General features: G+C 39.7%; 5 protein-coding genes across 9 annotated transcripts in view; 3 read left to right on the forward strand and 2 right to left on the reverse strand.

Annotated features, from left to right (window-relative positions):
* Positions 1-13352: 13352 nt before the first annotated feature.
* On the reverse strand, positions 13353-87650 carry adamts6 (ADAM metallopeptidase with thrombospondin type 1 motif, 6). Its single transcript, XM_085358510.1, has 24 exons — positions 87551-87650; positions 87064-87446; positions 84653-84827; positions 83829-84031; positions 83610-83693; positions 81304-81449; positions 78674-78717; positions 74036-74141; positions 72335-72481; positions 61985-62126; positions 55836-55943; positions 52502-52647; positions 48709-48772; positions 45916-46018; positions 44893-45026; positions 35885-36008; positions 34141-34221; positions 27101-27264; positions 26235-26373; positions 24269-24398; positions 20408-20612; positions 20148-20324; positions 15965-16121; positions 13353-13462 (listed from the first exon to the last, which is right to left on the reverse strand). The coding sequence occupies exons 1-24, from the start codon at positions 87648-87650 to the stop codon at positions 13353-13355; spliced, it is 3372 nt and encodes a 1123-aa protein (XP_085214636.1).
* A 12781-nt stretch (positions 87651-100431) lies between these two features.
* Positions 100432-102253, forward strand: plac8.2 (placenta associated 8, tandem duplicate 2). The gene is made up of 3 exons (XM_085358511.1): positions 100432-100516; positions 101027-101151; positions 102149-102253. The coding sequence occupies exons 1-3, from the start codon at positions 100432-100434 to the stop codon at positions 102251-102253; spliced, it is 315 nt and encodes a 104-aa protein (XP_085214637.1).
* Positions 102254-104414: 2161 nt separating this feature from the next.
* On the reverse strand, positions 104415-110761 carry cops4 (COP9 constitutive photomorphogenic homolog subunit 4 (Arabidopsis)). The gene is made up of 10 exons (XM_085358512.1): positions 110616-110761; positions 108940-109019; positions 108689-108840; positions 108471-108574; positions 108225-108378; positions 107982-108132; positions 107690-107860; positions 107271-107386; positions 107034-107118; positions 104415-104925 (listed from the first exon to the last, which is right to left on the reverse strand). Exons 1-10 carry the CDS (start codon positions 110687-110689, stop codon positions 104792-104794), a joined length of 1221 nt encoding a protein of 406 aa, XP_085214638.1. The 5' UTR covers positions 110690-110761; the 3' UTR covers positions 104415-104791.
* A 1961-nt stretch (positions 110762-112722) lies between these two features.
* Positions 112723-129137, forward strand: lin54 (lin-54 DREAM MuvB core complex component). The gene is made up of 14 exons (XM_085358513.1): positions 112723-112820; positions 114756-115528; positions 118183-118294; positions 118437-118567; positions 121375-121530; positions 123418-123610; positions 123706-123779; positions 123864-124061; positions 124979-125070; positions 125250-125321; positions 126609-126711; positions 126803-126940; positions 127038-127240; positions 128085-129137. Exons 2-14 carry the CDS (start codon positions 114785-114787, stop codon positions 128284-128286), a joined length of 2418 nt encoding a protein of 805 aa, XP_085214639.1. The 5' UTR covers positions 112723-112820; positions 114756-114784; the 3' UTR covers positions 128287-129137.
* Positions 129138-132387: 3250 nt separating this feature from the next.
* The window catches only part of sec31a (SEC31 homolog A, COPII coat complex component), a 24720-nt gene continuing 12928 nt past the window's right edge, over positions 132388-144179 (forward strand). For all 5 annotated transcript variants that reach the window (XM_085360015.1, XM_085360011.1, XM_085360012.1 and 2 more), the window contains exons 1-15: positions 132388-132578; positions 133688-133767; positions 135789-135912; positions 136006-136204; positions 136305-136400; positions 137279-137419; positions 137526-137668; positions 138082-138181; positions 138279-138440; positions 139099-139251; positions 139350-139580; positions 139676-139750; positions 139844-139885; positions 142869-143168; positions 144077-144179. The exon at positions 144077-144179 is cut by the window's right edge and continues 12 nt beyond it. In XM_085360015.1, coding sequence (XP_085216141.1) covers positions 133689-133767; positions 135789-135912; positions 136006-136204; positions 136305-136400; positions 137279-137419; positions 137526-137668; positions 138082-138181; positions 138279-138440; positions 139099-139251; positions 139350-139580; positions 139676-139750; positions 139844-139885; positions 142869-143168; positions 144077-144179 — 1948 coding nt within the window. In that variant the 5' untranslated portion in view covers positions 132388-132578; position 133688. The remainder of the gene's footprint in view (positions 132579-133687; positions 133768-135788; positions 135913-136005; positions 136205-136304; positions 136401-137278; positions 137420-137525; positions 137669-138081; positions 138182-138278; positions 138441-139098; positions 139252-139349; positions 139581-139675; positions 139751-139843; positions 139886-142868; positions 143169-144076) is intronic.

A 144179-nucleotide genomic window follows, 5' to 3' on the forward strand; every position in this document is an offset into this window, starting at 1 on the left:
CCAAATATTAAGTCCAACAAAGGCCTGCCTGTGAAATTTCCAATACCACAGCAATTGGACAGGGCTGAAAAGGAATGAATGCAATTCTCTAGAAACTGAGTACACTGAAGGACACCAGTGTAAACAATAAATTAAGGCCAAGACTACAACTACCACCAAGGTTAAACTAAAAAAAAAAAACCCCTCAGAAAAGCTGCGTTTTACCTCAAACTGGAACGAGTCATAGAATTGAGTTACATGGGCAGGAGTTGCTTTGTCAGATTTTATGAAATGTTTCCATTTCAGATCTAAAAGTCTAAGATGAATTTATTTCATATACTGACAGAGTACAGGAATATGTAAATATACCTGTATTTTGATAAGTGCCCAGAAATGTATGGCTCACATGGGCCTCAATGTGGTTTGGATTCAGCGCAGACAAGAATTCTATCCAGTCACGGTATACATGAATCCACTGTTTAATGACTGTTTCCTCAGCTTGGCCCCAACATGTGATGCAATCTGACATATTAGAAATAATGGCGTGCATGAATCATCCCAAGGTATTTAAACCCATTCACAATTTCAATCCTCTCACCTTTACTGAAGGTTTCTGCTCTAGCAGGTTGTTGTATTATTCAACCCAACCAATCAGCATTAGATCAATTCAATAGGGAAAAATGAATTTTCCCCAACCGATTGTGAGTGGTTGCTGGTAATTGCTGTGAAATCAGTTACTATTTCCCAGTATTGGTCAGTGACCCCATGGTAACCATTCGTTGCTAAAGAATAACATGTATTCCCTGACCAACTGCATGGCAGTTGTTTGCAGGAGGTTGCTTGCTACTGCCATGTGAAATTGGTTGCAAATCTGTATAAAGCACTGCACCAAAAAACCTACTTATAAATGCTTTGGGCACTAGCAGATTGAAGCGGTTGCCTGTAGTTTGTATGGAAGACACCGACTTGTTTTCCATACAAACCTGGCAACCATCAGTCCCAATAAACAAGTGGTTGCCAGAGAGTCATGGACTAAGATAAGATAAGATAAGATAAGATACCTTTATTAGTCCCACAAGGGGAAATTTCACATAGACTAGTGTCTATGCCTGTGTGACTGAGGCCTGAGGTTTTTTTAACTCCCACAGTCCCAGATGGATGGATGGATATTTTTTAATTATATTTCTCTAGAAGTGGACATTGCTAAGTTTTTCAAGAAGTCTTACAAGAAGCACAAAGCTTATCCTCAGGCAAAGAAAAAAAAGTTACAAGCTCAGACAGGTTGTCCTTCATCTATATCTCACTGTGACTTTTACAAAAATCACACGGTACTGCTGTTGTTACTTCTGACACATACTGCTCTGTTGAGTTCAGTGCTTATTTGGTTGCTGTGTTACATTACCTAAATGAAGTGTAATCACTTTTGTGCCATGACTATGTGTAGTATGTTTCCCAACTTGTTGTATGTCTTGTTGTGGTTTCTGATGGCCAGGACACTGGAGAACAATTTAATAAAATCAGAAATTATACATTCTGATTGCCTAGGGTTAGAGTTTGGGTTGGGTTTGGAGTCATCACCAATTATGATTTAGACCTCCAAAAGTTTACAGTGGCTCACAGAACCTCATAGAATACTGCAAATCCAAATATTTCCTTCTGCAACTGAAAGTTATGATAGCTGCAGTAGTTTTATGAAAATTGTGTTATCTGCACAATTTTGTTCGTAGGTGTGACTTGTCCTTTTTTTTTTTTACCATCTTAAAGACAAGAACAAGGGTGGTAATGGACTTCTGTTCTCTTATTATTACAACTTACTGATGAATCTCTTTTTCACTTAATTGAATTGCTTTCAAGCAGACCATTTCATCTTTACAGCCACTTTTTCACTGTAACGAGAGAGCGGCGAAATTACAGACACTATTAAACAGGATGACTTTTTCCTCCAGAAGACATTTTGTTACCTCATAAATTAATTACAATTACAGGCTACTAAAAGAATAGATCTTTAAAAGGTTTCACATTACTGGAGCTGTCAAACGCTTGGCGTGCCTTGACTGGATGTCCTCAACATGTCCATGTATTACAAAGAGATTCACCTTTTACTGTAGCAGTGAAGGACATGCAAAACAGAGACAGAAGCAGCATTACAATGCAACTGAATGGCCTTGTAGTTTTCTGCACTGCCTCCTCATTTGTTCTCATTAGCTTTACTCTCATTTATTAGATGTAGACAGCTGGAGCAGAAAAGGATGAATCACAACATCATTGACTCCTGATGGATTTCATAATGTCCTGAAGTGAGGATGTCCTTAAGCGTGCTGCATATAGAGTACGCAGTTCAACAGCACACACACACACACACACACACACACACACACACACACACACACACACACACACACACACACACACACACACACACACAAAATTATTCAGCCCCATCCACAACCAAGCAAGGGCTCTTGGCTTTATTCCACTGGCCTAAGTGATTGGCTATTGATTGCTTAAACATATAATCCACTTACCTGCTGTCTGTCCTGCTGACAGAGGACAGTAATGTAACAAAGCCGTATCCTTTAAAGACAACCCAGCTGGTAAAACAGTACACACTGCTTTTGGAGAAAGACAAAATTGACAGTTTATTTGATATTGCTAGGGATGATGCAATGATCGGGGACCATTCTTAATTTCGTTGTTCTCATGACAATGACAATAAAGTTTCTGATTCTGATTTAGCTTTCTGAAAACAGGGAGTAGTAAAACAGCACTATGGCGCTGCTACTAGGATATCGCTTGGTAACCCTTTAAATTTTCAAAAATCTGAGTCTTCTAGCCCTGTTTTTGATTTGGTTTTGATGATGAAGAGAGAAAGATTCCAATTAAAGAATCCTTAATACCGTAGAAATCTCTGGGAGAATTCTATAATGGCAAAGATGCTGAATGCCCCACCTGTGATCCCAGTAGAGCCGGTCAAAATAGGAAAAGATGTAAGTCGATACATGCAAGTTAGAGTTTATGTCACTTTAAGCTATGTGGTGGTATTATTGTAGTAAAATTGTATATATTTATATTTACTTTCTATAACTTACACTAACATGTTTTTTCAGCAGAATAAGCTAGAGATTATCTTATTGCCACTCCAGATTGAAACATTAGACTATGTGCAGTTCTGTGAAAGGCTAAGTAAACACTTACTGTTTCCAAATTAATTAAAAGGTGCTGCTTATGAAATACCCTTGAATAACTGATTTTCAGCATGTATAATAGCATCTGCTATAAAAGCAGATGTTTTGGCAGTTTGCTGCTGTGGAGCATTCAGATGCATGAATCTGAGAAGTTCAACCCAAAAGCTACATTCAGACTCTACAGGCCTCAGTTAGCATGTTGAACACTGAAATTCATTACAGTACAATTAGAAAAAAGACTGAACAACTATGGCTTGTTTAGAAAGATTACTAAGAGACGGCCTCTTCTAAAAAAAGAAGGTAGCACAGCTGAATGAATCACATGCCTTCTGGAATAATGGACAGATGAAACTGAAGCAGAGACCTTTGACCATAATGCATATCACCGCATTTGGTGAAAAGGGAACACAGCATATGTATACAAATACCTCATACCTAATGTAATGCACAGTGGTGAAAGGGTAATGAGTTAGGTTTTTTTTTTTTTGCAGCCACATGACCTGGGCATCTTGCAGTCATTGAGTCCATCATGAGCTCCTCTGTATACCAAAGCATTCTGGAGTCAAATGTGAGGGCACCTACCTGACAGCTAAAGCTGGGTTAAAACTGGGTCGTAAAACTGGAATGGACAGTGATCCCAAACACAGCAGCAAATCTACACAAAAAATGAAAAATAAAAGACTCAAGGTGTTGCAGTAGAGCTTCAAAGGATCTGAGGTCCATAAACGCATCTCCGCAAACCTCAGTGAACTGACGCAATGGTGTAAAGAACGGTGGGCCAAAATATCTTGATGCATGCTCAATCATCCAGGTAAGTAAATCCCCAAAGTTTGATTCTGGTCATCCGGGCGTAGCATTTTCAGTGGGAGAAACGTTTCATCACTCATCCAAGTGACTTCTTCAGTCTCAGCTGACTGCAGGTTTCCCCAATCTTATAAACAGTACATTTGCATAATGACTGAAACTAGCACCACTGAAGGAACAATGGGCTGGGAGGTCAGTGGACAAGTGGGTGAAGAATTTGTCTGACAGACAGCTCGACCAAGCAGAGAAAAACATCCTTGCTAAAGGGTTGAATTTGGCGGTGAGAGACAAATCCCGCTAGTGGAACTGATCACAGCCACAAAAACAGCAATTCGAAACAACAACATTGCAGACATGGAAGCAGAGCAACTACGGACGAAAGTTTCAGCCTGTCTCAGCAATACGAAGCCCCCAGCATCCAACATGAGTATGGAGAAGAGGAAGGCACTCACATCATTTAGCAATGACAACAACATTATCATCCTTCCAGCAGACAAGGGTAGGCGCAGGGTTTTGCTAAACCAGAAAGACTATCACGAGAAAATTATGTCACTGCTCAGTGACGAAAATACTTATGAGCCCCTGAAACAAGACCGTGATAGACTGTCTGAAGCAGTTAGAACAAGACCGGACCTAATACTACAGGCTATACCCAGGGGAATCTACACCAAGTCTGTATGGTTTACCGAAGATACATAAACAGGGTGCACCTTTAAGACCAATTGTCTGCATGATCAATTCAGTCACCTCTAACATCTCTAAGTTTCTGGCTCCGATCCTCAACCTGTTGGTGGGCAGCTCTGAATATCACATCCAGAACACCTTGGCTTTTGTCGAGAAGGTGAGAGATGTCATTATGGAGGCAGATGAAACCATGTTCTCGTACGATGTTACATCTTTCTTCACTTGCATCCCAGTCACGGAAGCGTTGGAGGTAGTCCGTAAGAGATTACAGGATGACCCCAGCCTCAGCAACAGGACCACTCTCAGCACCGACCAAGTGTGTTTGCTTTTGGAACTGTGTCTTAATTCCACCTATTTCACATACAAGGGTCATTACTACAGGCAGAAACATGGGTGTGCCATGGGTTTCCCAGTTTCACCCATCGTGGACAATTTGTACATGGAAGAAGTGGAAAAGAGGGCTTTGCTATCCTACCCTGGAACAACACCAAGTCATTGGTTCAGGTATGTGGATGACACCTGGGTGAAAATCAAATCTCAGGACGTACCACAATTCACGGATCACATTAATTCGGTGGACCGATACATCAAATACACCAGGGAGGATATGAAAAGTGGAAGGTTAGCCTTCATAGACTGTGAGATTTCCATCAGTAGTGGGGGACATCTAAAAGCTGATGTGTATAGTAAACCTACACATAAAGATCAGTATTTAAAATTTGACTCTCGTCATCCACTGGAGCATAAACTGGGTGTCATCAGGACGCTACAAGAGAGAGCGAACACCATCCCCACTGACACGGCGGCCAGGGAAGCAGAAGAACATCACATCAAGAAGGCCCTGAGTAGATGTGGTTATCCCAGCTGGACTTTTGTCAAAGCTGGAAAGGCGCCTAAAGAAAGCTCCAGCTGATCCAGGAGAGAAGGACAACCGCTGCCTAAGAGAAAACCCGTAGTGATCCCGTACGTGTCAGGAGTATTGGAACAGCTGAGACACATTTTTTCTAAACACCGAGTCTCTGTGGCTTTTAAACCCCAAAACACGCTGCGCCACAGATTGGTCCACCCTAAGGACCGGGTCCCCCAACACAAACAGAGTAACATAGTGTACAGGAGGATTTGAGCGCGGAGTCAAGGAGGCCATTTATGTGAAAAGGGAAAGACCATTTCTGAATCGAAGAGAGGGCCTAAGGGTACATCTTTTGCCATCTTACAATGCTGTGATTGCAGCCATTCTCCAACTCTCTGTGAATGGTACTCATGGCCATTCATCAGTGGTCTTTGATCAATGAGCTTTGATCAGTGGTTGTTAATCAATGGTCATGAGAATTTGCATATTAATGATCAACGAACTGACCTCCCAGCCCATTGTTCCTTCAGTGGTGCTAGTGTCAGTCATTATGCAATGTACTGTTTATAAGATTGGGGAAACCTGCAGTCAGCTGAGACTGAAGAAGTCACTTGGATGAGTGATGAAACGTTTCTCCCACTGAAAACGCTACAACCAGATGAACAGAATCAAACTTTGGGGAATTACTTCAAGTATTGCTGCTAAAGCTGGTTCTTTCCTCTTTTTCACATGACTGTGAAAGTCAGTAGCTGGAAAAATATGATTTTTACATTATTTAAGATGTTTTTAAATGACAGTTTACTTTTTATGACCTGGAAACTTTATTTCACTCAATCATTTAGATAAAGGCTTTAATATGTTCCCAAACAACAGATTGGAGGTTCTACTAAAACAGCTGCCTAGTTGTGAGACTTTGGTTTAATACAGCAGTGTTCTTCTAGATGAGAAGAGCTTCCACTAAAGTTTTCCTCTTTTTTTCCATTTTCCACCAAAATAAAAATAGCCACATCATTAGCCACATTCTGCTGCACAACCCGCCAGTAACAACTCCGTTCTAGGCTTCCCGTGGTGTATACAAATACATTTCAATGTGCCATATTTTAGTTCATTCACAAACACTGCCCTGCTGAAATATAACAGTATGGCATCCATATACACATTAGTGTGTTTAGTCCACTGAGAAAGGTGTGAAGAAAAGCACATTGTCCTGGTGTATGTGATAGCATGACTGTTGCCTTCTCCTATGAAACTAGTGGCCCTCAGGCCTTTGATCTCACCCATGGCAGTTCAGTCTGGGCCTCAGCTGTGGGAAAAAGCAGCAGGGCTTAACAGGACAGAGCCCAGTAGATAGCAGGTGCTGAAGCCATGACCTTCCCATCCCAGGCCAGCATTCCTGCCTGTCAGACCCCCTGGATCCACGCATGTAGTGTCTCCAGCCACACCATCTGGAGCTGTTTGTCCTGCTGCACTGCGTTCAAATGGAAGAGTGTCCAAAACACTTCAAGCACTCATCGCACATACTGCAGTGGCACAGCTCTTCTGATTAAGATAAACCTTTACAGTGCTACTCTATGTTATTCATCACTATGCTAATCCTCACACCTCTCAGCTGGAGAATGGGCACACAAACAGAGGTATGACAGGGCCACAGGACCACAGGCAAGAGTAAATCCACAGGTATTTGGGGTTTTAAACTTCAAGGGGTGGCAGATTGTTAAGTCGGACACACAGCAGAAAACTCTCGGAGGAATTCCAGCATGTAGTCGAGCCTGAGTTCTCAACCTGGGAATTGTTGGTGTCTTATCACTGGTGTATCTTTGCACAGCTTTGTTTTGTCATAGCTTGTAAGATATTGTGTTGCTGATAAAACACAGCAATGGCTTCTTTCATTGTCAGGAGTTTGCTAGAGAAATCTGATCCTCGTCCTCTCCACACCTCTTATCATAAGTAGCCTGCTAGCTCCTAGTCTTACTAAGCCAATGTACTGGGAATCACACTATCACTCCTCCATTCAAGTGTCTCCCTGCAAGTCAGAGAGACTAATTTTATCTCCTTAACTATTAAAGGTAACATATAACGGTAAAAAGATTACACTTTTCTTTCCTGTAGTCTTCATGTTATAACTAGTTGTGAGCATGCAATGAAGTGCTAGGTGGGGTACTCTTGTTTGTGTTTGTGCAGTTGAGCGATTAGCTTTTTAAAAAAAGATTTTTTACCTTCATGCTGGACTCTGCTGTTTCTATCCCCTCCACTAACTATGCATAGCATCATCACTGTCATGCTACACGTCTGTATTGGTTGCATACCCCAAAAACCAACCAACCAAGCTGCTTTTGAAGCCAGTTTCTGGAGACATTATAGCAACTGAACTGCAGTTTGTGGAACTTCTGCTTTGGCTTTGTTTTTTAATCCTGGAAGCTGCCCCTTGCTTGGTTCTTCTCCTGCTGTATTACAGTTGAATTGGAAATCAAAAAATCAGTTGAGATGTTGCACACTGGTATCCTGAAATGTTGCACAAACACAGGAGAGCTAAAACCTGTTCTTTTAAACTAACATTTAAGAGAAAATCACATAATTTATTTTTTTAAGTTATATTTGATTAGTTAAAAGTGCAGTTGTAGCTATTGTTGAATGGCCTATTGTTAGTCCTCCCAGTCAACCAAGAAACTACTTTTTCATGTCACCATCCCAGACAAATAAGTCAGCTCAATGGATTGGTGGGATTCTAAGGCCTGAACTCACGAGACTTAAGACCTGCAGCCCTGAAACCAAGAAAGGTAAATACCAGTAAATCTTGCTTTCATTGCCTGGAGCCTTCTTGTCCATGTGTACATTCACAGTATCCAGTGGATGGCTTCTGTTTGGCTTCTGTTTCTTTCTGTTTGTGTGTTGAGTCTACAGCAAGCTCTCATGGACGTATGTGCTCACATAATCAGGTGTAAATGTTTCATGTAAGGCAGTCACCTCATGGCTGTCAGGTCATCTGCAGATACACGATCCCTCAGCTTCTTATTTTTCTCTCTCTCCTTGTCACCTTAAGCTCCACAGGTTGGGGCTAATGTAATCACAGACCCCTGCAGAAGGGCCAGTGTAAGAGACAGAAGCTGGGCCAGACATACAGGTATTCTAAACTGGTTACATTAAACCAAACAGGCCATCTGTCTCCCCCAGTAATTGGACACTGGATTAGACAGAGATGGCTGTGTTTCCCAGCCAAGTGGGCTAGTTACTGTTTATTTGGAATTAATTACCAGGGAGAGTGGAAATCTCAGAGCTTCCTACGAGTGGACCTAGACACTTTCTGATGGGGATAAGAGAACGTAAAGTCCAATAATAAAACTATATCAACAAAAATGTTTGGCAAGTTGTTTGACGCTGCTCAAACAAAGTCTTATCCTTGAATCTCAGATAATGATGTGGCTGGGGATTTCGAGTAAGGTGGATCAGAACAAAAGTCCCTTCTTTGATATGGTCACCCTAAACTGAGGCAGCAAATCAATGCACTTCTTTAAAGCTGGTAACCAATATCCTGGTGTAACACCATCAGCCGTTCTCACTCTAAGGATGTTCCAAGAGTTGAATTTAAAAAAAGAGTATACATCTCTTAAACCCTGTGAGTGGGGCATCCACCCTGGCACCATATTTCATCCTGAGTGTTTCCTTCTCACAGGAATCACTGCTGAGGTATTGCAATCCTTAACCCTAACATATAACTCCAACTCCATGCTGTTCCAGTGTGGGATTCTCTTCACAAGTATTGATAATAAGCTGGCAGAAAAAAAACACATTCTGATGAACATTAATACATTAATTGTTTTTCCCCAGTAAAAGTTCCTTTTTGACTTTTCTCTAAAACACAGGGTTAGAGAAGAAACGATAAAGATAAAATATATAACATAATAAAATAAATATAATATATAAATAATAATAATACAATAAATAAAAAGACTAAATGCTTAGTTTGAGGATGGCTATTAACATTTATACAAATAAATAATGTTGATTCCAATTCTCTGAGGCGACTGTTGTGATTTGGCGCTATATAAATAAAACTGAATTACTTTATCTCCTGCCTAGCAGCTCCATGTTCAACATCCTTTGTCTAATATAGCCACCATCCTGCCGCTGCACATCTAAACTATCTCAGCTCCACCTCTTTGTCTCCAAACCACTGAACCTGAGCAAAACCCAGTTAATGATGGAAATAACCTTGCCATGCAAGTTTAAGGTTGCACGCTCTAATATGTTTTGACAAGCATAGTAAAAATGAATGTGTTAACAGAGGATTCTGTTTAAAAGCTGCTCTTTTTATTCATTTATCTACTTAAAAAAAAAAAGTTGGTGAAGGGCCGTATCATGGCATTTTTTTCACTATGCTAAATTTCAGTTTGCATGCAGTGAAATCAATGTACAAGTGACAATGCAATAAATTAGCATATAATTTACATTTGAAAAAAAAATTAGTAACAGTGTACCAACAATAATACTGAATACAAAATATATGCAGCTAATCACATGATGCTTTTCATTTCGCTTGCACTTCAGATACGTTTTGAAGCAATGTGACATTCAAACATCCAAGTTCACAGCAACGAGTACCAGTTTGATTAAGTTGTCTTTTCTTTTTCTAAATGGAGCTTCTTAATCCCACAGCCAGTAGATGAGTCAGTTCAAGCAGTTTGAATTCTGCTGTCTTTGAATGCAGCATCCACCATCCTTTCCAACAAAATCTGCTCAGCACTGTCATTCTGAAGGTGGCTACAAAACAAAACAAAACAAAAAACGTAGCAGCAGCAAAATTAGAACGTCGGTTTTAACAGCTCTGACAAGATCCTTACACACTCACTTTAATTGCTGTTCCCCTTTCACAACCCAAACGTCACCTGGGTGAAGTGATCGCTTTCGTCCGGGGGGGTGACTGTTTTGTTGGCTGCACAAGCAACAATACACAGTTGACAATGAAAATTCCCAGTGTGAGGTATAGACAGATACAAACTAAACGATAACATGACCAGCATTAAATCAACAGAAATTTTGACAAGTATATATATTTTTTTTTTCATACTGTTTGGATCCAGCCTCACTTTTCTTTTCTTATTAGCACACTGGAACGGGTTTGAATGGAAGCACCCACTTGATAGCACCAGAAGCCTGGGAAGGCCGGAAGCCTCGAAGCATAGCAGGAGGAAAGAGAGGTAAACACAGTATTTCTTGGAAATTAAAAAATAAAAAAAGTACAAGAGCAGGGCAAGCACCACTGAGTATGCTGTTTTTGTTTTGTTTTTTTTATTCATTTATGGGACAAAGGTGATGATGATGATGATGATGATGAACATGATGGGGGTAGGAGGCAGAGTGTGGAGTCTGTGAGTAGCAGAGTGAAGCCAGCTGACATAGCCTGGTAACAAAAGTGGTGTTTGCATGTATATTTAACAGGAATATCTCAATATTTGTGAAACAGGCCTGTTCACTTCCTTGTGAATGATCCCACACGTTAGCTTAGTCTAAAAGGCTGGAAGGTTGGAGAGATGCCTTCTTATTTTGTCCCATATCACATTTTTTTTTTTTTTTGGGGGGGGGGGGGGGGGGGGGGGGTTCATTAGAACAATTTTTAAAAGTGTGTTTTTCAGTTTCAGTTTCTGATGTACATGACCAGCTCCAAAATGCCTAGTTGGTTTTATTATGTGCCAGTGGGCATCTTTGATGAGAATGAATGGGTAGGCTACATTTAGTTCATTAGTCCCCCTTAAAGCATCAGCTTCACAAGTCAGGCAGCCTGTGATTAACCTCCCATAAAGCCAGAAGTGTTCAACAATATTGACAACCAAATCTTCAAATTAAGTCTTTGCTTGCATTGGTGGCTTCAAGCAGATACAGTACTGCTTATTTAAAGATCACAGAGCTAAATTAAACAGACATATTAGCTGTTGCAAACTGTTGCTGAACTGGTCTTCATACGACATTTATATGGAGCTGGTTTTGTACTAAAGACAAAAGCAACATTATAAACACTTACTGATTTATGTCCTAATTTACATTTAAATGGTGACTTTTAATCATCCTTTTTTTTTTTTTTTACATTAAATGTTAATTGTAAATTGGTGAGCTTTAGATGTGCTAATAGGTTGATTCATGTCACCCTAGCTAGTCAGCATTTTCCCTCCACTTTTCCTAAGGTCTTAGTCAAACAGCTGTGCACACTAGTGTGCAGACCAGTTAATGACCTCCTGCCAACCCCCATGTGTATTTTACAACTGTTTGGCAACTGATTGCTGGAGGTTGCTGGCAGTCACTAGCATAAATTGGTCGCTGCAAGGGTGCTGGACAGAAAAATTCTCTGAAATTGCTTTGGACACTGACATTTTCAGCTGTTTTTTGCATGGAAGAAGCGGACTTACCAAGCAGTAGTGAAATGGTAAGTGTAACCTAAACATATGCTTTCAAAGTAAAAGTTACACATTCCAAAATATGTAGGTTGCAGCAGTAAGACACAACTTATTCTTTAAAAGCAAATAATTAATTAAAATGTCATTAAAGCTCAAGAAATAAATGTCTGCAGATAAGTTGGCATCTTTCATGCAAACTACAGGTGACCAAGGTGGCAATCTGCTAATAACTAAAGCAATCACAGGGACCTTTGCTGAGGATCACCCTATTTGTGTTGCCAGTATTAAACTGTGACTGAGGCCTGAGCTAACGATCGTCTTGCCCAGACCTCATATATCAATCTTTTCATGTAATCATTGGTAAGAAGGCCATTTTGCAAACTGCGGGTCTATTAGTTTACCTCAAAAAGATCCTTAAAGAGAGTATGTAATGGTGACTGCACTTTGACTCAGATGAACAAAACCTATAAATCCTTTAATACTAAACTGAGTAAGATGCTAGCAAAGGTCTGGTCACTAATTTTTCATGTGGCGTAGGCACCATTTGAAAAGATGACTTTGGTGATTTTGGGTGAACTTTTACCTGACTGTTAAGAACTAAGGCACCCAGCTGGGGGAAAAAAAAGATTTAAAAATCTCCAATAACCACGGTGTATTTTTTGGCCCTGGATTAACATATGTATATAATATACAAATCCTTACAGTATACAAGGGTTTAACATATGTTACAGTATGTAATATTTTCACTCAAGCAAAAAAGAAACTGAATATGAATTCAATCACATTACATTCCCTTCCATAACAATAGGCTACTATCTGGCGAAAAGATGATCAGAGGACAATATATCAGCTCTGTTTTGGATTGTACAATAAATATACAGTACACCAACAGGGATTCTCTGTTGCATTTGAGCAGTAAATTGGTATTTACATGAAAAAAGTGCACCGAAGCCAGAAGTCTGCTCTGCCAATAGCACCATCACAGTCATCCCAAAGACAGGAGTCTCCCATCCCCCTTTTCTAATCTCCGGGGTACATCCTCTGCGAGCGATGTGTCCAGCACTTTGGATTCGTAAAAAAAACAAACACTGAGGAAGACTAACAATGATATTAATAATTATTATTATAATAAAAGATAACATCACCAACAGTTAGTCTTCCGAGTTCCACTTCACAGAAGTGAAAATGTAAAAAACAAAAAAATAATGTTTGTGTCAGCATTATTGGCTGAGCAGTGGTTTAGATTCCACCACGACAGAGGGCAGGAGTATGGGGTATGATAAACAGGGAAATCCTCGCTTTTCTCCCGTCTTCAACATTGACAACTTTTTCATTCTTCCACTGGTTCAGAGTCGGGATGCATTTTCCAGTCTGCTGTTTTCTTCTCACCCTCTTAAGCACTGTATCCCTCCATCTTTCTTGCCTTTATGACCATCTTCTTGTCTCACTCTTGTATTCAAAGGGTCAGTGCCCCTGGCAAGTCTTGCAGCACATCTGTCTGAAGTACGCTCGACTGCAGAACTTGAACTTCAGTACCAGCGGGCAATAAGCCACTTTGTTTACATCTTTGCATTCTGTGGAGAGACAGAAAAGACCTCAGATATAAAGACAGCAAAAGAAAACATATCTTTTATTAGTCTGGCTATGTTTAAGAGGAAAACTCCTCGTCGTAGGAGCTGACTAAAAAAAAGACACACACGAGAAAGTTTTTATACCTAACATAACACAATCATCTACATATTGTCACCTTTTAAGTAAAACCACCCCTATTTCCCTAGACTATATATAAATATATCTATTACATATATCTATCTACATGGCACTGTATTAACGTATTAACTGGTTGTGCCACCCTTAGCTTAGCTGGTGTGTTTTGGATTACTATCTTGCTTGATAACCCGATTGCGCTTAAGTTTCAGGTCGTCAACTGATGGTTGGACATTCTCCTTCAGGATTTTCTGGCAGAATTCATGGTTCCATCAATTACGGCAATTCATCCAGGCCCTGAAGCAGCAAAGCAGCCCCAGACCAGTACACTACTACCACCATGTTTGACTGTGCCAAATATAACAGGACTCAAACTTTCTTCAACTTTTGTCTTGTCAGTCCACAGAATATTTTGCCAAAAGTCTTTAGAATCATCAAGATATTTTTGGCAAATGTGAAACGAGCCTTTGTGGGGTTTTTTTTTTTTTTTTTATCAGCGGTGGTTTTTGGCTTGAAATTCTCCAATGGATGCCATTTTTCTCTTTCTTATTGTTGAATCATGAAGACTGACCTAGACTGAGACAAATGAGGCCTGCAGTTAGATGTTGTTCTGGATTCTTCTGTGACCTCTTGGAGTTGCTGATGCACTATTAGAGTATATTTAGGTAAGCTGGCCTGCCCTCCAAGTTTTCTCTATTTGTGGATAATGACTCAACATGGTTCACTGGAGTCCCAAAGCCTAAGAAATGGCTTTGTAACCCTGTCCAAACTGATAAATGTCAATGGCATGTTAGTTTCTCAGCTGTTTCCTTAGATCATGAAATGATGTGTTATTTCTAGAGATTTTTTAGAGATCTGCTTCACTTTGTCAGACAGGTTCTCTTTAAGTGATTTCTTGATTCAGCAGGACTGGCAGTAATCAGGCCTGGCGGTGGCTAGTGAAATTGAACTCAGCTTTCCAAAAAATGTGGTTAATCACAGTTAATTCATGACTTAACAAGAGGGAGCCATTACTTTTTCATATAGGGCCAGGTAGGCTATTTTCTCCTAATAGAGGAAACCATTATTTCAAAACTGCATTTTCACAAGTAATCTTTGACTAATATTAAAATGTGTTTGCTGATCTAAAACATTTAAGTGTAACAAATATATATATATATATATATATATATATATATATATATATAAAATTAAAAAAACCTAGGAAATCAGGAAAGAAGCAAATACTTTTTCACAGCACTGTGCATCTTTTATATACATCTTGTTCTCATGGAACAATATTATCAATCATTTGAAGTATTTCCGAATTGAAAATCCAGTGATAGCTGACATGCTGACTCCAAATGTGTGCTACATCAAAATTCAAATGATATCTCATCAACACTAATAATATACAGTCATTTTTCTTTGCAACATTATATTTAATAGAAATAACACATATACATCTAGCTTTTGTTTTGCAGCAAAGGCAAACTTGATAAATAGGTTAAAATAGATGGTCAGAAGAGGTTGTGTATTTATTAAATACTTTCAGAATGAAGGCAAGTCATTAAACAGCGATGTAATGATAACATATGAGATATACAAACTGGACTAAACTGCTACATGAGAGCTTGTGGATCTCCCTCAGGTCTGAATAGAATAAAACTGCAACTATACTTGGATGCAGAGACTAAGACAGATCCTGGCCTCGTTCACTAACTGGGCTGGCTGCCATCCCTACTATGCACACTCACAGATACACACATACACACACAGACTGCTTGCTGGATGCCAGACAGGCAGTGCTCTAAATGCCTTATCATGATCAGAGTGTCTTCCCTTATTAGGCTTTGGCCCCTGCCTTCTCAGAGCCAAATGAAACGAGACATTGCCTCACTGCTGTCCGTAAAGGAACAATTAGCCTACAGCTAATCCCATTAGCCAGCCTGTAAACGCTGCTCACGTTTTCCATTCAGGCTAATCGAAGGCCCCTTCTCTACATATCTGAATAGCCATCCATCATGTGTAAGTGTATATGGAGGGTTGAGCTGCTTCGCTTTGACTAGGGGCCAACCTCACTGGAAAGATTAATGTTGCTGGCAAAGTGTAGAAGAGCGTGTCATCCAACTGTGTTTAGGTCATAGTAGAACAGTGAAGATGAAGATAGAGATAGTTTATAACCTTTTCAAGTGGGGCTTTGTGTAAAAGCTGAGCACCTACAGCACAATATCTATGAGCATAAAGCAATCAACCTTTGCTTATAAAGAAACTGCAGATCAGAAATTGTCTTCTCGACCGTGACGAAAACTGCGAGAAGTAAACTTTTCGCACAAGCAAGTTCTTAACTGAACTTGCTTGTGACACGATGGCATGTTTCATCATCTCACCATCACCACTGGAGATCGGGGTGGCATCGCACTTGCTCTCACACTGCTGCATGGTGGCTGGTCGGAGGGACTCTACGCAGTCATTCGATGGCTGTCCTGTGTAGGACAGACACTGTACCGTCCTCATCTGCTGGCCCAGACCACACTGTGCTGAACACTGAAACAAAGAGCACCAGACCAAAAGTCACTGTCAGCGCAACACCATATTTAGCCAGTAAATTTAACAAGTTAAATGAGGACCATCTTTTCTCTGTGACCCTGAATACTAGGCAGGGAGTCTGCGCTCCCTCATGGACCTCCACACACATAGTAATCCCGGCACATGCACACATACACTGTACGACCTGATCCAATCAAACAATCACCGGGGCACAAAGGGAGGGAGCACACAGAGCCAACCAGAGTCACCTTCCTCAATCTGAATTCATTTTCCTAAATTTGAGCAAACAGGTCAAATGAGGTTGAAAAGGTTACCTTTTGGCATTCTCTTAACTTTATACTTGTTGTGAGTCTTGTTTTCCTTTTCTTTCCCTCTGCTCATTTCTTCTTCACCCTCTGAAGGCTTTTGCAACATCTTTTTTGAAAACTGCTTGTCAAGGGATATTTTGTGCACAAGTATATTAAGGGTTTAGACTGGTTAGTAATTCTGCTCATGATCACAAAAAGAAACGTGAAGCTCTCTTCAAGCTTTTTTTCCCCACATTTAACTATTATTACATTTATTTATTTGCTTATAATAATTTGTATCAAAAATCTTATTTGCAAAAAAACAAAATAAAGAAAGACATTCCCAAACAAAAATGTGAGAAAGATAGCAAAGTTTGTTGTTTTTATGCTTGCCACGTGTGCTGAGCTTGATGTCACATCCTTTGTGACACATCATATTTGTAACGCTTCAGTCACTTGTGCACCTCTCGATTTTTGTAACCTAGCACAGGTTGCAGACACCAGTGTAAGATTGTGTCAGTTTTTACTCCATTTTATTATATTCCCGTGAATTATATGCCAGCAAAAAAAAAAAAAAAAAACCCCGAAATAAACACACATTTAAACAGTCTTTGCTTCAGGTTTGGATTTCTTCTCTTCCTAGCAGTATCATCTGAGTGGGGAAACCTACTGTTCAGGAGAATGCTGCAACGGCTTCCTCCGAATGAGCGAATGAGGCGGTGCAAAAAGCGATCAATGCAGAGGGTATACTGGCACCTAGAGTGGCTTGATATAGGTTTGGGCAATAGGACAGCTGTAATGGATTTCAGCCAGTTGGTCAATTTACTTTTTTTCCTAATTTTTTCTTGTTGTTATACTGAAATAAATCTTAAAATCTGCCTTGTATCTAAAGGGCAATCAAAAACATTTGACTAACAGGAACACATCTGTTTCTGCTGCAATACTGAAATTGTTTGGAGTTTTATTGCTAAAAATTATTATTATTATTGTTGAATCATGAAGACATGAATCATGAGGCATCTTGAAGTTTTTTTGTTTTATTTTGGGTTCTTTTGTGTCACTGATGTTTTAATTTTGGTAGGCTGACCACTGCTGGGAAGATTTAGCACTGTTCCAAGTTTTCTCCATTTGTGGACAATGCCTCTCACTGTGGTTCACTGGAGTCCTAAAGCCTAAAAGCCTAACAAACAGCTTTGTAACCCTTTCCAAACAAATGCATTTCAATGTCTCTGTTTTCAGCTGTTTCTTGAGATCGTGGCATGATGTGTTGTTTTCTAAGACCTTTGAGCCTAGGTTCGATTTAAGTGATTTCTTCATTCAACAGGTCTGGCAGTGATCAGGCACGGGTTCGGCTGGTGAAACTGAGCCCAACTTTCCAAAAAAAAAAAAAGAAAAAAGGGGGGGATCCAATTACTTTTTCACGCAGAGCCAGGTAGATTTGCTTAGATTTTCCCTTAATAAATAAAATCACAATTTAGAAATTATTTTGTGTTTATTTGGGTTATCTTTGACTAATATAAAATTTGTTTGACGATTTAAAACATTCAAGTGTGACAAATATGCGATAAACAAAGAAATCAGGAAGAGGGCAAATACTTATTCACAGCACTGTATGATGATGATGATGATGATTGCAGCATCCTTTCCAGTAAAAAAAAAAAAATCCAGCCAAGTGAAGAACGCTCTTAAGAGGCAAGCATATAAGTATCCAAGTCCTCCATGATCCACAATGAAAACACTTAATGAGAGCAAATAAAAGCCATTGAACAACTGATGTTCCAAAACATATTGCATCAATGTTACGCACTGACATGCATGACTTGTCTAATGGTGCTGGGAGACTAGTTCTCATTGAATGATTTTTTTTTTTTTTTTTTTGGCAAACTTAAGATCAAATGACCCAAGAAAAAAGAGAAACTGCAGTAAAGGACTGGCAAAGTAGTCGCAAAGGACGAATCCCATTTTTTAGTGATTTCTATTAGGTTCAGGCAGGAAGCCTGAAAGATTCTCCAAGAAGTATGAGTTTTTTATTTATGAATACGGTAAATTGTCCAAATTAAAAATGGCTGCAATTCAACAAAGATTAATGTGATATTAATGTCCCACTGCTCAAACTACAGCAGAAATTCTGCACTTTAAGGCTGTACTCATAATATAACTGTAAATTTGCTTTGTTGGTGCATAAAACGTTTGCTTTGGTAAACACAAAATGCGCTCCTGCCTCTTTATATGCTAGTTGTTATAAAAAGTGAGATTGGCCTTGTGGGCAGCCGCTAATCTCCTTTGTAGAAGGAAAAAAAACAGACAGAAACAAACTAGTAAAACTAATAAAAAACAAAAGGTGTAGGTGCCAGCACACTTTCGACTCTATAATGGAATTGTTCATCTGAGCTGATGCTGGAAAGGCTGAGAAAAAACACACCTGTGAGCCATAACTATGTGTGTGTGCTCATATACGAGTGTGTGAAATAAACCCAGTCACCCCCCACCTCTTTCTGTCACCTTCACAGATTCTCTCTGGCTGCCTTAGATCAGTGAGCCTGCATGTCATCCCTTCCCAATTAGAGAGTCTTTATTAGGGCCTGCTGCAAGCTATGACAGATGGCGTACGTCAGTGGTGTAACTTTAGTGGGATTTGAACTGGAGACCTTTTGGCCTGGGAGACTGGGATCTTGGTAGCTGGCAACAATCCCCCCTTTCTGGCACTTTGAGGGTCAGCTGGCCAGAGAGGGACGAGAGTAGTGGAGGCTAAGCTTGTAATTACAGCCAGAAAAACAGAATAGGTGGGGGAGAGAGTACACACACACACACACACACACACACACACACACACACACACACACACACACACTTCTACAGTGTGTCAGAAAGCGCTGTGTAAGGGCAGACTCCAGCTGTTGGTCTATGAGGTATTAACTTTGGCTCAGCATGGCAAGAAGCCTGTCCTTTGATGAACTATGTTGAGGTTAACATTTTGGTCTGCTTTGTTTATGGCTCAGACTAAATTGTAAAGGTGTGTTATCGATATTTGTGTGTGTTAACGGGCATGTGGCAGATATGAAAAGAACCCAGAAAGCTATGACTTAAACTGCCAGACTCTCAACCTTTGACTTCTGACCTGATCAGCACAGCTGAAACCATGACATCACCTTCATCAGAGCGCACAATCCTTGCACAATTGCCTTCTAAACATCAGAGCACACTGTTTAAAATTCCACTTCTACACTGAGTTACTAACAAATCCTACAAAATAACAAGCCATACTTTTTGTAGATACAACTATCTCTGACGCACGACTTTTTGGCGTCCTCTCAGCAATATGAGTCAGCTGTGTTGTAAAGTGTTGAGCAGCTTTTTCAGAGCATACTAAGTCATATCAGGGTGAGCCCAAAACTTCTATTCCTCTGTCTTCCTCAAAACCCTGTTCCTGGAAGTGACAGAGAGGCCTCGTCTGGGGTGCAGATAAACTTCAAACAGCCAAGAAGATATTACTGCTGCCGATCACATACTCCAGGCCTGTTTTAACTCTTGGAATCACAAACACAAACACAGCCTCTATGCACTCACATGCGTCACAGGCCTGATTGGAATCCCCAGTATTTCATCCAGGTGTAAATGATACAAATCATTCACCTACACATGGAGTTTTATCTATGGAAACTTTGTCTTTTAAACATGCCAGTAGGATTAACCGCCATACTGTTGTGGAAGAAGTTAGAGAGAGACAAGGTCCTACCTGTCCCCATTCACCAGGGATCCAGCGGGGAGGAGGACAGCGCCCTAAAGTGCAGCGCATTCGGACTTGAGGTTTGTTATGGATCGAGCAGCGGGCAGGCGGAAAGGTCTTGGTGAGGTCGCTGCTCTTACACAAGGCAATGCGGTGCTTAAAGCCAGGACCACATTTAGGTGTGCACTACAGAGGGAAGGAAAGGTGTTAAACACATATCTTGACAGTGCAATGAGTTACAGAAAAACACTTATTATTACTGGCCTTACCTCGGACCAATCCAGAGTGACCCACTTTGGAGGACAGGACTGGTTGTTGCAGGACTCTCTCTCGATAGGCCGATGAGTCAAACAGTGAGTGTCCTCCAGTGTCTCCTCCTCAGCGGGACCAATCTTCCTGATACAGAGGACTGTCCTCGTCCTTATCCCTCCATCGCACGTCTTCGGACACTCTGACCAGTCTCCAATAAACCATCTGGAGGATGGAGCAACCAATGCTAACAGTTTTGTTGTAAAGTGATTTCACGAGGTTATACTCACTATAAACACACATTAAATAACTTTAATATAGTCACATTGCCAAAGAGGGAAAGAAGCAAACTACTCCAAGGCATCAAACATTAATACTTTGCAGTATCAAGAGTATTAATATATATATAGTAAAAAAAGGTAAATATGGCAACTGAGTGGCCTAGCCTGGCTTTTTTAAATTAATGTACAGACAAGACAGTGGTATCACTGGACAAAAAGAAAGAGCATAAAGTATTATAGGTTTTTTTTATAAGACTATTAAATAACCATTTTAATATTTTGAAAGCTGTCTTTTGTAATATTTGCTGTAATATCCATTCTCATCAACATAAAAGAAAATTATATACCACAAGAAATTACACACTTTTTAAAGAAGTTTAAACTTGCTGCCTGGCTGACAGGTAACTAATGCTGGGGAGTGCATTTTAGTGCTATGCCATGTCAGGATGATTAGCTTTAGAACCTGAGAAAATTAGACCCAGTCATATTCAACCCCCTCCAGACTTTAGAATTAATATCATAAAACTGCACAGACAACAGTCCTCCAAACACATCCAGCCTGTGAGATATTACATCATCTAAAGGAATGTATACAGAATTAACGACATGTTCAAACATCTGTGTTAGCTTTCATTACCGGCGCCCATAAAACCCTGGGCTATTCTAAAACAATTGTGTTTACATGGTCTCCTTTAGTCGGCCTTTCCTGACGCTGCAAAAGGAGTGTTTGCCTTCCTAACAAACACAAATGCTGCATGAGCGCTCTAACTCCACACACACACACACACACACACACACGAACTGCCACGGCCTTCTAGTACTAATCAAAATAAATGCGATACCACAAGTCTGCGACCACTGAATACAGATGTGAAAATAAATTACCCAAGACTGCAGTCTGAACATATGAAAACAAATTACCGCTGATACAGTAGATTTACAATACTATCAGTTTTTTTGGCTGACACCCAGCTGAAAGACACTGGCGCTCCCTCTCATATACAAATAATTGTCAGCTAGTCTGAAACTAATTAACCTGGTGCATTTAATCCCTCTTTTTCCAGACATTATTGAAGTGAGTCTGGCCATTCTTCCAGCTACAGCGAAGGGATTTACAGACATTTGGCCACCAAACACAAGTTCATATTCCACCTGTATACGTGTGTGTTACCCCTCGAGGTTTGGTAAGGATGCCAAAACAATCAAACACAGGTGGTCATTTTCAGAGCTCTTATTTCTGGCATGAAGCAGATATTGAAAATAGTTAACATATGAAGTTATAAATCACGGCTATTTTATTTTATTATTTTCTTCCAAACACATTTTACAACTAGGGCTCATTGAAGGCGAATTAATATCATGAGTCAGTCTCATTTTTATGGAGGCTTTTTCTTTTGAAAACATTAACTTAGGTTGCTATACTCTGTGTTTTCATTATTGTTTTTATATTAACAATGCATTAAATGTTAGTACGTAATGCAAAAGATCCTGATCATACCAAAATGATGAACCTACAGAGAACTACCTTGTCAAAAAAGCATTATAGCATCCATCCATCCAGGATGGAACGTATTGCAGCTGCCATAGGGCGAAAGCCGGGGTACGCCCTGGACAGGTGGCCAGTCTGTTGAAGCCTAACACAGAGAGACTGACAACCATTCAAACTCACATTCATATCACCAATTAACCTAACCCTGCTAAGTGCATGTCTCTGAACAAGCTGGAGTACCCAGAGAGAACCCAAGGAGACCCATTCAGGCAACAGTGCCAACCGCCGTGCCACCACGATGCCCCTACATGTTTCAGCAAAATGTTTTGGGTTCATACCCTGTAGTGCTCCAGTTACCAACTAGTTGATCACACGAAGCATTTAGTGGGATGAGACCGAAAACAGAGCTAAAGGTAAGCAAATACATACTTAACGTTGCATTAACATCATCACAAATACAGCGATTAGCATCTATACACATTTTATGCACTCCATTTGCATTTGTTTACCATACCATACCATACCAACTTTATTTCTAAAGCACTTTAACATAAAACCAGAGTTTCACAAAGTTTCACATCATGACCAACATAAATTAGCAGTACGCAACTTAACAATCAATAACATTTGTATACTGGGCAGAATTTCCTTCAAGTCAGCACTAAACACAGAATGAAGAATTAGAATAAGCACCGGAGATGAGTTAACTTGAATGCTAATATGCGATCTAGCGTGGGAAAAGCCAAGGACAGAGACCAAACTGAGCACAAAAATAGCCAAGCAATGACATAATGAAGAACTCAACTTCCCAATATTTACAGTGTTTGCAGTCTTCCAATATTTCATCTTCTTTTGGCTACAGCCCACCATTGATCATCTGCCTCCATCTCACTTTTTCACTGTCCTCACTATCCTCACAACATCATCTTCTGTCCAACCAGGAAACTGCATATCCTCTCACACTACATACATACACCATCATTGTCATCTTCCTGTTTTCCTCAGCTCCATGGTCAACATCCCTTGCATTCTTAATTAACAAATTATGTAACTAATTTCAGTTATACCATTATAATTACAATTGTTATTTTTATGAATGAGTATTTATCTCTCTGCATTGTTATTAAAGCATAGTAATTCAAAGAACATATGCAATTTGACATCTTTCATTAAAGATTTTTAGAAAATAAGCAAATAGATTAATTAATTTGTTTTTGCATGCCAATTTAGTAGTTTAGGAAATATAAGAGTAAAAAATTCACACTTTGGACTTTAGCCTGGTATTCACATCTTGCTTTACATGTCTTTGTTTACAAGTTGCATCGCATAGCTGTTCCACCCAGTTCAAGATCAATAATTACTTTTCTAAACTCTCACTTCCTTATATGTGAAATATTACAATTACTAGTTTTTATGGTTTCTTTCTCTATATAAAAAACATACTGCATCAAATATACCAAGCAGCCTAGTTGGAGTAGAGCACCTAATGCTGAAACAACACTGTAAATCAAAATATTTACATTTTTTTCCCTTTGGTTTCAAGTTTCTTTCAGGAAATTCTGTGAGGAACAACTTAGTGGAAGACTGATGGCTGGATCAGTGCAGCTGTGCAACTATCTGTTATGATGATAGGAGCTAAGCCTAAGGTCTAAGCTGTAGATTTACAATTTACCTTCTGACAGAATAAGACACAAGCAGGAGAAACAGAATTCTTCAAAAGCATTTAAAGGAGCCAGGTGAGGGAGTAAGGACATCTGTATCAGACACCTCTTGTTTCAGACTACTAACAACCTAAATATGCTGCAGGGGGTAGCGGGAGAGAAGGACGTTTCTATAGTAATGCTAGAGCCGCCGCTGCTGGCCTCATGACCCAAACCCTGATAAGCAGATAAAAACAGAAGGAATTTTATTAAGTGTAACAACTTTTCTCTGAATTTTTTATCACTGTACTGTGATTCTGAGACAAAATAAGCAATTTAGAGATGTTACCTTCTACTTGGGCCCTGTAACACTCACTCTGTTCATCATTTTTCTCTCATTTCAGTCATTTGACAGATTTTACAAAAGTAATCATCTCATAAAGAGAAGAATCATGAGTGAGTATTACGTACTCTGGAGGACACGGCTCAGTATTGCAGTCTCTCTGGTTTTCTGGAGGTTTGCTGTCTGGGTCACAGTAGTTGTTCTGTACCACTGAGTTGTCGTCCAGCCTTTTACAGGCTAACTCCTGCTTCTGAGAACCTGCAGGAGAAAACACTGATCAATAGTGCAGCATGGAGCTCAGCTGATCTGGCACATTAAAATGCCTTCGCAGACACAGAAGCCTGCCAGCCGTGGTGTCGTGCACCGTGTTAATAAGAGCGGAGATGGGATCATTTTCATTCTGTAGTAAATCCAGACATGTAGATTCGTGATTCTTTGCAGGATATGTTGGCAAATCACTTTTACAGAGCAGAGAGCTCTTTACCTTGGCTTCTGCCAGAAAGAGTGAGGGCTACCGTATCAGTGTCACACCTCCCACTGTGTGTGCGCGCATGCTGCATGTGTTTTGTGTGTGCGCGTGCATGCGTACCAACCAGGAAGGGGTCTGTTTGGACCCTCCTGGGACATATCCCACAGCAGACTTGTCTGGCAGATGTAATGAGATATGGATGCGTGTGTGTGTGTGTGTGTGTGTGTGTGTGTGTGTGTGTGTGTGTGTGTGTGTGTGTGTGTGTGTGTGTGTGTGTGTGTGGTACAGAAAATCCACACATCTGTGCTTGAAGTGAAATACAGTTTAGAGGAACAGTAGAAAAGTTTCACTTGAAAGGCTGTCAAAAGGTGGTTTTCACTGATTTTTTTTCACTGTGGTGATATATTGAACAATACCTTATGATTAGCTGAGCTAGCACTATTGAATAGGTGTATGATTAAATAACATTTTAATGATTTAAAGCTCTGCACGGTCAGACACACACAGTAGACACAAATTAGATCATTTGGATCAACAATGCAAAGGCATGTTTATGATGCTGGAAAGCCATGGGTACTTCCCCATCTAAGGAATAGTTTTCTGGTCTGGACTTGGAAATCCTTCCTCAGAAGAACCCACATGCTTATTCAGTCATGCTTTTACAAAATATTACAAACCCTTCCAGGCCACGCTTGACAACTGGGAAGAAACACTATTTATTGTTATATGAAACCCATGGCTTTTGGACTAAAAGGTTTGGTTTAGTCATTCTTAAGGCCATAGTCAACATTTCACTGTGGTTTCTGATTCTGAATGTTTATAGGACAGGCGACTGGGAAGAGCAGCTGCATCTCTACCCCATCACTGGTAAACCAGAAGCTATGCAGAGCAGCTCATTCACATAATTTGCGCTATATTCATTACTTTGGCTATATTATTTAAAATATACATACTGAATTTATTAGAGGGCTGAATCTCCAGGGTAATGATTCTGGCAAACCATTCTCAAATTATGATACTGGGTTTCTGCACAGCGTTCTTCAGCATTTGTGGAAATATTGGTTGGGGAAGATTTACAGAATAACACACAAGATATAAAGTTTTAAACATTTGAAAATGGTTAGAAATATTTAAAGAGAATGTAAACACCCACAGCATGTTATGGTATTTAACACCAAAATGCTTGGAGTGCTAAAAAGGCAACTGACCATCATAGCTCAGTAGAATGTCAGACATTAATCTTTTCTCCAGAATTTAATAACACAGTCTCTTATATTACTTTACATGCTTTGTGCCAATGTATGCTTAATAGCATTTTACAAAATATAATAAATTAAAAGATGCATTTGGAACCATTACAGATGCAAAACTAACTATTTTCCACCATGCTGTGAGCATTAAAAGAGATGAGCTATGGTCTAATTTAATATAATAAAATGTACTTAAGCTAAAGAAAAACACAAGTAAATAAGCATTTAATAGGTTAAACGGAGCACCCCGGAGCTCTTTGACACTAGTTTTACATTTGACAGAGGCCAAGCAGAGAACATAAAAAGCACAGGGGAGTTGCAATGGTACCAGCACAGACAAAAAGTCTGTCATCAAAGATTACAGGGTGGACTTGCCTCCGGCACAGGTAGCTGAGCATTCAGACCAGGGCAGGTGGTGCCAGGAGAAGCCCACCTCATTATCACCACTCCCTGTGCGCTGGATGGGGACGTTGAACTTGTAGTGTATTCCAAGGTTCTGCTCTTGAAGGAGGACCTGAAGGGGCATCAGCCAAAAAAATAAATAAAATAATTTGTGGAACCAGCTATAAGTGTTACTCACTGGTATCATGTGCTAGCAAACATCAATTCATATAGACAACAACAGATGATGAGCAGTGTAAGCATTAAACTCAAGTCACGTTTCTATTCATCTGCATATTCTTTTTTAAATAACCAAGTATCAACAGATCAGGCATCGTATTAGTTTAAGTCAGCCACAGGGTGAAGCTCAGACAGGAATCCCAGAACAATAGCTCGCCACCTTCTGCACATCCTCCTGGCCAATCTGATCTGAAATGTCCTATTTAAGTTGGTTCAGCAAACATATAGTTGTTGTTGTTGCCTCTACAAGCCACACCTCCACCTCAGTTCCTCCATTTCATGTCATTTATGTCATCTCTGCCTTAATCAGGCGCATGACCATTATCACTGATGACTTCCCTGTTTTTATGTGGACTTGCTGATATTCTCTGGAAGGGTGTAGGAGATTACTGTCTAGCTCAGAAAAGAGCCTTAAAATGGACTTGAGAGAACAAACTCTTTTTTTTTTTTTTTTTTTTGATGTTCTATGAGGCTCATGGTGAAAAAACAGGTCATTGTAATGTTTGGTGTTCAAAAAGTGTTTTTGTCGAAGCATGTATTGTAACAGACTTTCAAAATAAAATGATGGTCATATAGATGATGTAAGAACTAGATTTGGAACAAATGAAATGTTATATTACCATGACAACCAGATTTTCAGTGGTAGCACCCAACGCTTCTAAAGACTCTGGTTCATCAGAGGGTCTCTTGTAGTGGAAGGCTGTCCCTGCAATCTCAAACTTCCTGGGCCAGTCAATGGTCCACGCTCCATTGATGTAATAATCATCCCCTTCAGATTTCAAAGCTAGGAATTCAGATGACAAGAAAAGTTTTCAGAATGCTGAAATCAAAAACAGACAGGAACAGTAGCTGGAGACAATCATTTGTTTTGATGTCACTGCCATTGTTTGTCTTCTTCATCATCCTCAACCGCACCCCAAAAAGTCACTGACAACTCGCTATTTGGACACACTCAGCAGAACCAGACTCATGCTGCCAAGAAAGACATTCACGTGCACCGACACGTATGTGCATCTAATTTAGGAAGAGAAGAAAAGCACAGTTCAGGTGAAAGCTTGGACGGATCTCATGAATACCACTCTGTCTGGTTGTCAAAACAAAAGCTGGTCTCCAAGCACAACAGATCTGAAAATATCCACTTTCTCTGCATTGAAATAGGGCCAAATTGAGGAGAAACAATCCAACCGCTCACTCTTCTGACTCCTTGGCTCACGCTCTGCAGATCTCCCCCTCTGTAGCATTCACGCAGATTCGAAGAACAATAGTTTACTGCTCTTAATCATATCACAATCTTCTGCTCCAGAAATGCGCTTTCAACACATCTGGCACTGATTGTGGGCATTGTGACATTTGAACAGTGCAGTTTACGCAAGTCTTTATATTTATATTGTTTGACTAAAACTTAATAAAGATTTTTTTTAAATGCTAACTTTGCTGACCTAAATAGCAAGGACTCAGACAATGCTACAAAAGAAAAATATTATCATTATCATTGAGGTCACAGATCAACTGCATAACAAAGTAAATAATAGATCAAGTCTAACACAACAGCCAAAACTGCACTCTTTAAACTTTGATATATAGACATCATATCCCCCATAACCCCAGGGGACCAGGCAGCTGTCACCATGGCCCTGTAAATCTGGTCTCTGGTTCAAAGTATAACTTAAGCCCTCCATTAACACCATCCCCTATAAATTCAGCACACAGTCAGATGTCTTTCTCGCTTTAATCAAAAAGTGGCTTAATTGAACAGTTTTTTTTCTGATTGTTCTGTAAGGGGTGTGTGGTCTCAGACTGTTTTTGTCTTAACATTAGGCGACAGGACATTAAATGATGGGATCATCCTTTTGTTTTTGACAAAGACACAAGGAAATTACTAGAAATGTGGTTGACACAGAACTGAACAGATAATAGGAAACAGGATGACATTGCAAAATGCCAAGTCATCACACTGCAGTGATTTATAAGGCTTAAAGTGATTGATTAAAAGTAAAACAAGATCAAGTTTCTACGTCCATACTAGGGAGGCTGTGAAACTATACTGGTGACTCTATATGGTCAGATTAGATGACTCTGAAGAAAGCCATGAGTCAATAAAATTCTCCTACATACAACAAGTTTTCTTTAGAGCTTTAACCTCTTCAGATTTCTGCACTTCTGCACACACCTTAGAAACAGGTGGAGCTGTGCCAGAAACCTGTAGTCTGTTTACAAATACAGACAGGTCACGGAGCTACCCACAGGTTTTCTAAAATTTAATGATCTTGCATTAATTTGAAGAAATTAAATTAGATCATTTGAAAAACCTTACTGATGCTCTGAAGGTATGCCATGAAATGGTGTTGGCTCCATGAAGAGGTGATTTTCTCCATGAAAATGAACAATGATTTGAAACAGATTAAAAATCTTCTATCAGGCTAGAGGAGTCTTTAAGGACTCATTAGAAGAGCTGCTAGGTATTTTTAAATTACCTCATAGGCTTGTTAAAACATGCCCAGCTTTTAGAGAAGCCAGGCGTTTTTTACTGTGACCCAAATGTTTGCACTGGTCAGCAACTTTTCAGAAGTTGTCTGTTAGAGAGATAAAATCTAATTTTTCTTACAATTTCTTAGTATATCCTGTCAGGCCAAGGCAAGATGTGTTAAGGTGGGATATCAGTTTCATCAGCTATCCAGAATATTATGACGTATAGGTTTTCTCGTTTCAGCATTTGAGTACATATCAATTGATGTGTCCAAAACCAAACATCTTTGATTATTTAACAATGTAGGCTACCAATAGAAGAATGGCAAAGGGTACACCTAGAAAAATGTTTGCCCCCTTCCTGATTTATTAGTTTGTTGCATATCTGTCACCGTTGAATGATTCAGATCATCAAACAAATTTTAATATAACACAAAGATAACCCAAACACATACAAAATGCAGTTATCAAATTGTGATTTTATTTATTAAAGGGGAAAAAGCTGCCCAAACCCACTGCATGAAAGACTAATTGCCCCCTAAACTCAATAACTGAATAACTGGTATGCCACACACAAGAAATGAAATCAACCATTTGCCATTAGTAGCACTGAGTTTTTCACATTGCTGTGATATAGCCTTCATTTTTTTCTGTTTTTAGCCCTTCAGAGGTAGACTTGCTGGTGTGTTTCAGATCATGGTCCTGTTGCATAACCCAAGTGTGTTTTAGCTTCAGGGCATAAACTGATAGCCAACATTCTCTTCCAGGATTTTCTGTGGAGAGTAGAATTCATTGTTCCATCAGTTCTATCAGAAAGTTTTCCAGGTTTCGAAGCAGCAAAGTGACCCCAGATCATCGCAATACCACCACTAACCTAGTAGCATATTATGAAAAAAAGAGCCAACCAACGAGCTAACATCATTTCGGTCTCCAGAGTTAGAACTGTTGCACTGAATATATTTCAGAAACATTATGGCTGTATACCAGCAGTAAGTGTGGTGATTTTGAATCAGTGCTAACATTAAAATGCTGATGCTAACATACATGCTGTGATAGTGCTAGCAGTTAGTGATTTAGCAGGTAACTATAGGTTACCAGCATAGCTGGACTGGCCATCGTGCATACTGGGCATTTGCCCGGGCCAATGGTGATTTTTTGTTTTTATGGGCCGATGGGTTTTTTGGGTTTGTTTACATAACGGTATAAACAATGAAAGGTGGTGAATTGGCCAGATGCTGGCAGATGTGTAAAAATAACTCAATTGCTTGGTGGTGGCTATGGCAGAGCTTCCACAGATTCAGTAACATGAGCAAGTGGTGGAGGCCAGCAGGTGGATGAGGGAAAGGGAGGCAGGAGGAGGAGAGTCCCGAGGCGGCCACCGGCCGAGTATAAGAGGGACTGAACTCCAGGTGAGAAGTTTTGAATTGCAGTCTATCTGGATCAGATATAAACCAAGTTTAGATATAGTTTATTTTTGTTGTGCTGACTTTTTACAGTCAGTTACAATAACTCGCACTGCGTACTAGCTAGAATGACGGAGTTTCTGGGCGGGTGTTTTATTTTATTCATAAAGTTAGTTATTAGAGAACGGAATCGTCTCGTATTCAGAGAAAATATTACGCGTTTCGTATTGCGGTGAAAAGGAACGCGATTTGTCCGATACTTCAGCTAGAATAAAAAAAAAAAGACAATGCTGGAGCTATTCTGGGTCTTTACGCTACACAGCTGCCTCTTCTTCTCTCATTCTCTCCACCTCCCTCTCCTGTTGCTTCTTCAATCATGAAACTGATCAGTGATCAGCTGATCGGCTTTTCTGACGGAAGTCCCGTCTCTCTTGCTTTTTTGTCGCCCACTTTGTGCCAGAAAGAGGAAACTAGCGGAGGTCGCGCTAAACAACAGCAGCACTTAAGCTTGATAAGCTGTTGTTAGAATTTATTTAATATTACTTTCTAGTATCAGCTGATGTTTGCTGGAGCCACAGCTGTAAACCTGCTGGTCATGATATCGGTTTGGATATGTGGTGAGAGGGAAACATGAAGATGAAACCAGGAGATGTCCTTACTGAATCATCAGAGCTGAACAGGTGATGGAGAAACAGCTTTATCTTTAGGTGACATGAATGAGTTGAAGGGAAGTTATGAACTGTTTCTGAGAGACAAATGACACCAGGATCCTTTTCTAAGTAGCTGACAGCTGGTAACTGTGCAGGGGCGGGTCTAGTAAAGTCTTGCCAGGGGGGGCAGGTAGGGCATTAACAGGGAAAGGGGGGCACAAAAAATACTTTTCTTTCTTATTCTCATTTAAAATGTCTCGCTTTTAATAAATAATTATCTGAATCTTACAACCAAAGTTTTCATTTGATGTAAACTGTATAGAAATCCATTATTGTACATAGTAATTTTTTTTCAGGGTCCCATCATAATTTCTTCAGAAGTAGCTAAGTACTGTATATGATGCCAGTATTTTCCCACATTTTCTAGATACTTTACCAGTACTGTGTGTAAAATGACATCAAAAAGTCAATTAAGTTTTATTCTTTCTCACCTGTCTTTCTGTCTCCTTTCACTTTTTAAAGGTTGCCATGTTAGAAAAAAATATTTGCCCTGCCATTGATGTGGTAAATAAATAGTTTATGAAAATATCACTAAATCTGTCATTTATTATTTTTTAATATTCAGTAATGATCATGTCTCACCTCTAGTCTTCTCTGTCTTAATTTCAGGTTTCCACCATGCGTTGTAGATAGTTTAGGAGGTTAACTCGACAAAGCAGTCTTTGGGTTTCGGCTAAGTACTGATTAGAATACCAGAATAGGGAGGATGGTGTAGGTTTAAGTTTATTAGATTAATACATATACAGTGGCTTGCAAAAGTATTCGGCCCCCTTGAACTTTCCCACATTTTCTCACATTACAGCCACAAACATGAATCAGTTTTATTAGAATTCCACGTGAAAGACCAACACAAAGTGGTGTACACGTGAGAAGTGGAACGAAAATCAGACATGATTCCAAACATTTTTTACAAATAAATAACTGCAAAGTGGGGTGTGCGTAATTATTCGGCCCCCTTTGGTCTGAGTGCAGTCAGTTGTCCATAGACATTGCCTGATGAGTGCTAATGACTAAATAGAGTGCACCTGTGTGTAATCTAATGTCAGTACAAATACAGCTGCTCTGTGACGGCCTCAGAGGTTGTCTAAGAGAATATTGGGAGCAACAACACCATGAAGTCCAAAGAACACACCAGACAGGTCAGGGATAAAGTTATTGAGAAATTTAAAGCAGGCTTAGGCTACAAAAAGATTTCCCAAGCCTTGAACATCCCACGGAGCACTGTTCAAGCTATCATTCAGAAATGGAAGGAGTATGGCACAACTGTAAACCTACCAAGACAAGGCCGTCCACCTAAACTCACAGGCCGAACAAGGAGAGCGCTGATCAGAAATGCAGCCAAGAGGCCCATGGTGACTCTGGACGAGCTGCAGAGATCTACAGCTCAGGTGGGGGAATCTGTCCATAGGACAACTATTAGTCATGCACTGCACAAAGTTGGCCTTTATGGAAGAGTGGCAAGAAGAAAGCCATTGTTAACAGAAAACCACAAGAAGTTCCATTTGCAGTTTGCCACAAGCCATGTGGGGGGACACAGCAAACATGTGGAAGAAGGTGCTCTGGTCAGATGAGACCAAAATGGAACTTTTTGTCCAAAATGCAAAACGCTATGTGTGGCGGAAAACTAACACTGCACATCACTCTGAACACACCATCCCCACTGTCAAATATGGTGGTGGCAGCATCATGCTCTGGGGGTGCTTCTCTTCAGCAGGGACAGGGAAGCTGGTCAGAGTTGATGGGAAAATAGATGGAGCCAAATACAGAGCAATCTTGGAAGAAAACCTCTTGGAGTGCAAAAGACTTGAGACTGGGGCGGAGGTTCACCTTCCAGCAGGACAACGACCCTAAACATAAATCCAGGGCAACAATGGAATGATTTAAAACAAAACATATCCATGTGTTAGAATGGCCCAGTCAAAGTCCAGATCTAAATCCAATCGAGAATCTGTGGCAAGATCTGAAAACTGCTGTTTACAAACGCTGTCCATCTAATCTGGCTGAGCTGGAGCTGTTTTGCAAAGAAGAATGGGCAAAGATTTCAGTCTCTACATGTGCAAAGCTGGTAGAGACATACCCTAAAAGACTGGCAGCTGTAATTGCAGCAAAAGGTGGTTCTACAAAGTATTGACTCAGGGGGCTGAATAATTATGCACACCCCACTTTTCAGTTATTTATTTGTAAAAAATGTTTGGAATCATGTATGATTTTCGTTCCACTTCTCACGTGTACACCGCTTCGTATTGGTCTTTCACGTGGAATTCCAATAAAATTGATTCATGTTTGTGGCTGTAATGTGACAAAATGTGGGAAAGTTCAAGGGGGCCGAATACTTTTGCAAGCCACTGTATACCAACAAGACAGTGTACATCACTGTCACAACAGCGTTTGTTTTCATTGAAAGGCTTTATGGTTTTTCCTATAATACCTGGTGGGCCAGTCTCTAGTCAAAATGCCCGGGCTGATTTTTTTGTCCCAGTCCAGCCCTGGTTACCAGTCTACTTATGATCATTAGCTAGACTATTTCAGAAGATTGTTGGAATCTACATCCCGTAAACCACCTTTCTCTTAATTTCAACAAAAGCAATCCAGATCCACATGTAAATTATACCTTTGCAAATGTAGGTAATAGTGTTTCCTTTTATCTCGTTGATAAAACAGATGAACAGTCACAGTTCTAGCTAACATGGAGAAATTAGTACATAAGGCAAAATACAGCTGCTTGTCATTGCAGATACAAGGACAAACTAAAGTGGACAGCATGGGCAATTTTAAGAAATTTCACAGCAGTCAATTTAATCACTCTATATGCATTTTCCTCAAATGCCAATCTTTTGAAGGCATGAGGATTTTTAAATATATTTAAAAATATAGTTTCAGTTAAATATACTTAACTTAGAATCAGAAATGTCAGGCTTATGGTGCCTGCAAGAGAAGCCAATTGGTCATGAAATCAGTGGGCTATCCAGCATTTATTAGGACCAAAGTCTCAACACCTTACACTTCTATCACTGCAGGTAATAAAAATCTAATAAAATAATTCTATACATGTGTCTTTATCATTTCAAGGGTGTTACTTACCGATGTAGTTCTTTGACATAGTCACTTCTTTGATTTCTATGTGAACAGAACCTTTTGGGATTTGAACCACCTCCATGTAGCCTGGAAGACAAGAACTAATATCGTTAAGATAGTGTTCCTCCCACTGAAACAACCGAAGTTCTCATTCCTATCTGACATGTTTTACAACACAGAGAACACACAGAGTTACATATCATACAACGTAGGAGTACATCTATAGAATAAATTCCAAATCATCCAAAATGGACAAAGCAATCTTCCAGTAGTATGAAACACTCTCCTTTTTTTAAACACTTATGCACACACACACACACACACACACACACACACACACACACACACACAGTATTTTTAGATGGTTTACTAGCCATACCATAGAAGGAGAAATATGTTTTCTCTTTTGCTCACTATAGACTACCTCAGACCACAACCAGCACCAAGTCCCTTTCTCTGCTAGTGACTCCTTCACTCCATTCCTTCACTGATTAATGAGAAAAGTATTGCATTTAGATGTGTCATCATAATTTTAGGTGGCTCAAAACATTTGCCATGTTAAAAAACAATTTAAAAAAAAAAATCACATGGTGATGAAAGATTATTTTTGTTACGTGAAGGATGTTTTGGCATTTGGACAATCTCCACTGACTTTAAATTTGTCACAGGTGGTTAGACATTTCTGCATATTCTACATGTATAAACTGCATTTTGCCCCCTTTCAGTAACTTACTGTAAAATCAATAGAGACAGAAGTGATCTGCTGGTTAAGGTAAAAGTTTGTAGCTACACAATCATCCAATGAATATTCCATATTCTTGTTTTGTTGGCTGATATGTTGAAACAATAGCTAACAATAGCTAATTTTGATTAAATATGACCAGATTTAATTAAATAAATGAAAATTAAACAACTTTAAGAGTAAAAGCTGAATTCTGTGGAACTTAGTTTTGTGGAACTTCGCTGTTTGTCCAAAATTGCTCCTTGACAAATAGTAATTGAGCCACCAAAACTGGCACACACGTACATTTTATGATGACATAATGATCCCAGTTTTTTCTTGTGTATAACACCTTGTAAAAGAATGCTATCATTTTAATTTCACAACATCTAAAATACCACTTACCCATTTTTGATATCAACAAATTGTGATGTTTACAGTATCAATATTATAACACACCATTTGACTCATTAAGGTTTGAAGTTTATTGCTCTTAGAGACCTAGAGGTTCAACAAAAATAACTGTGTAAATGTATCTGAGGCTAATAAATTTTAAGCCATGTGACTTAGTCCAGCCTAAAAACGCATCTTTTCAGTCATTGCATGCATTTTTGTCAAGAACATGTTATTGAAATAATTAATGCATATAAATATGCAACCATAATGAAAGTTAAATTATAAATTAATCATTTACTTTATGGGTGTATATTCGATTGAACTTAATCTTGCATACCACTTTTTCATCACACCTATTACACTTAATGGGGGTTGATAACATCTGGGTAATGAGTCTAGCAGACAATGCACAGTTGGCATGGTCCTTTAATCGTACCAAGATACGACTGCATTTTGCTGTATAGAAACATACAGTGACTCCCATATTGTGTGTTTGCATGCAGTAACAGTCACATCAATCACCAATTTTTTTAAAATTTATTTTATTTTTTATTTTTTTACTTTTCTCAGTGTGATTAATTTTAACAGCTTAAACAGACTAAAGAACACTTTCTGGAATCAGATATGTTTTACCTCCTCTGGGTAGAGACTTGTTAAAGAGTCCTTCTGTGGCCTCGCAGGTGCTGCCATCCCCTCCACACACACGGCATCGGTCTTCTTTGGCATCTGAGCCCAGTATGTTGTCACAGCCAACATGCTTTTGAAGTTGAACAAAGTTAGAGATTGAGAATCAGCATCGTTTTAAATGAAAACTAGAAAAATGGTTAAATGTTTGCTTTATTTTGTACTATTTTACATTTAAAAAAGTTTTTTCAAAGATCAACTGGTTACATTCCAGAAAACAGGCTTTATGTCTTAAAAAAAATAGTTAAACCTTTTGTGAAATATAGCTATGTGCTAAACTATATCATGAAGGGAAATAATAGTTTATTGTGTCAGGTAATAATTAAATCATAGTTAGGTGCACTACACTAGTCCAGAGTCTGTTTATCCAGCTCTGTTCAAAGGTAACAAAATACACTAAACACTGTCCTTAAAGTTAATTTGATAAAGCTATACTGTTTATTTAAGCTCCAAAAAGTGGTGTAAAAATATTGTTTTGCAAGCATTATGTAAAGGTTAAACCAACCAGATTTAATGTGTTATTTACCAAACTACAAAGCACTACTGTGTGACTGTAGTAGGAATATTTTCATTAGTTATTACACATCCAGCGTTGTTTCTTTTTGTTTCCAGGCTTCATGCTTGGCTCAGCTAATTAGCCACCAGCTGTACAGTATCATTGTACAGTAACATCATAAGGGTAGCATCAAACGTCAGCATTTAACACTTAAGAAAAAGGCAAACAAAGAAATGTCCCCAAATGTCAAACGATTGCTTAAAAGCCAATAAAACCTTCCCTTTAAAAGAAATAGTAAGACATGACTGACATGTTCACTGTGGGGGAGTTTTTTGGAAAGAATTTGTTTGTTCCTGAAGGAAGTCCTCAGAATACAATGCCGTACTTTATTTATACAGTATTCACATAGGCCCATGCAAAGAGTAGTCCTTATTTTTAGGGAGCTTCAGTGGACACACAGTGCCTGTATACTGAGTATAAATCTTCATTCTTTACATTGAAAATCTGCCAAAATCCGTCAAAATACTTTTGACAAATCCAATTCTAAAAAAATGTAAATAGATATTTAATGCAATGACTTACAAATCTTATAAACCTATATTTTTTTCACAGTAGAACATAAAAAAAACAACTCATCAAATATTTAAACTGAGACATTCTACTAGTTCATGAAAAATATTAGTTCATTTTAAATTTGATGGCAATAATACATCTCAAAGTTGGGAAGGGAGCAATGAAGGGAAGGAAAAAAAGTGGAACTAAAAGGAAACAGCTGGAGAAGCACTTCGTGACTAATGAGGTTAATTGGTAACTGGTCAGTAACATGAATACTTATAAAAAGAGCATCTTAGTCTTACTCAAAAGTAAAGATAGGCAGAGATTCCCCAATCTACAAAAAGTTATGTTGACAAATTGTGGAACAATTTAAGAATAATGCTCTTCAACATAAAATTGCTAAGACTAGCTAAATCATCAAAAGTCGCAGAGAATCTGCAGAAATCTCTGTGTGCAAGGGACAAGTCAGTACTGGACTGCTGCGATCTTTGGCCTTCAGGCAGCACTACATTAAAAACCTGATTCTGATATAGAAATTAAATCCAGAAATCATTGTCTGTTAACATAATTTGCAGTGCCGTCTACAAACGCAGGTTAAAGCTCTATCATCCATATGTGAACATGAGCTAGAAGGGCTATTGTCTTCTCTGGGCCAAAGATAATTTAAAATGGACTGTTTATATTCATTTTACTCAGTGTCCCAATCCTAGTCAAGTTAGCATTAATAGCTGTAACTTTTTTTCTATCAGAGAGAAGCTTATTAAGCTACCAGATTCAGAGTCTGAAACTAGCCAGTCTAACAGATATAAAATGTGTTGGCTCCAAATAACTTTTTATATGGAGTCCTTATGGACCCCATTAATTTTTTTTAATCTGTGCTCAATTTGCAGTGATTGCTTCATTGCTTGATTGGAAATGCCTTGGAGCTTCACAGAAGGACTGCTGGTGTTCAGTAGGTTTTGACTTAAGGTTTTCATTATGTCATTTTTTTTTTTACTATTATTTAAAGGCCTTTAAGGGCTACAGTGCCAGTAGTACTGTCTGTTGATGGTTAGTTCTAAAGCATTTCAGTATTATGCAAAGAACTGCAGGCTTACTGCTAATACTTTACATGAGAACATCAATTTTACATTTTACACGTACATTTACTTCCATAAAAATGTGAATGCAGCACTTAAACTTAGAGAACTGAGAGCACTGACAGCTTTATGAAAATTACTTTCATTTTTGTTACACACAAGGATAAAGCCATAAAGTGCAAACTGTCCACATCAGAAAGAATCCACTCGTGCTGGCAGAACATTTGCAAAGACAAAAAGACAAAGCTATTAGCGAAGAACTCTGAAGGGTGTTAGCTTAGTGATTTTGTGTTAGTGTGGTAGCCTAAAGTTTACATTAGTAACTGTAATTATGTGTCAGTGCATCAGTTCACTCATATTGCGGATTAAAAAAAGAATGTCTACAGTAGATGAGCATTATCTGAAAGTCATGCCCTTAAGAAACAGGAAAAAAAATCTAACAAAGACATCACATCTTTGTTGATTTATTTCTAACAGCACCTGAGAGATACATCTGGCCGTTCAGCTGACCCATCTACTGTTTGCCAAAGCGTCACTGGAAATAGTGGCTCTCAATAAGCTATTGTTGAGGAAGTGAAACATTGTGAAAATGCTAAGGTATGCTAAATTACACAAGAACTGGTCTGAAAATCTGTGAAAGTGGGCCCTATGGAGTATTGAATCCAAATTTACATTTCTTCGGTTCAAATCGATATTTACAGAGGAAGCCAGGAGAGACGTACAAATGTCTACAGCAAGGTTCAGGCTGTGTTGAAGAATAAAGGTGGTATTCCCCAAATACTCCTTGAACTGTACAAACTCTGTTTGTGCCTTACATACTGTATTTCCATTTATTTGCACATTTCAGTAAATCGCTGCAACTATCATGCAGTGGTGAATATTGTATATGTGTAGAAATGCTCTTAACTTGCACACATGCACAAGCAAGATTACTACTTGTTTGTGTGATGTTAGGGAATTAGAATCACTCTAAATTCGGCAGGCTTGCAGACATAGCACTTTCCGAGCACTCAAAGCCCTTTTTTTTTTTCCCTCAAAGCACCTTTTACTAACACGTGTCATTCATCTATTCACACACAGCTTTAATCAATGCCTATCAATGCCTGAGGCAGAGCTGCCCATCATCTGCCATCTATAGTATGTCACGCCTTGATTACTCTATATAAGAAAATACATTGATCTTGAGATAAGCTGTTCTAAGAGCGAAGCCTACTCCAAAAAAAAAAAAAAAAAAAAAAAAGGGAGGAGAGTTTATGACTGAAACTAAAGAAACTAAAATAATTAAGCTTCCGAGGAGGAAGCCAGAGAAGGCGTAGCTTTCCAAAGTGTTTCCTCAGGAGAGTCGACAGTTACAAAAAAAAAAAAAAAAAAAGGAGCTCAGGCTACAATAACTAAGACAGTCAATGTTGTGTCCCATGAGACACAGACAACTAAAGAGGGAAAAATTTTGACATTCAAGTTGATTTGGAAAAAAGGAAGGAGGAAAAGAGGAAAGCGGGTGGAGGAACACCTGATCTGCCAGCTTGAGATGAGAAACCCACTGCAATTATTGAAATAACATCCACAGATGAGTTATTGGACATTTATGTTGATTAAAAAGAGGGTAAAATATCAGCTGACCAGGGTTTGAGAGCAGCAGTGACACAAAACCTGATGACTACAGACGGATTTCGTTGTCATTGATCCTTACAGTTGTCCTGTGGGTTTCCTAGGTTCTTTTTTTACTCTGTCACAATCTCCAATGTTATTCGTAATCGTTCCTCCTCCCTTTCTCTCTCTCTCCCACCACATGTGCACAGCATAGCAGTTTTGAGTGTTTCTGAGATCTTTCCAGGCAGACAGTGTTCCAGAGATTTATCACAGTGTGACAGTAAACCCACAGAGAGCCAGCCCCTGAAATAAAACGACAAGCCGGATTCAGAAAACCCACAATACTCCTTCAGTGAGGAATATTCCACCTCTTCTGAGTTTTCTTGCTATTAAAGCACACATCATGTTGTGTTTTTAATATTAGACTCGCAGTAAGGTTGTGGGCAAAGACGCTGTGCTTTTATGCCAAACAGGGATCCAGTTGTATCGGTCAGGTGGAAATCAAAGCAAATACTTTAAAGTGAGCAACCAAAAAGTTATTTCAGCTGCATCTCAGAAAATACACACTCACTACACAAAATGATTTACAGTCAGGAAAACAAAGACAGCATCAACTGCCAACCCAAATAACATTTTATTGAAAGATAAAATGTTATTTTCCTTGTTATTAAATCAGCCTTTTCAAATATATATATATATATATATATATATATATATATATATATATATATATATATATATATAATCATTATTCAATAAAAAAACAAAACAATGATTTTTGTGTTTTATTTACCACAAAACAATTCTGGTGGAGGCTGCAGAGTACTGATAAGAAGCAAAAAGAGCTATTCAGCAGTCATTCGATCACAATCAGCCACAGTCAAAGACCGGATTGTTCTTCACTGGAGAATGGTGCGGTTTAGGCTCTTTTGTTTACGCAGTCAGTATCTCACTAGCAGAGTTGTTATAGATAAAAACTGGCTCACATGCTGAGCAAACTCTTACTAAGCTAAGAGATAAAATGTCATTTTAACAGGAACTTGATAAAATGTCAGGGTTAAACACCCACAAAGGACGGTGCTATAGCACAGTGTTTTATTTTATGTTATTATTGCAAATCAGCATCAGCATTAGCGTGAAACAAACATTTCTTTTTCTGGTAATTTACCTGATTTGCCTTCATCGAGCAGAAGTCGTCTCATATTTATGTATGACTACAAATATTAGAATTGCAATGAAAAGCTCTGAATGTAAAATCAAATTGAAAGGTAAAAGCTCATTTGACTACAACATGAAGTAATGGTAATGTTTAGAGTCAGTCTTTCTAGATTTAAACATCACTGGGTCTCAAACTCTTTCTACAGTTCAATAAAACTTGAGTTTTATTTTTATAGCTCTTGCCATAATTCCATTAAACGTACATCCAAAAAGTCTTGAAACACAAGCCAGAAGCTTTCCGCAACAATTAAAGAAATGTACAGTTTAGCCAGATTAGCTATGAGGCACAGTGAAAACATTCTGAGTTTGTGCCCCCTTCGAGGTCAACAACTTGTGCAGCCAAAAAAAACCCTCAAGTCCTCCTTCTACATTTACACTCACTTGAAATCCTCCCTGACAACTTATTAGTTCATATCTGCTGCTTTACCATGGACCTCAAAGCTTGCCAAACTGCAACCTTTAAAGGGGACATATTAAAAACATTTCTATCTCCTTGTTTTGATTCTTTGATGCTACTAGAGTAACTCCTCATGATTCACAGTACATAATCCTTATTTATCTAATAGGCGTAGGCGCAGTCTCATCATTTCATCCTTAATGGCAAATGGACTGGTTTTCTATAGCACTTTTCTACTCTACTTGAGCACTCACTTTACATAACACACACTTTACATAACATGTCTCATTAACATGAATGCATCAGGAGCTACTCAGAGTTGTACCCTCAGGTGCAAATGCTACAGCTAAGCTACCGGTATTACATCCAGTCATGAATGCACAGATTGCTGAGTATTTTCAGCGTGGCTTCAAAAATGATGAAATCCTTGTGTTATTAGCCGAATCACATGGCGTTACTATCAGCAAACATACTAGCAAAAGCGCCCATTTGATGCGATCCGGTTTTGAGTGCGCACTACTCTGCGCCATATGCTTCCGGGTAACAAGAAAGTGACCTCATTCACGTAGATTACTGATTGGCAGAGTAGGGCTGTTCGATATAACGATATATATCGGATGACGATATAAAAACGTCTATCGTTTCATTTTACGCTATCGTTTGTTTCGTGGTGACGCAAAATAAACTGTTTACGGCAACATTTTTTCATCGTTTTGATGGTCACTGTAGTGGCTATATTCATTTCTAAGTTCTCTCTTTGTCTTACATTTAATATAACCACACTACAGACGGACAAGCGCCTGTTTTTATGCGTTGTCATTAGCAACAATGACAGTAAAACCATCGTGTGTCCGCTTGTTTATTTTCTACATAAACCTTTCACAATAAAGCTCAAGATCCTGTTGAGACTTTACAGAATACTCTGCATACTCTTTCACATGATTCAGAGTATTTACAGATGAGAAGCAAAAAAGAGCCGTCAAGTGCTAAAAAATAAACCTTAGACTCAAACGTTAGAACAGGCTTTTCCCCGCAGCACGCCGTGTAATAAATACTCACAACTCATGTCTAAAAATGTATAGTTTCATGCATCGGTTAAAACACTCGACTCCAGGTACACGACGCTCAGCTGGAAACACTTCACGCAAGTCGAGCTGCCAGAGATTCACAGAATTTACAGAAAATGCAAAAATTTTGTGATTTATATCGTTATCGGACGATAGATATCTCATATCGGGATATGAGATTTTGGTCATATCGCACAGCCCTATGGCAGAGCTAACTCGAAATTTCAAGTAACTCAAAATTTCAAGTTATGTTTCTCCAAATTTCGAGTTAGTAATCAGAAAGTGAGGACAGTGAGCTAATATGGAGCGACTGTGAAGTAGAGGAGTGGATCGCTGAATAAGGTTTGAGGGACACTTAGGAGCTCAGGGGTCAGTTGGTAAAGTAATTGTGTGTGTGTGTGTGTGTGTGTGTGTGTGTGTGTGTGTGTGTGTGTGTGTGTGTGTGTGTGTATTACTTATTGTGTGGGGACACAAATTTGTTTACACACTCACATTGAGAGGTCTCGCCAACTTTATGGGGACAAATTGCAAGGCAAATCATTAAATTTTAGGGTGAAGGCTTGAGTCAGGGTTAGGGTAAGGTTAGGTTTAGGATAAGGTCAGGGTTACGGTTAGGTTCAGGCAGGGACTTGTGATGGGTAGGGTCAGGATAAGTCTCCAGGAAATGAATGTTAGTTAATGTAATGTCCCCAAAAGTGATGGAAACACAACGCGCGCGTGTGTGTGTGTACGGGGTTAGGGTCAACTGTTGGATGTATTTTGGTGTTTTATTGTTCTGTGAAATGTTTATATTGTTTATTTGTTGTTTATTTATTTTTTCATCCTTGTTGTACTAATAAAACTTATTATAGAATAACTTTGTGTTTGACTACCCTTGTCGCACAGTGTTGCCTTGAAGCAACAAACCAATATCTGTTTGGGGGGGGCAGGGTTTCAAATTTTATGATTGATATATTATTAGGGACCCCAAAGTCAAAGGAGCTTGCAAAGAAAAGCGTCTGGACTTCTTTAAGTTACTTGAAGACGTTTCATCTCTCATCCGAGAAGCTTCTTCAGTGGGAGTAACCCCCCACAGAGGGACAAAAGGACCCCCTGATGATCCTCTAATCGTCTGAGCCAAGGTGTGAAACTGGGTGTGGGTCCTTTTGTCCCTCTGTGGGGGGATACTCCCACTAGGTTTATATCTGGGACTCTCCACCATTTGACCTTAGAACTGAAGAAGCTTCTCGGATGAGAGGTGAAACGTCTTCAAGTAACTTAAAGAAGTCCAGACGCTTTTCTTTGCAAGCTCCTTTGACTACGATGACCTGGATGACTGAGAACCTTCACAGACATAGGGACCCCAAAGCTCCCCCAAAATAGGGAGAAATATTTTTTTCCCCAAAAATTAAAAAGTCATGCAGTAGAGGGCTAAATAATTCTTTTTTTTATTCCCCTCCCTTTAAGACACATATTTGAAATTTAATGCCGGCCAAATATGGGCTTTTGCATATTTTAATCAGGCTTGTGTATCACTTTACGTTCTCAATAAATTTCAGCCCGCCCAGTTGTACTGTGGTCTGCACAGAAACATGCATTCTGAGTAAATGCAAAACTAAACAGACACGGACTTCTACAGTAACTGCATGCTGACAAGCTAGCTAATTACAGAAGAAATAGTAAAGTGAATGCTGTAAGGCTGATCAATTCTACCAAGCTGGGAAACTGATTAGCCTAAGGCTTTACTGCATGTAAATGCAAACCTGTTAACCATTTGTTACGAGAAAATTCCTACTTTAAAAAAACAGAGGCTTCAGAATGTCACTGAATTACAAAACGGTGTGCAACTACAGCATGCTTGCGGCTAACAACTTGGTTTTGCTAATTAATCTTTAAGTCAGTGGTCTACAGAATATCAACAAATTAAAAAAAAAAAACTATTTTCATAATCACATAAGACAAAAAAGTAATAACTTCTAATTAACTAGATAATAAACCTAGTGCTTAACGTTTTTCCTCAAAAATTACTTACTCAAAAAACTATTAAGAGAACAGTTGTTTGATTATGTAGTTAACTGAAAAACACAATAGACACAATAAGTCCAATAATTACAAGGCATGCTGGAGCGGTGGTTAGAGCTGTCACCTCACAGCAAGAAGGCTTTTTTACCCTGCATTGTTGATTCCTCATAGCTTCCTCATAGTTACATCAATATTTCCTCAAACTAGCCACATGAAATTTCCTGGACTGAAAACAACTTTTAAGCTCTATTTTTTATGTTTAAATAAACTCATAAGCCAAAGCCACAATCTTAGTTTTTGTCATGTGCAAAGAAAAAAACAAACAAACAAACAGCTGATTGTAAGGCAGTCAAGTTGGAGGCACTGGTTGATTTTTCATGCATGACCCTCACTGATGCGGTTAGGTAAATATAAAGATATTTAATATTTAATACATCCAGTGCCAGGAGCAACAACAGTTTGTTGTAACAACTGCATATCCTTCAATAATGAGAATCAAAAATACATTTGTAAAACACAAGAAGTGTTTGAAGATGTGGTTTTGGCTCCCTTACCTTACACTCTCCATTGATGCAAATGTCCAGCGAGTCAGCCTGACATTGGGTGCCATCTATGACAGCAGGAGACCGTTCAGTGTAGAAGTTATAGCCTTCTGCCAAGCAGTTCAGCGCACAGGGCTTCACACCACCTGGGTTACACAGCATGTACGAAAACCGAGCAGGTCATTACATCATTACCTAAAGTTCAGTTTCACACAGGGAACAGACAGCGTGACATGGCCCCTGACAGAACCCTAACAACACAGAGACCAGCAAATACCGATGCTATTCCAGGACTTGCAGCCAGCTCTGGGATCTTCTCTTAACTTGTTGACAGTAATAATCATGAGGGGGGGAAATTCAGCGGTGCTCAGATCTAAAAAAACCCAAAACTTGACGTCACTGTAACATTGACAACAACAGAGACAGCGCTGCTTGCCAAAAACAATTACACTGACATCCACGTGTAGGTTATCTCCTGTTTTTACATGACGCTATAAGAGAGGAGGTGATGGATTTGACAAAACAGACTTAAGCTCTCACATCTCTGAGAGAAAACAAAAGCTGTGTTTACATGCTTCAAACTTTATCACTTTTCTCTGAGATATTTGTGGTCTTAGTTAAGTGAATATTTTCCTTGATCTGCAGACTTCAAGGAGAGACACTCCTGCCAGTACCTATGACAATACAACAGTCCTTCCACTGGTATTGGCTCAATAAAAAACTGTTGATCCAGAGAGGGGAAAAAAGCCCGAGATGGGTCCAGAAAACAGACTAGCCTGCAAACTGTCATTTGAGACAGCTCAGCTCTTAGAGAGTTTTGACAGAACAACAGCTTCAACTCTTAGCAAGTTCAAACTGAGAGTAAGTAATTATTAATTATTTAATAAGAATTGAGTGGGAGTGAATTTAACTCTGATCAAACTTCATCCAGACACTATTGCCTATATAGTAATTAATCGTTCATGTTATACAGTAATACTTTGAAACCATGGATGTATTATACAAACAACTGATCACAACTAGTCCTGAACTCACCCCCAGTGTAAGGCTTCCAGTTGTAGTACTTCCCACGGAAAGGGGAGTTGTCAAAATCAGCGCACTGCTTCTCTCGGAAATCACGAGATCCTGCAGGGCAGGCCTGCAAACAACAGTGAAACTGAATGTGAATACAAAGGACCAAGCTTATCGAATGTCTTATCCCAGTTCACATTAGACTGGTGCCAATGACCTTTGGAATTAAGGTCAGTAAGAGTGATCTCCAGCAGTTTGTCAATATAATAACTGTGTGATCTGCCACGTAATCGGTTCATGTCAATATTTTATCATTTAACCAGCACCATCTGCACTGCATTGAAATTCGTCTGGGGAGTGACTACACAGGTTAGTACCAACAAGCCCACAGGTCTGGTACTCTCCACCTCAACAAATTCAAATTCCTAAACCGAACCTCTGATAACAGCTAACACTTTAGCCCTCCAATCTCCTTTGACTTCTGATAAGCCAAATTGCTAAAATCAAGCTTTAAAACAGGACTTGATAAACCAATCACATCAAGAGGGGTACATTCATCTTTTACAGAGTCTATATGTAGGTTTGAGTGCTGCTGCCTTTTGAGTAAATTAATTATCTGCTCATTTTATTTTCTAAAATCCCTACTTTATTAACAATGTCACATTTAATTTTTCTACAGACTAAAGAAGATGTGTTTCTTGGCATTTCTGTCTGAGAACATTGTGTTCTGTGTGTGAAAAGGTCCTTAGGAACCGCAAAACACTCTCCCTCGGTACAAATAAAGGCTCTCGGGTCAAAGCTGTATTTCACATGCATAGGGAGGATAGGCCACTTTCATTACCATTCAAGTGTTTTGCCAATTTAGCCGCTTTAAACTTGCACATCAAACATGCAGATCCAGTCAGAGGAGACAGAATAATATTATTGCAAGTGTGTGTTGAAATGAAAACACAGTACCAAATGAGATTTACATGTGCTAACGTCTGTTGGAACAAAAGAAAAGCTCACTTTAATAATGTTGGGTTTTCATCAATGTTTAACTTGTTGATTATCAACTAATTAAAATAATAATAGAACAGAAGGCACAAAAAGGGAGAAAAGTCCTATCATTTAAGCAACTCGAGTCCAGTTGCTTAAATGCTTGACACTTTCCCTTCATTATCTTGACTTTAAAAATTAAAGTTCTTAAAAAGGTATCGTCTGTGCCTCTTGAGGAGCTTAATATAAAACAAAATGTGGTATTTGTAGTGGGCTTTATAAACAAATCAAATTAAATGTCAGTGCTCTACCAGTGCTTGACCAAAAATGAGAAATAAAGATTGAATTCAGAGGCTAATGCACATTAAAACTTAAAGTGAAAAAGACAACAAAAGAAGTCAGATAAGAAGACAAAATATAAATAATAAAAGGTAACAGAATTAGCACAAAAATAAAATTGTGAAATATTATGCAAAATAAATGGATTCCTATAGAATGTTAAAACAAAGTTATTATTATTAATCTCAGAGGTTTCTTCCTGTTAAAAGAGTCTTTTTTCTTCCCACTGTTGCCAAGTGCTAAGCAACCTCCTACAATCACTTGCCAACTGGTAAATTGGTAACTTCTGGTTATCATCGGGGTCACTGACAAGTCTTTAGGCGTGGATGATTGGGATTAGCAATCTATTTTACAGCAGCTGCCTCCAGCAGCTATCGCAACCAGTCAAGGAAATACTAATTTAACTGTCCTTAGAGATAACACGTTAAGTTAGATGCTAGTGGGATGGCTCTATGATTGGCATGCTCTTGGTAGTCCACCAGTTTGGTGGAATATTGCAATAATTACTGTGATAAAACCTTTATACTGAAGGTATGCATGGTAATCACAGGATGAATTCTAGTGATTTGGGGGACCATCTGATATCACCAGCACCACCAGTTTTAATTTAGGTAATGAAATATCTCAACATGTATGGCATAAGCACAGATTATGATTAAGACATATGTTTTTTAACTATGCTAAAGAGAAAAGATCCTAATGACTCTGGCAGTCATCAGACCTTTTTCCAAGGACTGCTACTACCAGTTTAACTGTTTTGAATAAATAGGCTGTCTGCCATGAAACTTGGCCCACCCATTTATATACTTTTGAGGATAATTTGTGAGTATTTGTCATTGTATCTACATTTGGCATGCTCTCTCACACACACATGCTTCTTTGGACAAGGTGTGGTTAGTGTGATGAAATAGTGGTTAGGGACATTGCTTGTTTTCCAAAGAAAACACTCAGTGCTTGCTCAGAACTGTTATTTTTAAGACTTGTGGTTAAATGTCTACTAAGGCCCTAACTATTTCAATTTTCACCTAGTGAAAAAGGCCACCTAGAAATAGTTGAACAGAGATCTTAACTTGCAGCCATGTCAAATATTTGGATAAAACATTGCTCCAGACCTCAAAAAAAAAAAAAAAGCTTGCTTCTTATGAAATACACCCTGAACTGTCATCATCGTTTGACTCAAGTGAAATGTCACAAACAATAAATGAACTATAAAATGACAGAGGGCGCGAATAAACCCAAAGTCACCAGGGGAATATTGAATCTCTGTCTGTTCATTTTTATCATTGTCTGTCCTACGTTCCAGGAGAAAATATGTCAGAAAGCTTAAAGGCAACGTGATGCTGTGTGCTAGTGTGCAGCCTGTAAAGCCCTTTTCTAAGATAACATGTTCTGGAGGAGAGCTGTGGAAGAGCAAAGAGGTGATCCAACATTTTTTTTAAGTTGCTCGCATGCTACTTGGCAGAAAATGAAAGAGGGAGGCAAAGAAATGAAGAAACTCACGTTAGTGTTACAGGATCTGTATCGTTTCCTCTCTCCGAGACAGTACTTGCCTCCTCCAGATGGGCTGAGAGACACAACAGAAATAAATGAGGGATGGGGAAAAGAGACTCTTTACATCAAATCACATAAAGCGCCGTAAATTATATTCACAAATTCCTCTCAGAGATTATCTTTAGGGCAAACAGTACATAAGAGATTTTTTTTTCTGATGAAACAGGCGCAAAAAAGTCTCTGTGTGTCAGCATTTGCTGCTTTGTTGAGCATCTGTGCCAATGATTCATTCAGGCAATCCAAGCTGTTCTAAGAGCTCTTAAATGTGACATGACATTTCAAGTCTAATGACTCTTAACTCACGCTTTTCCTTCTTCTACTCTTCACTACACATCTACCACATCTCTGAAGGTTTTCTTTTCCTTTCCCTATCATCTCTCTGCTTTTTCTCACCTTCAGAAGCCTCCCTTCCCTTCACTTTATTGCAAAAAAAACCTGTGAGACAGGCCATGTACGTAATGAATGTGTTAGAGGCTGTGTCTGGCTGTGTTTTTTCTGCCTCCCTCCTCTTTGCACTGATGGCTGAGCAGCAGTGATCACCTTACACAGGTGTTCCACATTATGCCTGTGCCTTCACCTCCTCCCCTTTTTCTTCCTTCCCTCTGGTTCACCCTGGCTCTTTTTCTTGCCTTCCCATGACGTGTTTGACGTAATACCTAGTTTCCAAAACAAAGGAATGCGACAATGGAAGAAGGATAAAGATCCCAGATGTCTGCTTGCCCGCCAAAGATGCACTGGTCAATGATTTGTCTAGTGAGGACACATGGGAGGTTTTAAAGTAAACCTACGCATCACCATAATCTTCGAAGAAGAGTAAGCTATGTCTTAACTTAACGCACATGTCACATTAACCGAGACTGCGTGAAACTGCACAAGAACAAGGACTAAGAACCTTTACAGTCAGTTGTAATGGCTGCAAAGTATTATCTGAAACAGCTAATATTGGTCTTTGTGGTAATTTCAGGTTACTGACAGTTGCGTTGGTGTATTCCTTTCTTTCCCCATTTCAAATAACATTTGTCACTGTTGTTCAAATTTAGAAAATGGTAAAGAAGAAATCCAGACTTTCAGCTGAGCCTTGGAAAGCCAGTTACTATGGCTCATATTGCACACTTCTCTACTTAGACTCGCTGTTTTGAGTGCATAAGTGTGTTTCACAGTGACAGTGAAATACACTTATGCACAGTGCACTACGAGTACCCAGATGGTGAACTCATAACAAACAAGAAGTGTGTGGAACAATGTTCACGTCATGCCATCAACGATCATCATCTTCGGTATGCAGCAGAATGGAAGGACCACCAAACAATTTTCAACCAATGGTGTCCACGCTAGTCATGGACAGTATGCCAAAAGGACTCTGGGTTTTTTTTGTTTTGTTTTTTACAGTATGAACTGAAATAAGTGACTAAGACTCATAAACTCAGCAGCCAAATATTTACAAAGGTCCTGGCAGAGGGCCATTTTCCCATAAACTTCCACAGGCCCAGGAGTCTTTTTTTTGGAAGCCCTGTGGTGGCCTTAAAAAAGAAGGCTTATGGCACTTTTGTGATGGCTTCACTTTTTAGAGCCAGAAGCCAAATCTGTATTTTTATACCTACCTTTTATACCTTACTAAGTAAAATTATTTCTTCAAAAGTACTTCATTCATTGATTCAATAGAAGTCTTGACCTACCTAGAACTCTCCTACTGAGTTTGAGACCATTTTTAAAATTTTGGTCGTTATCAGAAAGCGAGATCATCCAAGCTAACGACTTACTGCCAGTAAATGAGTGTGGGGTTACACAAGTTATTGGTCACATCCAAATGGTGACAGTAAAAACATTCATAATGAGGCTAAAAATGGGAATTCCAAAGCCAAAAACATGGTTGAAACCCCAACGTCATCTCCATGGTCAAAACTGATCACAGTACAGCAAAAATGGAACAATAGATCAATCAATCAATATTTTATTTATATAGCACATTTGAAAAGGACAGTGTCCATCAATGTGCTTCACACAAGTTAGCAAAGCAGATTACAACAAAAGCAACAAAAACAGTTAAAAACAATTAAAACCAGTTATAGTTACAGTTACACAGCACAACTGCAGACCAGGTGGAAGACCGAACTAATTTGCTTCAAACGCTAGATGGAACAGCTGAGTTTTTAAGCGGGATTTAAACGATTGAATGGAATCTGACATGCGGACATCGATAGGAAGATATTCCAGAGTTTGGGGTGCGGCCATTGCAAAAGCTCGGTCCCCTCTGGTCTTTCGTCGCGGCCTTTGTTGCACTAAGAGCAGTTGGTTAGAGGATCTGAGCGCTCTCTTGGGGCTATACGCGTCGAGAAGGTCTGTTAGGAAACTGGGCGCCAGGTTATTTAAAATTTTAAAAGTACACAAAAGGATTTTAAAAATGAGAGAGAGAATTGGAGGCCCATGTACAGAGAATTGCAATAGTCTAGTCTCGAAGTAATGAAGGCATGGATAAGCTTTTCAAGGTCTTTATGTGGAATATAGGGCTTTGCCTTGGAGATTTGATGTAAAAACTCATTTTCACAACTGAGGCAACTTGTTGGTCTAACTTGAGTGAGCTGTCCAGGACCACTCCAAGATTTCTAACGGTATAAGAGAGATGGCTGGCATAGGACCCCAGTGTATTAGTTAGCTGGTCCAGGGGAATGGGACTGTCAAAAACAATAATTTCTGTTTTAATTTCATTTAGAGTTAGAGAGTTTTGTAATAGCCAATCTTTTACTTCCCGCAGACAATTGAACAAAGGCACTAATGAGGACTGGACATCCTGATTCAGGGGGAAGTAGATTTGGATGTCGTCAGCATAGTAGTGAAACGAGATATTATGCTTTTTGAAAATGAGTCCCAAAGGCAGCATGTATAAAGAAAATAACGTAGGATAGATGAACGGATATTATTTCCACACAGAACAAAGGCTGTGTCGGTCAACAATATTTTGAAGTTATTTATGGTTTTGTACATATAAATTCTATTGTTTATAGGAATGGTGAATTTAATGTATTATAAAATTACAATTACCACATTAGGTTTGAAGCTGCTTAGCTCAGTAGGGTAATTGGGGGACTTCAAAGCAGAAGGTTGCTTTGTTTATCCATACCTACTGTAAAATTTATCTTACTAGAAATTCTAACCAGGCATCCAGGCAATGTTGAACACATTACTTGAACCAATGTCACAGTAATGCCCGAGACATCGGTTCAACTTTCATTTTAGAGCCTCGACTCGACGGCAAGAAAAAAAACAACAACTAATGGTTTTCTGGGCAGTAGAGATGTTTACACGTCCAGCAAATATGCAGCAATATTCTTAAATATGTTTAATAATGACAAATGTGACTCAGATATTCACCCCTTACATTTGGCTGTCGAGCTGCTAAATCATTATTTGTTCTAAGCAGGTGGAGGATTTTAAAATGAACATTAAAATCACTGTACCACATGTCAGAATATTTACACTTGTCATAAATTAAAAGCGTCATTACCTGTAGCAGTCAACATATTTTTACTTTAGGTCTAACAGTTTACTTTTTCCACTAAAGAAGCATTTAGCCTTGTGAATATTTCAGACATGACTGCTGTATAATTACTGTAGCTTGACTCGCACTACGACACACATCCGCACAGCCACGCATACACATGCACATCTACACACAAACACACACTTGTAGGCAAGGACCTGGATGTGTGTGTTCAGCTTGCTGTGGCTTACTTTGCCTACTTACGCTGGGCTGTCACAGTGCCTCATGGAGGAGGATACACCGCCCCCACAGGTCCTGCTGCACTCCCCCCAAATGGACCATGGCCCCCAGCCTCCATCCACACTCTGAGGCCAGGTACCAAACGCAACACATTCCCCCTGGTAGCACCACTGGGTGGGGAGAAGCAGAAGTATGCACAGAGTGGAAAACTTTGGTTATTACATATCTTAATAATTTCTTCAGACACACTGACCAGCTTCAAGTTAAAGAGGCCCATTCTCACTATAACATACAGCTTATTTCGTCCAATAATTAATTCTCGTGTGTCTCGTGACTCTTCTATATTTATTTAATGTTTCCATTATGGGAAGTTATTTCCAAGACAGGTGAGGCAGAGAAAGAGCTGAACTACGTTTCAGGAGTAATCATGTTAATCTGTTCAGAGTTGTGGGGGAAGAGGGGATCAGAGACTTTCCTTTGTCCCTCCAACTGTGTCAGTAGGTTAATAACCCTCTAGAGAACGGTACAGTCAAGGTGAGGGCTAGGCTGAGCTGCTGCGTTCTTTATCTCTACCTCTCATTTAATTTCTGAGATGCTGTCTAAACAAGATTAGCAGTGTGGAGAAAGAGAAATGTGGAGGATCAACTGATACGGGCACAGAACCTCAGCGTTAACTGTAAGTTTATTGGTCAATTTGAACACACAGAAGAAACGCAAAGCTCCCTTCTATTGGTTAATTCCTGGCTGTCTCCCCTCCCGCTTTCCCTTCCCCCAGTCTCTACCTCTATCTCTGTCTGGTCCTGTTGGAAGGGCCTCTCTCCATTACACGCTGGGTGAGAAATGGCTGACATTCATATTCCTTTGAAGCCGTCCCCAGCAGGGGCAGACAGAGTATGCCACTGGCTCTCCTAAAGCTGCTCCAAAAGCTGTTCTAAAGCCCCCCAGGCTCTACCTGGGGCCCCCTGTGTTGTACAGGACTCTGTCCGTGGGCCCTGGTCCTCAAAGGCTCCACTGAGCTAATGGTAATTATGGGTGACAGCTCGTGACACTCTCCTATTCTTCCCTTTTACCCCTCGGACCATCCGGTGACAATGGTTGCCTTAATCCGTGTTAAAACAGTCTCCCCTAACCTGGCTGGCATCAGCACTCGGCTGATGACCTAAAGCCTGGCCTGCTTACGTCTGTGAGTTTGTGCATGTGTGTGTGGGTGTGTGGTTGCACCAAATGCATGAGTGCACACTAGTGAGGTACCACTAGCTACACACAGAGAAGAGAATAAAAGTGCTTGTTTCACATCACAGGTCACCAGGTATTAAATATAGCCGCAGTGCTGAAAGGGCAGGTTCACCCAAATTCTAATTTAAAACATATAAACTTCTAGATGTAGCTTGGTCCATCTGGCAGCCTATTTTCACTTGGAAGAAATGTGTATTCCCTGACGGTTGCTGGCTGTCGTTGGGTGAAATCGGTCACTGCAGGCCACTGAACCAAAAACCTCCTTGTGACTGCTTTGGTCATGAGCAGATTGCCGCGGTCACCCATCGTTAACTGACTCATATACAAACACTTGCTAACTAAGTGCAGAGCGTTAGTGAAACTTGAAAAGGTGCAATGCAAAGTGCATAAAATAAAAGTTGTGTTACCTCTGAAACCAGCACATTTCAAAAGGCACAACTGTGAAGGTAAACAGTGTCAGTTTCCAATTTGTATCACACTCCTGACATTTTCACAAACACTTAGAGGCTTAGGTGAGTGTGTGCAGACAAGTTGGCAACTTCCATGCAAACTACGGCTGACAACAGTAACCTGCTGGCGACCAAAGCAATCGCAAACAGGTTTTCAGTCAGACATCATGTACTTCATTGTGACCAATTTCACCCACCTACAGCAAACAGTTGCCACAACTCACTAAGCAGGCAAGCAACTCATAAGTATTTTAACTGTCAATCTCTGGTGACAGGCAACTTGTCTCCAAAGAATTACAGTCAAAATTGGATTTCCCACAATCACTCTCAGACATAGTGGCAAAGGTTTGCAAGTAACTGCAATCTATTTTATAAACACAGTCAATGTTGTAACCAATCTGAATCAGTCTGTGCTGATGAGCGCAATTCATCTGCGATGTGGCTCTTTCTAATAGAGTCCTTGACTTGACTGGTTACCAGCTGGTTGTATTCTGGTTATATTCCAATATAAAAGGGACAGCTCAGATTGAGCAATATGGAGACAAAGTTGAGATCATTTGGACATGTGCAGAGGATGGATAGTGGATATACTGGACAAAAATGTGGAATATGGAGCTGCCAGGCACGAGGAAAAGAGGAAGACCTCAGAGGACACTCATGGATGTAGTGAAGTGAAGGAGGACATGCAGAAGTTTAGTATGCTAGAGGAGGATTCCAGAGATAGAAGCAGATTGTCCACTGTGGTGATCCCAAAAAAGGAGTATGTGAAAACCAAAAGAAGATAAGAGTCAAGTTGCCTAGTGCAGGCCATTTGTATTTAAATAACTATCCCACAGTAACTATCACTATTTCAGGAGGGATTTCTCAATTTCTGAACTTTCATGTCAATGAGCTTCTGGCTATACTGAAAATGTAAGTAGTTAATGTGAATTTCTCTTTAGTTTCAAATTTCTGTGCATGTAGATGGCAAAAGATTTGCAAGAGACCGTAACACATTTATGGCTTCCTTCACTCTTTCTGAAATGGAGGAATTTTAGACCACTCTTCTTTGCAGAATTGTTTTAATTCGGCTACACTGAAGGGTTTTCAAGCATAAATGACCTGCTAAAGGTTAAACCAAAGCATCTCAATTTAATTTGAGACCAGACTTTGGTTAGGCCATTGTAAAACCTGTAGTTCTCTTGTTCTGGATTCATCTTTGACCTACTAGATGAGGATTTTTGGAGTATTATGCTTTGTCCATTTGTGGATAATGCTTCTCATCATGGTTCACTGGACTCCCAAAGCCTTAGAAATGGCTTTGCAATCCATCCCAGAGTGATAGATGTTAATGATTTTCTCTCTTTATTCAGACAGGTTCAATTTAGGTGATTTCTTGATTCATTGGGTCTGGCAGTAATCACAACTAGGTGTGTCTAGTGAAACTGAGCTCAGATTTCCACAAAATGTGGTGAATCGCAGTTAATTAATGATTGAACAAGTTTGGGCAATTACTTTTTCACACAGGGTTGGAGGGGGTTTTTTTTATCTCTTTTTCTTTCCTGTTAATAAATGAGATCATTTAAAAATAGCATTTTTGTATTTATTTGAGTCATCATCTTCTAATATTAAAAATTGTGTATCTGGAAAAAAACTTTAACCTTTAAATGTCTGAGAAACACTAGATGACTTACCCCTTTTTCAATGTTGCCTGTCTGGCACAGGGTCCCCTCTGCAGCAGGAATACTGTTAGTTACACAACGGTTGCTTTTGCTAAGGCACCAGAGCTCTCTACACACTTCCTAGGAAAGAAGGCAAAAGCAAGTTGGTCAGAATAAATCAATTCAGCAAGCTGGGGGTGGATTTGTTAAATAAGGCTAAAAATGATTTATCAGTGGCCTTTTACTGGTTTTCCCTTTTAGTATTTTTTGTGCAGTCTGACAGCTGTGAGAACAACAAAAAAGAATGGCATGGAAATGTGTCTATAAATCCATACAATTCCAGATCAAATCAGAGGATCAGAGATGATGAGACCACATCAAGACTGCTATCTTCAAGAGCCCATATGCTTTGGATCATAGTGTATTTTGAGCAACATGCTAAGGGTCACTGCGTGTTTTTAATGCTCTCTTATGAGAAATGAAGAGTCAGCTAGATCAACACCATGACTAACGTTTGCTCATGTTCATCTCAGGACCACATGGGACCGTGACATCAGTTCAAGAAATCCAACTTTGGCTTCTTAGGGGAAATAAAGAGTGAGCAATAGGCCTCCCAAGTCTTAGATAAAGATGGCTTGTAGCCTAACAAATATCCTTAGTATTACTGATTTGTCTGCGTAAACATCATCACTCTTCAGTACAGAACGGAGAAACCATTTAGATTATTGAAAGAGAAGAAATACACTGTTAAGTTGCCCCCAAATAAATAACTGGATAAAGTGAGCACATGATGTGCTGCACAACCAAGACTGGATTTCCTGTTTAAGTAAACTGGGAAGTCTTAACTTCAAAGGTTTTTATAACACAACTGAGTAGAGCAGAAGAGCAAGCTCATGAAAAAGAATAACGAGCCAACACGTAGATTCTGAGCCCAAAGGTCAGTAAATATCCCACAGCTCTTCAGCTCCTTGAGCCTATCCAGATTCAATAATGCAGCTAACTGCCAGTCTCTGGTTGCACCGACTCCCCTATGCCAGCTGGTTTTAATATGCCACCCCTACTGCTCCAGTCACTATCTCAGCCATGGTAAAAGGTCACTGACCGGGCCTCAACAAACATGGATGCGGGGCTGATAGATTTATGTCAAACGAGAACAAGCGGTCAGAGACACTCAGTAAGAGCCCCACTAATATCAAAAGATTGTTTGTTTTTCATATGTTTCATAAATTTTATGACAACCCTTGGTTCAAGGATTTTTATAATCTATAAATTAAGCCTAACCCCCTGAAGGCATTGTGGTCCTTAACCCTGGGAGGCATATAGACATATATATATATATATATATATATATATATATATATATATATATATATATATATATATATATATATATATATATATATATATATATATATATATTGTGAACTGTTGAAGTACAGTGATTTTGTATATACAACTCCCTTCTTAGATTGTCTGAAGTGACTTCATCTTGTCCATGTTTCCAGATTTGTAAATAGGATAGAATTAAAGTGGTTGTATACAGTAATATAATGATATACCATTCAAACAATTCAAAACAAACATCAACCTCCAAAATAATCACAAGTTTTAATCTTACCTCTCCAAAACTGTGTGAGAAAAACCAGACAAGTTTAAGCATCATAAAGAATTTTTTTAAAATTAGGAATACCTAATAAGCTGTTTGTTCATATATACTGTATACATGATCCGCATGCAGTGTATGGAAGCAGTGCATTTTTCTGGCTGCTTCTTACTAAGTCAGTGTCACAACTTTTGTCAGTGATAGCTGCCCTGTGCTGTTCTTGTGTTTTGCTGCCGCTCTTCCCAGCTCTGACTCATATATGCACATGCAAAGAAAGATCCCAAAACTGAGGCAATTCCTGAAAATGGAAATATCAGTTTCTTTTGATATTGTTGAGCCTCTGTGAATCATGACACAAGAATTGCCTGAGGACAGATACGGAGTAATAGCATTTTCAAAGCTTTTTCCAAACATGGGACAAAAAAAGCAAACCAAAAACTTGAGGAAAATAGTAAAAGCTAGCATTTTACAGGCATGCTAGACTACCTGGAGACAGCAACATTTTGAGCATGGTCACATGCTAACAACAACAATGTACATACAATAGCTTAGCTTTGCGTAGCAAAAAAATCTTGAGATAACAAAAGACCTTGAAATTTGTCTCTTGGTACAAATATCAATGAATATCTGAGGTTTTTTTAAGATATTTCAAACTGGACCATGGTGGTTTCCCCAGACAACTATCAGTGCCATCCTTACAGCCGTGTAGCTAAAATGATTTAAAATAGTTTGGGACTGTTGGTTTTTGATATTGCTGGTCATAGAAAATGTTATGCCTTTTAAACCTAAGCAAGTTTGTTGAAGCAGGCGCCAGGTCACAAGAAGGAAGCCAAACATATCGCTTGGGTAAAATCCCAAATAGTATGTCGTGGAAACGTTTGGTACATTCTGGGTAAGAATTGGCTTAAGAAACCAGATTCTTCCATTTATTAAAGCTTTGATCTTTTTCTGTGGTTACATCCATCCTCTCACTGAGGGCATCGATTTCAAAGTATGAAATAAATCTGATCGTCAGACGAAAAACTCCAATCGAGCTCTGATAAATCAGCGCCGGAATTCCACCCTTTCATAAATGGGTGTCTTTCTTGGCAATCTAAAACCACAATTATGAGCTTAGGAGCCAAAATAACTGAGCGTTGATTTGGGCCTTGTTGTAATCTTCTGTCAGATATTTCTTTCAATGAAAAGAAATAACTCTGTGATCTCAACTAATCTGTCCTCTCTTCCATCATGTGCCCAATTTTCTATGTGATGCAGAGCAATATTACATTACTGTCCATTAGATATCAGAGGAATCTTTCAGCTGCTCATTTAAATGTGTGGTTGGTTCTTGTCTTTCACTGCCTGTGTCGCCTTGATATTAATAAAAGTATTGTCTTCCTCTTCACCCCCATCCATCCATCTTCATCCGCTTTATCCAAGGCCGGGTCGCGGGGGCAGCAGCCTAACCAAAGAGGCCCAGACCTCCCTCTCCCCAGCCACCTCCTCCAGCTTATCCGGGGGAATACCCCAGGCCAGCTGAGAGATATAATCTCTCCAGCGTGTCCTGGGTCTGCCCCAGGGCCTCCTCCCGGTGGGACATGCCTGGAACACCTCACCCAGGAGGCGCCCAGGGGGCATCCTTGTCAGATGCCCGAACCACCTCAGCTGGCTCCTTTCGATGTGGAGCAGCAGCGGCTCTACTCTGAGCCCCTCCCGGATGGCCGAACTTCTCACCCTATCTCTAAGGGAGAGGCCAGCCACCCTTCGGAGGAAGCTCATTTCTGCCGCTTGTATCCGCGATCTCGTTCTTTCGGTCACTACCCACAGCTCATGGCCATAGGTGAGGGTAGGGACGTAGATCGACCGGTAAATTGAGAGCTTCGCTTTTACACTCAGCTCCCTCTTCACCACGACGGACCAGTGCAGCGTCCGCATTACTGCAGCTGCAGCTGCAGCCCCAATCCGTCTGTCGATCTCCGGCTCCCTTCTCCCATCACTCGCGAACAAGACCCCGAGATACTTGAACTCCTCCACTTGGGGCAGGAACTCATCCCCGACCCGGAGTGGGCACTCCACCCTTTTCCGGCTGAGAACCATGGCCTCAGATTTGGAGGTGCTGATCCTCATTCCTGCTGCTTCACACTCGGCTGCGAACCGTTCCAGTGTGAGCAGGAGGCCATCACCCGATGAAGCCAACAGAACCACATCATCCGCAAAAATCAGAGATGAGATTCTGAGGCCACCAAAGCGAAAGCCCTCCGCCACTTGGCTGCGCCTAGAAATCCTGTCCATAACCTCTTCACCCCCTTTTAATCTAAATGAGGAAATAATGAAAAAACGAGTTTTTCTCTTACTTTTTTTTTTTAACTTAACACTTAAGGTTAACCACACTCAAAGGCATGGTAAGACACAATATGGTTAGTAAACTGGGATGATGAAGTACATTTGTACATTTTCACACACTCATTTAACCCTCTGCAGGAGTTTCCTCAGGACCTTGGACTAAATCAGTCTGTTTTTACCACAGGGAGCAGGGTTTAAATGAAGTTCTGTGTTCCATTCTATTTATCTATTTTCCAGTTTCAGTGCCCAGGTTGGAAAGCTGTAAACCACAATCAGAGGCAGCAGTACTGAAAACCCACCCGTGCTAACTGTTGTTGCAGTTGTCTGTCATTTGCTTTACATAGCGCAATCTTTGCTGCAAACTCTTCTGCATTACAACCACCTAATGCACTGGAGTCCGGAGTATGTCAGTGGACTCATTTGGTCCAATGAAAATGACCAACCATCTCAAACAACTTTTTTATTTCCTTGTGAAAGTGTAATTTGGTTACTTGGTAGTTTCAGTGTCCAGATAAATTAGATAGTTATTAAAAAATAAGAGAGTGTGTAGGGATATATTGCATGTTTTTTTATATTGCAGTTAAAAGAAATCAAAATGTCAAGAAAACCAATAAGTGCTAAAGAGATTGGCATTTCTGCATTTACTTTTCAGACAGCTCAGCCCTTTCCAGATGGGGATATAATATGGGGGCTATAAGGTCAGATAACAAATGTGCAGTACAATTCTACAGACCTGATGGAAAGTTATTGACATCACAGGTCCATTTTGACAAATCGCCAACATGGAAAGACATGTTACAGTAGATACTAGCACTTCCTGTTCGCACTGTAGCCACATAAAAGTTTTTAACAATGATAATTACACAACATTAAATTCTGAAGGACTTTTTTCTTAGTTATCTTTAATTACTTGTTCTACAAATTTTATAACTTTCTCGTTCTACAAAATCTTTAACTTTAAGTGATCCCTTAAGAGTCTAAAATCTGAAGATGCTCAGGTTTGCTATGACAGAGCAGTCATGTACTGTTAGTTACACAACATTTGCTTTTGCTAAGGCACATCCTAGGAAAGAAGGCAAAAGCAAGTTGGTCAGAATAAATTAATTCAGCAGGCTGAGGGTGGATTTGTTAAATAGAGGCAAAAATGATTTATCAGTTGCTCTTTGCTGCTTTTTCTTTGAGTGTTTTTCTTGGTGTTGTCTAACAGCTGTGAGAACAAGAGAAAAGAAGGCAAATGACATGAAAATGTGTCTATAAATCTACACAATTCCAGATCAAATCAGAGGATCAGAGCTGACGAGACAACAATGAGACTGCAAGCTTTAAGACCCCATATGCTTTGCATCATAGTGTGAAGATGCTCAGGTTTACTATGACAGAGCAATTTTAATGATTCCAATGATTATATTCATTCTTAATGGACACTGAAGATCACACCAATATATGCATAATATTTCTATGTACAATACTAAGCAAAACGTCTTGAGTCACCCATCTTTATTTCTTCTGTTTCTTTTTTCCTCTTTCTTTGTTTCCCTTCTTTATTTCTTCTATTTTCCTTCCAGGGAGCCGACTGGCTTGTAATATTTTTTAAAAAGGTCTTGAGCAATAATTCTTCAGTTGTCTTCCAGTGTCCTTTTTTTTCTTCATTTAGACATTGGTTGCTTTTTCACTCATTTTTTAATCATTCAAGCATAAACAGCCTCCTGATTCAAGGGATGAACAGTTGCTATGTCTACACATAACAGAAAACTTAGGAGAGAGATACAGCAGTCTGCTGCTGTGTTAAAACCCGATGGAGGCTCTGTCATGGTCTGGGTGTACATTTCAGGGAATTATGTTTATTATTTCTTGTCAACATTGTTAGAATTCTAAATACAGAAAAAGGTGGTTATAGCAAATATCGACTTTCTAGCTCATTAGAATTCTACAAACTGTGTTTTTACCTTATATTACATTTCTATGTACGTTTGCACATTTAATAAATTACTGTGCCTGTTTCTAATTACTGCAAATATTCAAGGGGTTGTTTATATCCTTATTCCACTTTGAAAGTAAAGTCTAGCAATGTTTGGGTATTGTACCTACTGTGATATATATTTCACTGTGAACTCTGCGTTCCAAAACTTGCGTTTGGGAACTAGAAAATTTTATTTTAACTGCCCTAGACATAATATAGGAGAGAGATCCCATTTTCTCAGTGTAAAGAGGAAGAATCAGGAGGAGAGTAGTCTGAAAGATGCTGGTTTCTTACCCCATACTTGCACTGGCGTGAAGAGGTTCCATACTGGAAGCGACACTGCTCATCTGCATCATACACCTGCCCCGGGGCCACTGTTGGGTACAGGAAGTCTCGTTTCAGAGGTTCATTGTCCAGACACGTCCCCCGACCTGAGCTGTCAAAAAAACAAACCTACAATAGGATTGTTTCTTACACAAAGAAACCTTTCTACACTTGCATAATAGCCGAGTTAGAGATGCCAAGACCAGAACAATTAGAGTCAATCCCCTCTGAGACCTTTGCTAGTTTTCTGTGACTCCTTTAATTTTAGTACCAAACTACTGTTATAGGACGCTTTGACAAAGATCTGAAAAGTCATGTAATTAATGCTGATATTAGACATCAACGCCTCTTCATCAAATGAAGTGTTGAAGCACAAGCAGACATTTTACCCAAGGCAATAGGGTGCAGGCTGTCAGCCTAGAATGGCCAGCCCTCCCTGATTATATGGCTACGTGCTCCACTATTGTGTGTATGACTCCTTAGACTGAGCCCACCGACTGCCAATTAAATGACAGTTGAGGAAAATAAAGAAAGAAATCTGGAGTTAGATTTGGATCTTATGTCCAGACCTAGGATTGTTTAGTCTGTTTTGTCAAATAAAAATATGTACAACATGTACACCACCAAAAGCAGACACACACACGTACACACACACTGCAATTTTGTATTCTAGGAGTTAAAACAATGAAAATACTTTTACCAGCACAGACACTTGCTGCCATGAGGTTATAAAAGATTTTTTTTTATGAAAGACTACATCCACTGGTCTTCCCTGAGTCAGAGGATTATCTCGAGGCAAAGTATTACCATGACTGTTTACTATAAGATAAGATAAGATAAGATAAGATAAGATAACCTTTATTAGTCCCACACGTGGGAAATTTGTTTTGTCACAGCAGGAAGTGGACAGTGCAAAAGTTATGAGGCAAAAATTAGAATACAATAAGAATAAATACAGTACACAACTGTACAGAATAGAATAAAATAAAATACTATATACAGTAGAATAAAATAAAATAAATATACAATAAGATAAAAATAGAATACAAATACAAATACTATATACAACTGAGTAAAAATACAACGATGACAGAAAGGATTATTGCACTTGGTATTATTGCATATGTATGGATGTGTGTGCTTGATCAGTTAAAGTCTTTATTATGGAGTCTGACAGCAGTGGGGAGGAAAGACCTGCGAAATCTCTCCGTCCCACACCGTGGGTGCCGCAGTCTCCCACATAAGAACTATGTGTTCCTTCCAGATGTGGCAGCTGTAGCATGCAATGGAATGCTTCTCATCCCTTTAAAGGCAAAGTGGGCTTGGTGACAACAACATTGTAAGTGCTACACATTATGACTGATCAAACTACAACTTGGGCCCAGAATGAAAATGAGGGGAAGAGTCAACAATAATATTAAGATAAATTAAATACCCGGATATGATTAGCACAACACAAAATTTGGTAATTTGGTTTTCAAGATTAAATCTCTCCAGTTATTTTTGTAGACAGCATTTTGACTGACGTATAAATTTATGTAAAAATCATCATAAAAATTCATTTAATTGACTTTCACATTGTAACTACCTGTCTAAACTCACAGACTCCTGGTGCTTGAACAAGAATGCATAAACAAAATATATTATATATAATCTTTGTTTACATACCAAATAGAACTTATTGTGTATGTTTTATTTTCAGCGCTGAAGACCAAGAAGAGCAAGTCATCCTTCTTTTCTCTAATCTTTTCTATCTTTTCTAATCTCTTCCGTTTCTTGCATTTTTAATGCTCTATTCTCTGTTACTGAAAGGAATAATGTTTTTTCTTTACTCTTGTCCCTCGGAGGACCCTCTCATCACAGGCAGAGGCAGAAAAGCCAGACTATGAGGCCCCCAGACACCCTGTGTACTAAGGGCAAGCCTCAGTATTTATTAGTTTGGAGAGAGACAAAATAGTCAAAGTTTAAACATAGAGACTATTATTTGACATCGTCGCAAAGGCTTCCTGTCCAGTGGATTTAGCCAAATTCATTATGCTGAGCGGAAACGTCTTCTAGCAAGCAGGAACTTCAGCTATCCCTGTACTCTGGGACTAGTCATTCACGAAGATATTAAGCCTGCTGAGTGCATCCAATAAGTTGTGAGGCAGCAGTATGTTTAAATCAGTATAACCTAACAATTATTAACAAAAGGTACACGTTTAATATGAAATTCATTGCAGTATGTGGTCTCGGAGAGTTTAATGAAGCCAAACTGCTTTCCTTTTAACATTTAGAACAAACTGGCACGCAAACTCTGGAGAATAAACTATGACTGAACTGTGAGCGCATTCATAAACCATTCGTAAAAAACCCAAACAAAGCACCACATATTGCTCGAGCAAGATGGTGAATCTAGGCCAATACCACAGCCAAAGTTGTTTACTTGGCAGGGAGATGCATGTGCAATATCCAAAATTCTGATTGAGGGGGAGAAAGGGAGGATAATTTGAGTTTACAGACAAAACACTTTTGTAAAAGCAAAAGGCAATAAAACTAAAACCTAAAACGCAGATCGATACAAATATGCATATAATATAAGTTAAGCAATAGTCTATTCTGCTCAAAGGTGAAGTAAAAAAAAGCTTTGTCTCTTTTGGGTACTTTTTTTTTTTTTTTTTTTTTTTTTAAATAGTGATTCTCGGATACACGAGCCAGAAATCGTTAGGAACCCGGCAGCGCAGAGTAGAAGCAGCTCTTTGTGTCCCATTTGGAAGCTGGCATTTAATACTGTCATCTCTGTCACAAGTGCTGTTCACTACCCTCCTCTAACAGCTTTCAGCCGGAAACATCATCTGACAACCACAGCAGCTATTATCCGCTTTCTTGGAGGGCCTCGCTAACTAAACATGAATACACAAACAGAGGAACACACAGACACACCGCAGACTTGTAACCAATACTTCACCACAAGGTTGCAGTTATGAATTTGCTCTCATGGTCTTAATACTGAGAAATGAAGCTGAACTGCAGAGAAAAAAAAAGTGTGGTGTCTATGACTGCAAAGAAAAGCTGTTAGTACTGAAACATTTACGGCCCCTTTGGTTTCATTACAGGAACAGACTTAAAATGGACTTTTAATCTTCTCATGGACCTTAAATTGGAGGCTTTTTCTTATTTTCTGTCAAATGTACAGTACTATGCAAAAGTCTTGAGTCACATCTCCTTTCTTCATATTTTGCTAGTAAAATGGGGAATAGGTGAAGCAATTTATTGAAAACAATTGCAAACAAAAATGAAATATAGTATTTAGGAAAAATCTAAAAGTTTATAAGTCTCTCTTGGGAGTTTGCCTGAGAGAGTGTGTTTTCTTATGAACATCTTCTGGACAGCCACCCTTCCATTAAAACCATTTCAGAAAACACTAGAGGGGTCAGATGCATCTCTTAGGTCCTGTGTCAAGTCTTTTACGTGTCAGTCAGTTACATGGACTAGACTGAAAATAAGTGAAAAAGCAGCCAGCTGGAGAATGATTGCTCAAGACAACTCACAAATGGAAGCAAAAGACAAAGAAATGACAAGTGACTCAAGACTCTTGCACAGTACTGAATACTGCAACAATAACAGATTTGCATCTGAAACATTGCTGAAATTTCAATCAACAAGGTCAGCATGTTTGTGCAATTAAGCAGCATCATAAAGACAGGATATATCCAATATGATTATCTCAAACATACAGCAATAAAGACATAAACATAAAAGACATAATTTTCTGCTTCTAAACTCTGAGGTTATTGCACTCGGCTCTGAAAATATTGGAAATATGGTATCTAACCAGATTCTTACTTTGGACGGCAATACCTTGCCATCCAGTAACACTGTGAGGAACCTTGGAGTCATTTTTGATCAGGATATGTCCTTCAATGTACATATTAAACAAATATGTAGGACTGCTTTCTTACATTTGTGCAATATCTCAAAATAAGAAATATCCTGTCACAGAGTGACGCTGAAAAACTAATTCATGCATTTATTACTTCTAGGCTTCTTCTAGGCTATATTTCTCCTATATTTGCTTCCCTTCAGTGGCTCCCTATTAAATCCAGAATTGAATTCAAAATCCTGCTCCTCACATACAAGGCCTTGAATAATCAGGCCCCATCTTATCTTAATGACCTTGTAGTACCATATCACCCCATTAGAGCACTTCGCTCTCACACTGCAGGCTTACTTGTTGTTCCTAGAGTATTTAAGTAGTAGAATGGGAATCAGAGCCTTCAGTTTTCAGGCCCCTCTTCTGTGCAATTAGGCTTAAAACTTTCCTTTTTGCTAAAGCATACAGTTCGGGCTGGATCAGGTGACCTTGAATTCTCCCTTAGTTAAGCTGCAGTAGTGTAGGCTGCTGGGAGATTCCCATGATGCATTGAGAATTTCTTCTTCAGTCACATTTCTCACTTCTCATTTCTCACATTTCTCACTCACTATGTGTTACCAAGATGGCGCCGCGGATGGTCGCCCTGGTGCTTCAGTGCGTTACTTTTCTTTTGTTTTTGTGCATTTCTTCTGTGTCTGGGCACTCCTCTGGATACTCGTACACCAGAGAAGAGCTCCTTAACTACAGGACTACAACGCCTGTGGATTTATTTCCAATATTTGTCGCATCTGCGGCAGATTTACTGCTGACTCTGACCAGGAAAGCGAGACGCCGAAAGAGAGGGAAGCGAGCCGGCGCACTCGTGCGTTTGAGGAGACGCGGACTGCGAACTGCTCTTCCTGGGATCTTCCTTTCTAATGTACGCTCACTCGGGAATAAGATTGACGAACTGGCCCTGATGAGAAGCATGAACAGAGACTTTGCCTCCTCCTGTGTCTTATGTTTTACGGAGTCGTGGCTCAGTGAGAACATCCCAGACTGCGCGCTCAAGCTGGAGGGCTTCCATCTGCTGCGCGCGGACCGGCAGGCCGCTCTCTCCGGTAAGACCAAAGGTGGAGGTCTCTGCTTCTACATCAATAGTGGCTGGTGCACAGATGTGACAGTGATTGCTCAGCACTGCTCTTCCTCTCTGGAATATCTTTTTATCCACTGCAAACCGTTTTATTCTCCGCGGGAGTTTGCTTCATTCATCCTGGCCGCTGTTTACATCCCGCCAGACGCAGATGCGCAGGCAGCTCAGTGCGCACTCGCGGAGCAGATTCTCCACACGGAGCGGACATTCCCGGACTCTCTCATCATTGCTCTTGGGGACTTTAACAAAGCCAATCTGAGCCATGAGCTTCCAAAATATAAGCAGTATATTAAATGCCCGACCAGAGAGGAGAGGACATTGGACCACTGTTACAGCACGATCAGCGGGGCCTATCGCGCGGTGCCCCGCGCTTCACTCGGACTTTCTGACCACGTCATGATCCACCTAATCCCCGCGTACAGACAGAGGCTGAAGCTCTCCAAACCTGTCGTGAGGACTAAAAAACTGTGGAGCAACGAGGCTGTGGAGGAGCTTCGCACGTGTTTGGAGACCACAGACTGGGACACATTGAAGGCTGCTTCTAACAGCTTGGACGAGTTTACGGACACTGTCACCTCCTATATCCACTTCTGTGAGGACAGCATTGTGCCATCACGCACCAGGGTGAGTTATAACAATGACAAACCCTGGTTTACTCCTAAACTCAAAAAGCTGTGGCTGGAAAAGAGAAAGGCGTTCAGAAGCGGAGACAGGGACTGCTACAGAGAGGCCAAGTACAGGTTCACTAAAGAAGTGGACATTGCTAAACATCAGCACTCTGAGAAGATGCAGCAGCAGATCTCAGAGAATGACTCGGCCTCTGTGTGGAAAGGTTTGAGGAATATTACAAACTACAAGCCTAAAACCCCCCACTCCACTGATGACTTGCTCTTAGCCAACACCCTAAACGACTTCTACTGCCGTTTTGACGAGCCATCAGGCAGCCTTCACACCTCCAACGGCCCCAACAATAGAGACACTTTGGACACTAATTCCCCCACCTCTCCCCCCTCCATAGAGCCATCACCACCTTCAAACCGTTCACCTACAACACCCCCCTCCTCACCCCACACAAAAGAGGATTTCACACCACCTCCTCCCACCACAACTCTTCATATTCATGAAGCAGATGTGAGGAAGCAGTTTAACGAGCTGGCCCCAGTGTTTTCTGGCATTTTCAACTCCTCACTGCAGGCATGTCATGTGCCTGCCTGCTTCAAGTCCTCCACCATAATCCCTGTCCCCAAGAAACCTAGGATCACTGGACTAAATGACTACAGACCCGTGGCTCTGACATCTGTGGTCATGAAGTCTTTTGAGCGCCTAGTTCTCTCCCATCTCAGGACCCTCACGGCCCCCCTCCTGGACCCCCTGCAGTTTGCATATAGAGCCAACAGGTCTGTAGACGACGCCATCAACATGGCCCTACACTTCATCCTGCAGCATCTGGACTCCCCAGGAACCTACGCCAGGATCCTGTTTGTGGACTTCAGCTCTGCCTTCAACACCATCCTTCCAGACCATCTCCGAGACAAGCTTTCCCAGATGAATGTGCCTGATCCCATCTGCCGGTGGATCACTGACTTCCTGACGGACAGGAAGCAGCATGTGAGGCTGGGAAAGAATGTCTCGGACTCCCGGACCATCAGCACCGGCTCCCCTCAGGGCTGTGTTCTTTCTCCTCTGCTCTTCTCCCTGTACACCAACTGCTGCACCTCCACCCACCAGTCTGTCAAGCTAATCAAGTTTGCAGATGACACCACCGTTATTGGGCTCATCTCTGACGGGGATGAGTCTGCCTACAGGAGGGAGGTTGAACGTCTGGTGTCCTGGTGCAGCCACAACAACCTGGTGCTGAATGCCCAGAAGACAGTGGAGATTATTGTGGACTTCAGGAAGCACACAGCCCCACTCCCCCCCATCATCCTGACTGACACCCCCATCACCTCTGTGGACTCATTCCGCTTCCTGGGTACCACCATCACCCAGGACCTGAAGTGGGAGCCCACCATCACCTCCGTCATCAAGAAAGCCCAGCAGAGGATGTACTTCCTGAGGCAGCTGAAGAAATTCAACCTGCCAACACGGACGATGATGCAGTTCTACACTGCAATCATCGAGTCCATCCTCACGTCCTCCATCACCGTGTGGTACGCTGGAGCCACTATCAGGGACAAACAGAGACTGCAGCGTGTTGTGCGCTCTGCTGAGAAGGTGATTGGCTGCAGACTCCCATCTTTGCAGGACCTGTACACCTCCAGGACATTGCGGCGTGCAGCTCGGATCTCAGCTGACCCTTCTCACCCTGGACACAGTCTGTTTGACCTGCTCCCCTCAGGCAGGAGGCTCCGGTCCATTCGCACCAGAACCTCTCGCCATAAGAACAGTTTCTTCCCCTCTGCTGTTGGACACATGAAAAATAACCATATGACTGTTCCCACCACTAACACATGACCCTACGCTGTGTTCACTGCATCATTCCATGTTTGGCACTGATCACCACCTGCACTCATGTATATATCTTTCAACGTAGCACTCTTAATTCTTATTCTCATGTATATATCTCATGTATATCTCATGCACATATCTTCCCACGTAGCACTTTTAATTCTTATCCCTACTTTTATTTTTTTCCATGTCTATTTAAGTGCTATTTATGACACTATGTTTGCACTGAAGCACCGCAGCAATTTCCTAATGTTGTAAACCTGCTCAACATTTGGCAATAAACCCCATTCTGATTCTGATTCTGATTCTGTTAATAGACCTCACTGCATTGAATCATACTTGTCTGGCTCTTATCTGTCTCTCTTCCACAGCATGTCTTTTATCCTGTCTTCCTCCCCTCTCCACAACCGGTCGCAGCAGATGGCCGCCCCTCCCTGAGCCTGGTTCTGCCGGAGGTTTCTTCCTGTTAAAAGGGAGGTTTTCCCTTCCCACTGTCGCCAGTGCTTGCTCATAGGGGGTCATATGATTGTTGGTTTTACTCTGTATGTATTATTGTAGGATCTACCTTACAATGTAAAGCGCCTTGAGATGACTGTTGTTGTGATTTGGTGTTGTGTAAATAAAACTGAATTGAATTGAGTTGAAATATACAAACCTGTTTACAAACGGCAACCAATCAAAAGAAGTATAGCTTAAAGGGAATGTAACTACAAAAGCTTTTTTCAGAGAGTACATAAACTAAAGGGCAACACCCCGGGCTAATATGAGATAAATAAGGATTACTTAAACCTGAAAAGTATCTAAAGAATAAAATAGGGAGTTGAAAATTAGCATAACAGGCCCATTTTTCAAAAATGATCTCTATTATCTAGGGTAAACTAAAAAAAAAAAAAAACATACTAATGTTTTAATGTTTTTCTGTGTTGTTATCTCAAGTCAGATGAAGCATTTAAAAAAAATCAGCATAAAAATGAATTTGCACATAAACCAAACAATAAACCAGACAGCAGAAGCACCAGATACAAAGTTTCTTAGTGTTAGAACTCAAAGGTAAAAATATACCCTGACCTCTTGCTCGCTGTCTAAGGCAGGTGACATTGCAGAGATAATGTTACCAGCTATGGACAAGGTAGTTTACAAGGTATAGACTTACTTAGGTTCAGGGAGGGGCACAGAGGGGAAAAGACAAAAGAGGAAAGAGGAGAAACGAGACACCACAAACAGACAGGACAAAACAGACTATGGGGGACAGCAAACAAAGATTAGTGGCATTGGAAGTGAAAAGAAGTCATTGAAGAAGAAATGCTCAGGGTGTTGTGAGTTCCACTGCAGTTTTAGCCAACAGAGGTATAACTAAGGGATGATTTAGCGTCACCTGTTCTAAAGGTAGTAGCTTTTAAAAAATAAATAAATAATCTTAAATGTAGAGAAGGTGTACGTCTGCTGAATCAAAACTGGTAGCTGGTTCCACAAGACAGTGGCCTGATAGTCACCACCCATTCTACTTTTGGAAATGCTTATAACTACAATTAAGCCAGCACTCTGAGAGGAAAGTGGTCTATTGAGATAACACAATACAATAAGGTGTTTATGATGGATCCTGATTCTCTACATCTTGTACATGAGGAGAAGGATTATAAATGAATAAAATGCTGCTGTATGAATCTAAATATCCATCAGAATAAACCCTGTCGACTAATTGTTTATGGGAGTATAAGATAAAACAACATAAACAGCAAAGCAACACATCAAATTAGATTAGAAATCATTCATAACCTTTGGCCCATTTTATACTTTCCTCCATTGTTGTCAGTTTCTTTCCTGTTTCCGTGGTGGTCTTGTGCTACTAGCTCTGCACGGTCAGCACTATTCCATTTTTGCAAACAAGCACTTTGAGTTTCGCAATTTTTTTGTGCAGCAATAAAGCTACACGAGAATCTTATCACTCCCACAAATGCTACAAAGTTAAGGGGGTCCTTGACCTCATTCTATGATCATTAAAAAGGCATTAGCAGCTCCATGCTACAATAGCCGTTACTAGTATAACACAGCTGGATTTCTGACAGAAGTCTGCTGCCGGCTGAGTTGCTCTGTGCTGCTATAGGCTTAAATATGGAAAAAGAATTTGTGGAGCAAAAAAGATCATGACTGTAGTTATATTGCACTGATGTTAGACATTCAGAGTCTCTGCCATCTAATAAAAAGACAAAAGTGCCAGAAAAAAAAAAAAAATCAGGGATTCGCAAGCGTGAAGAGCAGTAGAATTTCAAGTAAGGCTTCAAATTGACACGCCTCCTCTAAATCATGCTGTGCAGAAATAGGTGTAGAAGTCTGTCATTGTAACGATTATCTGTTTGTTCTGTTACTCCAGATGTTTTGTCTAGCCTCTGGAAAAGAAACATTGGTGTGTCCTCTACTATGCCAGGCTGGCAAGACTCAAATATCACTGCCTCGTTTATTTATGTGCTCCAATTCTTTCTCCTTTTTTTGCCTCCTTTGGCCAATATATAAAACAGCAGAGCAGTGGTTTAAGGCAGCTGGCCTACACATCACCACCGAGAACCCACATGAGCTCTAACATCACCCGCCTTGTGGTGCAAGGATGCAGGGGTGGAAAGCACTCAGTTATCATACGCAGCCACAAGGAGGTCTGGCAAAAGTCTCAGTGATGAAGTGGATGTGAATAAGTAGGGGAAGGCCTCGTGTACAAAGCAGCCTAGCGGGTCCAGCCACATGGACCAGCCAGTGGCAGCGGGTTGTAAAGAGTGGTCCAGCTGTGGAAGGAAAACAGGAATGCACCTTTTTCTCTATTGCACACACACACACACACACACACACACACACACAGGCCCACAGGGAACAACCACCACCCATATCACCCACTTACTCGAGAAAGCTGGTGATGTAGTCTTTGCTGCAGGCAGACCAGGAGAAAGGGTTGGTGTTGGCTGTTATATGAGCAGCCATCAGTTTGGCTGTCTCGTGACCTTTGGTACCGCAAGAATTCCCAATCCCATCATGGTTCATCCCAAAACTAAAACAGAAAAAAATAAATAAGAAGAGGAATTAATGCAGCTGGGAGAAATGACCATCTGGTCTGAAAGTGGTAGTTAATTGCACAGTTTAGATGGGATCTCGCTGGACAGTTAAGGCTGCTGGATTCTGGATGTCAACCTCTGTGGCTGTAAAGATTGAGCTCATTGGCTCTAAAACAGCTGTGTGGAGGGGTCAAGGGTCAAACCCTGTCTGGGGCTCTGCAGGAAAGAAGTTCTAATCACCACTGGGATGCCTGTCTGTCAATCACTGCCTGCAGGTCTGAGCAAGCCAGGGAAGGAAAGTCAGCACAGACTGGAGCGAGGAGTCAAGACCCTTTAGATCATTACAATGAGCAGCTCCAAACTTTGAACACTGTTCTGAAAGCTACGAAATAGTTTTTTTTCCCACTGAATTCATGTTGGCTATCAATGGTTGCAACAATTCATTTTCAGAAAAACTTCATCTGTCATTTGAGAGAAAAGTTTCTCATTACAGCAGGATATCAAAGCTTAACTTTCCCTCACAGTCTAGTGGTGCGAATCAGGTCTAATGTATATAACAAATCCAACCACATTGCACAGACTGAACCTGTTTTTCTAAGGCTGGCGTTTATGACATTTTACCCTACTCGGGAAATAAATCAGGCCAGTCGAAACCCCGCTGTAGTGTGTTTTTTTATAGCAGAGACTATTTTTACAACTGCCCCACAACAGAAGCAGACATGAGACATAATAAAGGAAATCGCCATCTTGCCTAACTCTCGAGAGAGGAATACACAGACTAATACATCATCATTATTTTGCTTTATATTCAGGAAGAAAGAGGCCGAGGTATGCGGACACTGACATTTGCATGAGGAAATATGTGCAGTTACAGTCTGCAAGGGGGGGAAAAAAGACTATATGCAAGTCCGGCAAAACCAGGCAGTAAGTAATGTTTGTTTAAGAACAGGTCGTGAAAGTGATAAAAGGTTTGAAGACGACCTTAAGGAAAAAGAGGGCATTTGCCAACACCTAAAACTGCTATAAAAGGTGCTACATTTGTGGAAAGTTTCATTCCCAAAAATGTAAAAGGAAGAACTTCAAGTCCTGCTTAGAAATCTGCTGATATCAGCAGTGCCAATACTCATATTGAGGGATTTTATGCCACCAGAGAAGTTTAAGTTCTGAATTAAAAAAGGTCTTTTCAGTCATGACGTCATCAAAAGGATCCATGAATGAATATTGTCGGGGTGTAAGTTCATTGTGGATGTGCGTAAGGTGCCACGGCAAATTATGCTATAATCATGAAAAAGTATAAAGACAAAAAAGGAAAACTTTTACAAGCCATGATAAGGATTAACTAAGGGATAATAATTCTCAAGTCAAAGTAGACAGAGCTGCACCACTTTAAATTAACGAGACAAGTTCTGTTAAGTAATTTAAATGTGTGCCTTCAAAACCAAGCCATTTAAGGCCCTCTGACTTGGTCCCACCACCTCTGCAATACGCATCAGGGAGTAATGTCAAGTTTTATATTTTATATTAGGATCCTAAAAACTCTTAAAACTCACTTGTGGCCAATCTCGTGCGCAATGGTGAAAGCAGAACCGAGGCCGATGTCTTCATTGATGCTGCAGCTCCTCTCTGGCTCACACATTCCAGCCACTGAGGCCAGACCTAGACATACACACATAAACACACATGCCAGACAAACATACAAACACAAGGTTGAGGCAAAGCATTCTTAGGACTCGCTGTCATAAAACTGGGATTCCATACATAAGCTACTGTTTGCAGCAGTGCTGAGAGTCAGCTAGTCATGGCTATAGATTCACCAGGACAAGTCAAGCTTAGCATTTGCTCCTAAATGTTTGTTGTTTTTTACTTAAACGGGGATATTGCTGGAAAAGGTTTATACACTGGATTTCATGTAACTAGTATTCTGACAAAAAACTGACAGAAAATAGAGTTGTTTTTTCTCATTCCAAAAGCAAGACTTGGAGAAAGAGGCCGAGAGAAAAGAGGGAAAAGGGAGAGGAGAGGGCGTTTCAAGTTAAAAACGCTCCACAATCCAGGTGTCGCAGGTTCTTTTTCCCCTAAAGCCTGACAGGTCAGATAGGGAGACTGCTGGCGATCCTTCACAGATTACATCTACAGGTGACTGGAGAGTGGATCATATGACACTGCAAAGCAGGTGTGTGTGCGCCTGTGTGCGTGCGTGTGAGAGAGAGAGAGAGAAGTACTTTCTATTTATTTCATGTTGGGTTGAGGAGTTTTTCCCAGGTTTTCATATATTTGAGAATAAATTTAAGGGGAATCCTGTCACTCTGGATAATCTCAGTCATTTCTGTTAAGTTTTACTTGACATTTTAAGTAAATTTGTAAAAAAAAAAAAAAAATGCAATTAAATGCTGTTCAACAATGGCAGGAGAGGGTGCAACAAGATGAAAAATTAAAAGTGCACCAGTTATAGAAATATGATATGCTTTAAGCTTCCTCATTAGTTTGAAACAGCTCAGGTATTTCCATTGCAATTTAGAGAAATTACTTTTTTTTTTACCATCACATCTTTTCTACTTATCATTACTGTCATTTAAAAAGGACACTTTTTAAATGACAGTAAAGCTAGTTGGATTCCACTTTAGGATGATAAATGACAATAAAATACAGAAAAGCAAATACACATCACCCCATTCTGATGGAGAGCAGCATTACAGTTTGCATAGAGTAATAAATACACTATACTGACGCTCCACAGTGTGCAAGTTGTTGATATTTTACATTATTTTACAGCATACCTACTGAAATGTAAAACAACACTTTCATATAGTAAAAGATATGACACTACTGTGCTGCATAATATAGATTTTAAAAACAAAGTCACTTGTTTGGTTGCCATTATAATGTTTAATGTACCTTCTGTAATCACCATAAAAATGGAAAATGTCTCTGTACCCTCACCAATGTACCCTGAAATCAGTTTCTTTAAATTTCCATTCTCTTTATTCACCACACGGTTATCCAAAAGCTCCTGTATTTAACACCCTGAAGATACACGCTGAATGGACATGACTCATCACTACCAAGGAAGAACGTCAAAGGCTGAAAAGTGAGGCTGGTGTGTAAGTGCCAAAAACTGCAGTTGTGTATTGGCAACTTGGGCCTGGCTCCAAAAGCAAGTCAGGCTCCACAGAGTCCCAAAAATGAAAATACCCAACTTTACAACACAAAGCACATTTTTTTATAGCCGAATACATAGCAGTTTTGGCCTTATTGATAGTTCATATCTTAATAGCAACTTGGGGTTGCTATGAAGGGTGGTGAAGGGGTGTGCCATCCAGTCATCCACATAGATGGCAGGTGGAGCTGTACCCACTGGTGTCTTCTGAGTCTTACCTCTGCTAAATATTGTCCCTTCACTGGATCTTTCTGCCATGTTCGTGCTGTTGGTGCATTTTGGATCAAGTTATATGTCCAAGGAAGTTGTGCCTTAGCTTTGAGGAGTGACATTCTACTTTATTAGTCTGTTATGCAACATTAATTAACCGATACTGTGTTTGTCTGTGCCTTACAGTTTATAAATGTAGCTTGTAAGCATTAGCTGATAATTTAGCAGGCCACCCTTTCCTCTCAATAACAATGTGATGGCCAAAACACTAACAGTGAGGCTTCAAAAAACCCCAAATCAATGGGTGACATCACGGTGGCTGAGTCCATCTTTGATTTAGTCAGCAATCTTGGTCATCATGGTGGTCCACTGCTAGTTAAACCTTAACATTACACTTAGCCACACACAAGCTGGAAACCACATCACACGCCCACAATAATTAAAGTCTAAATGCAAAATAGCTAAAATAAACATCACAGCACTACATAATTAATGATTTGAGCCTAAGCATGTACATTCCCATGAGTCTTTGAACTTGCCACTGTGTAAATAACCCAAGCTACCACCACCTTGGGTTGCTACAATTTCAACTCACGTTGCTACTCTTTCTTTTTAATTTCTTTATTTTGACTATGTGCATTTAAGAGTTAAGTTGTGGACGTACTAAAGCAGCGGTATCCAACCTTTTTTGCGCCACGGCCTTTAAGGTGTCGCGGATAAATACAACAAAATAAAACTAGTACCCGTACCGAAAAAAAGAAGATTTATTCATAACACACGTGAAAAGAGCAAGGAAAGCCGAGTAAACGATAAAAACGATAACAAAATAACGCTGAAAACCGATAAAAACCCTGAAAACTATACATTTCACACCTGAGCCTCAACACTCACGGTCCGAGGCCCAGGGTTTGGGGACCGCTGTACTAAAGCATCACAGTGAGACTCAAGTCTGACTTAACTAAAAATTAGAAAATAGGGTATTAATATTTATATATTGATATGAATGAATATTTTTTCCTGAAAGGTATTAGCATTTAAAGTACCAAACTGTATTTACAAAAGACGGTACATTACTGTTTACTGTACTGTACATTCCCTGTATATTTTTTTAGCAGTTGATACAAAAACATCTTGCAATACAGTTGTGGGGATTTGTTTGGACTTTCATTCAAGAATTTTTCAAGTGCTTAACATGTGCATAAATCATGTAGATAGGAGCACAGTTACTGTCAACAGCTTTCAATTTTCTTTCTCTTGCGAATAAGCAGTTACCTCTGAATTTAGACAAATCAAACCAAAACTAAATGTCTGAATGGCTTCATGCAACGAACGTGAGCAAGAAAATATGTTTATTTTTATTCAGCTCGCATGCACCAGAGCAGTTTTCCAACTTGCAGAAGAAACTTTTGCAAAATGTTCTAATGATAAACTTTGCACACCTCTTTTTACACTGTTCATTAGCTACATAACATGTCGTTTGGCAACCAATGCAGCTTCACATCTTCCTGTAGCGCATGCATGGACTCCTCGCTTGCCTGCTAAAAGTGGCATGGCCTTTGTGTCCTCTTTACTAAGAGGCTAAACAAGAATAGACTCGCAAATCAGGAGGCCACTGAAACCATTACTGCAGGAAAAGAGGGAGCCTGAAGGTGAAGAGAAAAGGAGGAGAGGGAGGGAAAAGAAGAAAGGTGTGTGTGTGTGTGTGTGTGTGTGTGTGTGTGTGTGTGTGTGTGTGTGTGTGTGTGTGTGTGGGGCAAACATGGAGTGTAAGCTGTTTTCTTAACTCCAGGGTGGACTGTGCATTATCTCCACGCCCATGATTACTCTGCGACCCTAAATGCCAGCAGTCTGACCCGAGAGCATGATCCCTGGGAGGAAAAGGAGGAGGAGCAGAGAGGGAGGTGGGGGTGAGACAACAAGGAAGCCAAGCAGATGCCAGGGCAATTAAAAAGACCAGGGAATGTGACGAATGCGGTCAATCTGTCAAACCACCCCTGAAGTCACGATATTACCTCCAAGATATACTGTGGTGCCTGCAGGCTCCAAAAAAGATAAGATGGGGAAAAAAAGAGCTGGGTGGGTAGGAAGGTTTGAGGTGGAACTGAACAACTTGAGACAGAATTTTTTTTTTTTTTTGGGGGGGGGGGGGGGGGGGGGGTGATCTGCCACCACTTGCTGTCCTTTTTCCACCCCCAGTAACACCAGAGCGTGCATATCACCCACTCCATCTCCCTCCTGCATACTCTAACACCCCCTATAATTGTCCTTTTCCATTTTCCTTTCAACCCCTCCTCTTCTTCTTCTCCATCTCCCCCATCTGCCACTAATCTCGTCTCTTCTTCATCCCACATTTCTCCTCCCCCCTTTTAAGTCTTTGCCCTCCTTAACTTTCCTGCACTTCCTTTCTCCCTTTCAACCCCCAGTGGAAGTGTAAACACTTTAGACAAACTGAGGTTGGAGGCAGAGGACAGAGACAGAGGAGATTTATAAACTAGAGGTGACCACAGCTGTCCAGGTTCAGGGCTCCTGGCCTCAACAAACAGAGGAGAAGCCACTGAGGAGCTATAATAACACAATGGAAAATATCCTTCTTATTATGTCTCACCGGATTTGTCGGATTTGTGTTCTTCTACACAAGATTGCGAAGGCTGCTAAATAAGGTTTTCTTGAGGACACGTTGAATGGGAAAATAAAAACCTCTCCAAAGAGCAGGAAAGGATAAACTCCAAAACTAGACATTTAATGTAGTCAGCATCACATAAGATTACAAAGGAAACCTAATTTAACATATATGAAATTTATATCAGCCTTTTTCACTCACCTAAGGTACCACAAGGTTTGTTCTTGTAGGTGCAGATGTCATACCTAAGAACAGGCAAAAAGAAGAAGAAGAAGGTCAGAATACTCAAACTGTTTATGTTTAATCACAGTCTGGTCAGGTATAATGTCACCTTTAAATCTTTCCCTTGTAAAGACAACCTCCCCTGTACCCTAATGGCTAGTTTTGACCCTCAGTATATGTTTGTTGACTATTAGAATAGCTTCTGGGTTTTTCTGAACATAGCTGCATAAGCAGAGACCCTCACTAACTTCTGTTATACACCCAGTCATTTTGTTTTATAAGCAGCCCTAAATATGACTGAAACTGCTCAGTCCAGAAAAGAGCTTCAAGTGTTACTCCTAACAATATCATATACTAGCTTGGGTTGTCAAGTCAATGGATATCCACTGATTGCACTAAATTTTTTTCCCATTCAGCAAGTGATTTCAAGTGGTCACGAGAACCTGGTCGTCAATAGGTTAAGCGCACAACACGCTCAATGGGCGATCGTGGCTCAAAAGTTGGGTGTTCGTCTTGTAATTGGAAGGTTGCCGGTTCAAGCCCCGGCTCGGAGAGTCTCGGTCGTTGTGTCCTTGGGCAAGACACTTCACCTACCGCCTACTGGTGATGGCCAGAGGGGCCGATGGCGCGATATGGCAGCCTCGCCTCTGTCAGTCTGCCCCAGGGCAGCTGTGGCTACAACTGTAGCGTGCCTTCACCAGTGTATGAATGTGAGAGTGAATGAATAGTGTGTGTGTGTGTGTGTGTGTATATATATATTCCATTATTATTAACCTCTGGCTGACCACTTTTAATTGTAAAAACTATAGGACAGGTTACCTGGTAGGAGGTAACCTGTATCTAAACAACAGTGGCCTGACTCAGACTGATTGCAATCACTCGCAGACAGATTGCTAAATGTTTGCAAATAACTGTTGTCTAATATTTAGGCGCAGAAATATTGCTAATATGTTTCAAGAAATCTGGGTCAATCTGTCCTGATGAACGCCACTCGTTCCTGACAGTCTATTGGTAAAGGTTATATTTTAGTTACATGCCGTGGGCTCTTTCACAGTTAATACAATAGAGCAAAAAAAAAAAAAAAAAGGAGGTCAGAACACTCAGACCCACAGTGCCCAAGGAAATTTTTACAGGATTGCATTCAAATTAATGAGACAATCATACCAAAAGCTTTTAATCTATTAAAACCAAGAGCACAGCAACTTAAATTTTACCCTCCCACCACCTCCACCATCACCTACCACCCTCACTCCTTTGTCTTTGAATCACTCCTCTCTCTGTCTCTCTCTCTCTCTCTGTTCTCTTTTAAGTGACCCTACTTGTGACTTTTCTAATCCATTTTTGATTTATTCCCCCAATTTTTCAAAGGTTTTGACACCACCCATTTCAAAACAAAGGCTGGACAATGACATCCTTGTTTTATGCTAACAAGAACTTTCAATCATTCATTCACACTGATCCATGTTACCAAAGATCTGCAGGAAAAGTGTTTGTGGCTAATTTCATCACAGCTATAGAAGTGGTGTATTTTTATAAACCAAATTCATTTAAACAAGCCCATCCATCCATCGATTCATCCATTCTCTATATTATAATATAGAGAATGGATGAATCAATGGATGGATGGATATAATATTCTAATCCCCAAGAAAAACAATGTGAATATCGTATTTATTACTTGGATTTTGCTGTGAACAAACTGTGACAGATGATAGATTTGTAGACCAATGTTTGTTTGCAATGACCATCAGGTATAACAACCTAATGGGCCTTTTATATGTCAGAGCATTGGGTCTGTCAGCTTCCTTAGAGCTCATCTGTAACCAAGTATCTAAGTTAATTCATGCCCTCAAACTGAAATGTTTTAAAAAAAAATAGTTTGTGAGTTAAAAGCCCTTTCCATGATTTTTTTGGTTTATGAAAACAATAACATTTCTCAGCTTCCTGCTAAAAAGGGAAGGCCAAAAAGGCAAACTCCATGACCACTGCAGGCAGGCTCTATTAAGCAGCCTTTGCTGTTTGTGCAAAGTGAAGCTAAAACCAATAATAAAGCCAACAGCCAAAGAAGCTGGAGGATATCAACTGGCAGACAACACGCTAGCACTAATGATAAAAAGGCTGTTTTATGCAAACTAGAGAATCAAAAACTTTGCCTTTGGCAATGTCAATCACAGAACCCCATCCTGCTTCTAGATAGAAGCAGCTGGAGGAGTATACACATCAGTTGCCAGGTTAAGTAGCCAAAACAGTTCTGGCAACAATAAAGTCTATTCCAGGTAATGACAGAGTTTTATTATTTTATGACATAAATTGCGGGATGACAGGTACATTACGTCCGTAACAGCACATTTTACTTTCAAAACGATGGCATTTATTCCCGTGAGCTATTACAGGTAAAGTGTGCACACAAGACCTGGACTTTTGGATTTTCCAGTGCTGTAGCTGTCGGCATTTGCTGAAGGCACACCACAGAAAATAACCTGTATTTGCTCAAGATGAGAAAATTACAAATAAAGTAAGAACTGAAAAATTGTATTTCAACACTGGACTATTATAATGGTGTGTGAGCAACATGTTGTCCTGTTCTGTAGCTGTTAGCCAACTCTTACCGGGTGATTAGGACAGCATTGTCATGATGAGCCATCCCATTCTCTGGAATACTGTTTCCATCGCTGTGATGAGACAGGATGGACTTCTGCCACTTACAGAAACTGTCCAGAGACTTGTCAGCATGATGATTAATTTCCAGATTTGGCTGCAAAAAACAGACATGAAAAACAAAGTGATAGAAGAAAACGCAATTTCCATCAGCACCAAAAAATATTGGGTGATGCTAGATACGTGCGGTTCGTAATTATCCTCTGCAAATTTGAACTAAAATATTTACCATAGTTGGCAGTATTTTACCAGCAGGCATGTTCAAAAGGTTCTTCCAAATTTTGATATTTCATTTAAGCCCTACATTCATTTTCTCAACAGGCTTTGCTTTTTTTGCAGGTAAGAATGTGTTATTAACGACTTAAAGCTGAGGTTCACTCACTTCACCATCTCATGGTACAAACTGGTACCTTACAAAAGTACAGCCAGCTCCTACTTTTAACTTAAGTTGACATCTCTTCATCACAAACACAGATGTCAAGTCTTACCATCTTTCTTCATATTCCACTTTGGAAGGTTTTATACTACTTTTAAATAAAGGACTTTACAAGAGATACCTTTAATGTATCATGATGTTTTTCCCATGTTGTGTTGTGGCCATAGACATTATAAAGGATGGATGCAGCTACCATGAACTCATCCATTGGTTTATTATGTCAAGATGAGCAATTTTGCCTTCATCGACTTCCTGTTTTAAAATGAGTAACGTGATCAGCAGTAAAATTGCATCCTCGTTGGCCAATGACTTTTTAATCACAAGTCGAGCATACTTTGGGTAATCCTCCTTTGTGAAACACAGAATAAGCTAAATTTACAACTCAATGTTTTACTCAGCATGACTCAAAATGAGTGACTGAGCCCATATATACATCAACAAGGTTTTTAACAAGGTCAGGTCCAAGAGCAGGTTTAACTTAGAATTTTATAGGAATGCAAGTTTTTTTTAAACCACAGTTATTGCCCCCTTTATTTGCTTAAAAGAACGGAGGTTTAAGGCACTTCTCCATTTGATTTACGATTGATTAGCACCTACGTCCTGCTGTTTAAATGCAGGTTGATTGATCATTGGCAAGAGTGAGCACCTCTATAGCGGCAATTGGCAGTTTGCTGGCCTGGAGTATTTTGTTGTATGTCAACATTACACCACAATCAGCCCAGTGGATATCCCAGCTAATTCACCCTAAGATCAGATTGTGCAATCCTCAGAGAAATTGTAAAAAACCCAAGAGCTACATTTCAGACTCTACAGGTCTCAGTCCTTTGGACAGATGAGCCCAAATCTGAGACATTTGACCATAATGCACAATCCATCACTGGGTGTCAAACACAATAGAGATTTGACAGTGAAAAACTTTCTTTTCACATGACTTTATACCCAGAAACCTGGAGGCCTATTGCCTGCTGTCCAAAAAATAGCATTCACGCAAAACAAAAATGTAAAAAAAAAAAAAAAAAAAGCTCAAAACAAAAAAAGGGCACTGAATTTATTGTCATGCATTGACAGCTCTAAACACTGAGCCAAAGTAGAACGATTATCTGAATGAATTATTGGAGGAGTACTGTTAGGGGATCAGAGGGATGTTAGAGGACCAGATTTTGCAGAAGACATGGGTTTTGTCTTTGATTTAGGAGACGATGCAGTTGTAGTAAAGGTAAAAAAAACCATTTACAGCAGGAAGAAAAAGATGAGTCATAGGAGGAGCAGAGGACTTGCACTATTGGAAAACAGGGAGGAAAAGTAGCTAATGTAGAAGGACAACTGGGGACGTTATAGTGGAGTTTGGTAAATGCTTCCACTTCCATGCAAAGGGTAATTAAACTGTGCTGATGTCAGCTTACCCACCAAATAATTAGAAAACATTCTGCATGCAATGTGAATTTTCATAATGACTGATATACTAGTGCTGCTTCATATAATTTAAAGTTTGATTCCACTTGACATCATTTTTGGAACTGATGCTACAAAAAGAGTTGCTACACCCTTTCAGAAAAACAGATGGTAGGAAGACCCTCTGTTTCTCTCATCACACATACATGCACATGTATAGTACATGTACAAATGCTCAATAGAAGCTCCCTGAGGGAAGATACCTGAGCACGGCTTTCATGTGAAGTGGTGTCCATATGGTGAAGAGTCTTTCTACTCTCTACCCTTTCTACACAGAAGTTGCGTTATACAGTTATACACTCAATACAGGTGAGGATATAGATACTAGAAGACGTGGCTTAAAACAGAAAAAAAGAGACTTTCTCTTACCTGATCTTCAGTCAGAACAATCAGCCGGGTCACAATAATGTTCACAACATTTCCTAGGCTGGCATCACGGTAAAGTTTGGCAACCTGACCTCCAGAAAAGAAGAAAAGACACAAAGTCAGACAACTGTGCCACACTACTCTGCCTGTCCACGAATAACATGAGCAACAATGGAGAAATCATGAGTGTAGACTTGACCGAAAAAGTAGGCTCAAACTTACAATATTCATTACGGACAGGATGTAGTGCTCAATGTCTTTGCGTCCGTGGTAACCGACCATCATTTTATCAGCGACCACAAGCGTCTCCACAAAGCGCTCAGTGCTGATGGATCGCTTCTGTCTGTGGGTGCTGTTTGACAGCTTGCTGTAGTTTTGGGGCAAAGGCGTGCTAAGCTGGCAAGGTGCACTGGTTTTAATGAGGTCTGTGAATGACAGGGAGACAAAGACAGGTAAGAGTGAGGTAACAATCAGAAGCGTGACACATTATCTGTTTGAGAGAGAGCTGGTTTGTGTGTGATAGGTGCAGATATGGAATTTGCCACTTTGAACCTAGCAGCTAAAGTCTTTGTTTTATGGCCCAGCAGATGCTCTGGGAAAAAGCTATAAGATGCTGCATGTTAGGACATGCTGGCTTCCTGGTGATGACAGTCTTTGCTCTTTCTCATAAGACCCTGGCCGAATACCTAAATATCCACCTGGTTATTTTTGGTTCTAACTCAACGTATCTCAGCAAACAGAGCATTGGTGAAACTGAGAATTTTTAATTCTCAAGATGATTATTGGTCCTATAAATAGAATTTGTTCTTGTGTAAAGTCTTCTTTATGCACTGAAGGGCGTTATATGAAAGCTGGAGCAAGACTTTCTGTCACAGGTTGAAAGGTGTCCAGGCCAGGAGCAACTATAGCACACAAGAGGCCCGGTCATGTCTAACAGAACCTGGGCCTAGAACCAAACCAGCACTTCCTCTAACTTGCTATGTATAGTTATTCCTTTACGTCAGTTCCACCCACACAGAGTCCAACCCAGATGGAGGTTCACCAACCTGAAATGCCACAGCTGAACTCCTGGCTATGCTCTTGTGGTGAGGGAATGGCAGACATTTTATAAATAACATGCTGCTGTGCTTCTTCCAGGTTCCATTCACCAGAGGTGGTTGAGGATATGTTCTTTAAAGGCTCTATTAAATACTGTTCTTCCTCTGTTGTAATAACACCGTGCTTGTTGGGGAAGAAAATCAATGAAAAAAGCAGGTTAAAAACAGGAAACATTGGTACTAAAAGTACAGTCTTAAGAAAAAGCACTGTATTTCATAATCATTTTATTAAAGGAGCAATCCTAGTTTAGACACTTGTTACTCTTGTCTGTGCTCAGACAGGTGGACATGAAGGAAACTCAGGCATCCTTTGTTTCAACAGGTGAACATTTTCAAAATCTGCTTTTATGAATATATATGAAAAAAAAGAACAAACATTCAAGCTATATTAGAGTTATTGGTGAGTTCTGAAATCCAAGGGAGATAGTTTGAACCAAGCAGCCATGTCTCAAGGGAAAACTCAACTAAATGCCAAAAACTGCTTTTCATCTAATGACCACTTGAGGCTGGCTCAAAAAGTGACGTGCATAAAATGGTTTGGTTTTGTGAATAGTTTCCCACCATAACAAGTCTATGGTGGGACATTTTGTAATATAAATTAATCACTCTTGGTAATGGAATTATGGCCATGGCCACCTTAATTGACAAGTGTCTACTTTGCTATATTCCGTCACTCTTTTGTAGGCCTTACTTCTTTTAAGAGAAGTCACTGAATTGGACCTTTGGGGGTTCTGTGTTGGTGGCTTTTGGGAAATTTTAATGATGAAATTATATTGTAATTATCTGATAAACAATAAAGCTTGCTGTGAGGTGCACAATGTCCAAGATGTTTGGGCTTCAGTTATGAATGGAGATAGATAATCAAGCTAGCTAGCGTTAGCTCATAACTTGGACCTCCACCCAGTCATCCAAATTTGGTCGTTTCTGACTACAAAGAACGAACACAGCAGCTAAAACGCCAACACTCAAGCTTGACACTGATGTCATAGTGCCTGATTCCATCTTTTATTTACAGTGGACAGTTTGAACACAATGATTATTGGAAGCCATATCACAAATAAAACCTACACACCTCCAACAGCCCTATTGTTTTCCACTTCTGACTGACGGATTGTCATGCTGACATCATAACAAAGTCACGTCAGTTTGAATCTGGATAGCAGGTGTTCCAAACCCTAATTTTTAAAGTCTGAAAATACTGGGCACATGTCAGGTGGGGAACATGTGAAAAAGATTTTGCTTTGTAGCAAGTTGTAAAAAAGTACAATCCAGAATTTGGGCAGCTAATTAAAAAAAAACAAAAACAAAACAAGATAGTCATTTTGGAGTGTCCCTTTAAACAACTAATACATCCCCTTATGTGACCTCTTGCTTCTCATTAGGGACATGTTTTCACATATACAATGCATTAGTCACTAATCTGCAGTAAAATTTAAGAACCCCAAACAATCAGTTACATCCAGACCAGCATTAAAACATTCTTCTCCCCCTGTCAATGCCCCCTCTGGAGCATAACCTAGGAGAAGTCCTTCAGAGTGGGTTTATAGGAAACACTGGCTTGGCTTTGTAAAACCCACAATAAAAGCAATTAACCACATATCACACTAGCCTACAGAAACATTTTTGATGTAGGGTTTTAATAGTGTGTGATGTCAAGATCTCAAAATGTCCAGACAGCTGATTACATTAAAGTACAGACACAGTTTTGTCCATTTTTGGTGATGTAAGAAAAAAAGGGCAAACACTAATTCAATTTATGATACTCAGTGCTATGTCTTGCCAACACATTTGGCTAAGCGTTTCCCCCACATGATTACATTTGCCAATAAGAAGCAGGGCCTTTTTCTTTTTTTAACTTCTTTAGAGTTACTCTCGAGCATGGAGGGATAACAGCTTTTAAAATTTGGCACAATTCCGTGATTAGTTAAGAGGTACTGAACAGTCACACAGTCTGTGCTTAGACAGGATAATTAGATGCCTTATTAGAGCTGCTCAGTTTTGTTTTTGAACTGAAACCTGCACATTTATAGGCATATCATTTAAAGATCACACAAGGATCTGCTTAAGAAATGTGATCTCAACTACTCAAGTGTGACATCCAGCGCACAAGTGAGAAGAAAAGCACTGATGGTTATCACAATCAGATCACTGAGATGATGTGATTTTTTTCAACATAAACCTCAAGTCACTCCAAGCTGCCTGCAGGCTCAGTGCACCATGCGGAAAAAAAGCCAAGATTCTCTTAAGCAAACTGCAATAATCTTGTGATAATATTCTGCCGAATCTACCAAAAATCTACCAGAACCACAACCTAGTTATATCTGACATAAACATGGGGGGGGGGGGCACTTTGTACTCACCAGGCCTTTGCAGTTGCTGAGTGCCACTCTAGTTGTACTGTGCTGATTTTGCAAGAATCCAATATAGTGACAGTTATCTACCATATTATGCCGCCACTCCAGCCCTTCTTTACCCCAGTACTCCACTGTAAAATGTTTTGACACCAAGTGGGGGTTGAGAGTCAGGTTTAAGTGAAAGTGCTTTCCATAGGCTGACAGTCTGTAGAACAGTCGGGGCTCCAGTGGGTCTAACGCGGGCTGGGCTCCCATCATCGGATCCACCGCCCCCCGTCTCCGTCGGCCTGGCCGGTGGTGCTTCACAGTGTAGCTCAGGAATTCTCCATTCTCATCCACCCGCACCGGGACAGTCAACTGGTAGTGCTGCAGGTAGGACAGGAACTCCTCTTTTACCAGGAAAAGAAGAGAATGGAACAGAAATAAGAAGATGTTATGAAAATAAGCTGTTGAGTACAGCAGAATTTTTTTTGTCCATGTGTCACCACCATACCTTGGGAGTTGTGTGAGAGTTTGCTGATACTTTGAAATTCAGAAGCAGTCATCACCACCAGGCTCAGTGTCCAAGTCAGCGTCTTCCACAAAATTTCCATAATTCAGGGAAAGATGTGACATGGGGTAGGGGTAGAGGGTGCTACAAATGGGTTAAAAGGACATAATGGGTCTGATGGCAGACCACAACAAGTCCATGGTGCGCCTCCTTCAATTAAAATGCTCTCACCGTGCTTGAAGGCTCATTCAGGTCTCAGATTTCTCCTGAAGATGAGCACTCCCACATCTCACCAGCCTCTGAATTCATGTCAGCAGCTCATACAAAACACTGTAATCCATCAGACGCAAACAGGAAGCTCTGTATCTTTGTCTTGACCAATCCATCTGCACTGCTGTGGAGAAAATTAAGCAGCGATTACCCAACGATAGCCCACTCTGTTAGTTGATTTATTGGTCGTCAAGTGCTAGATCAATTGGCTACTGACTAATCTAAAACTTTGTACTTATTTAATATCTGCATTTATATGCTTATACTGAGCAACTAACTATAGCAGGCTTGATGGCAAGCTTTGACTCCATCTGTGGTTTGTAATCAATGAATGAAAACGTAAGGCAACGCTGAACACCCCATATTACAGATTTCCACGAGGAGCACTGGTGTCGGTTCCATTTGTGCCAGTACCTCTTTAAATACACGGATGGCCGTTTAATGGCTGATACGCCGTGACAAAAACGTGGCAATACAATACAAATGACGTGTAAAACCCGCGCTGGAACGGACGCATACATGTCAGCTGTGCAAGCTGATATTTCTGCAGATTAGTTTTACTCACTGACGCGCTTGAAAGCAACATGTGCAAACTACAAACTGCAGCACACAAGCGGATCCAGGTGACACAGCGGTGACGATCCGAGGAAGAGACCGGACTCCAAACACGGGTGGTAGCCTTTTTGGAAAGGAGGGCTTTTCGCAAATGTTTCTTCAGCTGTAGCGCTCCTGCGGTCCAGACAGACAGACAACGCTACCTACTTGGCCACTCTGACCCAGACAGTTGGCAGCCAGCCCGCATGCATTACACCGGTACCGCAAACGCAACCCTCAAGGAGCGTCTGCAAGTCAAAATAGACCGCAGCTTTTGTTGCTCAGGGGAAGTTTGGTTGGTTTGTTTTCAGCAGCCGGATAGGCAAACTTTTGCAGATGTGGACCTGTAACGCTGCGAACTTACTGTGCGTAAATGCTGCCTAAAGTACGCCTTTTCCACGCAACGACCCCCCCCTTAAACTCTCTCTCAGCTCTTAGTGGTAAAATAGCTATTTTAACATTTGAAATGTTCACACGAATCATCTCCGATTATTTTAAAGAGAAAAAGTAGAAAAAACATATAGTCTTATTTTCTTGACAGAGTAGATTTGAGCCCATTTACCATGTTCATCTTCATTGTCAGCTCCAATCCGAGTGTGCAGACAGAGCCCAGGACCAAATCACTTCTGCAGCTCTCAAGTTCCGCACACAGACCTCCTTTGCTCTCCTCTTTTCATCTCCTTTTGAACTCTGCCATCCTGTGAAGCCTCACTGAGATTCTCCCCTTCAGCCCAGACACCCGAGCAGCAACAGCAGCGGTGGTATCCCAGCCCAAGACTGTCTCACACACACACACACACACACAAAAAAGCAGCTTTTCCAAGTTTTGGATTTCCTTCCGCAGAAGGTTTTATATGTTCAGTCTATCTTTATAAAATAAAGTTTGTGTTCATTGTGGTCGCTCTTAAAACCTTAAATATGTTTTTTTTAAAAAGTTTAGAGAAGCTGTGCATCCATGCAAACACCAGAAAAAGTTGGCTTACAATTCTGGAGCTGCTCCTCCTCACTACTACACTGCAGAGAAACCGGGTATGTCCCAGCTCCGGGACATTTTTTTTTTTTTTTTTGAGGGGGGGGGGGGTGACGTCAGTGCAGAGGTGCCTCTCTTCCATCCCATCAGTGTGCGCATGTCCATCACTGAAACAGCGAATTTACAGAGCCGTCTTCAATTTCCACACGTTAAAGTCACCTGTTTTATTAACCAACTCTGTTCCACTGCATTACTTCACAGCTATAACTAGCTGTCACACAAAGCACACAAAATTATCATTAAAGATCAAACGTGTGGAGGACAACCCATTTTAAAGTATTCTGTTCATTATTAACTGAATACTTAATGTTTTTATTATGAACTTCAGGTAAGAGGATACAGAATTATGAATCAAACTTTCAAACAGGAAATGTCGTCCCTGCAATTGTAGAAAAACCAAGCACATGCATATATATTTCCATGTTATTGTACACCAAAACCTCTTTGAAATACTTTTTACTCCAGTAGATTTAGTTTGACACCCCTGTCAGAGTATGATATTACATCAAACACTCATGATAATATGATACATTACAGACAGCATATTTTTAGAGGACCAGTGGGGCTCTTTGGCGCAAGAAGCCAAAGTATTCAATTACTTTCTTTAACCCTTGTATGGTGTTCGGGTCTGTGAGACCCGTGTTCAGTTTTTTTCAAAAGAAAAATTAAACAATTAATTATTTTTTCACGTGTAAATGTGTTGTGTCTTTCCACTCACTCCACTTGATTATAACTGATTTATTTATAACATTTTATATAAAAGAAAAACGAGAAGCACATTAATTCATAAATGTGATCTAACAAAGGTAAAGGGAAAAAATTAACCATGTTTGCTGTTCATATGTCTTGTAATTGGGATGAAGTAAACATCTGTTGAGTAATTTAACATAAAATTGTTTGATAGTGTTAATTTGGAAAGCCAAAACTCTAGCGGGTCCACCAAACCCATGAACACTGGCTGAGTAACAAAAATACGAACACCACACAAGGGTTAAGTAAAAAACAAGGAAACTATTAAAAGTCGATTCATTGATAGCCCATAATTCAAAAACAATGAATATGTACACTTTCACATTTCGCATTAACTTTGAACAAAGAATTAATCAAATAAACACGATTCTCTGGCTTTGCCTGTGTTAACCCTGCAGTTTGCTGTGTATTCCTCCTCAGATTACACTCAGCAGTTTGTAAGACATCATAGAATTTAATGTCTGAATCAGAGGATGTGGTCTGTTTGGTATTTTTTTAGGGTCTTCTGTGCAGGTTAATAGTATCCTGTGAGCTTTGTTGTAATTACGACCGCGTCTATCTTTAGCCTGTCGGAAATTGGAAATCATGCCTCTTCCAGAGTTTCAGTTACAGCTGCTCATTATGTACGAGCATGTATCATTACAGTCAGGTCGTCATTACATGCCGTCATTCACAGATGGAGTCGGTGTTATTCTGTTTTTTGGGGAGTAGCGCCATCGTGTGTTGAAAAGACCAAGGCAGGTTGGAAAGTGTAAATGCCGGCGTGGACCTGTCAGGTAGATCACTTCGTGGAATTTAATTGCAAATAATTTATTTTTGTTAAACTATTTAACTATTTATGCACACACTGTTTGACAGTCTGAACCCCCTGATTATGGTACATATTTGTTGCCAGTTGACCAAATTTTTTTGTGGAGTGTACCATCACCGTTTTAAATATATGTACACTCAACAAAAATATAAACGCAACACCTTTGTTACTGCTCCCATTCCCCATGGGATGGACGTAGAGACCTAAAATTCATTCCAGATACACAATATAACCATCCCTCCCAAACAGTGGTCACAAATCAGTCCAAATGTGTGGTAGTGGGCACATCTGCTATATTGAGATAATCCATCCCACCCACCTCACAGGTGTGCCACATCAGGATGCTGATCTGACATCATGAGTAGTGCACAGGTGTACCTCAGACTGCCCACAACAAAAGGCCACCCTGGAATGTGCAGTTTTGTCTACAGCAAAATGCCACAGATGCCACAAGCAATGAGGGAGCGTGCAATTGGCATGCTGACAGCAGGAATGTCAACCAGATCTGTCGCCCGTGCATTGAATGTTCATTTCTCAACCATAAGCCATAAGAAACAGGCGTTTCAGAGAATATGGGAGCACATCCAACCGGCCTCACAACCGCAGACCTCGTGTAACCACACCAGCCCAGGACCTCCACATCCAGCAGGTTCACCTCCAAGATCGTCTGAGACCAGCCACCCAGACAGCTGCTGGAACAATTGGTTTGCACAACCAAACAATTTCTGCACAAACTGTCAGAAACCGTCTCAGGGACGCTCAACTGCATGCCCGTCGTCCTCATCGGGGTCTTGACCTGACTCCAGCTCGTCGCCGTAACAGACTTGTGTGGGCAAATGCTCACATTCGATGGCGTCTGGCACGTTGGAGAGGTGTGCGCTTCACGGATGAATCATGGTTCACATTGTTCAGGGCAGATGGCAGCTGAGAATGTCCCAGTTCTTGCATGGCCAGCATACTCACCGGACATGTCACCCATTGAGCATGTTCGGGATGTGCTTGACCGGCGTATACGACAGCGTGTACCAGTTCCCATGAATATCCAACAACCTCGCACAGCCATTGAAGTGGAGTGGACCAACATTCCACAGGCCACAATTGACAATCTGATAGACTCCATGCGACGATGTGTTGCACTGCATGAGGCAAATGGTGGTCACACCAGATACTGACCGGTTCTGGGTCCCCAGACCCCCAATAGCGCAAAAAACTGCACATTCCAGGGTGGCCTTTTGTTGTGGGCAGTCTGAGGTACACCTGTGCACTACTCATGATGTCAGATCAGCATCCTGATGTGGCACACCTGTGAGGTGGGATGGATTATCTCAATATAGCAGATGTGCCCACTACCACACATTTGGACTGATTTGTGACCACTGTTTGGGAGGGATGGTTATATTGTGTATCTGGAATGAATTTTAGGTCTCTACGTCCATCCCATGGGGAATGGGAGCAGTAACAAAGGTGTTGCGTTTATATTTTTGTTGAGTGTATTTATTAAAGTATTACACATTTGCAGAGATGTTGTTTTATTTCCACACTTACACTACACTTGTTATAGAGTCAGCTGTTTTTATGTTTTTATTTTTTATTTTAGGAATCTGGTTAAAAACTATATGAGTCCACTTAAAATGTTATAATTTTCTTTGACTTGGCAGTCTTCACAGGGATTTTTCTCCCTGAAGTTTTAAAGCTTGCGCCTATATTTTTCAAGAGAAAAGATGGAAATTATAAAATCAGTTCACCTTGACAGTAAGTTTCCCTTTTCTACTACACTTTATTGTATTGCCAGCTGCCACTTAGATGCACTGGATACTTAGTTAGGTACAGTTCAATTGAACTCTTTTTTAATATTCAGAATTGCCTTAATTCTTCAAGGCACAGATTCAACAAGCTTGTGAGCAATGGAAACATTCCTCAGACCTTTTGCGCCACACTGACATAATATCATCACACAGTTGCTGTAGATTTGTCCATCCATGATTCAAATCTTTGGTTTCACCACATCCAAAAGGTGCTTCATTGGACTGAGGTCTGATGCTTGTGGAGGACATTCAACAACAGTCATTGTCACGGTCAAGAAACCATTTTGAGATGATCTGAGCTTTGTGACATGGTATATTACAGTGTTGGAAGCAGCTGTTGAAAGATGGGTACACTGTGGTCATAAAAGGATGGGCATGGTCAGCAACACTACTCAGGTAGGCTGTGGGGTTAAAACCATCCTTGGTATCAACAAGTCTACTAAGAAAATTTCCCTCACAACTTCACTTCACCACAAGTATGATCTAGTAGAAGTTTGGATGGATCCATGTTTTTACATTGTTTACACCAAATTCTGGCCCAACTGTCCTAATGTACAAATAAAGACTTATCATACCAGGTAACCTTTTTCTAATCTTGCATTGTCTCAGACCATGCAAATTGCAGCCTCAGCCTTATCTTAGCTGACAGGACCTGGTGTGGTCATCTGCTGCAGTAGCCCAACATGTTCAACATGTTGTGTGTTCAGAGATGCCCTTCTGCATACCTTTGTTGTAACAAATGTTTATTTGAATTACTGTTGCCTTCCTATCAGCTTGAAGCAGTCTGGCCACTGCTCCTCTGATTGCTGACATCAGAACGACATTTTCACTCACAGAACTGCAGCTCACTGGATATTTGCACATTTCCGTAACATGCTCCATAAACCCAAGATATGGCTATGAAGAAAACCATACTAGATCAGCAGTTTCTGAGCTAGACCAGCCAGTCTGTCTCAAATTACATGCCACATGCAAAGTCACCTTTAAATCACTTTTCTTTCTGATTCTGACACTTGCTTTGAATTTCTTTTCTCATCATTGGGAGGAAAAAAACAGGAAACAATAACATCAACTTGACCTAATCCAGCATTTTTTTTTTATGCTTTATTAGTCATATTTGTATGGTTACACATTTGAAACGACTGGTTATTGAATGGCAAAAGCATATACTCAGAAAGGGTTTGCAATGTGTTTTGTGGGTAGGGCTGAAGGGCTTTTCTTTGGCTTTGCATTTATATTTGATTCTGCTACTTCATCTGTATCTTGTAGTTTATTTCCAGTTTCCAGTTTATTTAATATTGTGTGCATACCTGCCCAGGGACTGCAAGTGAAAATGAGCTAGTAGCTAAATCTGTTGCAAGGCCTCTACTCTTATTTGAGACCAGTGTTTTTGTGGCACACTAAAGCTCAAACAACTAAATCAAGTAAGTTAATTTTTAATATATATAATGCATTATAGAAAAAAACAAAAACAAAAACCCTTGCCACCAGCTTGATAGTCCAATAGTTCAAGATCTACTTTGTTTTGTATATACATACACTGGCTGTGGCACTCAAGCTACTGAATACTATTTGTCACTCTGTCCAAAGATTTATTACACTTATTATAAACCTCATCATTTCCAGCAGTCTGTTAAGGTTAGGCAGCTCTTTCTTTCTGAAAGGTGAGGTAAACACTTTCTATTTTTATTTATTTTATTTTATTTTATAAGGCAACTTTTTAACCCATGTACATGTCTTCGTGTCTCTGGATCTTATCAGACATGCTCAAGTGCTGGCTTTTTGTTCACTTGGAGTCTGGCAAAACATTTTTATCTTCATAGTAATAAAAAGAAAATGTATTGTGTATCTTTACTTACAGCTGTTCTTGTCCTAGGAGATTAATAAGCTTCAAATGTTAATTGATTTCAGCCCTTTTCTAGTTATTTGGGTGTTTCATGAATGTTACCTACTGTCCAATAAAAATGTCATGACCACTACTGACCTTTGCTCAGTGTTGTTAAGTAATGAAAAACATTCTTTTTCTGCATTAATAATCAGTTCCTGCCCACCATAAACTACTACCCTGCCCAGGTTGCACCCTACCTTTCCCCCCCATGATAAATGAGATAGGCTTTAGTCACACCACCAATCCCTCATTACCTCGAACTTGAAAAGCATTACCGGAAATGGATGGAAATTAAAATATGGCTAAACACCTGAGAGACCACATGTAAAATAATTTTCTCCACCCTATATTTTTTTTCCCAAATAATCACTTATTTTTGAATGTAGTAACATTGAACAAGAACATTTTAAACATTTATTTCCTGGACAAAATTTAAACTTATCCACAAAAAAGTTGTATCCAAAGCCTGTTGACACAGTCCAAATGTGAGTATGCCATTACTAAGGTTTGTTCACCAACACAGCAAAATCTCCAGTGTTAAATTAACACTAGAGAGTGTCTATATGGGTCCACACCTCTGAGTGTTAAATACAACACTGTTGAGTGTTAAATTAACACTTTTGACAGTGTTATATGTTTAAAAGTAACCTAGTCAGACTGGAATATTTAGTTATTTTCCAGTGTTAGAAAATCAGCACTGCTCAGTGTTAGCCATTGTTAATCTTCAAAACTGACTAGGTTACTTTTAAACATATAACACTGTCAAAAGTGTTAATTTAACACACTCAACAGTGTTGTATTTAACACTCAGAGGTGTGGACCCATATAGACATGTCTATAAACACACTCTCTAGTGTTAATTTAACACTGGAGATTTTGCTGTGAAGAGACAGAAAAGCAACTTCCTTAAAAATAGAAAAATAAGCTAATAAAAACAGCTACAATCAGCAAAACTTAAATAATAATAATAATAACAAGTATAGTCTGGTCTTAGCAGTTTATGGGGAAAGAAGGAGGGAGCAAACATGATATGGTAGTGTTTGACTGATTTAAGTCTGTACAGCATTTTATAGAAAGATCTATTTGCATTAGGTTAAAGTAAAAAGCAAGGGACTTCATAGTCATTTAGAGCATTCGTCCCAACCAGAGACTTTGAGTAAACCATTACATGCAGGCCCCTGATCCCAACCGCAAAAAAACTGACAAATAGGAAAAGAGCTTCTTTGAACTTTTTACTGTTGTTTTTTTCAAACATTTGCTGGAAGCAGCAAGGGGCAGAAGATCATTTTTCCAGAAAAGATCTTACTTTAGCTCAACAAAAGGCCTGTATAAATCATTTTTACTTCTATATAAGTTGATTTGCTTGTAAAAACGTTGTATTTTGTTATACATTAGTTACAGTATTAGCTATCGGTGCTAGTAGGCTGTTAGCTAACAGTGGTTAGCTAGTAATGGTTAGCTAATACTCGAACACTTAGCAATATATTTTCCTTAATATTGTTTATGTATAACAAATTTTTGTTAAATATCAATAAAATATAATTGTAGCGTTATATGAAACAACGAAAAATTCATAAGTACCCCAAGAAATCTGGGCGAATTTAAAGAGGAAATTAGCATTTGCATGGGCGGGGGTGTAAAAGGTCTTCTTTACTAGTATTTAATTACTTTTATTTTTAAAAAGCTTTTTTTTTTAAATAAATAAATAAATAAATAAATAAAATAAAAATCTGTCTCTCTTTTAAGTTTTAAACTTTTGGTGTGAGTTTGGCTCCTTTTTTGAGTTGGTCAAACAGTAAGTTAACCTCAACCAAGTTAGCCAAATTAAACAGTTAAATGGACAAGTATAAGATATTCCTCTGCCTCCTAAAAAATTACTCACTAGGGAGAAGTGAACTTCTTCTTCTTCTGGTTCACCCGAAAGACAAAACGCCAAAACACAAACTTAACAATGTGGTGTATGCTGTACAGTGCAGCGAGGAATGCCCAGACCTCTACATTGGAGAGACCAAACAGCCACTTCACAAGCGCATGGCACAACACAGAAGAGCCACCTCCACAGGACAAGACTCAGCAGTCCATCTGCATCTTAAGGATAAAGGACACTCTTTCGAGGATGCCAATGTTCACATTTTGGACAGAGAGGACAGATGGTTTGAAAGAGGAGTGAAAGAAGCCATCTATGTCCACTGTGAGCGACCATCTTTGAACAGAGGCGGGGGTTTACGACACCAACTCTCTGCCATCTATAATCCAGTTTTGAGATCCCTTCCCAGACGCCTTAATGCCCACTCACATCCTGGGCCATCTGACCTCAGGAATTCGCATGATAAGGTGGGGCCAGGTTTCACAATGAACACACCCGAAACTCTGGCTGATTGGGACCCACGCCCAGTTACACACCTTGGCTCAGGCGATTAGAGGATCATCAGGGGGTCCTTTTGTCCCTCTGTGGGGGGTCACTCCTACTAGGTTTATATCTGGGACTCTCCACCATTTGACCTTAGAACTGAAGAAGCTTCTCGGATGAGAGGTGAAACGTCTTCAAGCAACTTAAAGAAGTCCAGACACTTTTCTTTGCAAGCTCCTTTGAGAACTTCTTAGAGGTTTCTGCTGACACCATTTCTGTTTTGCAGTGGGCATAAAATTTGCCTAGTAAATATAATAACATGATTTTAAAAGACAACTAAAACATTTAGGCTCATAGATGCTTATGAATCTACTTAATTCTTGGTGAACTTTTCTGACACTGACATGCATGTATCTGCAATGATGTGTGTTGGAAGCACACACAGGATTTTCTTTGCTTATATGTATGCAGTGCTTTGTGAGGCTGGGAGATGGCAGCATACATTGCATAGATCTCCCTATTTGTTCAGCTAGTATGAGTATTAAAAATAATGCATAGAAGAGTTCTGTTTTGTTTCATTAGATTTGTTCCACCATTAACAGCCGTAACAATGATAATAAACAGACTAAACAGTAATATTACTGACTGCATATACAATATAAGTACTGTAAAAGAAAATACAACAATATTCCTTTAAATCCTTTACACAGACTTATACTTTCTAAATTGAAAACAAATACGTGGCAACTGTGTAGCCTAATTTAAGAGTAGCTCTGGAGATTTTCCTTTTTCCTTCTGTCTATTTGAGAAACAAAAGTGTATGTTATGAATACAACAAACCTCCCTTTAAAAATATATATATATCACAGTCTCTTGACTGAAAGCCGAAAACCTCTTTGGTGGGAGCCAACATATTTTTTACATGCAAGAAAATTACAAATGTTTTCATTATTGGCTTTTGAAACCTGAAAAGAAAAAAATATGGCTGCTAAACAAAAGAACAATGAAAGTATAAAGTAGCATATGGTTTTAATACTCTGGAAGAGTACAAATATAATTCTACAGAATTGTACCAAAGCAAAGTACAGGAAATAGGCACTACTATATGTTGTTTACTCTTTAGTTGGTGGTAACGATATAATTGAGCTTAACAACACTGATATGATGTATTGTTAACACAGAAACAAGGTCAGGTGAGATAAGTCTTTATTCCGTGCACTAAATATCTTCATGCTTACAGTAACTGTTATCCGGCCAAAGATATGGCTACTCGTTAAAAGGCTACTGGAGAAAAGATGATAAAAATAAAGCCCTTAAAACATATTTTCATTCACAAATTATTCAAAAGATAATATTAATACAGTTTCAGAGCCTGTAAATATATTGTTCTGAATGATTTTTTATTACATGAAATTTTCTAAATGTTCATCCTGAAATTAAAAAAAAGCAAACTATAAAAAAGATTACATTTTAAATTTATTATATGATCCACGTGGGACATCCCACTTGTCTATGACTTTGACTTAACCACGCAGTGCAGTTAAGTTTTATTACCATAACATAAAGATATAGGGCTGATTTGTGGCTGTTGTTATCTCGTCACAGCAGCAAAGGTGATTGAGTCACCTGCTCTTATATGTTATAAAGGCTCAAGCTGCTTCATGGTCTGGACAATCCTTCTTGGTCAGAATCCTTCAACTGTCCAACCAGCTGGTAAGATTAATCTCCTTAAAACAAATCCATGAGGAATGAAAAAAGTAACTAGAAAAATTTGCATTTCCTGCAAAAATGCAGTGTGAATGCTGTGTAGCTAAAATATTCAGCTGGAGAAGCTAAAGTCAATATTAGAAAATTTGCTGAATTGTAATAACTTAGCAGAAACTAATTTAGCAAAAATATTGGAAGAGCAAAACTGCCAGCTGAAAACAGCTGAACAAGCTGAAGTTATGTCAAAACTACTTGTTGTCCAAGTGTGAAAAATTGGCAGAAAATTTAGAAAAGCAAGAAAGAACAGCCTGTAGACAAACTAAAGCAGCACAAAACTAAGGTAAAAAGTGCATACCTAACAATTTTTACAAATTTGGACACACACTCACACAGCATGGAGTGAACAGCGATTGTGAGAGCGTGGCCTCTGTGTTTCTGCAGCAGTCACAGTCTGTGCCTTCTGTACAGTCATTGGGCTAAATCTGTTCAGTTTTAATCTACCATCAGAGGCAGCCTGTGTATGCTTTCTCAGGCTATTTAATTTTGATCAGAACAGAGAAGGGACTCTGAGTGTTGACAGTGTATAATTAAAAAATGAATTATTAAAGATATATGACCTGTGAAGTACGGCAACTAAATAGCTGAGAAAGGAAAACTGCCTTGACTTGCTCTCAAACATTTTGTAACTCAGAAGCCATGTTACAAAACGTATGACGCCTTTTGTATGTCCTGCTTTAACAACGTGCTAACCCGATGCTTCTGTCTGTAGGCTTCTGTCACATTTTCTGAATCCAAATACAAAATCCATTGTTTTGATATATAATATGTGTGGGAAGACTGAAAATCGAGCCAGTAAGAAGAATCTGTTCAGACCAGGTGGGCAATCGTGGCTCAAGAGTTGGCAGTTCGTCTTGTAATCGGAAGGTTGCTAGTTCGAGCCCCGGCTTGGACAGTCTCGGTCGTTGTGTCCTTGGGCAAGACACTTCACCCGTTGCCTACTGGTGGTGGTCAGAGGGCCCGGTGGCGCCAGTGTCTTGTAGCTACAATGTAGCTACAATTGTAGTAGCTACATTCGGCAGCTGTGGCTACAACTGTAGCTTGCCTCCACCAGTGTGTGAATGTGTGTGTGAATGGGTGGATGACTGGGTGTGTAAAGCGCTTTGGGGTCCCTAGGAGTTACTAATAAAAGCGCTGTACAACTACAGGCCATTTACCATTTACAATGTAGCTTGCCATCACCAGTGTGTGAATGGGTGGATGACTGAATGTAGCGCTTTGGGGTCCTTAGGGACTAAGTAAAGCACTATACAAATACAGGCCATTTACATGAGGAACAGATTCAAAAGGCTAGAGTGGTACACTGTAGCTTAATTGCATAGCAGCACATGTATTTTCTAAAAGAATCATCATAATGCGATAAAAGTTAAACAGGGATTTTATCAAAATGGTCAAGATGAAAAAGCTAAATTATAGTAATATCCCAATAATTTGAGAGCATTTTATAGTTTGAATGCTGTTTGAAGTATGTGTATGTGAAGTATGTGGAAGTAGTAAAGCCAAAACATATATGGAAGCACCGAGAATAATAAAGAGAAATATGAACCAGTAGGAACACTACAATATTCAAACAATAACTATAACCCCTTTTCATCCCACAGAAAGAAGATTTTAACGTGATCATGGCTGTGGTCAACCAACCAGGCAAATATGAAACTTCTGAATTCCAGACAGGCGTGTTAGATTGCTGTGATGACATTGGAATTTGTGAGTAACCTTCTTTACTGGTTCTGTAGCTCAAAATATGCACAAAGTTGAGACAGCATTTGCAGCAAGATATAATTGGATACACTTTTTTTTCAAACCTAAGAAAAGAACAGTTAAAGCAGGTTTTCTTTCTGTTCATACTGGCCTTTGTAATGCTCCATCTACATGTTCGTGTGGTGGAAACAAACCCTCAGTCCTTATTTTAAGTAAATATATTATGTTCAAATGTCTATCTGAATGTATGAATGTAGGTTTCAGGGCTGTTAAGGAACTGACAAGAAATGGATACCAAACCACTGAAACTTGGTGAAACTTGAATGCATTTTCTCATGTAAAATAAGGACTGTGGATCTTTTTCCCTTATCAGTTATATTAAAAATTAACTGGGAATGGATATTTTAATGGAATGTATGAAGAGCGGCTATACTTATAATAATAACAATAACAATAACAATAATAATGGATTTAAGTTGTAAGTGCTTCCTTTAACACACTTTCTCCCTGCCTTAGGCTGCTTTGGCTATTGGTGCTACTGCTGCCTCGGCTGTACCATTGCCAGTGACATGGGCGAGTGTTGCCTGTGTGGTCTGGGCATGCCCATCCGTAGCGTCTACAGGACCAAATACAACATCAAGGTAAGTTTTCAGTGGACAACAGGAACAGTAGCCAAGCTTTCTGCAGGATTCGCCAATTTAAGTCTATTTGAGGCCTTTTTAGAACCAAAGAAGTGGTCTTTTAGTTACCTGTTTCACTGTGAGTGAAAACAGCCTATTTCCTGCTGTATGTAACTAATAATTAAGTTGTTACCATCATGTTGTAAGTCAAATATGTTCCTCCTATATTATAAAAAGAGAAAAACTGAAAATGCTGTCAGAGTCAAATTACTAAATGTCTGAAAATGATCATGTAAAAAGTACAAGTACTTTTAACATGTTACCCAAGATTAATCAAAATATATTCGAAGATTAAGAGAAACAAAGGTTAAAAACAATAATGTGGTTCTGTCCAATTATGTTTTTTTTTCCTTCCCTGTTTAAGCCATAGTATTGCAACGTAGATTCATTTAGGTCATGGATGTCAAACTCACTGTACATTGTGGGCCACAGACAGCTCACATTTATCTTAATACTGTAATAGAAAATGTCCTGATTAAAAAACAACAACACTGGAATAAGCACAGAAATTTCTAGTAGTGCATAGCAGTGAAAATAGGATGTTTAGGGTTAACTCTAACCCTTTGGTGTTGTATAAATTGCCATGTGGGAGATCTTTATTAGCAGGAAAAGTTATGAAAACACAGTTAAAAGTCCAAAAATTTCGCCAGATTGGAGTCTTTGCTGTTTCAATTTTGGCCCCTGGGTCTTGAGTTTGATGCTTCTGATATAGGCTCTGAAGCAGGAATGTCATATAATTTAGTGCATTGATCAATTTTCCATTGCTTGTATACTTATTCAACTTTCTGCTTGATGCAAACACAGCATGATAGCATGTGTACACTTACATTTTGATCAAGTCTGTAATCCAACCCTGGTTTTTCATATAAATAAATTCTGGTCGTGTCATTAGCCTAATTCCCTTCCCTTCACTGAGGTTGAGGCTGCACCTTCTAAGAGTTACTGCGTGTGTTTCCAGGGCTCCATGTGTAACGATTTTATGATGGCCATGTGCTGCCCCGTCTGCACCACCTGCCAGCTGAAGAGAGATATCAACCGGCGCAAGGAGCAGGGCATTTTCTGAAAGAGTAACAGTCTTGTAAACTCTCTAAAATGTATTTTACAAAATATTAATGGCATTGATGTTCTGATGGAAAAGCTACTGTTATCTCTATATACTCCAGATAAAGTGCTGGTGAAGCATTAACCCATCCCTTTCCAATAAAAATGTTAAATACTTTGAAAAGTATGGTGCACACCTCAGTGCTGTTTGTTGTAAAATGATTACCCTCCTGTGTATCAGCTGCCCCAGTCACAGGGAAAATCACATGAACCTCTTCTAGTCAGTTAATCATTAGTCAGCTGCAGCACAGCATTTCTTTTATCACTACTGTTCCTTCAGAATTTGTACTGTTTTAATGAAATTGTTTACATTTTGAACGGTGCTGTTTTGTTTTCTTTTTTCCATCTATTTGTATGAATGTATTTGTACACTTCATATCCAGTTTCATTTCTATTCGATTAAGTCTGCTGTTAGTGGAGCCTGTTCCAGACAACAAGTTCAACAAAGCAGAAAGACAATGAATCACGAATCAAACAGTTTAATTTTTGTTAAATTAACAATGACACGGTATAATAAGCCATTTTGTAGTTCATCTGAGGCCACACCAGGACACGCTGGAAAGATTATATCTCGGCTGGCCTGGGAAGAACTTGGTGCTCCCCCAGATAAGCTAGAGGAGATGGCTAGAGAGAGGGTGGTCTGAGCTTTTCTGCTTAGGCTGCTGGGCCTGTGGCCCAGCCACGGATAACCAGAAGAAAATAACTGGATGGACTCTGTTTTATCAGGACTGTTTGAGATCAGACTCTTTGACATCATCCCATACCAAAGGAAATCATAATTAATATCCCCAATCATGATGAATAATGAAATAAGACCTTTCTTTACAGTATTTTCAAACCTGTTGTAAATTTTGTTTCTTGTGGCTCAGACCTAGGACAGTTTCCACAAAAAATTTAAATATTATACTAACACAACAATGTCTACAATATTTGATCTGCTTTATGAAGTTTATAAAAGGTGAAACTAGCAATTTTCTAGGGGGTAAAATCCCTATAGAAAATGACTTATTTTGTCTATGATGTCAGTAATCTGCAAAGTGATATTTTTTTAACGGCACTGTGTCGGGGGGAAAAAAACAATAAAGCAGAGTAAGCTTTAGGACAGGCCTACCATATGGGTGTACAGTATCATCTGACTCTTTGTAATGGCTAGATTTAAAAACCAAGACTTGCGCTTTAAAAATACGACTTCCCAAAGTCGATTTATCGTCAGTAGCATCTTGAAAATATGTCTGAAGGTTCTCAGTCGTCCAGGTCAACGTAGTCTAAGGAGCTAGGAAAGAAAAGTGTCTGGACTTCTTTAGGTTTCTTGAAGATGTTTCACTTCTCATCTGAGAAGCTTCTTCAGTTCTAAGAGCAATAGGTTAGGAGTCCCAGATTTTAAACCCTAAGAGGGTCAGGGACCCCTATTGATCCCTACCTAATCACACGAGCCAAGGTTTGAAAACGGGTGTAGGTCACGATCACCCAGGGTTTCGGGTTAACCTATTGTGAAATCTAGCCCCATCCTATCGTGTAATTTACTGAGGTCAAATGGCCCAAGATGCGAGTGGGCGTTAATGGATCTCAAAACTGGATTATAGATGGCAGACGGTCGGTGTCGTAAGCCACCGCCTCTGTTCACCACCTTTGTCATTCTTTCCAGAATGCGAATGTTCACATTTTAGAAAGAGAGGACAGATGGCGTCAAAGAGGAGTGAAAGAAGCCATCTATGTCCACTGTGAACGACCATCTTTGAACAGAGGCGGTGGCCCCATGCTGCTTGGGGCCAGCATGAGTACACTACCGCATTTCTCCCACAAGCTGGATTTATATCTCCTCCTGTTGAACCAGCGATCTTTCAAATGTGGTAACCACTATACCACTGAATCTCCATAAAACATTTTTGTCTCAAAAACTGTCTGTATCATTCAGTATAGCGATATCTACTCCTAAACTTTTGTTAAAATGCTTCCAGAACATGTATCCTGAGTAGAAAATTGGTACAGATGCTGAAAAGTGAACTCAAATAGCATTTCATCAATTTGGTCTTCATATTTAAACTGTCAATGACAAAAAGGAAAATCCACTGAGGCAGACAGCGACCTTGAATCAAACGATGATCATGAGCAGTTTCTTTCAGCTCCAAGTTTAATACTCTGTTGAAATTCATTCAGTGTGGGCCAAGTGATAAATCAAGAAGTACTTGACAGATATAGCTGTATTATCAAGATAAAAACAGAATGCGTTTGTTGTGCGCATCTTATTTTTGACCCTATAACATGTCAACAACCTGAATATAATATCCAAATTTTTAACATGTAAACAACATGAAATTACACCTGAATGTACAGTACAGCCCTATAAATACATGGATGCCACATCTCAAACAAGTCATGCTGGTACCAGAAGGATCTCCACAGTGCTTTTACTACTTAAACTGCAGGTGTTTTTTAATGTCTTTTTGGGGAGAAGCAAGACAAAACTTTCAGGGTGGGCTGACGGATCCTATTAGGAATACTACTGGGTCATCTGGGTTTCCATAGCCTGAGCGGCCCACTCTGGAGCAGCCTGACGGATCTTCTCTAGCAGGTTGTTGACTTGGAAACATAAAGACTGGATCTGTTTATCCCAGGTAGGAAGGGGTTCACGGGCTGCCAGAGACAGAAGAAAAAAATTAGAAGGTGCATTTTCCTTTCAAAACAAAGACTATTTGCATGTGAACCATGGTGAAAACCACAATACGTGTTCCCCTTTGGCCACAGGCCAACTATCTTTTTGTTAGTGCCACTGTCACAAACCCCTACAGAGAATACAATAGAATAGAATAATCCTTTAATTGTCCAAAAAGGGGAAATTTGGTTGTAAAAGCAGCAGAATAAAAGCACATATTCAAACCGAACAGGACACAGAACAGAAACACACAAAATTTTTACAGAAAAAAATATTTACATCATGGACAATAGTTACAAAAACAGAGTACTGTACAGTTATTAAGATTAAAGTATAGGTTTTTTTATATATAAACTGAGAAAAGTAATGTGCAAGTTATAACAATTGTTTGGTCGATTAGTGCAAATTACAGCACTGATGTAAATATCTATGTTTGTTGGGAGCAGTTTTGATTGTACAGTCTGACAGCTGCAGGGAGGAAGGACCTGCGGAAACGCTCCTTCATCCATCTAGGATCCAGCAGTCTGCCACTGAAGGAGCTCTGCAGTTCAGCAACACTTACATGCATGGGGTGGGAGACTCCATCAGAGATGTTATTTTGGCTAGAGTCCTTCTGTCTCCCACCAACCTCATCCAACCTCTTCCTCTCAGCTGCCGTTAAACTGCTATTCCAACATACAACATATCATGGCAGTGTCTCACTACCATCTTGTAAAGATTCATTCCTCACACCCATCAGCCTACACTCTCTTCGGCACTGTCCATTGCTCTGAATAATTGACCCAAGGTATTTAAACTCATCCATCTTCACTATCTGAACCCATCTGTAACTCCCACTCCTACTACCTCACCACTGTCTCGCTGTCCCCACACATGTCTAGCATCACCCTCATGTACTGCTCTGCCACTCCTGAGTTCCTTATACCACTGTTCCTCCCTTGAATCCCGTCACAGACTTTTCTAGAGCCACACAAATACAGTGCAACTCGTTCTCTATACTTCTCAATCAACACTGTCAAAGCTTCTATAATGCCATTTCTGAACATGAAGCAATACTGCTGCTCACTGATCGTCACCCCACTCCTTAACCTTGCTTCAGAAACTCTTTCCCATAGCTTCATGATATGGCTCTTTAACTTTATGTCTCTATGGTTGCTACACCTCTGCACATTATCCTTGTTCTTAAAATGTGTCTGTGTATTTAATGTTAGTGAGCTCAATTTTAACCACTCCCACTGTGTGCCCTTAGGTTTAGACTAGCCAACTAATCTGTGTTTTATTCCTCCTGTTTAAATAAGTAGTAATTAATTCACCAGAAACATACTTAAAGTGTTTTACTTACCTTTACTTAAAACGTACACTAATTTCTGTCCACTTATGTGCGCAGTTTATTATATCCAAGTCATTTATTGTTTGTGAATACAGATAACAGTGATTCAGTTCATTTTGGCTAGAGTTAGAATCTCTTCCTCTCTAACCCATTGTGTCTGCACAGAGCTGTGGGGCAGCGACCTAAACCAGTGTTCTTATTCTGTAAATGCTGCAAAATAATGTCACAGGGATTAATGTAGCTAGTGCTACATTAATTAAGTGCACCATCCTCCTGCCACAGCAACACCTTTTCCGGCCACAGTTCTCCACAATAAGCAATGTTAGACAGTTGGCACATAGCAAAAAGAACAAAACAAAAAACAACAAACTGATTGCTTCCACTTCTTCCTCTGATGTTGGGCAGTACATTGACTCACCATACCATCCTGAGGTAGATATTGGTATTACATGAAAGCCTGCTCTACTGTGGCTAAGGATTAGCTTTCAATTGTAAAAAACACACAGACTGACACAAATTGTTCTGGAATAATTTTACAGCAATTTTATCCATATCTTCTGTTTATAAAATCTGCTAATCTGTAATTTTTTATTTACAATGAATAAACAATGAGTTAATATATAAATAATTATACATTTCAACTTTAAATTACTTTTATCAAGTGTTTTGGTTCCTAAAAATCTCATGGTCAAATCCTTATACCTATATAAACCTATATAAAATTTGTAAAACATACAAATAAACAATTTCATCACTTACTTTCAAAATGTACAATGCCATCAATCTGGTCAATGAAACCATTCATACGTCCCTCAGTGATCATCTGAGAAGCAATCTTTTCAGCCTACAGATACAAAGAAGAAACTAGAGTTTGTGTGTACCACTATGGAAAACAGGAACTTATTATCAACAGTAGTTCTATAACTTCCCAATGAAGCATAAAACTAAAACTGTGGCTCTTATACAAGTTTAGCATTAATCCAATTCATATCTCACCTTTGCAGGGGGGATTTCCAGCAATGCTCCTAGCTCTTCAAAAGTGATGTTGTTGTAGAGTTTACTGGCAGATAGGAGGTTGTGTTCAATCACAGCTCTGTCAAGGATGCTGGAGCCTGAAACAGATCAAAGTTAAGAAAGTATAGGTGTTGTGTTGCAACACCTAAGTGTAGAGTGCCCCTCAAGCACCAGCATAAATGGTTACAGCCCTGTGCTGACCTCAGTTATCATGAGCAATGACCAAGTCAACTATAGCATTGGCATTATAGCTGCAGTTAAGAGTGTGTCTAGAAATATGTTTCACAGTACGAAGGGAGCACAAAACCAGAAAGAATATCAGCTGGTTCACCAGCTGATTCAATGAGGGTGGAGAAAATAAGGATTTCTCTCACTGTGTAAAACCCAGTATCTCAGCTTACCATCTGCTGTGGTGGCTTTCTGGTGAGGCATCAGCATGGCAGCAAACTCCTGTAGTTGGTTACCTCTAATGATGCGGTCCAGGTACATCTTCTCCAGGATACCATAAGCAGCCAGCTGCTGACAGCGCTCATCCTTAAAGAGAGTAGCCAACATACGGGAACGTTGCTGTCCTAAAAAATATTGCACCATTTTTGGTTAAGAGTGTGAAAACCGCAAATCAGTAGTATGCCTTTATATGTTTTCCATTAGTTCTCATTACATTATTTCTGAAAATGTAACACCTGCTTATACCTGCAGAGGCCAATATAGTGCAGTTCAGAGCATGCTTCAGTGCCTCCAGGCGTTCACTTTCATGAACAATTGACTTATAAGACAGCTCGTTGTATCTTTGTGCAGCTTCAATAAACTTCCTTCTGAAGTCTAGTACTCTGGCATAGCACACCTAATGAGAGCAGCAGAAGCACTTATCCACACAGCTTCACTGAAACAACAGATAAGACTATGTAACTATGAAATCACTAAGAGATCATGTACCTTATAGTGTATCTGTAGCTGTTCATTAGAGGACTCATTCTGAAGCAATGAGGCTCTGTTGATGTAGGCCTCTGCCTGAACCGGATCATCATCTTCTAAGTAAAGTCGGGCAATTTTCAGATATGTATCCAACTTATAGTCAACATTATATTGCCTGAAGGGGATATTTTAAAAAACAAACAAAAGAAACAGGGATTTAAAGACACAATTACCATCAAGACTTGCGTGTGACAATGGTTTACTTACTTCTGTCCTGTTTCGAGGGGAATGCCAACTAAAACTTGGGCAGCATTTCTCCAGTCTCCCTCCTTTTCATAAATGGTCGCTAAGTGCTGTCTGATTGAGGCTACCTAAGGCGATGGAGGAACATTACTCAGTTAAGCGCTGCAGTGACAATACTCAAGCTTAACTGCCTGAATGGTTACCTCCATTTACATTGCGTCAGAGAGCTGGAGCAAATTTACCTGTTCCTCGAAGGAAATGACCCTCGGCTGGATCTTTTCCAAGGTGAAGTGATACACTGCTTTTGCTGTGGCGTCAGGCAGGTTGGGCAGATGTGTGCAGAAATCAGTGAGCAGCTGTCTTGAAATGACGAGACTGACATTTTCATTGACCACTGCAAGAATGTAAAATATAATAGTAAGACATGCTCCTGAAAAATGAACCAAGGACGTAGAATAAGCAGATATTACAGAAGAATACAGGCACACCATACTTGCTTCTACAAAGGCCTTCAAGGATTCCAGTTGATCAGCATCTGTAAACTGAATGGCCTTTTCCAGAATTTGTCGATATCTGCAAAAGATTTCACCGGTCAGAAACCTTCCAACTTTGCTGGTAAGTTTAAAATGTTTACATAGAAAACCGAAGGATTAAAACTTAAATATGAAACACAAATACATTTTAGCTTATTGGATGAAACCCAGTGTTTTCCCACAGATTAACTTTACTTGGGCAAGGTATATTAATGGCTGCCCATGTGATGCTACAATGAGCTCACTAAGGCTACAGAGCAGAACAAGGCCCGCTGACACCCAAATAATCTCCAGGATGACATAACTAAAAGTCATTTGCAGTATAAGAGACTCACTGATGAAGCAGCCAATAATATTTATATTCATCAATTATTTATTGTTAAAGCACATCTAAAACCCTCCCTCACCAGAAACAGATTGTAAATCTGTGGGAGAAATTACATAATCCCATGTATACTGTATTCCCTTATGATATAACAAACATCATATATTATTATGAATTAAAAAAATAGTTTAAAAAAAAAACCCTGACTGCTTGGTTGTAAAAGACTGAACAGTCATTTGTCAACTGCACCATCTAACAGATGTTGTGTCACAACCTATAAGAGTCTACAATTAATATTTAATATTGTAGAACACTATGACAGAACATCACAGACACTATGATGACACTGTGACACAACTAAAATGTTGTAAGTAAATAACAAAATGTACAAACTGAGAAGTATGGACTTATTCTGTGAGAGGAAATTTTGAATTTATTATTTTGAAATGAGTACCAAAAAAAGTACCAAAATTGAGGGAAAAGTACCCAATCCATTCAGTAAATATCATTTCATAAATAAATCTGTAATCAACATGTCACTAAAGTGCTGTGAACATAACAGAACTATGCACACACCAGTTCACATATAATTACAGCAATCAGTCTGTGGTCCCTTACTTAAGAGAAGTTGATGCATTTGATTGTGACTTCTGTGAAAAACAAGTGTATTTAAGCTTGAGTGAATTAAACCTCCCTTTATTAAACAGGTATTTAAATATTTTCACTTTAATTAACTATCAGCATATACTGTGGATACAGTAAACAATTTCTTCTTATACAAACACGTATATAACAGGACCTAAAAGATTTTTAAATAGATTTATCACCTTTTGGACAATGCTGACGAAAACTGAAATTGCAAAAGTAGACTTTACAGTACAGTTGTACTTAATAAAATGCACAGGTGTTCCTAATAAAATGGTTGTTTATAGGATGGTAAGAACGTACGCAAAGGGTGTCCTGGCAGTTTTCTAGTCAAGTATCACTTTGTTCAAACTGTATTAAAGCTATGTTGTGCTCTGCACCAAATATGTAGCTAAAGAGCAGCAAGTTAGCTAGTTAGCTTTGGTGATAAAATATACAGTTCTCATAATTATTTTACCAACAATTAATGTGGGTAGTCACTCCTTTTATGTTCCTTGCACTTTGGATAAAACCTAAAAGCAAACATTGACAGACTGATTGCATTTCTATCTGAATGTTTGGCTAATGCAGCTAACATTAGCTTAGCTTTGTGCAGACCAGCTGCTAGCTAGCAGTTTCTGTTGCAGTTTTTAACGAGTGATGTTCTCCGTAACTAACGTTACATACTTGGCAGCAAGATCTTTATGAGATCCACTTGAGTTCATCAGTTGTGTAAGCTCCTGCCTCACTTCGGTCGCCATTGTAGCCTGCGTCGAAGTGTCAACACCGGTTTCATCTGCCGAGACAGGGGAGAGCCTTCCGTCTGCAGTCAGAGCGCAGAGCTCGGCCAGGAAGTGACGCAGCCAGCGATGGGAGCGGAAGAGGGAAAAGAATGATTATAATTATTTTAGGCCAGGCTTAAATGTTGAACTATTGTATTGTTTTAATTTTATGTATTAATATATGTTTTTAAACAAAACTTGGTGAGTATTATAAACTATCCATCCCTTTCCTGAAAACAATCATAGCTATATTTGGTTGCATTTTTTTCTGCTAATTTTGTAATTAACCTAAAAAAGGGTCAATCTATTGTTAACACTAGTATCATCTGAAATATGAAGAACTTTCTTGTTTTTGCGCAATAAAATATCCTGTCTCACAGACATGCTGAACAACTAGATTCTGTATTTAATGCATCTAGGCTGGGCTGTTGTAAAGCATTATTATCAGGTTGTTCTAAAAGCTCCCCGAAAAGCCTTCAATTGATACAGAATGCTACAGTAACAGTAGTGACGGGGACTAGAAAGGCCTTTTCTCCTTCACTGGCTTCCTGTTAAATCCAGAATCCCATTTAAATTCTACACCTCACATACAAGGTATTGAATAATCAAGCCCTATCTTATCTTAAAGACCTCATAATACCATATCACCCTAACAAAGAATTTCTCGCACGAGTTGCTGGCTTACTTGTGTTTCCTAGAGCATTTATAAGTAAAATGGAAAGCAGAGCCTTCAGCTTTCAGGCCCCTCTTCTGAGAAACCAGCTACCAGATTGCATTCAGGAGACAGACACCCTCTCTACTTTTATGAATAGCATTTCCTTATCACTTACTTCTTCTTACTTTCTGTGTATTTATACACCACTTTACATATAATCATTAGTTACAGCCAATCTCTGGTGGACTTCCACAGCATGCCTTTTGCCTTGTCTCTCTCTCTGCTCTCTTCTCTTTCAACACACTCCAAACCAGTTGTAGTGGATGGCTGCCCCTGTACCCTCTGGCACGTTCTTCCTGTTAAAAAGGAGTTTTTCCTTTCCACTGTTTCCAAGTGTTTGTTCTTAGGGATTAATTTGACTGTCTGGGTTTTCTTTTTATTACTTTTTAAATGCTATGTAAATAAAATTGAATTGAGCTGACATTTTTTATCAAACCAGTCAAAAGTATGTGTAAAGTTTAAGTAAAATATAACTAAAATATATAGCCTAACTAAATAATGTTGAATAATAGTAATAGTAATAAAATAGATACAACACCAGAGGCCAAGTTATATACAAGTGGTATCAGTTAAAAACTAAATATCTATATTCAACATCAGTCAAAAAGTATATAAGTATATGCAAAATACATAAAGAAATGTCTGATGTATCGACTTTTGTACAAGAAAAAGTTAGCACCTTAAGAGCTCAATGACTATCAATTTGACCTCATGTCCCTTATGATGAATGTACTGGAGAGACTACGCTGGCCTACCTAAGACCTTAGGCGAAAACATCTCTTGACACTCTGTAGTATGCAAGCAGCTCAAATCTGGGATTGAATCATGCAGTACTCTCCCTGGTGAAGACATTTTACTCCCATCTTGGCAGTAAAAACTGCAGGTTGAAGTCTATCTTGTCTGTTTTTCTGAAGTGCATTTCATGTGTTTTACCACTCTTATAGTAAGAGAAACTACAGGACATGTAAGTAAACATGTCCACCATCTTATTATTTATTGACTACCTGACAGTGGTACGTGAGACTGGGCACTTAGTGAGGCTACTGGGTAGTGCTCTGTCAGATTTCGGTAAATATCCAGCACACGAGCTCCAAGGCTGACTGTGTTGTTTGTTTTTTTATTAACTAATAATAGTTTTTATTTTCAAAAAAATATTTTGTAAAAAAAGAAGAAGAAGAAAAAAAAGCATTAAATAGTTTTGTAGAAACAGTCATAACTTTGATAATGCAATTGTGCTGTAGCTTTAAGTGTTACGTCAGTGTTTCGTATCGCATGGAGGGCGTGGCCGGCCTGTGAAATGTCAGGGAGGAATGGCGCTCGGCGCGGTATTTTGAACAATCGTCTTTTCCTTTCCTCCCTTTTATCTGGAAACGCTGCTTAGCTTAAAAAATTGGGGTAAGCATGACTATGCAATGGCCCTTTCTAGTATTTAACACACCATATTCAACATAAAGACTCACATTAAAGAATGTATTCAATGTTGAGATATAATGTTGTGCTAGCTAGCTCGGGTTAGCAAGCTCTGCAAGTTTGCTAGTACAGTTGTTCTGCCCGCTGGGCTGTCTAGATGAGACTGCTGTTGCTGTCTTTGATGATAACGATATTTAAGGATACACTCTGGTGAAAAAGCAGCATAATATTCCCAGGATTTGGTTTGGCAGAGTATTTTCAGCGCTGAAGGAAAGTTTCTCGTGCACAAAACTGGGACTTTAATAACATGGTGTAAATATCATGTGAGCCGGCCGCTAAGTTTACTTACTGCAACGGCAAATGAAAAGTAAAAGCTAAGTTAGCTGCACATCGAGTTGTTTTGACATACTGGCGAAACGTCTAAAGGATCATAGATATTTTTATATGTATGTAAAATATTAGAAGGCATAAGTCAGCAGTTGCATTTGCTGTTTGTTGGTTTCATATTACTTTAGCTGTTGACCCCGTAACATTCTTGGAATTTACGCTTTTCTGGTACTATAACTCAGTCAAAATATGACTTTCTTGAGGTTAAACTAAAACATCACTTTGAACTGGTTAGGCCACGCTAACTCCAGCCCTAAAACACAGACTGTAAATGCTGTTAAGGAGATCTATAATAGCAATCGCAATAATTGCATTGTGGAATTAAAATGATGTATTTCCTCCTATGTCAAGTGACAGGAGAAATTATTGAAAGCAAGCATTGTTTACGTTGTCAGAGTCTGCAGAGTTTTGTTGTTGTTATTTGTGGGTTGTTTTTTTTTATTCGCTAGCAGCACCCTGTTAACATCAAGTCTTATCTTGATTGTTTAGTTATGCTTGTTTTGCAGTGAACTGTCAGTGTAAGTGTTTCTGCTTGTTACCAATATTTATAAACGCTTCCCCTCAGCATAGCTTAGCGTTAGCCGGGCAGCTAACTAAGCTGATGACGAGGTAAAAATGGCGGATCTTTCGAAATCCAACCCCGGCCTGAAATAGTAACGCAGCCAGCAAAACAGCTTGTCGCTTTTTTTTCTCGCTCTTTGCCCCAGTCAGGACCACTTCTGGGCATTTTTAAAATAAACGAGTGCAACTCAGCACAGTTTTCTTTTGATGGCTTTCACCTGGGGACGTGAAGAGATTCAGCTCAGTCAGCTCTGCGTGTGAATGTGGTATGCAGTGGGTAGGGTTCATATGTGCGTTTCGGTGGCTTAATGTTGAGTAGAGTGCAGCAGGACAAAGATACGGCAGAGATGATCGTTGCGGCCTAGCATCAGCTGTCTGCTTCAGTCAAAATCAGCACAAGTCAAACGTTACTCATTCCCACCTCCTTATTTATTACATCTCACGTAATTACTGAAGTGATTTACAGGTAAAGTTATGACAATCTGGCACTTCTACTGCACCTACATGGCTAGCTCGCTAGCTTGAACTATCTTGCTCTATATTCTCAGCACAGCTTTTAGCTGTCTGTCTGTATTATAATCCAGTTATGTATATTGTATAAATGAGTAGAGGAATACATTTTTTTAATGAATTGCAAACACTGACTGCAATTAAATGCAACAGCTCTCTAAAATGATGAATGTATATCCTCAGAATTTTAAAATTGTATTATCTTTGTCTGTCTCTCCCTGTTCATGGTGTATCTAGTGTAGTAAATGTAAGCTTCTAGGTCTTTCAAATAATATAAAAGTGATCAAATACAACAGAAAACCCTCCTGCCTAATATAATAGCCAGAAAAACAGATTTGACCTGCTGGAGTTTGAACATGTGTGCCTGTATTATAAGTTAAACTGACAGTGGTGTTAATGTAGTGGCTTACTAGTGTTTGTGATGTATTTTGCAATGACAATTAAATTGTATTGGTTTTTCAGGATTAACAGAAAGCTGAGAGTTTGCAAGCATGGATGTAGTGTCACCAGAGCTCAACAGCCTCCTCCCAGATGAGATCATGGATACTGAGGATATAGAGGATGTTCCTCACTCTCAACCTGGCACCACTGCAGTCCACTCAGAGCCCAGTGATGATGCATCGGTCCCAATGGAAACTGATACACCCGTGGCTTCAGAGAACGTGAGCCTCTGTTCAGATGCCGTTTTAACCGAACCCACTAAGGCTATGACCACCTCCACGGCCACAGACTCCATGCTTAGTGCCAGCCCCAGAAGTCCGCCTCCTGTCTCAAATTCCAGCACATCGTCTCCTCTTCTTACCATCAAACCAGCCTTGGCTACTTCGACAACCACAACCAAAACCACAGACAGTGTTACTGGAACTAGTGTGACTACAAGTGGATTACAGAAGCTCACAACTCCATTTACAATCTCTCCTGCAAATCGCCAGATTATTCTCAATAAGGTGGCTTCTCAAGCCTCAGAAGCAGCAAAGTCTGCAGGTAATCCACCCCAGGTCATCAAGCAGGATGGACAGAAACTTTTGGTTACAGCTATAGGAAAATCGGGGCAGCCTATAGTGCTTCAGTTACCCCACACAGGCAGCAAGCCTGGCATTTCACAGACTGCCGGAGACACCAAGTCTCAAGCGCCGCAGTTTAAAGTGGTGACTATAGGTGGGAGGTCAGACCTGAAGCCAGTGGTGGGCAACCAGGTGACCACATTACAGACCCAGCAGCTGAAGACTGTCCAGGTAACAATAACCTTTTGTATTATTAATACATTTTTACAAAAATATTGCTTGTCATGTTCCACATGTTACTGTTAAATTAAACATAATTACTACTGTAAATGATTGCCTCAATATTAATTGAACATACTGTGTACAAAGTTTTTCAAGTTATTAGATAAGATCTGCTTTGACCTTGATCTAGGCTGCCAGTAAATGTAAGCTAACAACAGTGTACTGACTAAGTACAGTTTGGTGTTTCAGAGAAGATGGAGTGGGACTGTGTCTCAGTAACCACTAGAACCACTAGGAATCTAGTGTGGAACTATAACGCGCAGAGCTCAATTAAATGTTATTTATACAATTCCAGTCACCTCAAGGGACTTTCTATTGCAAGTTAAAGGCTTCTACAGCATTAGTGAGAGAATCCTGATGACATGATGATCACTTAGCACATGACAATGGTAAAGTAGAAAGTCTTTTTCTGAATAGAAAGAACCTGCTGGTAGAACCAGGCTCATGGAAAGCCTAATATGGGCTTTGACTGGTTGGGAGATGAAGGGAAGAGAAGATAAAAAAAAAAAAAAAAAAGGAGCATAGAGAGAGAACCACTTTGGTGAAGATTAAGAGGTTCATCCATGTAGTTTGAATGTGGAATGTAAAGATTCCTTGGTGTTTAGATTTGTAATTTCAGGGTATTTTTTGTTAGGATCTGGTTAAAACCTCTTGGCAGGGGGTGGGAGTTGTCTGACTCATAAAGTACAGACGTAACAGGTTTACATTACAGGTTACAAACAAATTGGTAAATCTCCCCATTCAACTGTTCTTCGCCTGTCTGGACGTTGTTTAAATGAGCAGTTCTCATATTTGGATTAAAAATTGTTACGAGTGACTGTTTCACTCTGTGTATAAGGGGTAGAGCAAGCATATACACTCGGGCATGTTTGTTTGGGAGTTTTTATCCTCTTAAATAATTAAAAAATTTGTAGGGAAACAAGCACACTCACACTCAGGGTTTAGATGAACATTATTAGTGCGCTATTTATTTAAGAACTGAAGTCAGATCATCTTAACAAGCATAAAAATAATATTTTTGTCTAAAATCATAGTTCAGAAGAGAAGGAAATGTATATCCTCTTTTTATCCTACATGTAGGAGAATGATTGCAATAATTTACCCCCAGTAAGATATTCAGATTTAAATATGTTTTTTTTTTAAAAAGCCACCGATGTTGCTGTGAAATGAATACCTCAGCTGGCCTGTCTGGCTGCATAAAGTCATGTTGCAGAAGTGCTGACATTGTGTGTACATTGGAAAAAAAAAAAAGTGTCATAATTTCACAGTTGCTATATCAGAGCACTGACAAAGAATTGTCTTAATACTGCACTAGGGCTGCCACGATTTGTCGACTAGTCACGATTACGTCGACTATCAAAATCGTCGACGACTGATTTAATAGTCGACGCGTCGTTTGAAGCTTTGTAAGATCCCAAAAGACGCAGGAATAAGTAGCAGGATTTAAGAGTGTAATAACGGACTGAAACAGAAGATGGCAGCACTGCATGTACAAGGATGCCAGCTGCCGTTAAACCCCGAAGAAGAATAAGAATAAGAAGCAGCAGCTGTGTCCCAGAATTCATAGCGCGGCCCAGCTTAGTTTCCAACAATGGCGGCAGCTAGTTAGTTTTAATATTACTCTTATTATTCTTTCTGGGTCACAAAATAAACGTTTAACATATTTTCAGGCGAGAATGTAGCTGTGTAAACCTCAAATATCGGCTCAGTTTATCAGGACACCACATATTTTCAAAAGCGCTCCGACGTTTTCGGAGACGTCTGTTACCCACTAGCTCGATAGCTAGCCGGGGGCTAGGTCACTAGCGCGGTGAGAACACCGACTCCCGGCAAATTGTTTTCAAACCCACCGCCGTCTTTCGCTACTCAGGTTAAATATATGAGTCACTTAGATAAATTAAAAATGTTGTTGTTTGGCTTTTTTTTTTTTTGTATTTTATTTGTTCCTGAGTAAATCGGTTTGTCTGAGATTAAAGTTATAGTTTTTACACAGCTGAATAAACGTCAAGCAGACAGCTGATTATCAGAAGTGTGAGATGCTGGAGAATATACTCCTTGTCCTGTTATATTTTAGATAGCAAGGAGTTTATTAAACTTCACCGAAACAATCTGCAAATTTCATTAAAATTGAATAAACTATCATCTTGTCTTTATTTTTAGTTAGCACCTTAAAAGCTTAAAGCTGTAAGCTAATGATAGTTATATAAGAGCAGATGCTGCTGGTGCAATAAGCTGTAGTTTTATGTCCAGTGGATGATGATCTGATTAGTCGACTAATCGCATAAATAATCGGTGACTAGTCGACTATCAAAATAATCGTTTGTGGCAGCCCTATACTGCACATTGACCAGCTCAGTATGTAATCTTACAATATCACTGATGACCTTTTTCCCTACGAATATAAATTCAGTTATCACCCTCATAAATCCAGTATCAATTAAGTTGTACAACTAGAGCTCAGGTATCAACATCAGTATCAGTAAATGAAAATGCAACAGAACTGACCAAGCTAGGACACGCCAGTAGTCGTCATCTGCAGAAAGAGGCAATGTTTGGATATTGAATGAATACGTTTAAACATTTCTGGCTAATTGTCTTTTCAGATTGCCAAGAAGACACCAGCATCCTCAGCTGCACCGATCAAGTTTATCATCACAAAAACTGTTAACAGCAAAGGTATAAGTGCCCAGACATCAATGCCTCCTGTGATCACAGGTAAGTCTAAGTAATAACTTTTTGAGACTATTTTGTTGTTTCAGTTTTTAAATAATTATCAAACCACATAGTTTATTGCTGTTTGTTTTCTAATTATGTTGTAATTAGCTTTGTCATTAAACCTTGCACTGTCTGTTCATAGGACGGGTTCTGACCCAGAGTTCACCAGTGATGCCCCCGAGGACCATTACTCTCTCTGAGCCCCACAACACTAATTTACAAAGTATCCCTGGCAAAAAGATTGCCATTTCCCCTCTCAAGACTCCCAGCAAGGTGATATTATATTTTTCTATATTTACTTTAACTGAATATGATCAAGTGGCTAGAGACTAAAACTAATAAGTCTATAGTTTAATTGTCACATAATTACAACCTGTTACTGCAGGTAAAGCACGAGTGTAATAAATCACCTCGAAACCCCCTGCAATGTTTACTCAAAAATGTTTGGAATCACAATGATATAATAATGGTACTTTGATCAGAGAAGGATGTTTGCTAGCCATTCTTCTTTAAGGGCTTATCTGTTTACCCTCAGTTCAATTGAGAACCAAAGACCTTAGTGTAAAACACTTTTCAAAATATTAAAACATTTAATAACACTTTGAAAACACATCAGATCTTAACTGGAAAAAAAATCATGCTGAAGACCCACTGTCAGACCAGGTAGAGAGTATTTTGTATGGGCCCCTACATGCTTGCATTCATGACTGACAACATTGAGGAATTAACCATAATGAGACGATAGATGGTATACTGGTTGATATCATCTTAGATGTGAACCAGTGCATCACTGAGCTCCTGGAAAGGAGGCAACATCGGATGGACAGAAACGTGATGTCCCAGAGATGCTCTGTTGATTTCAGGCGAGGATGGGGTCTAGTTAATGGTATCAGGGTATTGTCTGACAGTGGGTCTGGGGATTTTCTCCCAGTATGTAGTCACACTCAGGGTGTGATGCCTAGCCTGTAGAGGTTTGTGCGTCCCTCCATTCCTTCTCAGACCATCACTGGGCCACTACCAAACTATGCTGAATGATGTTATTGGCAGCACAATGTTCTCCATGGCTTCTCCAGACCCTTTCACATCTGTCACATGAGCTCAGGGTGTTCTCACCTGTGAAAAGCACAGGATGCCAGTGCTGGACCTGCCAATTCTGGTATTCTATGGCAGTCGGGCTTCATGATGCCAGGCAGAGAGCACAGAGGCAGAGTAACTGCCTGTCAGTGGCCTCCATCCAATTTGGTTGCACATGTGACCTAATTTCTCAATGGTGCAACTTAAAAAAAATCATAGGTCACACCGGTATGACCAGCCGTTTGAGTGGGGGGGGAGAGAGTCTTTGCAACTCTGAAAGCCTTCGTGTGGTCAACAACAGACATGTTATGCCCATATCGTGGTCTAAACCAATTAGAGAGAGAGATACTCAGTTAGAGGCGGGACCTCTCTGATTGGCCGTGGTCCAGATATTCCTGTAGGCCTACGTTTGAAAGTGCAGGCAGATAGAGAGAGAGAGAGAGAGAGAGAGAGAGGTGCGTAGCCTAGGCCTGATAGTGGATGTAGCTGTGGGTAATGAGAAAAGATAAAAAGATAACTTTTTTGTTAAGTTAAGGCCTGATCTGTTGAAATTCATAGCCAGTGCTCTGACAACCTCTCAGGTTACGTCTAACACTGGTCCAGAGACGGCATCGACCTCTGAGCCAGAGCACACTGAAAGTAAAAGGGGGAAAGTGCATACATTTCGAAGAGAGTGGCTTGACCAGTTTTCCTGGCTAAGATACAGTAAAGCTGCCAACATTATGCACTGCATTTACTGTCGTGCGTGTAGAAAGACCATGCCCGGCAATACTGCATTTGTGACTGGTGCAAATACATTTCGAATTGAAACGCTGAAAAAGCACAGTGTATCTAGAAAACACATTATATGACACAATATAAATGCACTGCCCAAGTGTCCCCTCTCTCCACTGCCTTTCAGCGGCAGGCAGCAGCAAACAGGTCATCAGAGGAGGCCAAATGATGATTAAGTTTAACAGTGCCTACAATATTGCAAAGAAGAATTTCCATTCTCTAAGTTGAAGTCCGAAATAATTCTTCACAAGAAAAATGGCTTGAACGTCAACTCCACATACAGTAATGATGTCACGTGCGCCCAGTTTTTGTGAACCTAACTTTTGTGCTGATGCACAGGCGCACCAATGCAACCATGGCGAAAAGTTAGTCTAGAGCCCTGGGGTATTATCGTCACCCTACTGGGCAGGGGGGTGGCATGGACACCTACATTTGTGAATGGGATAACGTAGACACTTCAAGTTAATACTATAGGTGTATGTACTAAAAATCTCAGAAGAGTTCAAATCTCAGTGACTTTGACCTTAAGGTCAAAGGTGAAGTTTTATGAAAATCTTGTGACTGCGTAAACTGGAGAATAAAATTACGTAGAATTTTGAAATTGATCCCATAGGTTTGTCTGCTAGGAAGCTGAGAGGTAGCGTTGGTGGTTGGGCCGATACTGTTGTTTAAAATAACAATTTGATTGTCTTTGTTTTTTGGAAATGTAGTTATTAAAAATGCAGTAGATGTATTCACACTCTTTGAATATTTAGACAGCCCACAACGGATTGATGTGTCACAGTACATAAACATCAGCCTCTGGCACTAGTAATCATCATCGTATTTGCAGACAGGAGTTTATATTGTATTATATTATATTATATTATATTATATTTAGTGCTGTCAGTGTTAATCTCGTTAAAATGACGAGTTATCGCGAATCGCCCTGTGCGTGGGGCTGGACGGCGTTAACGAGCTAACCGTGCTCACGCGTTGATGCTGTGTAGCCCCACGCACAGAGCGATTCATGAGATTAACACTGACAGCACTAATTATATTAGATATTTCTTTCACTCCTACTAATTAATGAATATGTATACATAGTGTTTGCAATTGACTTGTTATAGAATGTTGGTTTATGTGACATTCCTGTTACCATACGTAATGGCAGCTATATTGCCATCCAACTCGGGTCTTTGTTTAATCAGGTGAAATTTTCACAGCTCATGCCGCTTGTCTGTTCCTGCCAGGTGACTGTGGTGTCTGTGGCTTCCCCGACCTCCGGTGCTTCTCAGAAGTCTGTAGCACTGCCTGTGAATGTAGCACTTGGCCAGCAGATCCTGACAGTCCAGCAGTCAACATCTGTATCTCCAGTCAAGGTGGCCACTAGCCAATCAACAACGCAGGTAACATGAAAGCACAGAACAGTCAGTTGTAGTTGATACCATTTGATCTGAGGGGAGAAAAGGAATTTAAAAAAAAAAAAAAAACGTATTCACCTTGTTTGTACATAAGTGTCATTTCAGCTCCGTATGAGAGTCAAGGAGTTGCAGCATACTGCTGTGATGTGCAGTCATGCTATTTTCCTCCTCTCTTCTTTCTTGCTCTTGAGTGCACCTCATTTTACTGCTACACACAAACAGGCCGCATTTAGGATTGAGCTGACAGGAAGCAGGTGAAGACGGAGACAACTCACTGTTACTGCAAGTGCAGTTTTACAAAAACAGAACAAAACCTCCCAAACTTCCAAATAAGCATTACACTGATGAATGAAAACAAACATGGAGCAAACATGCAGTTAAAAGCTGTGGAAAGATAAAAATAGAGTGAAATGGCTTCTTCTGTGCTATGTTAGCTCTTGAAATAATAATTGCTGCTGTGTAGTGAACACAGAAAGGAAGTGAATAGATTTAATCACTTATATCCGATCCAACCTTTTTGGGTCAAAATGGAGGAAATCCGTTCCAAATATCAGATTGATACATCTGCAGTTGGTGGGATTGTTGTTTATAGTCTGACACAGTTTGTAGTAAACAGACTGCTCATTACTCAAAATGACTGGCTCAGTTGTGCACTGCATGCTTTGATTTAAAAAAAAAAAAAAAATATTTCTCTCAAATTTGTACCATTATGGAAATATTTCACTTTTTCTGGTAATAAAGTTCCATCTGTGAATCTCCACCTTATCGTGGTAGAGCAGCGGTCCCCAACCTTTTTTGCGCCACGGACCGGTTTATGACCGACAATATTTTCACTGACCGGCCTTTAAGGTGTCGCGGATAAATACAACAAAATAGAACTAGTACCGGTACCGAAAAAAAGATTTATTCATAACACATGTGAAAAGACCCAGGAAAACCGAGTTAACGATAAAAACGATAACAAAATAACGCTGAAAACTGATTAAAAACCCTGAAAACCATACATTTCACACCTGAGCCTCAACTCTCGCGGCCCGGTACCAAACGACTCACGGACCGGTACCTGTCCGAGGCCCGGGGGTTGGGAACCGGTGTGGTAGAGGATTCGCGTGGCCCAGGGATCCCAGCAGCTATGTTATTGGGTGGTCTTTCGCCCCCTGGCAGGATCTCCCAAGGCAAATTGGTCCTGGGTGAGGGACCAGACAACGGGCAATTCAAAAACCCCTATGAGTGAAACTGAGGAGGGTGCCCGAGGGCGAGCGCCTGTACATTGGAGTCCGGTTTTTCCCACTGCAATTTCTAGAGAAACTGAATTTTCTTCTTTGTATATAAAACAATAAGTTGTGCAGTTGTTTTTGTTCAACTGTCTGCATTGCTAAAGCCATGGCCATCTGATGCAGAAAAGGCAGGACAGACCGTGTCATGTTTATCTCAGTGCACTATGTGGGGCACCAATGATGATGACTTACTTCGCATGTAAATTTTACCTCCATAGCAATATACATTTTTGCCAGAAATAAAATGGTTGTGTAAGATTGTTTCCAAGCAGATAGAAAGATAATTAATACTCAAAACAATTAAATGTTTTCATGTGACCACCTGCCCCAACTATGATATAAGATTGTTTTTATGCATTTTACATGTATAACAATAGATCAGCATTTGGGGAGCTTAATCCTGGCCTGCAAAAAAGAAACTGAAGTGCACTTTGAAGATTGTATTGCCAGTAAAACGGGCAGCTCTTAACAAACTGTTTTCAGGATGAGGTTCTTTAGGTTTTGTTGTTGTTGTTGTTTGTTTTGTTTTGTTTTTAAATTTTCTCTTCTATTACTGGCTTCAGTCTGTTTCTCCGTTTGATGTGAATGTTTTCAGAACATTAAACCTGTGGCTGTTGGAGGAGTGGGAGGTTCCCAGTTTAAAACAATCATACCCCTGGCCACCCAGCCCAACGTGCAGCAGATCCAGGTGCCTGGCAGCAGGTTCCACTACGTTCGCCTCGTCACAGCAACGACAGCGAGCAGCACAGGACAGCCCAGTGGTCCCAGTACCAGCTCTATACAGACAGGTGACCTATGAACTTGTTTTGTTTCCTCTGCTAACAAATACAGGCAGCACTTAGTAATTGCGCTGTACCAACTCGTGATGGTGCTTATCCCACAGCTAAACCTATGGTGGTCAGTACAGCAGCGGTCAGGATGTCTGTCCCAGTTGTCCCAGCACAGACCATAAAACAGGTAACCTGGGTATCCAAGTTCATTCAAAGAGAACTTTCTCTGAAATGTCCCTTGAGCTGCATTCATGGTTTTTATTCCCCGTAGGTGGCACCTAAGCCCTTAACATCAGGACCACAAGTAGTAACCACCACTCAGACTCAGCAACGTTTGATCATGCCTGCGACTCCACTACCCCAAATCCAGCCCAACTTCACCAACCTCCCTCCAGGCACCGTCCTGACACCAGCTCCAGGAGGAGGGAATGTGGGTTATGCGGTTGTGCCAGCACAATATGTCACACAGGTTAGCGAATTATCTTTGTGTGCTTTTTGGTTTGACGGGTTTTTTTTTTTTTTTTTATAATTCAAGTATTTATTAGATTTTGCATTTTATAACAGCAAATACAGAGATGCAGCAACCAAAAGCAAGAAGCAAACAAACAAAAACAAACAAACAATTTTTTTTAAAATAAATAAATAAAAACAAAAAAACCCCACAACAAAACAAAACAAGTGAGGTTTTAACATATGTTGTATTAAGCTCAAATGTCCAAGTCAGGTAGACATGTAGGTGCAAAAATTGTCCCACTGTTCCAGCGCGGCTTCCGTCACATGATGTATTTTTCCCAGCATCTTTTCGCATGCAACATTCCCAATCATTCTGTCTTTCCACATTTTAAGCATTGGAGTATGGGAGTCCTTCCAGTGTTCCAAAATGACACGGGTACATGTTACCAATGCAGTACTTAACACTCTAAACTGGTGTTTATTTAATTGCAGCACCTCTCCTTTGTCTCCTAGTAAACATAATTTAGGTGATCTGGGTAGGTTACAAAGTGTCCACCCCTGCAAATAATTCAGTACAGTGTTCCAAACTGGAAAAACCAGCGGGCATTCCCAGAGTACATGTATCAGAGTACCTTTGGCTTGTTGGCATTTCCAACACAAGTCATCTCTACCAATCCCCATTCTATACAGCCTTGAAGGAGTATAATAGTATCTGTTAAGAATTTTGTATTGAATAAATTTCCCCCTGGCTTCCCTAATGTATAATCCATTGTTCGACAATATAGAATCCCATGTACCTTCATCCATTGTACGCCCTGGTTTGAAGGGTTTTTTTGTTTTGTTTTGGGTTTTGTTTTTTTGTTTTTTGTTTTTAAAAGATTGATTTCCTTTTCCTGAGTGAGTTTCAATATCGTGTTTCTGCTTTTCTCATAGATCCAGCAGCCACCATTTGTGACACTTGCCAGCAGCTCTAGTTTTTCTGCATCCACTGGTATCCAGACTCAGGCCAGATTGCCTCTTAATGGGTAAGAAATGGTAGAAGCCATCTTACTATGACTTTTGTTTTTATATATATTGCATTGAAAGACCAACTAAATGATATCTGTTCTATTTAAAAAGATGTTTACCAAAATATTAAAGTGATTTTCTTCATTTGTTCTCGTGACTGTCTATAGTTTAATCTAATTAATGTTCATTGGTTCAGTTTGTCAGCAGCAGAAACAACCTCAAGACCAAGAAAACCATGTAACTGTACCAAGTCACAGTGCCTCAAACTGTAAGTGTAACGGTCACTGATAATGTTTATCCATTGGATAAATCTGTCCAGGTGTAGCTCAATAATTAATACATGTTTGTATACAAACTATATGTTTGTAATTTCAGCTGAATATTTTGTAAAGTCATCTGTGACATTATATTTTAGCTTTTTGTCTCTGAGTCAGAAAGAAGAAACCAAGTTCCTGTTTACGCTCCATAAATATTGATGCATATTTTTAATATTGTAAATATTTTTTTGCTCATCTGGCAGAGGGACAAGTCTCTTTCTTAAAAAACATTAAGACAAAAGTTCAGTGGACTTGAGCTTAATTTGATTTGTTGGTCAAAGTAGGGCTGGGTTTTTATTAATGAACCTGTAGAAGGATTATCAGTTGCCTGCAGCTGCCTTTGTCTCCAGATTGCTCAGGTTCTCTAACCTGGTATGCTTTCAGTATTTGTGACAGTTGGCTTTCTGCGTTGGCTCTCTCTTGTCTGCTTCCAGCTGCTGTGTAGGTCTCCTGAGGCTCACAAGCCCACTGCCACTTGCGGCTAGCTGTGTCCTTACCTGCACCCACAGCCGTCTTACAGTGGAGGCCAAAGGCTGGCAGGGAATCACGTGTGCCCTTGCAAAATGAGATTTATGGTCATAAACACCCCATGGTGTTTTTAACCCTCATTGTATTTAAAGTTCAATAAAATCTCAGTTCAGTGACTTTATTATGTTTACTTTAAGGAATAATCATTGTTAATAATATAGATAACAGTAATCAGTATTATTATGTTTGCACTAATCTAGCAGCTTGCAGTCATATTAATCTCATACAAATGCCTGGGTAAAACTCTAAATTCATGACCTTTATTTCCAGGAGGTCAAAGAACAACTTTGCTATGAAATCGCCATGGTAAATGATAAATGGACTGGTATTTATGGTTTTTATAAGTGCTTTATACAACATGCCTAATTCACCCTTTCACACAAGCACTTCTTTCTACACCTAAGTGCTCTCTGATGTGTTTCTTATTAACACTTGGAGCATAACTTGGGGTTCAGTATCTTGCCTAAGGATACTTTGGCATGCAGACTGGAGCAGCAAGAGATTTAACAAACAAACTTCCAATTAGCTGACCTGCTTAGCTGGTAATGGCTAGTTTAAAAAAAATCCTAATACAGTATTATTTTGCGGTGGAAACCATTTTTCCTTTTTATCAGAGTTTAGGAAGCACTGAGAGACTTAATGTTGCTGAATCAAATTACAGTTGACATGGTTTTATTAAATGGTGGGGTTTTTTGTTTGCCTTCCTATAGCTACTGTGACTGTTTTGCAAATGGAGAGTTCTGCAATAACTGTAACTGCAATAACTGCTTCAATAACCTGGAACATGAAACTGAACGTCTCAAAGCTATAAAGGTGAGGCAGAAGTCCACTTTCTGAATTCTGTTTTTGGGCTGAACTGCATCCTGTTTGACTCATAAATTGCTGCACAAACATGTTTTCACAGACTTGTCTGGACCGAAACCCAGAGGCCTTTAAACCTAAAATTGGTAAAGGCAAGGAGGGAGAGTCGGACCGTCGACACAGCAAGGGCTGCAACTGCAAACGCTCAGGCTGCCTGAAGAACTACTGCGAGTGCTACGAGGTAAGCTCTCCAGTTTTCTTTTTTTACAGATGGCGTCACCTCCATTCATTCGTCTCTTATTGGCATTTATTTCCTTCATTTTTGTTTCTCTTCACAGGCGAAGATCATGTGTTCGTCCATTTGTAAATGCATCGGCTGCAAAAACTTTGAGGAGAGCCCGGAGAGGAAGACGCTAATGCATTTGGCAGATGCAGCAGAAGTGAGAGTTCAGCAGCAAACGGCAGCCAAGACCAAACTATCCTCACAGATCTCAGATTTGCTCATGCGGACGACGCCTGTGATTTCAAGTGGAAGTGGCAGGTACCTGAAACACAGTTCACACATTTTTCAACATAAAATCAAATCTGCAAAGAGCTTCTTTTACAGTAAGCATATGATATGTACTTTTGTAGAATCTTTAGCTTTAGCTAAAGTGTTGCACAAGTAAGGGCTGCAGGAGATTGACTGACAGATTGATACAGCATCTGCAGTGATGCGGACACAGTACCGCAAGAATTAGAAATGATCTTCCAGTGAAGGGTGGCTGGACACTCCTTTAGAGAGAGGGTGAGGAGCTCAGTCATTTGGGAGGGACTGGAGTTGCATCTTTTGATGGCTTAAGAAGGCCTTTATGTCACCCTGAAAGAGGTGTCCAGGAAGAGGGAGGTTTGGGTGAATCTGGATCCTGATACTCAGGAGAGATGAGTGAATAAAGCACTTATCTTTTATTTTATTTCAACAATAATGGCTACATCCCAGATACATTGTAAGGAAGTCTTCTTTTCTTGCAAGGACCAACTAATGTCTAGGCATGCACCCTGGGCACCAAACCAATACCAGTGTTAAATTAATAAGCTGTATAGAAGAAGACACTCAGAATCTCTGTCATCTGCAATGCAACATCAAATTTGACCTAAACTACCTAAACTTTAAAACTTTAAGTAGAGACGTACGCGCTTTCAGAAACGGTGCAAAATGTGTGTGTTTCCTGTACAAGCTGCAGGAGTTGTCAGCACATCTATATGAAGCTATGGAGGGGGTCATTAAAACTCACTTGTGTCTGATTGACATGGAGTCTCCACGATCCATCTGCTTACTACTGCTGAGACCAGATAATGATGGCTTTGTTGTCAATACTCAGACTTTTATTTTGCTTTTCCCCCAGGCTCCCGTATACGTTTGTAACAAAGGAAGTGCTTGAAGCAACATGCGAGTGTCTGCTGGAGCAGGCCAAAAAAGCAGAACAGACTCACCAGCCTCAAGTTGAGGCAGAGAGGATGATTCTGGAGGAGTTTGGACACTGCCTCATGAGGATAATCAGCTCGGCAGGGAAAGCCAAATCAGACTGTGCCTCCATCAACTGCTAGGCCGAGGCCTGTAAAGGCTCTCCACCCTTAACCCTCCTACCAGCTGTGGAGGCTAAGAGAATGGATTACTTTTTGCACTCTGTCCTAGACCCCAGGGTTTCTGGCCTGCAGGGAAACAGGTTGTCTCCTTCATCAAAAGGCAGAACAATGAACTGAAGGCAGGCAGATCCCACCCCCACCCCCCTGCCTTAGCCAAGCTGAGGCCAGCTGGAATAATAAAAAACATGGAGCAGTTGTTTGCACTGTTCACCTATGCTAACAGAAGGAGAAATGGACTGACTTTGAAGACGTTACCATACTTGTCCACCTGAGTGTGATGCACACAAATGACTGAACAGGAATACAAATGTTCTTTCACTTGATTTTCTTTTTTTTTCTTCCCCCCCCCCCCCCAAATTTCCCTTCCAAACCTCTATCAAATGTTTCCTTCACATTTGCTCTTCCATTTCACTCTGGGGTTTTTTAGGTTTGTTTTGAGGTTTAAAAAAATGCCTGTAATTTTATGTAATCCGTATATTTGTGCTTTCAGTAGACAAAAAAAGAATATGTATCTTTTGATATTTATTTTCACAGGTATTTGTAATCATTGTCAGCGCTAATATTGTGTGGCTTCAAATGCTACAACATGTTAATTATTAACCAAGGCTAGGCTAAATTGTTTTAATGAGAAATAAGTAGATGCAATCTTTGGTTTTATCCTAAATCCAAATGTAAGATGAATACACACACACACACACACACACACACACAGTACAGAATAGTTGTAACTTGGTTACACTGACAGAGGTTCACATTTTTCCTGGTGCTGTTTTGTTTTCTTAGTTACATGCTTACTGTACATTAAAGACCAATTACACCCACGTGACTTGTTTAGTGTTCTTTCAGATATCTGGACACGATAGCCTGAGTGTTAGTGTTTTCCAGCCCTGTCCACACCTGTGTACCTTTAGACCCTCTGTCTCAGTTTTAGTCTGGCCTAAGCTATAAAGCTGAGACTTGTGAACAAGGGCTGGAAGAGCTGCTTGTTGTGCTTTTAAGTAAACAAATGTGGGCAAAGCTTCTTTTTATGTTTGTTTGTTTTTTTTTCTATTTAGGTTATAAACTTCAAACAGAAAAGTTATTCACGGAGTTCCACGGGAGCACTGTCCCAGTACTGTCAATGAAGCTAGATGACACAAATCAATTAAAATACAGGACACTCTGAGAAACAAGTGTTGTAAAACCCATTTAAAAAGCATTCAGCTGATCCAAAACACTATATCAAGTATGCTAACAGGAAAAGAGATCATATTTCTCTTATATTGTTTTCTCTTTCTTGTTCTGCCTTTGAGCACCATTACAGACCTGCTAGTTCTATTATTTTTCATTAGTTCTCTCATGTACACACTCATATACAGACATGATATATCTGTCAGCATACATTCAAGTAATCACTTCAGTCTGCTGAAGAAGGCTCATTAACCAAAGCATGCTACAGCATCTGCCAAACATGCTGGAGGTGGAAGCATTGCTATGGCAACTCTGTATACCTGCCATTGGAACTAAGTCACTGGTGTATATTGATTATGTGACTGCAGATAGAAGAATTCCTCACTCTCTGCTCAGACTCAGCCAAAACTGACCGGATGGAGTTTCACAGTGTAAATGGATAATTTCTTTGCAAAGAAATGGGCTGTCCTTCAAAGGATAGGTCAGTCGTCTGATCATACAGGTTACTGAAGAAAAAGGGGAAGGCAGAGAGACGTTACTGTGTGCTGTGTTTTTTAAGAAAAAGAAAAGAAGAAATGTCAATTCTAGACTTCAGGCAGTTGTTGACTGCAAAAGATCTTCATGCAACTAAAGAGTCCTTAAATTTGAAATGATGTCAATTTGTCCAATAACCTTTGAACATATAAAAATAGGCAACTTTGCATAGAAATATTTGTAATTCCTAAAAAGTTAGCAGAAAATTGTTTTACAAGTCACTGAATTAAAGCTAAAAGTCTTATTATTAGGTAGACATGGTACATGCAGGTGCGATTACTGAGATAAAACAGTGCAACGTGTCGGATGTGTGAGGCAGAAAGAAAGAAGGTTGAGTAGATTTTAACTGGGTCTATTACAAATATAAAGCAACGGGGGTTATCAAGTTGTATCTCTTTATGTTGATTTTCTGTACCACTTGGTGGCGACAGTCATTGGTGGTGGCAATCCACCACTTCGTTGTTTGACCGTCGAAGAAGAAGAACAGCAAGAAGAAGACACGCAAAGAAGAAAAAGAAGCCGAAGGAGAACCATGAGTGTTGGTGTTGGCGGTCAGTATCATGGCTGGGAAAATAAGGCTCTCAGAGAAAATTAGTTTCTGAAATGCGAATTGTTATATGTACCTTAAATTGCATTAGCTACACCATTCCTCTAGGTTAAATGTGTAGACGGTTTGGGGAGTTAGCTCACTTCTGAACGTGATTTGAAACGAGGTGTGCCATTGAACGTTAGCCCAACTAACCCCTCTGCACGTGTGGAGAGAGACTAGGTTGCAAACTTTGCTGGTTTGGTGAAAAAGTAAAATGTTGATCAAGAGTCGCCGCCAGCAAAATAAGCCAACATTTTCTGAAATTGGAGTAAACGCGTAAAAAAAAATCGGCGCACATCCCATAATTGTAATTCAATTTTTTTTTTTTGCAAAATACAACTGTACGATAATCGTATTTTGCAGGCAACTTATGTTCTGATTCGTGTGCTGGTTTATATAGAAACTAATTGATTTTGTTTTCACAGGTTAGCTGCAGAAAAGTTCCCTTGAAGTGAGCCACGTGTGGATGTGACTTGCATGTATGTATGTCTTCATGCCCAACAACATATTGTGAAATAAATATCCTTCCCAATGATTATACCAATCACTACCCATCTGACCCATTCATATGTCTGGGGAAGATTATACACACGCTTTCAAATGAGGGTGTTATCTTATATTTTCTTAACTAAAGTGCACCTCTACTGTTAAATTTAACAGTTTATTTTATTACTCCGATTGTTTTTACAGGGTTCAACTGCTGAAATGTTTCCCCGAGTTCAGGTGATGTATTGATATAGATGCATAATGACCTGACTGCTTTGCCTTCATGTTACTTTAAATTTGTTGTCAAATAAAATCAACTTGTCAAGAAAGTTTTGTTTTGTGACATTCATTGGCTGTTGCTACTTTTTTAGTACATATATTAAAACAATGCAGAAAAATACATTGCCTCTGATTCTCTTTACTGTTAGCATTGATAGAGTCAGACGGCTAATGTTGTAGATAAACTATAGTTACTCTGGTTCTATAGTTATGATTTTGTCCTACTGCTTTATCGCTATTTGGTGCTAATTTGTTTTAAAAAATTGGATTAATCCCTCCCCAAGATATTTGAACAGTTGTTAAGTAGGTAACTGAACAAGATTTAATGACAATTTGAGTCAAAACAGGCAAAAATATTTTATAAAATGTTATTTTTGGCCTGTGAGACTTCTTTTGTAGACTCAGCAAATCTGGACCTTTTTCTTAATAGTCACTCTGTTAGTAACCAAGTTTCTAAAGATAGAATTTAAAATGTGTTTTATGTTATGTGCAAAAAATTAAATTCCATGTAGTTTTTATGTATAAAGCACCAAAAGATACACCTGTTATTTATTCCTATCGCTTAGGTGCCCTTTTTATGAGTGTCAAGTGGCTTAAACAAACAAAAAGGAATCACTCCTTTCAAAATGGTGCCGTACAAGAACTGAATGTGACTGAAAAAATAAAACCCTAAAAGAACAGCAAGAATGCCGAGAAAACTACAGCTCGAGTCACTGGGAGCAAAATATAAATGAATGAGGGGTGGCTAAAGATTTTTGCATATTACTGTAAATGAAATGCTGAAATACTTTAAATGATATAAAGACCGGTTCGTTACTATTCCTACTCCTTAATAAAGAAACACTTTAAAATGATAAATGCTCACATAAAATAGTTATTACTAATATTTTTAGCGTTTATTATAAAAATCTTAACATTAGCATAAGTTAGCAAACAGGGAGAAGCTCCCCCGGAAGTCGTTCTTCTTCGTGGTAGGAGGAGGCTGTTGCTTAGTGCCACGTTGATGGAGACCAGTGGGGACGTGGAAATCTGTCTCGAGTCCGCAGCCGGGACCCGGTAGCCTCTTCTTCTGTTTCTACAGCTGTAAATCCCTGAGCAGAATCGAAAGGGGAACCTGTACGGGCGGAGACAGTTAGTGTTTGCCTACTCTTTTTTTAATGTGTGCGTTCATGTGAAAAGAAGAGAAGAAGAGAAGGTAAGCTGCTTTAGTGAAGTAATAAGATCTGTGTGCGGGTTTGTGTGAGTGTGTAACTGTTTCTTCTCTCATATGTCCCTGCAGGTAGCTAGCAGGCTTCTAAACACAATATCTCATTGCAGCTGCATTAGTCCAAGCTGAACCATGTCGTAGTAAACATGTACAAGAAGTGACAATAAATTTACGCGCATTTCTCGTATTATTCGAGGCTCATAAACGACACGGCTGTGTGGCTTTTAATTGGTCCACCAGCTGTTAGCTTGCTGCTAGCAAGGACTTTTATTTTGTAATTTTAACCAAACGACTGCAAAACTTCTTTTAAAGCTAAATGTAGCATTTCTGATGTCCTTTCCCGACACAGCCACGAGCTACACAAAGCGTGTGATAATTAGTGCCAGTCAGAGCAGGCCTTTGTTACTCTGTAACTAGTGTATTTATTACAGCAGCAAGATGAATGGGAAAGCGTGTGTAAAACTGTAACTACTTGTTTATTAAGCGGTCCGCTCCCCTCGATGTAAAAGAGACAGATTCACACTTTTGAAAGTCGTTATTAATATGGTATTAAAATTCTTTGATATTGTTAGCACACCTAACGGAAAATAATCCATAGCAGTCCTGCAATAAATGCAACTCCATGAAGATGTTGTGTTGTGGTTGAACTGATAGAAAAGTCAACACATAAAAAGTTATCAATATTGATTTTTGTTTCCACAGCAGATTTCTGCTTATATATCCAGCCTGTCATAAGTGTCTAATGAACACTTAACAGTGTTTACAATGTGGTAAACGATGCTATAACTCAAATAAACAATTCAGTAAGATTCAGCTGGAACCTCTAAAGCTGGAACCTCTAAAGTGATCATACCTTGGGGAAACGCTAAGAAAAAACTGCACATGTTAACCTTTATAAAGCTACCATTAAAAAGCATTGTATTTAGCCACTTCATTTGAAACTGATCGTTTAAGCTCTTTTTTATTGTCATAGAAACGAAACTACATGAAAGGATTCAATATCTGGTTATTCTGAACGCTAAAGTGAGAGAAAAGTGTCATAAATAAATTGTAATAATCACTGCACAGTCGTTCAAACTATGCCCTTATTTCTCAAGGATGAAACTTAAAGTGATCAACCGCACAGCCATCCAGAGCTGGAGTCCTGCACAGCACCACCCCATCTACCTGGCAACAGGTATGAGCATGCAGAGAGCATCAGTACAGGCGTGCATCTGCTGCCGTCTGTCACTTTGACATGAAATTACATCATTTATGTCAGTTACTTCAGCCATTTTCACAGCCTCTTTAAGTGGAAAATGACATGTTTAGTGTTGTATATTTAGGGCTGCAAGCATGTGGGACATTTAATCATGTGAAGACGATGCAGGCTTTCAGAATTCTCTATGAAGTTGTCCTTATTATGAAAATAGCAGGAGGCCAGGGCAAATATTTGTAAAAGTGGGTGCTATCAGTGAACTTTTAACCCATATTCACTAAATAAGAATGAATGATAAATCAACTCCGCACCTCTGGAGACAGAGTTGTTATGGTGTGACTGTACAAACTGTAGTTGGTGTTAATGAATAGAGTATTTTATCTGTAATTTACACTTAATGTGATGCTACCACATTTTCTGTTGTCAGGACTGTAAGGCACATGAACTAATACAGTCTCTCACCATCCATTTCCATAGTCTTTAAAATGCTCCGCAGCTCTCGTCAGGTTTTTTTTGAATGTACACCAACAGAAAATGTTCTGTCCCATTTCAGCTGGGTTTTCTTCTGTTTCAATTTTAGCCATCATACTGTTGTTTAATCCCTGTTTTACATATTTGACATGATATAGTAAATGTATTAGATAGTAATTGATCATATGAGCTATTCTTATTAGTAAAATACACTTTTAAAAGAATTTATTTAACTTATTTTTGCAGAAATAGCTGGAAGGTTTTTTTTCCTCAAATAATGAGCAGTACCATGCAGATATGTAATATCACAGTTTAAGAATGGATGGATACTAGAAAGGCAAAATTTGCCAAATAAATGATGCTGCACATCCCCAAGAATCAGTTGTATGAGGGATAAAATGCTCTGGACTGATGATATAAATAGAGCATTTATCTTAACAGCTTGTTTTGTTTCCTTGTTTGCATATTATTTTTCACACTTGATGATGTTTCAGATCATCAAACAGGTTTTAATATTAGATAAAGATAACTCAAGTAAATACAAAATGCAGTTTTTAAATGATACAAAAACATTATCCAAACCTACCTGGCCCTTATCAACCGGGTTATGCAGCAGGACAATTTTCGAAAACATACCACAAAGTCCACTTCTGAAAGTCTGATTCAGATGGCAAGGAATCGGCTTGTTTAGTGACCTTAAGTACACAGTGAGATTAGGAACGCCTCAATCGCTACAAATAAATCTGGTAAAAGCCAGCACGTCTCTGGTAAACCACTTAGTATTAGTGTTACAGTTAGGCTGAATTTTATCTACATGCTGAACAAGCATAGTTTCTGTTACCTTTCACATCTAATTTCTTACATACATTTTGACTTTAGAATCCATTTGTTAGAATATTCCCCTACAGATGAAAATGAACGGTCGAAAAATAAACAAGAAAACAAAAAAATAAAAAACAAGTGAAAAGCTAACTTGCTTACCTAAGCATGGGTTCTCAGAAAGCTATGAGACACAGGAATGGAGATTTCCTCACTACTGCAAAAAACCTTTCTACATAGTATAAGAGTTTGAAAAAACAAGACAACTGCACTTAAAGTTTTGTGAAGATGTTTCATCTCTCATCCAACAGGCTTGTTCAGTTCTGTGCTTTGTGAGTTCATTATTAGGGAAGTAAAAAGAGGAAGAATGCTAAATGATCACAATAACAATCCCCTTCACAAATATTGAGTGATAGTGGATATATTCATCCAGTGGTGCAGCTATTGTTGAAGATCAGAAAGCAGTGACAAATATCCATAACAATTCTTAATAAAAAATGGGACTTAAAGGCTTTATTGTTTTTATTTTTATGTGATATTCTTCTAATTTCAATGTAGGACAAGAAAAAATGCAGATTTTTACAGCAAACCAAAGATTGTAAATTGTTTGGATTATGCGTTGGAAAAATGGCTTAATCTATAAACATAGCTGCATATAGAGTTTCTGTTGCTTTATTAATTGTTGATGTTTGATACCTGTATTCCTGCAGGAACATCAGCTCAGCAGCTGGATGCCTCCTTCAGTACCAATGCCTCCTTGGAGTTTTTTGAGCTGGATTTGGCTGAGCCATCTCTGGATATGAAATCATGTGGCAGCCTCTCCTCCAGTCACAGGTAGAATAAAGAACTCTCCACAGTAATATTACTGATTTTCTATTTTTCGTCCTGCTGTTAATCAGGGCTTCTTCTTCTTCTTCCTCCTCACAGATACCACAAGTTGGCGTGGGGTCCATATGGTATGGACTCCCAGGGTCATCCCTCTGGTGTTCTCATCGCAGGTGGGGAGAATGGCAATGTTATCCTGTACGACACTGCAAAGATAATGAGCGGAGAGAGCGACGCCATCATCGTTGAGAGCGACAAGCATACAGGGCCAGTGAGAGCTCTGGATGTCAACCCTTTCCAAGTATGGTGCTTTTCACCTTGTGCAAAGGATTTCAGCTTGAAGCTGGGTTTAAACTCAAGGCAGTGACTCATTTGGTGTTTTGTGTCCTTTTTTCCTGCAGACAAACCTTGTTGCATCAGGTGGAAATGAGTCTGAAATCTATATCTGGGACATGAATAACTTTGGCTCTCCAATGACACCAGGACCTAAAACACAAGTATGAAGAATTTTAGCCCTTTTAGTCTAGAACTTACTCAGCTTGACTCGGCTCAGCTGAACTTGGTTTTTAGGGTTTTTTGATAGGTGGTAGTATCTCTTACTAAGTGCTTTTTTAGCACCTACTCGGCCGGGGTCTGAAGCGATCTGAATCAGTCCGAAAGTGTAACGTCAACAGATTGCACGCCACTGATTGGCCAGTCAGGGGCATCACTCGATGAGTCATAAGAATGACTCCTTCACAACAATCAAAACTGCCATTTTTTAAAACCTTCTAACAAGGGAAATGGCTACAGAAAAACCAACACCGTGGTGCTCAGTTGTTTTAGAAAACAACCAAAACTGAGTTGAGCCGAGTAAGTATTAGTGGAAAAGGGCCATTACATAACAACAAAATAAATATCTACTAATGGCATTTTCCATTTTCACCCAGTTGCATTTTTAACCAATGTCGGTCTTCTAATGATCAAATATGACTAAAATGTTTTCCTTTTCAGAACTTTAACTCTTTAAATGTCAGTTTGTTTACAACATGCCATGGTTAATTTTCACTATACTAAATGTGAGGCTGAACATTTTGGGAGAATTACTACAGTTAGTGATAAATCCATAACTAGAATCAGCATTAATTTGGATGCTTTTTTGTTGTAAGGACTACACAGTACCTTTCCACTGTCATTTGTACATTTCGTATACTTAAATGTACCATTTAGTGCTTTTTTGGTATTACTCTGCTATTATATCATCATCTTTCAAATATTTTAAGTGTCAGTTTTATGTTGGGCACAGTTTTTCTCAATTCATGTATCTAATTAACATTTGTATATGACACTAATGAATGAACAGTCCATATGAATGGTTTATGTTTTTCTCTTAAAGCCAATGGAAGACATCAGCTGTGTGGCTTGGAACAAACAGGTCCAACACATCTTGGCCTCAGCCAGCCCGGGGGGTCGAGCTTCAGTGTGGGACCTCCGCAAAAATGACCTCATTATCAAAGTTAGCGACCACAGCAACAGAGTACGTTGTCAGAGAAACCCTCAACATGCTGCATTTTCTCCCAGTCCTTTGGCTCTGTCTACTCAACTTAAACAGTCTAAGATCACTGTTGCGTGTTTCTTTCCAGATGCATTGTTCTGGCTTGGCTTGGAACCCAGAGGTGGCCACTCAGCTGGTCTTGGCTTCGGAGGACGACAGGATGCCCGTCATCCAGATGTGGGACTTACGATTTGCTACCTCTCCTCTCAAGATTCTAGAGCATCACTCAAGGTAAGCACTGATAAATCAGTCTAAATCTAATCTGTTTTATACTTTTTCTTACTGATAACAAGTCTCCCTAAAGACCAAAGCAGACTAAATGTATCTTTATAACAAGCTTTATCTGCGTATCCAGAGCCCGATATATCATATTCCTTTGATCCATAAGCTAATATAATTCTAAGATATAGCAAACACTTGAGCCCACTTACTCTTTCTTGCTGCTGGAATACTCAATGTAGCATCATTGTTAAACTGCTGCCGACTAGTCCATAAAATACAGTTTCCTCCTGTCTGAGCTATGTTTGCGAAAACCTGCAGTGCTCAGCTGTACCATTAGAACCATTAGACCTTTAAATAGTGTTGATAATGTGGAATAAAAGATTGTAACTGTGCTCTTTTTCATCTGACGGTTCATTTGACAGGGGTATCCTGGCCATTGCCTGGAGCTTAGCAGATCCTGAGCTGCTTCTGAGCTGTGGGAAGGATAGCAGGATTTTGTGCTGGAATCCAAACACAGCAGAGGTGAAAATTCTGTGTGTGTGTGTGTATGTTTGTGAACTGACAGTTATCATTTCATGATTGCCACTGAGGTTGGAAAGTCATTTTCTTGAATCCTCAGGTTCTGTACGAGTTGCCCACCAGCAGCCAGTGGTGTTTTGACATCCAGTGGTGTCCCAGAAACCCCGCTGTGTTGTCAGCCGCGGGCTTCGACGGACACATCGACATCTACTCCATCATGGGAGGGAGCAGCCAGGCACAGAGCCAGAGGCACGCTGACCAGGTAAGATTAAGTCTCCTGAAATAAAAGTATTGTTTGGGTTTTTTTTGGCATTTCGCCTTTATTGGATAGCAGTAGTGAAGATATCTCCAAAAGTTGATTCTGTTCATCTGGACGTAGCGTTTTCAGTGGGAGAAACGTTTCGTCACTCATCCAAGTGACTTCTTCAGTCTCAGCTGACTGCAGGTTTCCCCAATCTTATAAACAGTACATTTGACTGAAACCAGCCCACTGAAAGGACAGTGGGCTGGGAGTGAATAGTGAAGATAGACAGGGAAGCCGAGAGGGAGGGAGAGTGGGGAAGACACGTAGCAAAAGGCTGCAAGTCAGACTCAAAAGCTCCCAGACTGAGCTAAACCGACGACTGTTAAAGTATTGTTTTAAAAACAACATTTAAACATTTAAAACAACTATAAGAGTAGCATCATTTATATTAGACTTACAGTTGGGTCCCTGAATATTTGGAAAATGACACAGTTTTTTATAGCAGCTTTGCCTTTGTACACCACCAGGGGGATTTTAAATAGTCCAGAGCAAACTTTCAGTTTAATGTCAGCTTGAAATTAACCACACTTATCCTTTCTCTCTTTTTTCAGAGCTGTGAATTATTTATTTTTGTTCATATTAATTTGTCTACCTCGACTCTGTGTGTTTCTTACAGATTAGCAACTCGTTTGGGAACATGGATCCATTTGGGACAGGGCAAACATTGCCTCCCCTGCAGCTGCCTCAGACTCCAGCTACTCCAGCTGCAGTCAACCCCCTGAAGAAGCCACCCAAGTGGATTCGCCGACCTGTGGGAGCCTCGTTTGCAGTGAGTTCTGTTTCTTTAAGCTTTGATCAAAAGTACGGTGAGACTGCTTTTCTTTTTTTAAGCACACTTGAAATCTTTTTTGATTTGTTTCCTTTTAGTTTGGTGGGAAGCTGATATCTTTGGAGAATACAAAACCAAACCCCCAGCAGCCTCAGCAGCCCACTTCTCACGTTGTGCACATGAGCCAGGTTGTTACAGAAACAGCTTTTCTGAAGCGCTCCGACCAGCTGCAGGCCACTCTGAGTTCAGGTAACTTCGTGGACTTCTGCCAGGAAAAGATCGACGTGGCTGAAAATGAGTTTGAAAAAACTGTTTGGTCTTTCCTTAAGGTATGAGGAAGCATTAAAAAACACAATTTTTAATCAATAATGTTTTTGCTGAAATTTGTGTGGATAATGCTAATGTGGATGTTATGTGTTTTAAGGTTAATTTTGAAAGTGACATCCGTAGCAAGTACCTGGAACTTCTGGGGTACAACAAAGAGGAGCTGGCTTTAAAGGTGCGACATGTTATCTGTTCATCTGCATGTGAAATATGATGCTACGCATGTTTTTCAGTTGAACTTGTGATTAATTTATCCATTTGTTGTCAGATTTCAGCAGCACTAGAGGAGCAGTCTGCCAATCCCCTGAAGGTAAGCTTGTCAAAGCAGCTAATCTTATATTGTGAATTTTAAAGGAGTATCTCAGCATTAAATCTCTTTATGGGGTATCAGAGATAAAGGATGCCACTCTGATGTGTGTCCTTTAAAAGTGAATAAAGATGAATGTGACAGTCAATACTTAGTGTGATCACCTTTATCCTTTAACATAGCCTGAAGTTTGTTAGCAAGCTTTCTTGTCATTTCTTTAACTGCTCTTAGTAGTTTTTTTCTGTTCTTAGTTAAGATGATCCCACACTCCGCCAATAATGTTGAGATCTAGGTTCTAGGAATGCCAAACAACACTGATACTGATAGTGTTTTTCTATCCAGGTTTGCTTTTACTGCACTGGCAGTGTGTTTGGGATCATTGTTATGGTGAAAACTAAAGCTGGTGCAAATCAGATGCTTTCCAGGTGGTATTGCATTGTGAATCAGAATCTGATAGTACTTTTCTGTGTTCATAATTCCATCAGTTTTGACAAAATCCCCAGCACCACTCAGTGAAATGCAGGTCTAAACCATAACATATCCTCCTCCATGTTTTACAAAGGGCTGTAGACACTCTCTCCTAACCTCCTCTGTACAAATTGATAATGATGTGAGCCAAAGATTTTAAATTCAGTTCTTGTGTAATTTGGCATACCTCAGCCTTTTCTCCCTGTTTCCCCGCCTTTCTGATGAAGCTTTGTCAAACAGTAGACGGATTAACTGAAGGGCCAGATGTGTCTCTCAGGACCTGTATCAGGTCTTTGCTGGATTTATTTCTAATTCTTATTAGTTTTTTTAGATCTTCTTCTTTTGTCCTCCACTCTTCAGTTTCCTCAGTCTTTTAAAGGATACACTACACACAACCTGTGTAAAAAATACTGTTTTATTCTTGTCAAACTGTAATATCTTTGACATTTTTCATAGATTTAACTTAAATATGAAATGGGAACAAATGATATGTTTTTGTGATGGGCTGCTAGTAACAAAGTGCATATGCATGTAGACAACACCCTGAATGAAAAGGAAGCAAAAAGTTTTTCTGGTACAAGGACTGATAATGTGTGAAAAAGCAGCCAATGTCCAAAGACATAGAGAAGCCGGGAGAAGTACTTCTCAAGGCCACTCATTGGAGAGCCAATGAGAGACTTTTGCACAGTACTGCATGCACAGGAAAGTAGTGGGAAACACACTAACTAGTCAGCTAGCATCCTCCTTCAGATATTTTTATGTCTGTGCTTTCTGAGCTGTGCTTTCTGAGCAGTCCAGGTTTGAAGTTTTCCTTTGGTGTAAAATTGCTGGAAAAGGACTATTGGCTTGCCACATCAGATTTTCTTATTTAAACAAGCGTCATGGAGATTTGTAATTTTTAAGTCTCTCCTGAGACTCAGCCTATTCATTTATGTCCTCTGTAATGGACATTTGTTTTTGGTCTATATCTTTTGACTTAAGTCCCAGTGTGCTTGAAATAGGACATCCTGGCCTTTACAATTATATCTCATCTGTTTGCTCCAAATAGGCAGGAAATCACCAAAAAGTTAAACTGAAAGATATTTTTTCCCCTCAATCCTCACAAACAAAAGCAACTCAAAAAAGTCGAACCCTAATCCAACAAGAACTCCTACTTTTTCAACTTTGGAATGAAACCTTTCCAGGCTTTTCCTAGTAGCAAGAAAGAAATATGGATATCAAAACATTATTGACATGATTCTGGCTCATCTGACATTTCATTCTGTGGGTAAAGCAGCAAAATTATATCTCAATCGGTGAAGTTAATAACAATTTGTAAAAAAATCATTAAACATAATGTTTGCAGTCTAATGATGAATAGTAGCAGTTTTATACTGGAAAATGTATCACTAAACCGCTGTTCAGGTTTCCAGACAAGGACTACACACACAGTGTCACCACTTTCATAGCAGGAAGACTTAGCAGCTCAATAATGTAACATTTCCTTCAGGTTTTGTTGGACTCCAAAAACTGAACTGAAAGACCGTATCCCATCACGCTCACATTTATCAGGTGCACACAAATGCAACACTACATGCAACATTAAACATAATGAAAAGCTGCTACAAGGGTCAGCCTGCCTCTTTAAAAGGATGTAGCTGTTACCTTCTAAAAAACTTCCTATGGTCTTGAAATGTTTGTCTTTCCATTCCAAGACCATTTCTTAAATGAGCAAAATTTTACATTGATGTAAACTTTTTATTTGCTCCTCACGTGTATTTTCACGACACTGCTATGCTATGCAGTCCATATTTCACCCCACATTGGTCTCCATTCAACTCAGCCTGTTCTGATCTGTTCGCATTTGTTCACTGACAGAAGAATAAAAAAGTCTGACTGATTGCTGCTGGCAGTAATTACAGCTTGTCAAAGCCTCAGTTCACGGCGGAAAAGATGTTTGTCTCTGTCTTATGTTTTGCAATATGGGAAGTGTTGTAAGCAACAAAGTCGTGTTTCAATGCTATAAACTCAACTTCGCTTTTTGACATTACTCAGAGGAAGCTCGACATTTGAAAGTCACAATCACAGCAAAAAAGTGGAAATTCTTGAGTCTGCAGTGCCGCACACTTTAGGAAAGCACTCTGTCACACGCGCTTGTATGCACTGCTCACTTTCTGTATAAATGTATTGCAGTGTTTATGCATCTGCTTCCACCAGTGACCTCAAATAGGAGCTTTACTCCAGTGCTAAATCTAGTGATTTTGCTTTTGTCTTCATTCTCTGACATATGGAAAATAATATTGGTCTGACTTAGGTTCTGATCCCAGTTTGAAATTCACATTTCCCTAAATGTTGATTTAAATCCACTTTTTTTTTTTTTTTTTAGCTGAAACCAATTAAATAATATATGCCTGACCTGACTGCCCCAGTAAGCTGAATCCATACTGTTTCTGGTGATGCACACATCCCAGCCTCAGCCTGATGTGGCAGATCATATTATGCAGTTGACTCTGAATCCATCTCCGCCTCTTCTGTTCAGGTGGATGTGCCCGCTCCAGCCACGCTGCAGCCATTAGCAGACCTCAGCTTCATGCCGCCTGCTGACACTCCAGAGGCAGCATTTGACATGATTGCTGCTGTAAACCTTCAGCCTGCAGCCATGCTTGATCTCAATTCCACTCCTGAAGCAGAGGATGAGGATACAGCAGCACCAGCGGCAGATCCAGAAGATGCTCTTCGCAGTGAGCCATATGCAAATTTGGATCAGGTTCTCCCAGAGTTGGAGGTGGATGAGAATGAGAATGAGGAGGAAGAGGAGGAAGAGATCCCCTTAGATCAGGTACACCTTTGTTTCCCCATTAAAAAGAGCTGAGCAGCAAAGTTACAGGAGTGCAAATTTTTTAGCTGTTTTCAGTAATGAACTTCAGATAATTTGAGGAGAATCAATACAGCATTATTTCCACAGCTGTCCATGAATTAGTAATAAAATGTGATTAAGATAATACATTGTTTAAATTTATAATAGAGAAAACTCAATGAACAAAAAATACTCCAAAATCATTTTGGCTGTAATGTGGAGCTGTCACCAAATATTAAAACAACCTATTGGAAACTGATTGAACACTACGGAAAGCTGAAAACACCTGTCTGGGTGTGCATATTTTTTTTATAATTAATGAACCATGTAATCTGATTACTAACACTGTTTGACTCTTCATGCAGGAATAGATGGATTCTGGGTTGGTTTTAGGCATGCTCAAGGGGTTAGTCCAAACTGAAATATCTCAGAAAAAACTATGAATTGTTATAAAGTTTGGTACGTATACCCTTGTTGCTATGGCAACATTTACTTGATTGAAATAGCAAAAATTTGGCACAGGTATCCACTGTGCCAGGAAGGTGGAGGGCTCACTAAAGTTATCATGAGACTGGCAGTTGTTGTTTTAAATGAAATATCTCAGCATCTTTGGGGTGGCCTGTCATGAAGTTGTTGATCCCATGACTTTGCATAATCTTACATTTCTGAAATTTACAAAACTAAGGACATTTCAGTGAGTCTCAGCTGCACTTTATAATGCTAGTGAGCAAGTGTTGGCATGGTAACCTGCTAAATTATGATTATGAAACTGTACTGTTACTAAGTTTAGCCTCAGGGCCTTTCATTATGTTAGAAAATCTTTAGTATCCTGGAACACTTGAAGGCTGGAGAAAAGATTGAAGCATCATTACATGTTTCTGTTGTTACAGGAGATGACAGCATCAGTTGATGAGGAGCCCATTCCTGCTGAGACATTAGCCCCTATTGAGGTCCGAGCTCCAGCTCCAACACCAGCAGGAGGGGTCAATCTCA

The sequence above is a fragment of the Diplotaxodon limnothrissa genome, linkage group LG7 (assembly GCF_057381915.1).
Source record: "Diplotaxodon limnothrissa isolate DT_005_m linkage group LG7, D_limnothrissa_male_GT1.1, whole genome shotgun sequence".
Lineage (NCBI taxonomy): Eukaryota > Metazoa > Chordata > Actinopteri > Cichliformes > Cichlidae > Diplotaxodon > Diplotaxodon limnothrissa.

What these genes read in the sequence shown, in the direction of transcription:
- lin54 (XM_085358513.1), top strand. Translation starts at nt 114,785, where the DNA reads ATGGATGTAGTGTCACCAGAGCTCAACAGCCTCCTCCCAGATGAGATC. An exon ending in AATGCCTCCTGTGATCACAG is followed by an intron (nt 118,295 to 118,436) that starts GTAAGTCTAAGT and finishes GTCTGTTCATAG; the next exon opens with GACGGGTTCTGACCCAGAGT. An exon ending in CAGCACAATATGTCACACAG is followed by an intron (nt 124,062 to 124,978) that starts GTTAGCGAATTA and finishes CTTTTCTCATAG; the next exon opens with ATCCAGCAGCCACCATTTGT.
- plac8.2 (XM_085358511.1), top strand. Translation starts at nt 100,432, where the DNA reads ATGGCTGTGGTCAACCAACCAGGCAAATATGAAACTTCTGAATTCCAG. An exon ending in CTGTGATGACATTGGAATTT is followed by an intron (nt 100,517 to 101,026) that starts GTGAGTAACCTT and finishes TCCCTGCCTTAG; the next exon opens with GCTGCTTTGGCTATTGGTGC. An exon ending in GGACCAAATACAACATCAAG is followed by an intron (nt 101,152 to 102,148) that starts GTAAGTTTTCAG and finishes GTGTGTTTCCAG; the next exon opens with GGCTCCATGTGTAACGATTT.
- cops4 (XM_085358512.1), bottom strand. Translation starts at nt 110,689, where the DNA reads ATGGCGACCGAAGTGAGGCAGGAGCTTACACAACTGATGAACTCAAGT. An exon ending in CACTATATTGGCCTCTGCAG is followed by an intron (nt 107,861 to 107,981) that starts GTATAAGCAGGT and finishes AATATTTTTTAG; the next exon opens with GACAGCAACGTTCCCGTATG. An exon ending in GAAAGCCACCACAGCAGATG is followed by an intron (nt 107,387 to 107,689) that starts GTAAGCTGAGAT and finishes GATCTGTTTCAG; the next exon opens with GCTCCAGCATCCTTGACAGA.
- adamts6 (XM_085358510.1), bottom strand. Translation starts at nt 87,650, where the DNA reads ATGGAAATTTTGTGGAAGACGCTGACTTGGACACTGAGCCTGGTGGTG. An exon ending in CAAACCTTGTGGTACCTTAG is followed by an intron (nt 74,142 to 78,673) that starts GTGAGTGAAAAA and finishes GTGTATGTCTAG; the next exon opens with GTCTGGCCTCAGTGGCTGGA. An exon ending in CTCAGCTACCTGTGCCGGAG is followed by an intron (nt 24,399 to 26,234) that starts GCAAGTCCACCC and finishes TTTCTCCTGCAG; the next exon opens with GTTCTCAGAAGCAGGAGTTA.